Source organism: Meles meles, chromosome 8 (assembly GCF_922984935.1).
Source record: "Meles meles chromosome 8, mMelMel3.1 paternal haplotype, whole genome shotgun sequence".
Taxonomy (NCBI): Eukaryota; Metazoa; Chordata; class Mammalia; order Carnivora; family Mustelidae; genus Meles; species Meles meles.
Window position 1 is genome coordinate 83,908,798 of NC_060073.1, and position 144,179 is coordinate 84,052,976.

Consider the following 144,179-nt stretch of genomic DNA (forward strand, 5'->3'; position numbering starts at 1 on the left):
TCTATTTATGGAAAGTATTTATAAATTAAATTTTTATAATATGTATATAATTCCTACAGGCTTATAGAAATAAATCAATGTATATATAAATTCAGCATTTTCCAAATCAACAGAAAATTAATAATAACCTTTAATATTTAAATTTGCTAGACTTGAAAGAAAAAATATTTTCTTACTAAAATATATTTTAATGAAGCTAATATAATACTTTTAAGTGAAGTTTATATAATTAAAGTGTTTTAATATTTTTGGTTTAAGAATTTTTTTAAGGTTTTATTTATAGATTTGACACAGAAAAAAAAGAGATCACAAGTAAGCAGAGAGCCAGGCAAAGAGAGAGGGGGAAGCAGGCTCCCTGCTGAGCAGAGAGCCCAATGCAGGGTTGGATTCCAAGACCCTGAAATCATGACCTGAGCTAAAGGCAGAGGCTTAACCCACTGAGATACCCAGATACCCCTTGGTTTAAGAAAATTTTAAAAACTTTTCTTTGATATCTTTTCCCAGGTTTATCAATATAGAATGTAATACATTTTGTTTTTTAGTTATATTTTGTGTCATTTGCTCACAATAGCCTCATTAATTTTTAATTTCTAAGTGTCTTAAACTAGCTTCATGATTAAAATATTGACCTTTACTCCTATATAATTATTGAAATTATGAAAATATAAATTAGTGTTCAACCAAATAGAATAATATCTGTATGGATTTCTTATAATAACAATTATATGTTTAGTATAGTAACTTGAAAATAATTTCCAAGTTTTTTAGGACACTTGAAATCTTAAATAAGTATTAAGCTGGGGTAGTTAATGAATAATTCTTAAGTAATTACATAATTTCTAAGTAATACAGGGCACACACAGATACATACACACTATGTAATGAATGACTATTTTACAGGGTTATAGGAATGGACATGTTTATTCTTTCACTTGCAAAAATGTACAAGGATGATATAGCTATAAAAATTGTGTTATGGTGGATGGCGGAGAAGTAGCAGCCTGAGACTACATCAGGTAGCAGGAGATCAGCTCAATAGCTTATCTAAACATTGCAAACACCTACAAATCCAACGGGAGAGCAAAGAGAAGAAGAACAGCAACTCTAGAAACAGAAAATCAACCACTTTCTGAAAGGTATCTGAAAGGTAGGACTGGCGGAAAAGTGAATCTAAAACGACGGGAAGATAGACTGCGGGGGGAGGGACCGGCTCCCGGCAAGTGGCGAAGCAACGGAGCACAAAATCAGGACTTTTAAAAGCCTGTTCCACTGAGGGACATTGCTCCAGAGGCTAAACCAAGGTGAAGCCCACGCGGGGTCAGCGTGGCCCCAGGTCCTGCAGGGTCACAGAAGGATCGGGGGTGTTAGAGTGTCAGAGAGCTCGCAGGTATTAGAACGGAGAAGCCAGCTGCAGAGACAGAGCCGAGGACTGAACTCTCAGCTCAGGGTTACCTTGAACTGGTCGCGGGATGGGTGAGCTCGGAGCATGGCTGCAGGCTGGGGATATGGGAGTGATTGGGTGCTGTCCTCTGGGGGCGCACTGAGGAGTGGGGCCCCAGGCTCTCGGCTCCTCCGGGCCGGAGACTAGGAGGCTGCCATTTTCATTGCCGTCCTCCGGAACTCTACGGAAAGCGTTCAGGGAACAGAAGCTCCCAAAAGCGAACCCGAGCCGATTACTTAGTCCAGCCGCCGGTAAGGGTGGTGCAATCCCGCCTAGGGCAAAGACACTTGAGAGTCACTACAACAGGCCCCTCCCCCAGAAGATCAATAAAATATCCAGCCAGGACGAAGTTCATCTATCAAGGAAAGTATGTTCAATTCCTAAGACAGCAGAGCAATTCCAGAAGAGGAGAAAGCAAAGCACGGAACTCATGGCATTCTCCCCATAATTCTTTAGTCTTGCGGCTACTTCAATTTTTTTTTTCTTTTTTCAATTTTTTTTTCTTTTTTCTTTCTTCTTCTTCTGCTAAATTTTTTAAAACTTTTACCCTTTTCTTTTTTACCGTTTTTTGACTAGTTTATCTAAATATATATATTTTTTCTTTCTTTTTTATATTTTTTCTTTATTTGTTTTACTTTTTAAATTTTTTTCTTTTTTTTTTCTTTTTTCTTTTTTTTTTTTTTCAGAACCTGTTTTTATCCCCTTTCTCCCCCCCACAATTAGGGGTCTCTTCTGACTTGGTTACAGCGCATTTTTCTGGGGTCTTTGCCACCCTTTTAGTAGTTTATTTGCTCCTTCATATCCTCTTATCTGGACAAAATGACAAGGCGGAAAAAATCACCACAAACAAAAGAACAAGAGACAGTACCGAAGGCTAGGGACCTAATCAACACAGACATTGGTAATATGTCAGATCAAGAGTTCAGAATGACAATTCTGAACATTCTAGCCGGGCTTGAAAAAGGCATGGAAGATATTAGAGAAACCCTCTCTGGAGATATTAAAGCCCTTTCTGGAGAAATTAAAGAACTAAAATCTAACCAAGTTGAAATCAAAAAAGCTATTAATGAGGTGCAATAAAAAATGGAGGCTCTCACTAGGATAAATGAGGCAGAAGAAAGAATCAGTGATATAGAAGACCAAATGACAGAGAATAAAGAAGCCGAACAAAAGAGGGACAAACAGCTACTGGACCATGAGGGGAGAATCCGAGAGATAAGTGACACCATAAGACGAAACAACATTAGAATAATTGGGATTCCAGAAGAAGAAGAAACAGAGAGGGGAGCAGAAGGTCTATTGGAGAGAATCATTGGAGAGAATTTCCCTAATATGGCAAAGGGAACAAGCATCAATCCAGGAGATGCAGAGAACCCCCCTCAAAGTCAACAAGAATAGGTCCACACCCCGTCACCTAATAGTAAAATTTACAAGTCTTAGTGACAAAGAGAAAATCCTGAAAGCAGCCCGAGAAAAGAAGTCTGTAACATACAATGGTAAAAATATTAGATTGGCAGCAGACTTATTCACAGAGACCTGGCAGGCCAAGAAGAGCTGGCATGATATATTCAGAGCACTAAACGAGAAAAACATGCAGCCAAGAATACTCTATCCAGCTAGGCTATCATTGAAAATAGAAGGAGAGATCAAAAGCTTCCAGGACAAACAAAAACTGAAAGAATTTGCAAACACCAAGCCAGCTCTACAGGAAATATTGAAAGGGGTCCTCTAAGCAAAGAGAGAGCCTAAAAGTAGTAGATCAGAAAGGTACAGAGACAATATACAGGAACAGTCACCTTACAGGCTAATAATGGCACTAAATTCATATCTCTCAATAGTTACCCGGAATGTTAATGGGCTAAATGCCCCAATCAAAAGACACAGGGTATCAGAATGGATAAAAAAACAAAACCCATCAGTATGTTGCCTACAAGAAACTCATTTTAGACACGAAGACACCTCGAGATTTAAAGTGAGGGCGTGTAAAACAATGTACCATGCTAATGGACATCAGAAGAAAGCTGGGGTGGCAATCCTTACATCAGATCAATTAGATTTTAAGCCAAAGACTATAATAAGAGATGAGGAAGGACACTATATCCTACTCAAAGGGTCTGTCCAACAAGAAGATCTAACAATTTTAAATATCTATGCCCCTAACGTGGGAGCTGCCAACTATATCAACCAATTAATAACAAAATCAAAGAAACACATCAATAATAATACAATAATAGTAGGGGACTTTAACACTCCCCTCACTGAAATGGACAGATCATCCAAGCCAAAGATCAACAAGGAAATAAAAGCCTTAAATGACACACTGGACCAGATGGACATCACAGATCTATTCAAAACATTTCATCCCAAAGCAACAGAATACACATTCTTCTCTAGTGCACATGGAACCTTCTCCAGAATAGATCACATCCTGGGTTACAAATCAGGTCTCAACTGGTATCAAAAGATTAGGATCATTCCCTGCATATTTTCAGACCACAGTGCTCTGAAGCTAGAACTCAATCACAAGAGGAAAGCTGGAAAGAACCCAAATACATGGAAACTAAACAGCATCCTTCTAAAGAATGAATGGCTCAACCAGGAAATTAAAGAAGAATTGAAAAAATTCATGGAAACAAATGATAATGAAAACACAACATTTCAAAATCTGTGGGACACAGCAAAGGCAGTCCTGAGAGGAAAATATATAGCGGTACAAGCCTTTCTCAAGAAACAAGAAAGGTCTAAGTACACAACCTAACCCTACACCTAAAGGAGATGGAGAAAGAACAAGAAAGAAACCCTAAACCCAGCAGGAGAAGAGAAATCATAAAGATCAGAGCAGAAATCAATGAAATAGAAACCAAAAAAAAAAAAAAACAATAGAAAAAAATCAATGAAACTAGGAGCTGGTTCTTTGAAAGAATCAATAAGATTGATAAACCCCTGGCCAGACTCATCAAAAAGAAAAGAGAAAGGACCCAAATCAATAAAATCATGAATGAAAGAGGAGAGATCACAACTAACACCAAAGAAATACAGACAATTATAAGAACATACTATGAGCAACTCTACGCCAACAAATTTGACAATTTGGAAGAAATGGATGCATTCCTAGAGACATATAAACTACCACAACTGAACCAGGAAGAAATAGAAAACCTGAACAGGCCCATAACCAGTAAGGAGATTGAAACAGTCATTAAAAATCTCCAAACAAACAAAAGCCCAGGGCCAGACGGTTTCCCAGGGGAATTCTACCAAACATTTAAAGAAGAACTAATTCCTATTCTCCTGAAATTGTTCCAAAAAATAGAAATGGAAGGAAAACTTCCAAACTCATTTTATGAGGCCAGCATCACCTTGATCCCAAAACCAGACAAGGATCTCACCAAAAAAGAGAACTACAGACCAATATCCTTGATGAACACAGACGCAAAAATTCTCGCCAAAATACTAGCCAATAGGATTCAACAGTACATTAAAAGGATTATTCACCACGATCAAGTGGGATTTATTCCAGGGCTGCAGGGCTTGTTCAACATCCACAAATCAATCAATGTGATAGAACACATTAATAAAAGAAAGAACAAGAACCATATGATACTCTCCATAGATGCTGAAAAAGCATTTGACAAAGTACAGCATCCCTTCCTGATCAAAACTCTTCAAAGTGTAGGGATAGAGGGCACATACCTCAATATTATCAAAGCCATCTATGAAAAACCCACCGCAAATATCATTCTCAATGGAGAAAAACTGAAAGCTTTTCCATTAAGGTCAGGAACACGGCAGGGATGTCCATTATCACCACTGCTATTCAACATAGTACTAGAAGTCCTAGCCTCAGCAATCAGACAACAAAAAGAAATTAAAGTCATCCAAATCGGCAAAGAAGAAGTCAAACTATCACTCTTCACAGATGATATGATACTATATGTGGAAAACCCAAAAGACTCCACTCCAAAACTGCTAGAACTTGTACAGGAATTCAGTAAAGTGTCAGGATATAAAATCAATGCACAGAAATCAGTTGCATTTCTGTACACCAACAACAAGACAGACGAAAGAGAAATTAAGGAGTCAATCCCATTTACAATTGTACCCAAAACTATAAGATACCTAGGAATAAACCTAACCAAAGAGGCTAAGAATCTATACACAGAAAATTATAAAGTACTCATGAAAGAAATTGAGGAAGACACAAAAAAATGGAAAAATGTTCCATGCTCCTGGATTGGAAGAATAAATATTGTGAAAATGTCCATGCTACCTAAAGCAATCTACACATTTAGTGCAATCCCTATCAAAATACCATCCATTTTTTTCAAAGAAATGGAACAAATAATCCTAAAATTTATATGGAACCAGAAAAGACCTCGAATAGCCAAAGGAATATTGAAAAAGAAAGCCAACGTTGGTGGCATCACAATTCCGGACTTCAAGCTCTATTACGAAGCTGTCATCATCAAGACAGCATGGTACTGGCACAAAAACAGACACATTGATCAGTGGAACAGAATAGAGAGCCCAGAAATCGACCCTCAACTCTATGGTCAACTAATCTTCGACAAAGCAGGAAAGAATGTCCAATGGAAAAAAGACAGCCTCTTCAATAAATGGTGCTGGGAAAATTGGACAGCCACATGCAGAAAAATGAAATTGGACCACTTCCTTACACCACACACGAAAATAGACTCCAAATGGATGAAGGACCTCAATGTGAGAAAGGAATCCATCAAAATCCTTGAGGAGAATGCAGGCAGCAACCTCTTCGACCTCAGCCATAGCAACATCTTCCTAGGAACAATGGCAAAGGCAAGGGAAGCAAGGGCAAAAATGAACTATTGGGATTTCATCAAGATCAAAAGCTTTTGCACAGCAAAGGAAACAGTTAACAAAACCAAAAGACAACTGACAGAATGGGAGAAGATATTTGCAAACGACATATAGATAACGGGCTAGTATCCAAAATCTATAAGGAACTTAGCAAACTCAACACCCAAAGAACAAACAATCCAATCAAGAAATGGGCAGAGGACATGAACAGACATTTCTGCAAAGAAGACATCCAGATGGCCAACAATCACATGAAACAGTGCTCTACGTCACTCAGCATCAGGGAAATACAAATCAAAACCACAATGAGATATCACTTCACACCAGTCAGAATGGCTAAAATTAACAAGTCAGGAAATGACAGATGCTGGCGAGGATGTGGAGAAAGGGGAACCCTCCTCCACTGTTGTTGGGAATGCAAGCTGGTGCAACCACTCTGGAAAACAGCATGGAGGTTCCTCAAAATGTTGAAAATAGAACTACCCTATGACCCAGCAATTGCACTACAATTGTACAACTGTACCCTAAAGATACAAACATAGTGATCTGAAGGGGCACGTGTACCCGAATGTTTATAGCAGCAAACTATGGAAAGAACCTAGATGTCCAGCAATAGATGAATGGATAAAGAAGATGTGGTATATATACACAATGGAATACTATGCAGCCATCAAAAGAAATGAAATCTTGCCATTTGTGACGACGTGGATGGAACTAGAGCGTATAATGCTTAGTGAAATAAGTCAATCAGAGAAAGACAACTATCATATGATCTCCCTGATATGAGGACATGGAGAAGCAACATGGGGGGTTAGGGGGATAGGAGAAGAATAAATGAAACAAGATGGGATTGGGAGGGAGACAAACCATAAATGACTCTTAATCTCACAAAACAAAATGGGGGTTGCTGGGGGGAGGTGGGATTGGGAGAGGGGGAGGGGGCTATGGACATTGGGAGGGTATGTGTTATCGTGAGTGCTGTGAAGTGTGTTAACCTGGCGATTCACAGACCTGTACCCCTGGGGATAAAAATACATTATATGTTTATTTAAAAAAAAAAATTTGGAAGGGGAGGCGAACCATAAGAGACTATGGATTCTGGAAAACAACCTGAGGGTTTTGAAGGGTCAGGGGTGGGAGGTTGGGGGAACAGGTGGTGGGTAATGGGGAGGGCACATTTTGCATGGAGGACTGGGTGTTGTGCAAAAACAATGAATACTGTTACGCTGAAAAAATAAATAAAATGGAAAAAAAAATTTCTAAAAAAAAAAATTGTGTTATGGTTATTCAAAAATTTTGCTAGTTTGTTAATATGTGTGAAAACAGTTTTAAATTTTGTAGGTCGGTTTTCTGTGTGAAATAAGGTAATTTTCTTGCTTAAAAGTTATGATGAATATGGTTGTTGAGTCCATCTAGAACCAACACTGTTGGGAAAATATCACCATGTATGAAAGAAAATGGGGTGATTTTTTTTTTTTAATGAAAAAGAAAACCTACTTTGCTATACAGTGTCACTTTTTTCCTGAATTTGAAAGGATAGTAAAAGACACAATTTTAGGGATGGCAGAACATTGATGACTATTAAGGGGAGTGAATTCTTTTTTTTTTTTTTTGACTGTTTCATAATGTCTGAATCTGCAAAAACATTATTATTAATTGTGTTAACTTTTTGGCAAAGTTCATTATTTTTGCTAAGCTTATTTATGAAAAATTCAAAAAGAAAAATGGAACTCATGACAACTTTCCTATCAAATAGTATATTAGTGCAAAATGAAAATTTACTTTCTCTTTGTTGAAAGGCACTACTGGGTCCAGAGCTCTTAATGAGTAAATGTAACATTTTATGTAATACTTCTATGTAATCTGTTCAGAGACAAAGATTCTGTATCTCATCTGAAGAATAATTTTATCTGCTTGTCTTGAAATTATCAGTCCCTTAATTATTTACAAAAGCAAAAAAATAGTGAACAAAATTTTCTTGCTTATCAAAGAACTGTTTTATAACCTTTGTGTTATCTTTCTCTTTTTATTTTAAATGAATTGTCATTTCATAATCAAGTTGTTTCCTATGCACTCATGATTTTTAGACAAGATGACAATCTCCTCTCAAGACTCTTCTATCTCTTTTCCAATATCTGATACTATATATAGAAAAAAAATTATACAAAGAACTACCTTTGAGATTTCCCCAAAAGTTCTAGAAATCACAAAGTTTTGTTCCTCATTGTATAAAAAAAATGATAGAATTGTTTCATATGTATTGGGCATATATTACTTCATCATTATTAGAGGAGCTGCATGGGAAGAAATGTAAACTCAAAAGCCACAATCAGACTTTACTAAATTAAGCTTGTAAGGTTAAATGTTACTACCATAAATATTTCAGAAATTGTGTGCTTCCTGGGAGGACACTGGATATCTCCCATGGCTTCGCTGTGCATACTATATTCTTAGCAGTGAGGAAACATGGGTCACATACTTATGAAATATTTACACATTGTGATTTAAGGTAATTTAATATTTTTCAATTTTTATATATTTACTGAAATAAATTAACCAGAGCCATTGGTCTTAACTCTCAGATTTCTGTTTCCCTATCTTCCCTGTAAATTCCCTGCTACAGTTCAAAATCTGTCTTCACAATCCATAGCTCCATGGGAAGAACTGCATCAGGCTCTTTGAAATCCTGTTATTACTTCAGGGAATATAGAACTTGGTGCCGGCTAGCAAGCTGATGTCATTTATGCAACTTTGACTGTGAATGTGGTCTTTGTTAGAATTTTAGAATTTTTAGTTCAGAAACAGAGACTACTGACCCAAGATCCACAGAAGCAAGAATTAATTGTATAAAACTAAATTAATGAGAAAAATACAATTCTTCTTACTTATTTGGAATATTGTTGACAATGTATTTATTCTTATTGGTACCTGATATTTAGGACCTCAGTTTCACAAGCAGTTAGGGAGTTCATTAGCAAACTTTGAGGACCTTGAAAAGAGTGCAATTTACCATATTTAAAGAGACTGTGGCTAAGAACATATAGACAGTGTTTTGTGTGTTGTTTCTGTAGCTTCAGTATAAGAATAATATGGCTGGGCCACCTGGGTGGCTCAGTGGGTTAAAGCCTCTGCCTTCAGGTCATGATCTCAGGGTCTTGGGATTGAGACCCACATCAGGCTTTCAGCTCAGTGGGGAGCCTGCTTCCTCCTCTGTCTCTGTCTGCCTCTCTGCCTACTTGTTGTCTCTCTGTCAAATAAATAAATAAATAATATTAAAAAAAAAGAAAGAATAATATGGCTTTTAGAAGTGCAATCCAGATTCCTAATGATAATTTGCAGATGTAGGTTAATTCTCTGGCTCAACGTTGCCTGGTTAAAAAAAGGTCATATAATTAATTAACACTTTTTTGGACCCATACATGTAATAATCTAACCCCAAATTATGAGATTAGTCTTAATATAATTAAAATTAATCTTTGGAGTTTATCATCCAAAGGGCAGTGATATGTCCCTGAGGTAAGGGAAATGAAAGCAAAAATAGACTATCAGGACTACAACATAAAAAAAAAGTTTGTACAGTGAAGGAAATAAAAGTAAAAGGCAACCTACTGAATGGGAGAAGATATTGGCAAATGACATATCCAATAAATGGTTAGTACCCAAATGAATAATCCAATTAAAAAATGGCCAGAAAACATGAAGAGATATTTTTCCAAAGAAAATATACAGAAGCCAACAGACACATTAAAAGATGCTCAACATACTTCTTCATCAGGGGAATACAAATCAAAATTACAATGAGATATCACCTTGCACTTGTCAGAATGGCTAAAGTAAAAAAACTCAAGAAAAAGCAAATGCTGGTGAGGATGTGGACAAAAAGGAACTCTTATGTACTGAGGAGGGACTTCAAACTGGTACATCCACTCTGGAAAACAGTATGGAGGGTCCTCAAAAAATTGAAAATATAACTACCCTATGATCCAGTAATCATGTTACTGTGTATTTATCAAAAAAATCCAAAACACTAACTCAAAGAGATATATGCACCCCTATGTTTATAACAACACTATCTACAATAGCCAAACTATGGAACCATCCCAAGTCTCCATTGATAGACGAATGGATAAAGAAAAGGTGATATGTCTATATCTATATCTATCTATATCTATATCTATCTATGTCTATACCTATCTATCTACCTATATAGAGAGATGGTTATTCAGTAATATAAAAAATTATTTTTTTTCCATTTGCAACAACTTGAGTAGAGTTAGAGTGTATAATGCTAACTTAAATAAGCCAGACAGAGAAAGACAAATACCATGTTACCTCACTGTTTTATGGAATTTAAGAAACAAAGCAAATGAACAAAGGGTGAAAAAAAAGTTAGAGAGAGACAAACTAAGAAACAAACTCTTAACTATAGAGAACTAACTGATGGTTACCAGAGGGGAGGTGGTTGGGAAGATGGGGATTAAGGAATACACTTATGATGAATAAAATAAAATAAAGTCATAAGCAAAAAACAAAACTAAAAGGAACTAGTATAATGTGCAAGAAAACAAAGAATAGGTTTATTTATAAATGAAAACATAGGGATTGGACTGTTAGAGATGGATATAAGAAGTGGCTTGATTAAAAGAGGTCAAAGCAAGAACTTAATTACTAAATCAAAGTACTAAGACAAAGTAATGCCAAGAGTGAATTGATGCAAAGGTCATAAAATCCTGGCCTTGAGTTCCTTACATATCTCTTCTTAAATATAGAATCGTTGCCAGTGACTGGAGAAGGTCTAAACTTAAATGTGACATTAATGGACCCAAGTAGTGAAATCCAGAGGAATTATTTGACTAAGGTCTATACTTAATACTAATTCAAGCCCTAGTAATGTTGTTACTCCAGAATTCACGTTTTAAGTATGACTGCTTCCTCTGCCTGAAAAAAATTAGCTGGAGTAAAACTATAGTCTCAGTTTACCCATAAAACTCTGCAAATCTCTAGCGTATGGTTAACTAGGGTGTTGTGCCATTCTTTAAGCAGGGAATATGATAGTAGATGCATGACAAGAATATTCACAAATATATTCTCAATGGTGAGATGACAAGATAGGTGACAATATTAAGGACTTTGAAGAATACAATGAAAAAATATTAATAATGTGTGTAATAGAGAAATGTCCTGGTTGACGAAAGTGAACAATGTGATATTTTTTTTTTTAATAGAGAAAATTCCTCTGTGGAAAATAGATGGATCAATGACCCCCTTATTTATTTATTTATTTATTTGTTTGTTTATTTATTCATTTATTTATTTTTATTTGACAGAAAGAGAGCAAGAGAGGGAACACAAGCAGGGCAAGTGGGGGAGGGAGAAACAGGCTTCCCACCCAGCAGGGAGTCTGATGTGGGGCTTGATCTCAGAACCCCGGGGCCATGAGCTGAGTTGAAAGAAGATGCTTAACAACTGAGCCACCCAGGTGCCTCAGTAACTTCCCTTTCGGTCCCAGGGCCAACACTTGCCTAATTTCCCATTTATGAAAGATATCCATCTAGGATGTCACAGGCCCAAAATAGAGCAGCTACATTCAGATAACATGAGTCAAATACCCACAAAGAATTGAAACATTTTCTTATATTCTAACCTTAAATATATTGACTTTTTGTTCTTTTAATAACCTTATGATTCTTTCCTACTGACCCTACCTGAGCGTCTGGACCCAATAAATATTTGTTTAATTATAATAAATAATTTTTCATTTATAAATATAATTATATATAAATAAAATAAAATCAATATTTATAATAAATAATAAATATATGAATGGAGAATATGGAAGCATGAAAACACCAATATATGACTAAAAAAAAAACTCATATTAAAAGCCAATTAAAACTCATATTAAAAGCCAATTAAAAAGTCATGAGGGCACCTGGGTAACTCAGTTAAACACCCCACTCTTGGTTTTGGCTCAGCTCATGATCTCAGGGTCATGAGATCACACCCCCAGCCAAACTCCATGACGAGCATGGGGTCTGCTTAAGATTCCCTCTCTCACTTACCCTCTGCCCCTCACCTCTCCCACCCCCAAGTCATTCAAATCCTCTCTCTTAAAAAAAAAAATGTAATAGAGATGATACACACTCAAAAAAGAAAAAAAAAATCTACATAACATGAGAATCTGGTCCTTGAGTTCCCCCAGCTGACACAGGAATGAGACCAATTTAAATTTGCACTAATCCAAGGTCTCTAGTATTAATGATTCTCTTCCTTCTCTTCTTTCTTTTATAAATAAATTAATTCTAATTTGAATGAAAGAAAAAATTTAACATACCCCATAAAAAAGGATCTGATGAAAGTCATCACACCTAAAATCACAATATAATAAAATGTGACTTTTAACATTGTAACCACTCAGGGGGCGCCTGGGTGGCTCAGTGGGTTGAGCCGCTGCCTTCGGCTCGGGTCATGATCTCAGGGTCCTGGGATCGACTAACAAACGTTGAGTCCCACATCAGGCTCTCTGCTCTCTACTTGGCAGGAGCCTGCTTCCCTCTCTCTTTCTTTCTGCCTGCCTCTCTGCCTACTTGTGATCTCTCTCTCTCTCGCTGTCAAATAAAAATAACATTGTAACCACTCAGACATATTAGAATTGTTCAAAGTATACCATGTACTGAAATAATAACATACAATTTAAATGGCAGCATATTATTCAATTTTCATAATATTTTAGTGTTAATTTAAGGCCCAGTATCCTAGTAAGCTGGAGCATTTTAAACTTAGTATTTGTATATCCTGAAAGCATATTTTATGACTTATTTTACTTTCTGATAGTTCTTTTTATAGTTTTTCAGAAACTTAGGTTGTTGACATAAACCCTATACACATTCGATAAATGAATGTTCCATAGCCAGAGACTGCATATTCTATAGTCGAATAAAACCTGTATATTCTACAGCCAAATAAAGACTTTTCACAGAATTTGATCTTGAGTAGATTCCTATAACATCAATGAAACCATTTTAGGCTTCTTCCCCTTCTCCCTTTCTACTCAATGGGAAGGAATTATTATACAAAAAATAAAGAAAAAAAGAATGAAAGAAGAAGAGAAAGAAAGAAAGAGGAAGGAAGGATGGAAAGAAGGGAAGAAGGAAAGGAAAGAAAAGGAAAAAAGAGGGAATGAAATATGAAGCTTAGAAAAGCTTAGAAAAAGCTTAGAAAAAAGCAAAAGATTGCTAGCTCTTCCTATAGGACATTTCTGGTCTAGTGCCTCTAGTTGATTTTCTGCTGACTGGGGTACTTTACCTTTTGTAAGGGCAGATTTATTTTGTAGATTATTTTCAAGGTAAGACACACAAAAAATATCTGTGATGGAAAAAAAAAGTCTGAAGATTATAATATATTGCTCTAAATGACATGAACCTATTTTGTATCTCAGAAAAACAAAACAAAACAAAACAAAAAAACCCTCAACATTCTTGTATTAGATTGTCACAACTCCCCAGCAGCTCAAATGAACTTTGAAGTGGTTTCAACACCCTGTTGTTTCCCTCATTAATCAACTACAAAAAATAAAATATTTGACACACATTCACTATATGATTGCATAAGTCAGTTTTTGTAAACTTTTTGCTCTGCTTAACAATACATAATGCAAATTATGAGTCTTAGTCCTAGAAATTCTATAACCTCCCCAAGCCTATTTAGTAAGTACATGGCAGGGACAGATTTAGAAGTATGATGGAATTTTATTTTTGAGTCTTATGCTTTAGCCAAATAGTACTAAGATATAAGGAAGCAAGGTAACATGAATTAAAACCACCCCCCCAATAAAAAAGGAGGCTGTGAAGTCATTATCTGAGACTGAATTTCAATCTATCTCTCTGAAATTGTAATATTGGACAAATTACTAATGTTCACTCAATCTTACTCTATTTCTTCCTGTTGCTCTTTGAACATTTTTACCACGGCGTATTTTAAAATCATTTTCACATGATTTTATTATCTATGGCTCCTTCCCTTTTAATTTTCTAATTTCTTTTAACTTTGAATTTATTTCATATCTGTAGGTTTCCTGATGTTCTTTGTCATTTTATCTGTGAGATCACTTTTAATGGAAGTTTCTCTCTGATGAAGAAATCAGGCCCTCCATTGGACATCACTGCAGATCAATAGTAAGAAAAAGAACTGATAGGCTCTTAATGTTTCATAGGACAAAAACTGAAATGTTTACATTATACCCTTCAAATTCCTTTTAAGTGGCTTTTTAAAACTTTTCTCAGGTAGGCTACAAAGCTTCTCCTTACTTACTGTCCCATTACTTGGTGACTGTCCCTAAATCTTCTTCACATTACTACATTTCCGTAATGTTCTTTCTTCTTTGCTTACCCCTTGGTAATTTTAGGAGATGTTCGAGATTGTATCTATATATAAAATAAAAGCTCCAAATATACTATTTATTTATGTGAAGTGTGAAAGTGAAGTTTTCCCCAGTTATTGTCTTGTTAGCATGCTTATCCTTTTCTTATGCAATGCATTTTTTAAAGTAAATAGTAAAGTATATATTAAAATTGATATCTGTGAGATTTTTCTACAATACTTCTATGGAAATCAACCATATGACATGTGATAGAAAAATTTGAGTATACAGAAATTGCATATTTTGTATTTACCTTGCTAGAGTATAAGAGTTTCATAAGTTCCAGATCTCATTCTTTCTCTTTCATTTTGTTTTGCCTGTGCTTTAATTTTGACTCAGAATTTCTGCAGTGGCAAGTGATAATCAGGGTCCAAAACCTATTGAAGGAACATTTTTTTTTAACTTTCTTTTCTTTCTATATTTATTTCTTTCCCTTTCCTTCCTTCCTTCCTCTTTTCTTTTTTCTTTCTTTCTTTCTTTCTTTCTTTCTTTCTTTCTTTCTTTCTTTCGTCTATCTCCCTTTCTTTCTTTTTTCTTCCTTTCCTTTCTTTCCTTTCCTCTTTCTTTTTTTCTTTTCTTTCTTTCTTTCTTTCTTTCCTTCTTTCTTAATTTTTAGAAAGTGTTTTTTTGACTCTGTCAACATCTATTTCAGTGATTTAAGCAGCTGCCTTCAGCTCAGATCATAATCCCAGAATCCTAAATGAATAAGTAAAATCTTTTTTTTTGAATTTATTTATTTTTCAGCGTAACAGTATTCATTGTTTCTGCACAACACCCAGTGCTCCATGCAAAACGTGCCCTCCCTATTACCCACCACCTGTTCCCCCAACCTCCCACCCCTGACCCTTCAAAACCCTCAGGTTGTTTTTCAGAGTCCATAGTCTCTTATGGTTCGCCTCCCCTTCCAATTTTTTTTTTTTATAAACATATAATGTATTTTTATCCCCAGGGGTACAGGTCTGTGAATCGCCAGGTTTACACACTTCACAGCACTCACGATAGCACATACCTTCCCCAATGTCCATAACCCCCTCCCCCTCTCCCAACCCCATCTCCCCCCAGCAACCCCCAGTTTGTTTTGTGAGATTAAGAGTCAAGATGGGATTGGGAGGGAGACAAACCATGAATAAGTAAAATCTTAAAAAAAAAGGTGCACATTGGAAATCCTAAATACAGGGGTTGAGAGTGTGTGTGGTGGGGAATTGAAGGATTGACTTGTAGTTTAGATGTGGTTATGTTTCACTTAAAAACAATTAAGCTTTAGACTTTTTGATGAGATATGAAATATTGATACAAATTGAAAAATCAGTTATTTTCAATATCAAATTCTAAAAGTTTCTTTTATAAAGTAGAAAATTTTTAAAAAATACCCTTTCACTGCAAAATCTGACTTTCTGGAACTTATTTGGTGGAAAATAATTTGAAATGCTATAAAACTATTGACATTCTATCTATATTAATAATCTATCTATAATTAATATGTTAAATAATATTTTATTGAAAAAAGAAATATGCCTAGTTAGGAACTGTTGTTGAAGCTCATGCTGAAAATGGTATTCATCATTATACAAACTTAATAGTTTACACTTGCAAAATCTGAAAACTTCTCAACTGGAAATATATCTGACTGAAAGGGTACCAATAAAAGACTAGGATTGGTAATAAATCAAAATAAGTCAATATCTTTAAAAATCTATTTAAAAGTCTACTGGAATTGAGGAAGTTCAAAATTGTTGTATCACTATTTCAAATAAAGTATCTGAGATGAAAATAATCTAATTCACTATTATATCTAAATGAAGCAAAATATATCCTGCAGATAGATTAATTCTTTAAAGGTAAATGACTGAAAGACTGCTAGAATTCATTATGGAAATGCAATTTTTGTTTCTAGATTTATAAGAAACTCACATCTAGAAACAATGGGTTATCACATGTGTAAGTAATAGAAAGGAGAGGAAGAGATGGGCTATGTTTTGCCCATCTACTAACATTAACCCCACTTTAAGAGACATACTAATTAGTCCTCTGTATGAAATATTAAATAGCTTCTACTTTGTAGTCAGTATAGATAAAATGGCATGTCTAAAAGAGGACTGATAGTGATTATAAACCCCAAAGGCCTTTGAACTGGTGCTTAACTATGATACATAATGAGTGTAGTTCATAAAGATTTGAGTATCTGAATTGTTTTTATTCTGGCTTCACTTTAATCAGTATTTTTCCTAGAAAAATTTCTGGTAGCTACTTAAATAGTAAAAATTATTCTAACCATACTGAGAATATAGGATAAGTAAAAATAAAGCAAAGAGATGCACTGAAACATTCAGCATGTATTTAAGATTTAGACAATGGATTCTTTTGATTTTCTTTACTTCTGACTTTTAGTTCAATAGAAAAATGCTCTCTACATTTTACTGCAGGGAACATAAAATAATTTACATTTAAAACTTACTTTGTAAAAAATCTTACTTTGTAAATGTAAATAATTGTATTAATGTAATATCACATATGTCAACAATTATATTTAATGTGAAAATATTGGTAAATTATGCAATTAAATAAATATTTTCTAGCTCTGGATTTCTAACATGCCATTAGCTGTGGCATCTTTTATGAAATTGACAATGACACATGCATAGAAATTTCAGTTTCTGCGTTAATAAATTATTTTTGAAGATATCCCTAATGCTTGGATACATTTCTTGATAGAGCTTTGAGGATCTAATTCTGTCTGTGATGTGTTAATGTATATTTTACCAGTTTTCTGCCAAGCATGTTAAATTGAGGAAACCCATTGCTGGGTATAACTTAAAAATTTTACATAAAAAACGGAAAGTATCTCACTTTCTAAGCCTTAAATATCATTGAGTATTATGAATTTGATAATTGAGTTATGGTAGATATGTTGCCATCAAGCAAAATAAAATTCAAGTTCAAAAATATTAAGTATATATATTCTATGATTTTTCATAAAACATACATCACTAAAAAGGTGAGTTCCTACTCTCTGGATATAATTGAAAATAGATCATGAAATTCCTTGGCAAAAATTCTATATCTTAGGGGCGCCTGGGTGGCTCAGTGGGTAAAGCCTCTGCCTTCGGCTCAGGTCATGATCTCAGGGTCCTGGGATCGAGCCCTGCATCGGGCTCTCTGCTCAGTGGGGAGCCTGCTTCCTCCTCTCTCTCTGCCTCTCTGCCTACTTGTGATCTCTCTGTCAAATAAATAAAATCTTAAAAAAAAATTCTATATCTTAGGGAATTTTACTTAGGACCTTGAGTTCTCTTCTTAGTAAAATGAGATTCATAAGAACTGCTTCTTGGAATTACTGAGAGATTGTGTGAGATAATACTAAACTTAGTTTACCACCTGGCATATACAAACCAGAAATCAATTTGTTTCCTTTTCCTGCATGGTCCATCTTCAACCCTAACCAAAGTCTATGAAACAGCATATCATGCCTGTACCATTTCTTTGATTAATATTTGCCAGAGCTTTATATCCATACAGGAAAATTCTATGGACCACAAACTTATTTAACATCAGGTTGGGAGAAGTTCTAAAGCTTTTATATAGAAAAGCTTGTGGAATATTTGAACTTGTTCTAAAGAATTACTTCTGAACATAAAGGGCTAAAAAACAAACAACAAATAAAAACAAAACAAAATGAAAAAACCTTAAATTTTTATAGTGAGAGTGAATATGGCTATCTAATACTTGCAATATTCTTATCTATTATTCTGAGAACTCACTACTACTTATCAGGCAATATGCATCAATTTTAAGAATTCCAGATTTAGTCAGGTTTGGATTAATATGTGTTTCTACATTTGCAAAATAGAGATATGCATCCTATACATTTGTTGTATGTAACAAATGAGATATTGCATTCAGAGGTCATATTATTTATAGTACTGATACTATACTACTACTGATACTACTACCACTACTACTAATAGACAGTAAACTCTTTTTAGCATTTTATGACTATATACCTGTGATTTATTATTTGTTACTTGTCAGACACTGCACTAAGCCTTTTACATGCATCCTTTTACATAATTCTCAAAATTCTACAAGATGTATTAAATTATTGAAGCAATTTTACAGATATGAAAACTAAGATTTAAAATTATAGATATGGAATCATCAAGACTAGTTGGATATTTGGTCAACCTCACCCAAATACTGGAGAAATTTCAAAATAATGTCTATCTCTTTAATAAGCTAGACTCCGGGGTCTCATTCTAAAGATAGATGCATGCAGTATTTTCCCCCAATGCCTAAAATGTATTGCTTAGAGACTTGAGTCAAGGTTCATTCATTTCTTACTTTATCTTAACTGGTTTCCCTTCCCTGCTGACAATTTCTTTTGAAATGAAAGTTGTAGCTGCAGGCTACTGTAGACTCCAAACATCATGTACTAGATGTTCAAACCACTTTGTTTCAGATGTTTAATCAGAGTGGTGGTTCAATATGTTGGAGCTGATGATGTTGTTGCTGGTTTGTTTATTTTTAATTTCACGAAAATTAAATTGACGAGCCCTTTCTGATTTTTTTATGAGTTTTCCTCTTTTTTTTCCTCTACTATTCTCTACTAAATTACACTTTCCTAAATGTGTACCATTATTAATAAACATTGTGTTTATCTTATTGTTCACCTTCCTAAAGTTTTCCTTTGAGGTTCACAATGGTTTAATAGAATTTTAAAAAGTATATTAATTTTTCCTAAACTATTATTAAAATCATTTGTTGTAAAGTTAAAATAAAATGATGCCATCTCTATTGATTTTACACACACACACACACACACACACACACACACACAATCACAGCCCTGTTAAAAAGATACTTTTTGGAGGAGTGGCAAGATGGTGGAGAAGTAGGAGACCCTGTTTCAACTGGTCCCCTAAAGTGAGCTAAATATCTACCAGAACACTGCGAACACCCATGAAATCAGGCTGAGATGTAGGATTATACACTGCTGGATCTCTACATGGACTGAAGATACCTTATGGGAGAGTAAAGCAGAGTGGGAATGCTTTGACTGATATGGGAGGATAAACAGAAGGGGGAGGGAGCCACCAGAAGTGACCCATTGGAAACTAATATCCCAATATGAAAGTGTCCTGCAGGTGGGGACGAGCATTAACTTGGAGTCTGGTTAAAATCACTCAAAAAGAGCAAAAGTTCTTAAGGGGCAATTGGTGGAATTGGGCAGTGATGGGCATGGGCCTAAGCCCATAGACCCAGGAAAGCCACCACAGGTGACCAGCCAGACTGGAGAGAGTATGGTGAAACCTCCAGTTAATGGTCCTTGTGCCCTCAGCTGTGTGCTGCTTGCACCACTGCTTGATGGGGTGCACTCCCACCCATGCGTGAGGTAGTCCAGTGGGCAATCTCTAAACAACAGCCTTTTACACTCCGCGTGCACTGTGTGACAGTCTGACCATGCAGTCCCTTCCCATGCCTGTGAGAGCTTGACATGGATGCTAGCCAGTGGTCTCTAGGATCGGCCAAGTCTCTGGACACTCCCAGCCTAGGCCTAAAGGAACTCAGAGTGATCTCTGGGCAGAATCCTGAGGTGGGAACCAGTGTAACCATGAGATCTGGACCCCAGACAGCAGTGCCAGCAAAGTCAGCCAGCAGAAGCAGGTTCCCTGGATCAATATTGCAAAATGTTTTAATGACACAGGGGAGCAGAGACAAGCCGATGCTTTGAGTGAACCCTGAGACAGTGGCTGGGGGCCCGTACCGCCTGGGGAAGGTTGTGGTGGTCAGCAAAATTTTGCAGAGAGGGAGTTTGTGTGTTCTGGACCACCCAGAGGGGAGCAGACTGAGGCTTCTATCTGAGATGGAGGTATGGGCACACTTTGCTTTCCACTAAACCTCTGAATAGCTGCAAAAAGCCACCAAAGAACAAAAACCTCCAGAGAACAAAAGCCTGAAAAAACGGTTGCCACAGAGCCCAACCCTTTGATAGGGGGCACATGGACTCAACCCAAGCAAGACTGACTGAAAAGCAACACAGCATACTCCTCCCCCAGAAAGCAAGCTGAACGAATGAGAGGACAACCACCACAGGGTCCCCATAAAACTGTAAAATCCCAGTATCAGGGGAAAACAATATAGTAAGCTCCTGGTATTGTCCTAAAACCTGTATATTTCATAGATACAAGTTTTATTTTTTATTCATCCTCACTATTCTTTTTATTTTTAATTTTTTAAACCTACTTACCATTACAACTAGAGATTTAGTACAACATATTCCCTAATAACATTTACCTTGACTTTTTTCATGCATATATCTGTGTTTTTCTTTTTCTTTTCTACTTTTTAATATACATATAGATATAAACATCACGGCAATCCTTTTTCCCTAATCAATATTATCCCTATATATAAACTGTTTTAATCTTCCTTTACGTCTGGAAAGTTGAGTCCTTTAACAAAGATATCAAGATACTCCTATGAAGAATCAAAATAATCTTCCTCACCCACATCCAGGATTTATAACCACCCTCCCATGTTTTTCTTCTTCAGTGTTTCTGTGCATTTGTTTTTGTTCTGGTATTATATAAATCTTATACTTAGGGTTCATTTTGGCTGGGTTCATTTTTTTTTTCTTTTCATTTACTTTTGTCCTCTTTTTGTTTGTCCATTTTTGTTTGTATACCTTATAACTCTTACTTTTGGGACTCACCCTTCAAACACTTCTCACCAAACGACTAGGAGTGGGGATATCCAACACAGGAAAAATTCAAAGACTGTGCCCTCTCCATCAGAACTATTGGATATGGACATAAGCAGTATCTCAGAAAAGGAATTCAGGGTAACAATTACCCAGGCAATGGCTAGGTTGGAGAAAACCATTAGTGACAACATAGGGTTTCTAAGGGCAAAAATGAAAGCCACCCAGGAAGAAGTTAAAAATGCTATAGTGAGATCCAATCTTATCTAAATACTCTAAGAGCTAGGGTAACCAAGTCAGAAGACAGAATTAGTGATCTAGAGGACAAACTGATATAGGAAAAGGATCAGGAGAAGGCATAGAAAAAAAACTGCTTAAAATCCATGAAAACAGAGTTAGGGAAATAAATGACATCCTGAAACATTCCAACATCAAAATTATTGGGATCCCTGAGGGGTGGAAAAAGACAGAAGACTAGAAGATATAGCTGAACAAATTCTGGATTAAAATTTTCCCAATCTGGGGAATGGAACCAGCGTTCATGTCCTAGAGGTAGAAAGATCACCCCTCAAGATTTTAGAATCTAGAAAGATGTCAAGACACTTGATTGTGAGACTGATGAATCAATTTTATACAGAAGATTCTGAGGGCAGCTAGGTGAAAGAGATATTTTAGGTACAGAGGAAGGTCCATCAGAATAACATCAGAACTATCCACAGAAACCTGGCAAGACAGAAAGAGCTGGCAAGACATATTCAGGGAACTAAATGAGAAGAGCATGTAGCCAAGAGTACTTTATCCAGCAAGGTTGACATTCAAAATGGATGGAGAGATAAAGAGCTTCTAAGACTGGCAAGGCTTAAAAGAGTATGGGACCACCAAGATGGCACTACAAGACATACTAAGGGGGTTTCTATAAAAGAAGAAAGAACCCAAGAGTGACATCGAATGGAAATTTACAGACACGAGCAACAAGGACTTTACAGGCAATATGATGTCAATAAAATGTATCTTTCAATAATCTCTCTCAGCATGAACAGCCTAATGCTCCCATAAACTGGTACAGGGTTGCAGATGGGATAAAACAACAGGACCTGTCCATATGCTGTTTACAAGAGACCCATCTGGAAGTTAAGGATACATCCAGACTGAAAATGAAGTGATGAAGAAGCATCTTTCATGCCAATGGGTCTCAAAAGAAAGCTGGGGTAGCGATTCTCATATAAGATAGATTAGTTTTTAAAATAAAGACTGTAGTCAGAGATAAAAAAGGACACCATGTCATTCATCCACCAAGAAGATCTAACAATTGTAAACATTTATGCCCCCAATAGGGGAGTAGCCAACTACATAAGACAACTGTAATATAAAGAGTGATATTGATATGAATACACGAATAGTAAGGATCTTAATATGTCACACTCAGTAATAGATCATTCAAGCAGAAAATCAATAAAGAAACAAGAGCATTGAATGATACATTGGACCAGATTGACCTCATAGATATATATAGAACATTCCTCCCTAAAACAAAATACCCATTCTTCTCGAGTACATATGGAAATTTCTCCAGAATAGACTACATACTGGGTCACAAATCAGGGCACAACCAATCCCAAAAGACTGATATTGTTCCCTGCATATTCTCAGACCACAATGCTTTGAAACTGGAACTCAACCCCAAGAAATTTTGGAAGGAATTCAAACACATCGAAGCTAAAGACCACCCTGCTTAGGAATGTTTGATCAACCAGGAAATCAAAGAACTTAAACAATTCATGGAAACCAATGAGAATGAAGACACATTAGTCCAAAACCCATGGGATACATCAATGATGGTCCTAAGAGGGAAATACATAGCCATCCAAGCTTCCCTCAAAAAAATTGAAAACTCCAGAATACACCAGCTCTCTTTACACTTTAAAGAATTGGAGAATCAATGAAAAATTAAGCCAAAAGCACACACAGGAAGAGAAATAAGATCAGAGCAGAGATCAATGAGATAGAAACTAGAGATACTGTAGAATACATCAACAAAACTAGAAGCAGGTTTTTGAAAGAATCAATAAGATCAATAAAGCACTGGACAAATTAAACCAAAAGAAAAGAGAGAGGACCCAAATTAATAAAATTATGACAGAAAAGGAAGTGCTCACAGCTAATAGCAAAGAAGTGGAAACAATCATCAGAAATTATCAACAGTAACATGCTAATAAGTTAAGCAACCTAGATGTAATGGATATATTACTGGAAACCTATAAACTCCCATGATTGAATCAGGAATAAACTGACAACCTGAATAGACCAATATCTAGTAATGAGATCAAAGCAGTGATCAAAGACCTCCCAAAAAACAAGAGCCAAGGACTGACGGATTCCCTGGAGAATTCTACCTAACATTCAAAGAAGAAATAATACCTATTCTCCTGAAGCTGTCTCAAAAAATAGAAACAGAAGAGAAACTTCCAGACTCTTTCTATGAAGAGAGCAAACCAGGCCCAAACCAGGGAAAGACCCCACCAAAAAGGAGAATTTCAGACCAATATCCTGTTGAATATGGATGCTAAGATTCTCAACAAGATCCTAGCTAATAGGATCCAACAATGCATTAAAAAGATTGTCCACCATGACCAGGTGGAATTTGTCCATGGGATGCAATGTTGATTCCACACTCACAAATCAATGAATGCGATAGAACAAATCAGTAAGAGAAGAGAGAAGAACCACATGGTCCTCTTAATTGATGCAGAAAAGCATTTGAAAAGAAACAGTATCCATTCTTGATTAAAACTCTTCCAAGTATAAGGATAGAGGGAACATTCCTTCCTCAACTTCATAAAATTTATCTATGAAAAAAACACAGGGAATATCATTCTCAATGGGGAAAAGCTGACAGCCTTCTCTTTGAGATCAGGAACACAATAAGGATGTCCACTCTCCCCATTGTTTTTCAACATATTACTAGATGTCTTAGCAACAGCAATCAGACAACAAAAATAAATAAAAAGATATTCAAATAAGCAAAGAAGTAAAACTCTCTCTTTTCACAGATGACATGAACTGGAACAAACAACCTAAAATTTGTATGGAACCAGAAGAGACCCTGAATCACTAAGAAAATGTTGAAAAAGAAAAACAAGACTGGGGGCATCACATTGCCTGAATCCAAGCTTTACCAGAAAGCTGTGATCACCAAAACAACATGGTATTGGCACAAAAACAGACACATACACCAGTGGAAAAGTGTAGAGAGCCCAGATATGGACCCTGAACTCTATGGTCAAATAATCTTCGACAAAGCAGGAAAAAATATACAGTGGAAAAAAGACAGTGTCTTCAATAAATGGTGCTGGGAAAATTGAAGAGTTCTATACAGAAGAATGAAACTCGACCATTCTCTTACACCATACACGAAGGTAAGCTCAAAATGGATAAAAGACCTCAACATGAGTCCGGAATCTTTCAAAATCCTAGAGGAGACCATAGGTAGTAACATTTTCGATATCAACCACAGTAACTTCGTTCAAGATATGTCTCCAAAGACAAAGGAAACAAAAATGAAAATGAACTTTTGAGACTTCATCAAGATGAAAAGCCTCTGCACAACAAAGGAAAGTCAACAAAACAAAGAGGCAACCCACAGAATGGAAGAAGTTACTCACAAATGACACTATAGACAAAGGGCTGATATCCAAGATCTATAAAGAACTCCTCAAACTCAACACACATAAAACAGATAATCAAGTCAAAAATGGGCAGAAGATATGAACAAACACTTCTCCAAAGAAGACATACAAATGGCTAATGGACACATGGAAAAAATGTTCATCATTAGCCATCAGGGAGATTCAAATCAAAACCACATTGAGATACCACCTTATACCAGGTAGGATGACCAAAATTACCAAGATAGTAAACAAAAATGGAGAGGATGTGAAGAAAGGGGAACCCTCCTACACTGTTGGTGGGAATGTCAGTTTCTGCAGCCACTTTTGAAAACAGTGTGGAGAGTCCTCAAAAAATTAAAAATAGATCTTCCCTTTTACCCTGCAATTGCACTACTGAGTATTTATCACAAAGATACAGATGTAGTGAAAAGAAGGGCCCTCTATACCCCATTGTTCATAGCAGCAATAATCACTGTCACCAAACTTGGAAAGAACCAAGATGAATGGATAAAGATGGTGTAGTCCATATATACAATGGAGTATTATGCCTTCATCAGAAAGGATGGATACCCAACTTTTGTATCAACATGGATGGGACTGGAGGAGATTATGCTGAGTAATATAAGTCAAGCAAAGAGAGTCAATATTCATATGGTTTCACTTATTTGTGGAGCATAAGGAATAACACGGGGGATATTGGGAGAAGGGGAGGAGACGTGAGTTGGGGGAAATCAGAGGGGGAGATAAACCATGATAGGCTGTGAACTCTGAGAAACAAACTGAAGGTTTTGGTAGGGAGGGAGGTGGGGGTTGGGTGAGCTTGGTGGTGGGTATCGTGGAGGGTACATATTGCATGAAGCACTGGGTGTGGTGCATAAACAATGAATCTTGGAACACTGAAAAAAAGAAATTAAAATAAATTAATTAATTAAAATATACTTTTTGCAGGTGCAGGCAAGATTAATTAAATGACTTTTCATTTTCTGCATATAAATGTGCTTAGAAATAAATTGACAACAGCCATTAAAGGTATTCTGTAATAACGGTTGCTCTGTCTCTTAAGGTCTGTAAATTATTTTTTTTTAAGATTTTCTTTATTTATTTGACACAGAGAGACCACAAGTAGACAGAGAGGCAGGCAGAGAGAGAGAGGGGGAAGCAGGCTCCCTGCTGAGCAGAGAGCCCGATGCGGGACTCGATCCCAGGACCCTGAGATCATGACCTGAGCCGAAGGCAGTGGCTTAACCCACTGAGCCACCCAGGCGCCCTTAAGGTCTGTAAATTAAATGCAGAACAAAAGTTACTGGAGTCAGTAAGAGTAGAAAACATAGTGTATAGTGATCAGACAATGGCTGTATATATAACTAGTAGGAACTGAACTGAGAAATCAATGTGTAGAAAATTTCACTCTAGGAGATATTCACATTTTATTTACAAATGCCTGAGATAAAGATTAATTTTGATTAATTTTATATGAAAAGTTGAAATTATAGAAATAGAATTGAAAAGATTTTAGAAGGGATCTGTTCCTCAAATACTATCCAGTTCTTCAAGATTCCAAAGCAATTACAATTATTTTCATAAGTCTTCAAAGTAAACTTTGTTACCAAGGAATAAGTTAATCTGTGTGTTTCCCTGGAAACTTCATATTTCAGTGCACATATAACAGAATTTATTTAATAACAAAGAAAAAGGGGTAATCTGCAATCTAAGTATTTCAACCAAAATATGCCATATGACAGCTACCATTTCATTTGTTCCTTTGAGAAATGTAGAACATACTAGGGACTAAATTCGGTAATTTAAATTTAAAAAACAATATAATTTAGATACCTTACTTTATCTAGTATCATTTATGGGAAGATCAACCAGATAGCTCAAAAATGAATAAAAGAAAGGAGTAGGAATGCATCAAGAAGTATCTTTACAGCTGGGGCAGCACAGCAAGCCTAGGATTGCTACATATGAAAAATTAATGCTGATAGGTTCCAACATAAACAGCAGTCCATTCCTAAACAAATCTTGCTTGTACACATGGCTAGGCATACATCTATGTTGTATTATTGTAAGGAAATTGCCAAAAACATCATTATTTCAAGACATCCTAAGAACTTTTGTAAGCTTTTTTTTTTTTTTTTGTTATTCTTTTTTTAAATTTAAATTTTAGGTGGTTAACACACAAGTGTTTCTGGTCTGGAGTAGAATTCAGTGATTCATCACTTAATACAAAACCCAGTGTTCATCCTTAATAAGTACCCTCTATAATATGCATCACCCATCTAGCATATCCCCCACCCAACTCCTTCCATCAACACTCAGTTTGTTCCCTATATAGTTAAGGATATCTTATGGCTTGTTTCCCTTTCTCCTTTTTTTTTCCCCTTTCCTGTATGTTCATATGTTTTCTTTCTTAAATTCCACATATGCGTGAGATCATATAGTATTTGTCTTTCTCTAACTGACTTATTTCACTTAGCATGTAGAGTAATATACTAGCTCTAGTCATAATGTTGCAAATGGCAAGATTTAATTATTTTTGATGACTGAGTAATATTCCATTGTGTTTGTATGTATGCATGTATATGTGTGTTATACACACAAATATATATATATATTTATATTTATTTACACACATATGTGTATATATAATAATATTATATATATATATAACACACACATATGTGTATATATATATAACACATTATATATATACAGCAACATTATCAGCAACTGCCCATATATAAAAGCAATTGCCCATGTATATAAAGTAAGGTATATATGGGCAATTGCTGATAATGTTGCTATAAACATCAGGGTACATATATACCTTCAAACCTGTATTTTTGTATCCTTTGGGTAAATACCTAGTAGTGCAATTGCTGGATCCATTAGGTAGTTCTATTTTTAACTTTTTGCAAAACATCCATACTGTTTTCCAGAGTGGCTTCACCAGTTTGCATTCCCACCAAGAGTGTAGTAGTGTTCCCTTTCTCTACACTCTTACCAAGAGTTGTTGGTGTTTCTTGTGTTCTTAATCTTAGCCATCCTGACAGGTATGAGGTGGTATCTCATTGTAGTTTTGATTTGTATTTCCCTGATGATAAGTACTGTTGAGCATCTTTTCATGTGTCTGAACCATAAGGATGTCTTTTTTTGGAATAGTGTCTGTTCATGTCTTCTGCCCATTTCTTAACTGGGTTATTCATTTTTGGGGTATTGAGTTTGATAAATTCTTTGTAGATTTTGAATACAAATCCTTCATCAGATATTTCTTTGCAAATATCTTTTCCCATTCTGTAGGCTGCCTTTTAGTCTTGTTGACTGTTTTCTTTGCTGTGTAGAAGCTTTTTATCTTGATAAAGTCCCAGTAGTTCATTTTTGCTTCTGTTTCATTTGCCTGTGGTGATGTGTCTAGTAAGAAGTTGCTACAAGGTCAAAGACATTTCTCAATATAAAAATTAATGATATAACATAAATTTAAATGCTAAGAACTTAGTAAATATGATTCTTTGCTCTCTATAAATTACAGTGCAATGAATTTTTCTGTGATGTGTATCAATGCCCCAGCATACAATAAGGACAGGGAGTCAGGACTGTGTATTGTTTTTCTAGCTTGACTACTGCTGAATGTATGAGTTCAGTACATGCTGACTGAATCAATCCATGTATAACTCAAGGTATGTATTCAATACGTCCTGACTGAATCAATTGATGCTTAGTTATACCACTTTATTTAGATTTATTTATGTGGTTATAGGAAGATTTAGATATGATTACATATCAATGACACTGAAACTACTTATATAAACTCCCTTTAACATATATGTAAGCTTATTCTAAGAAATAATAAATGATGGATTAATTAGGATTATAAATAAATAAATAAATAAATAAATATAAAAACAATCCAGGTTGACTCAGACAATGTATAAAATCATTATTTCTCTAGTCCAGGTCACATAGGTAGAATTACAAGAATGGGTGATTTTTGTTTTCAGGATTCTATTTTATGAATTGGTCTTACAATTACACTCCCTTGAGTAAGGTAGCTTTATATTTCGATCTTGATCACTGTTTAGAACTCCAGTTTTGTTCTTAATGTGTTTTTAAGCAATTTTTCTTCAAAATATTATGTAGGTCTGCAGGAAATAAATAGATAAAAACTGAGCTCCTTACCACCCCTAAGCCAGTTTCAGGGCCCCGGGGGATTGGGGGAAGTGGAAAATACTGTTAGAGAAACTTAAATGAATGGTTACAAGCCTGCCCATGTTTTGGAGAAAGCTACATGGTTGTCAATCCATTGGCAATGTTAAACATTTGTTAAACATGAAAATGTTTACTAGGACTTGAATAATGTTGGAAGATCAATGATGGATTTGTTTTTCCTCAGTGTCAGCATAGTAATGTCACAACAAACTGTAAAGTGTTCTCAAATCCAGATTAATACAGCTCTCCAGCAATGAGCTAACTGCATGTTTTGTCTGAGAGCAGGCCTCACTACAGTCTTCACTAGCTCTATGGTACTAGTCAACGCAGGATTGTAAATGGAAACATCACTGGCCCAATGATTAGCTCCTAAAGCACTAAAGTGAAATTGAATTATTGTTAGATAATCTCTTGAATTACTGTTCAATTAATTTCCTATTTCCTTGCATGTAAATGTCTTATGATAAGTCTAGGATAGTTGCTGCTTCTTGCTCTCTAGGTCCAGTCAGCTTAATGTCATCAATGTAGTATACCAGTGTGATAACTTGTAGAAGGGGAAGATAATCAAGATCACTGCAAACTGGGTCAATGATTTAGCTTCTATTCCCTTGAAGAATTTTAGAATACACACACACACACACACACACACACACACACACACACGAATATGTATATATATTTAATTTCAACTCATACCTGAATGTGTATATATATATATATATATATATATATATATATATATATATATACACATTCAGGTATGTGTATATATATATACACATTCAGCATATCTGTACGCTTTTATTTTAGTTTTGTTTTGTTCTTTCATCACTGTTTTATAGTTTTTAGCAACAGATCTTGCACATACTTTGTCAGGTTTATACTTAAGTATAATATGTCATAGTCCCTCCGACTAGTTCTTTCTTTTCTGATCACTTAAAAAAAAAGAAAGAAAGAAAGAAAAGAAAAGAAAAAAATCAATGTCCATTCTTTCCAGATTTTAAATCCCTTTCCTCTGCTTTGTTTTTTCCTAAATCCTTATCACACGATCCAACGTAGTGTGTGTGTGTAACAGTTTTTTCCAATATCTTTCTCCCATAGATATATAACATTCTATTGAGACAGTTTTTTTTTCTTTTGCTTATTTTTTTTTTACACTGCATAGGAGATTTCCTGATACATAGTAGTTGCTCAATAGATGCTTGTTGAATAAAGTAATGAGCTGAGAAAAGCCAAGACAAGGCAAAAATGTGCAGGGCTTATTGAGGAAGTTGGCAAAAATTAATGAAAAATATCAGGGTATTTTTTAAAGTTTAGAGTTTGATATCACAGTATAAAAATAGTACTATGGCATATGGTGTGGTTTCAGAGTCTTCATTTTAACCAATATATTTTATTTACACTTGAAATGCTTTGGTGTTTGGAACAAATGTGAGCTGTTAATATCTCCATGACCCATGAGTGCTATATTTGGTAACAGGGAATGTATGAATGACCATTCATGCTGAAATAAAATAATGATGGATAGTAAAAAGTCAGCTCAAATTTGGCTGAATATGCAATATTGTTTTTAGATCCTACAAAGCCAGGAAAAATAAATTTAGAATAATGTCTACCATCCTAAAAATAATATATTTAGGAAGCCATTCTTGTATAAGGTCTGTATACTTATTCAAGTAATTGAATTTTATTTAGACAAGTTTATTTGGCAAAATAATTCAACATTTATTTTTATAATCATAAATTTCACTGTTGGAAGGAAACTTAACATATTTTTTTGAAGAGTTTATTTTTTTTTTTTATTTGACAGAGATCATAAGTAGAGAGGCAGGCAGAGAGTGAGAGGGAAGTAGGCTCCCTGCTGAACAGAGAGCCCAATGCGGGGCTTGATCCCAGGATCCTGAGATCATGACCTGAGCCAGAGTCAGAAGCCCTAGCCCACTGAGCCAACCAGATGCCCCTGGAAGAAACCTTAAATGACAAAAATTCCACACACCTTTTAATCCTATCTAAATTTCTGATAAAAATCAAAATTGAATTTACAATAATAAGTATGCTTATACAGAATATTTCAGACAGTGTTCTAATTTCTTTACCTATACTTTATTAATCATCTATTTCTCACAATTTTCCTATGACACAGAAATGCTTAAAATGATCACTTTATAGATAAGAAAAACAGAGACAATAAAGATTTGAATCACATACCTTAAGTCACACAGTTAATAAACTGTTTACTTGTTCTTAAATATGTAACAACTTACTTGAGTTTCCTCTTCCTCAATCATTTGATTATAGGAAACTCCACAGGAGACCACAGGTGCAGGTTGGGAGACAGAAGGCAGTGCAGTATGAGAAAGGACCATGAACATTTGGGCAAATTTCCACATAGCTTACTTAATGCCACCAGAAACTTTCAGGTCCAATTTCAGATGTACCACTCTATTTTATAGATTTTATTTTATTTTATTTTATTATTTTATTTTATTTGTCTTTATTTGTTGGTGTGTCAGATAATACCCAGTTCATAATGGATGGAACAGTTGCATGGTAATTTGGTAGTCCATGGTTAAGCATTCAGTCTCTACTAGTAAACCAAGAACTGTTTCTCAAAAACAGAGATCTGTAGAGGATCAGAGGACTTAGCTACCAAAATTCCAAGGGCCTGAACTGAAATTCACCTATAGGGCCTGTCAAAGCCTACATACAGCATTCCTGCTTGCTACTGACACTCCAAACAGCACTGGATCTTTTGAATAACATAGTCCAAATGGCAGAGTTGCTTGCATGACAGCCAGGGCCTATATTGTTGGTCTTTCTCTTGTTCTGGGTATCCCTGAAACTACAGTAAATGGGCAGAGTAACACACTCCAATAAAGAATATGCAGTCTCCAATATATGCAGTGTAGTTATAGGAGGGGCCAGATGCAGCAATATATCCTCTACCTAAGAAGGGCCATTTTAACTTGACCCACATCACTGAACCCCTAGAAATTTCACCAAAGTGTAATTGAATTATTGTTAGATAATCTCTTGAATTACTGTTAGATTCATTTCCTATTTCCTTGTATATAAATGTCTTACTGATAAGTAGGATAGTTGCTGCTTCTTCCTCACTAGGTCCAATCAGCTTAATGTCATCAATGTAGTATACCAGTGTGATAACTTGTAGAAGGGGAAAGATAATCAAGATCACTGCAAACTAATTTATTACACTGGGACAGAGAGTTGATGTGCTCCTGAGGAAGGACAGTGAAGGTGTATGGTCTGTATTACCAGCTGAAAGCAAACAGCTTCTGGTGGTCTTTATTAATAGAGGCAGATAAAACAAAAACAAAAACAAACAAAACAAAACAAAATTTGCGAGATCAATAGCTGCATAGCATTTACCAAAGGATATGTTAATTTGCTCAAGTAATGAAATAGATCTGGTATAGCAATAGCACTTGGAGTCACCACCTGGTTAAAATTTCAAATGACCCAGTGTAATTCTCCAAGATCCATCTGTCTTCCACATAGGATAAATAGGCCAGTTGAACAGAAATGTGATAGTATTACCACGATTACATCTTTCAAATCCTTCATAGTGGCACTAATCTCTGCAATCCCCCAAGAAATGCAGTGTTGCTTTTGGTTTACTATTTTCCTAGGCTGAGATAGTTCTATTGGCTTCTTCTCTTATAATGGCTCTTGCTCTACAGGTGAGGAAACCATTGTGGGGATTCCTCTACCTATTTAATATGTCTGTTCCAATTATACATTCTTCCACTGGGGACAAGATCACAGGATAGGCCTGGGAACCCACTGGGCTTGTTATGCAATAGGTCAATTTATTGATCACTTGATCTTCATAAATTATTACTGCTACTGGTGGACCACAGTGATATTTTGGGTTTCCTAGAATTAGTGATATTTCAAAGCCAGTGACCAATAGTCTGTGCAAGTCAGACTATTCTAATTGCTGCCATGATTCTACTATCCATCAGGGTAACCATTACCTTGTTGCTTTTGGTGGTTGAGAGCTACCACATGGCCCCTGCAACCCTGGGGTATAATTAGTCCCATTGTATTTAGGTTTCCAAATTCAGTGACTGCAGTTTCTTCTGTAAGATGTGGGTTACAGAGAAAAGAGAACACAGAGGATTTCAAGAATGCTGGGGGTCCCTTCACAAGTTTATTTCTTACAGTTTTGGTAAAAGTGTGCCTTCTGGCTCCTTCCAGTATGAGTAAGTAGGTTTTAATGACAAATCCACTCTAACATGTCAAGTCCACTAAGAATTCGAATCCTGTTTTTTATGTGAAACAAGGAATGCCTGGCCTTTCTAACTCACTCACTATAAGCCACTCTTTGGCACATGTTTCAGCCAACTAACAAGCCAAATAGAGCCCTTTCTAACTCCCTATAACTGTTAGAATATTAAATGCAGAATCCCTGCTCAGTGAAGCCATATCAATAAATTCAGACTCATCCAACTTATATTCCTTCTACCATTTTTCATGCCCTTAATATCCATTCCCACACATATTGTTACTGAACCAAAATGGGTTTGCTCCTTGGTGAGGTAGCCTCATGAGATCATCTTTATGTGTACAAATACGGTCACAGGGAGTAATTTCCAATGCTGTAACTCCCCAAACAGGGGAAACCAGGCTCCTTTTATCAGGGTTTGGAATAAATATTCAGAGGGGGATTTTACAATGAGACTGAGTTAACTGTCCGGCAATTCTGGAACTTTGTGATTCATCTTAAATGTTTCTTTTTCTGTCCCAGCACTTTGTTAGTTTCTAAAAGGTAAGACTGACAGGTAAAAGCTACTGGGAGTTTCTGAGTTCAGGAAGTCAGTCCTGAGTTCCATAGGTTGGGTCAGTGACACTATTCCCCAGATTTCTGTCTACATAAACTAGAAAACAACTATTTGGTTTGGAATGTAGTGTACTTCCTCATGGGTCATACTTTTTACCTCATCTCTTAGGGCCCTGATGGGAATTCAGCCTAATAACATGTTTAGAAGAAAAGAGGGGAGTGGTAGGATGGGTCCTGAAGAGAAACAGAATTGTCTTATAAGACAACTGCTCAGGGAAAGTCATGAGAGTTTGTTCAGGCAGTATGTGTTTAATCCCCTCAGGTGGGGAAGGGGAGGGGGACTTTTATTAGGGGTGATTGCTTGCTTCTACTGAGGATATAGTAGCTACCTCTATGGGAAGGATGTCCTAAAGAATTTAAGGGCTCCTTCCTCTCTCTCTGCCTGCCTCTCTGCCTACTTGTGATCTCTCTCTCTGTCAAATGAATAAATAAAATCTTTAAAAAAAAAAAAAAAAGAATTTAAGGGCTCAATTTCCTAGAACTATCATGTCTTTTATATATCCAATTCTTATTCCTTTCCAATCATTGTCCCCTTTTTAACAGTAGCAACCTTAAAGGCCAGAGATTTAATTTGTGTAGTAATTCAGCAACTTACAGGATAAGATTCTGAGTTTGAAGCTTGTCAGTCTCAGCCTTGTATCTCTTGAAGTTGAGGGTCTCTTTTAAGACAGATGTAGAAGTTTTCAGATCATTTATGTGATTCTCTAGCTGGGAATTTAAATCCTGGAACTCATCCTATTCTTTCCCCACTTTGTCCATTGACATTAGGAACATTTTTTAATATATTTGTCAATCTCATTGTACTTATTAGCTTGACAAATACATTAAAAAATGAGTCACCAAGATTCTTTCTTTTTTTTTTTTTGATTCTTTCTTTTTATAAATGTTTGACTGTAAGTACCCAATGGTGAAATTTTGCGTATTTCGATTGTCAGATTATGTGTGGACTATCAGTGGTCTCCTTACAACAACAAACAGAATGATTAGTGTTTTAAAATCTAATCAGATTAAAGACCAACTCAAGAAACCCCAAAACTAATTTGCAAAATTCCTTTTGTGTGTTCAAACTTAAAAGAAAAAGTCATTCTTTTCCCACTCCCTATATCTCAGTGTTGCTAAAGGATCCACTCATGGTGCCTATTTTGTTGTGACAATTTTTTTTTATATTTTATTTTTATTTATTTATTTGACAGACAGAGATCACAAGCAGGCAGAGAGGCAGGCAGAGAGAGAGGGAGGAAGCAGGCTTCCTGCTGAGCAGAGAGTCCGATGTGGGGCTCGATCCCAGGACCCTGGGATCATGACCCGAGCCGAAGGCAGAGGCTTTAACCCACTGAGCCACCCAGGCGCCCCTTGTTGTGACAATTTTATCAATAAGGCAAAATGTCTATCTAGCAAGTTAAGATTAATTTTTCCACCTTTACTTTTTTAAAAAAATTGCAAATTGAAATAGAATGTTCATATAGAGATTTCTAAATCTAACATTTATTCACCTTAATGATCAAAAAATGATACTCCTGTTTAACCCAATTCAGTTTATTAAGAAATAGAAAATTACCAACAAATCAGAATATCCATTGTCCCCCTTACTAAAGTCTTTCCTTTCCTCTAAAGATAGCCATTACTCTAAGCTAATTTTTTTAAACTTCTTATTTTGAGAAAATTAAATATTCACATGTAGCTGCAAGAAACATTACAGAGAAATAATGGTCACCCTGTACTTAGTTTCTCCCATTGGTGATATAAGTTTTATATCACAATCACTATATTAACATTAATAAATGCTTATATAGTTAGACATTGCCATATTCTCCATAGGTGTTTTACTATTATTCACTGTCACTTACAGTGTATGAGAGTACTAGTTTCCTTTACTGTCTCACTAAAATAGTTTTGTGTCCAGTGTTTGAATATTACCAAAGAAAAAGTTCAAAAGTGGCACTTCAATGCAATTAAGTGTTCAGTGTTCCAAAATTCATTGTTTATGCACCACATCCAGTGCTCCATGAAATACATGCCCTCCATAATACCCACCACCAGGCTCACCCATCCTCCACCCCTTTCCCTTCCAAAACCCTCAGTTTGTTTCTCAGAGTCCACAGTTTTTTCATGGTTTGTCTCCCCCTCTGAAACTTGAATTTAAAGGACAGAAGGAACATTTCTTTTGTCCTTTGTACTCAAGTTTTGAAAATCATGCATACACATATACATATATAATAATCATATATATATGCATATAAAGTACATAAGCATGTATATGTATGCATATGCATCTATTTATATATAATATATAATCATATATATGCATATATATGAGACACATACACATGGAACACAGGCTTTTAAAAAAATTTGTGATAAATGTTGTAAATATTTTTCCCAGCTCATTGAACATTTCAATTTTGACATGATTTTATAGATTTCCCTCATTACAGTATTTCTTAAAAGTTGTAATTATATTTATCAATTTTTCACTTTTTAAAATTTCAATGTTGAGTCATAGTTGGAAGACTTTCCTTAAACTCAGATAAATTAATTGATGTTTTTAATTATTTGTGTCTTTAATAATTAAATATTTTACTAATACTAAAATTTTCTGGTGTTCAATATGAGTTATGAATCAACTATTATCATTTGCAAATAGTTATCAAAATACCCCTTAGCATATTATATTTTCCATAAAACTTTTAATAGATACTGCATTTCCTGATGCACTTGTTTCTATTTCTAGAATTTTATTTTGTTCCCCTGATCTATTTATGTACAAAAACACTGTTTTAATTATAGAGGGCTTATGAATATTTTAATATGAGGGGAATATTTGGCCTCTAGCTGACCTTTTTATTAGATATACTTTATTATGCATAAATGTTTTTTATACAAACTCCAAAATGATCTTGCCATTTCTGGAAGAAAGAAAACTTGTTTGCATTTACATGTGAATTACAGTAAGTTTTTATATTTGTAGGGAAGAAATTAACATTTTATACCACTAGCCCATCCTCTATAAGAGAGGAAGAAGTCTTCTCATTTACTCATATGTATCTGTGTATCTTTTAGGAGTAATTCATTATAATATTTTCTTACTTTCATCTATAAAATTTTCATTGAATTATAACATAATTCATGTAAAAGTATGAAGTAAGGTGTGTAACATAAAAAATCTCAACTGTGAAATCTTTAAAAAAAAATCTCAACTGCTTAGCTTACTGAATTTTTATAAATGTGTATGGTATAGACCAATCCACCCACCATTTCCATCAAGAAAAGAAAATTTGTATCACTCTACATGGTTTAGTCAGGTTCCTTCACAACCAATATCATCTTCCATTCCCATGATAACCACTAGTCTGGGCTCCTGTCACTAAAAAATTGGTATTTTCCCTAATTATTTTTTTGAAGAGTAATGGTCAAGTATTTCATAAAATGTCCTTCAAATTGAATTTGTCTGATGTTTTGTCATGATTATACTATGGTTAGGGACATTTGTTTTTGAAAGAGTATCAAGGAATATATGATGTCATTGCAGCCCATCAAGGAAGGGTACATGGTATAAACATAACTCATATGATGTTCACCTTGATTATTGTTGGTTATGTCAGTACGTGCCAAATATCTCTAGATTTCCAATATTTCTATTCTTACAATCCTATAGTCTGTTCACTAGAAGCAAGTCATTATGTACACACCACTTTCATAGGGAAACTAATTAAGCTCTATCGTTTTCCCTATCTTCCCTGTAAGTTTCTCATGGGCTTCCTGGAGAACTGGATTGAAAATGTGTGCAACTCTCCCTATATCTGAGGTCAACATGGGCTTCATACTCATACAGTAGGCAGCACTTAAGTTTTAGGAAGTCATTAAAAATGTTTAGCCAAATTCTCCTATAAGCTTATATGACATTGGCAGACTATCTTTCCCATATAATCACATTTTAGGTGCTATTTCTCCCTGGAAGGACCGCTTTTTCTCCTAGCATTCCAGAATTCATATGACACATACTTTGCAGCTCTAGTCCATATCAATCTTGCACTCTTTCTATACTTCCTAACCTTTTATTACTCTGAAGATTATTCTAAATATTTTTTCAAATATATCTTACTTTTTTCCTATTTTTTTCTACAGTTCTGTTTAATCTTCTGTTAAACCTGTGATTGAATTCTTAAATTCAGTTATTTTGAATTATATATTTTAACTCTATAATTTCTATATTTTTTTACAATTTTCATTTTTCTCTAATAGTTATGAGGATATTAAAAATTTTATATTTATGTTATGGAAACTTATTCTAAAATTATTATCTCTTAATAGTCATTCCTGCAGTCTCTTTGCTTACTAATTTTTCATTTTCTTTTTTTCTTAGTTGACTTGATATTTCTATTGAGTTTTGGATGATACATATAAATATAGATGTATTTCATGTTTTTAACTAAAGTTAAACTATCCAATCACCCTCAACACACTTAGGAAAGAAAGTTATTTGAATATATGTGTCTATCCCAGACAGACCTAGTTTATTTTGATTTTATCCTCATTCCTGGATTATGCTGCTCGGGGTTCTCACAAGAAAGCCTATGATTTTACTAGGATCATTCAACTTTGGTGGGCTTACACTTTATTTAGTGTCTATGTCATGAATCTCCACAGCATTCTGTTTTCATCTCCTGTTACTGTTTTAGGAATTATAAAATTTCTTAAAGGTTAAAGCAGCCTCAGATGCTGGTTATCACTCTAAATTTACCTCCTTGTTTTCATGAATCAATTTTTCATTCATTTGACAAATGTCTGATGCCAAAAAAAAAAAAAAGGTTTTTGCTTTTGTCTATTATTTTCATTGTCCACAACAGAAAAGTTATTGCAAAAATCTACTGTGCCAGTTTTACAAGCAGAATTTTTTCATCTCATTTTACACAAACAATTTCTTTTAGCGGAGCATATATTTATTTGTTAAAGTACTTGAGTAGTTCAGAGGGGAGTCTGATTTTCCCTCTCCCTTTGTGATCTCTTTCATTTTTGCTCTCTCAAATAAATAAATAAAATTTTTAAAAAATGAAATACTCGAATAGTTCAAAAGTTTACACTTTGTGGGGCACCTGGGTGGATCAATGTGTTAAGCCTCTGCTTTTGGATCAGGTCATGATCTTGGGTCCTGGGATTGAGCCCACATCAGGCTCTCTGCTCAGTGGGGAGCCTGCTTCTCCCTCTCTCTCTCTGCCTACTGCTCTGCCTACTTGTGATCTCCCTCTCTGTCAAATAAATAAATAAAATTTTAAAAAAAAAGTTTACAACTTGAAAGATTTTATCCAGATGAAATAGTGATAGTTTGTAAACCTGAATGATTAAATAAATCTTTGATGTTCACCATACAACAATAATGTAAAAATGGCTTCTGTAATTCCAATATAAAAGACAAGCAGACCATGATTAAATAGGCTTACAATTGAAGTATAAGCAAAAAACACTGCAATTTACCCAAGAAAATCAATGAACCACTTAGCAATTCTATGAAATATAACACCAAGAGCTATCATATGCTAAGATGATTTCAATTTTTTAAAAAGGTGTGAAAATATATGCATGCATAAAGCTAAATTTAATGATATTTAATAAAAACTTTGAATACATTATATATGAGAAGTAGATTTTTCCTCCATTTTAAAACTTTCCAAAATATTTGGTTTTATCTTTACACTTTAAATTCATTTTTTTTCAGTGTAACAATATACATTGTTTTTGCACAACACCCAGTGCTCCATGCAATACGTGCCCTCCCTATTACCCACCACTTGGTTCCCCCAGCCTCCAACACCGACCCTTCAAAACCCTCAGGTTGTTTTTCAGAGTCCATAGTCACTTATGGTTCACCTCCCCTTCCAAAAAAATTTTTTTAAAGATTTTATTTATTTATTTGACAGACAGAGATCACAGGTAGTCAGAGAGGCAGGCAGAGAGAGAGAGAGAGAAAGGGAAGCAGGCTCCCTGCTGAGCAGAGAGCCCGATATGGGGCTTGATCCCAGGACTCTGGGATCATGATCTGAGCTGAAGGCAGAGGCTTTAACCCACTGAGACACCCAGGCGCCCCCCAAAATTTTTTTTAATAAACATATAATGTATTTTTATCCCCAGGGGTACAGGTCTGTGAATCACCAGGTTTACACACTTCAAAGAATTCACGATAGCACATACCCTCCCCAATGTCCATAAACCCCTCCCCCTCTCCCAACCCCACCTCCCCCCAGCAACCCCCAGTTTGTTTTGTGAGATTAAGAGTCATTTATGGTTTGTCTCCCTCCCAATCCCATCTTGTTTCATTTATTCTTCTCCTATCCACCTAACCCCCCATGTTGCAACTCCATGTCTTCATATAAGGGAGATCATATGATAGTTGTCTTTCTCCAATTGACTTATTTCACTAAGCATGATACCCTCTAGTTCCATCCACGTTGTCGCAAATGGCAAGATTTCATTTTTTTGATGGCTGCATAGTATTCCATTGTGTATATATACCACTTCTTCTTTATCCATTTATCTGTTCATGGACATCTAGGTTCTTTCCATAGTTTGGCTATTGTAGACATTGCTGCTATAAACATTCGGGTACACGTGCCGCTTCAGATCACTGCGTTTGTATCTTTAGGGTAAATACCCAGTAGTGCAATTGCTGGGTCATAGGGTAGTTCTATTTTCAACATTTTGAGGAACCTCCATGCTGTTTTCCAGAGTGGTTGCACCAGCTTGCATTCCCACCAACAGTGGAGGAGGGTTCCCCTTTCTCCGCATCCTCGCCAGTATCTGTCATTTCCTGACTTGTTAATTTTAGCCATTCTGACTGGTGTGAGGTGATAGCTCATTGTGGTTTTGATTTGTATTTCCCTGATGCCGAGTGATGTGGAGCACTTTTTCATGTGTCTGTTGGCCATCTGGATGTCTTCTTTGCAGAAATGTCTGTTCATGTCCTCTGCCCATTTCTTGATTGGATTGTTTGTTACTTGGGTGTTGAGTTTGCTAAGTTCCTTATACATTTTGGATACAAGCCCTTTATCTGATATGTCGTTTGCAAATATCTTCTCCCATTCTGTCAGTTGTCTTTTGGTTTTGTTAACTGTTTCCTTTGCTGTGCAAAAGCTTTTGATCTTGATGAAATCCCAATAGTTCATTTTTGCCCTTGCTTCCCTTGCCTTTGCCAATGTTCCTAGGACAATGTTGCTGCGGCTGAGGTCGAAGAGGTTGCTGTCGGCATTCTCCTCAAGGATTTGGATGGATTCCTTTCTCACATTGAGATCCTTCATCCATTTTGAGTCTATTTTCATGTGTGGTGTAAGGAAGTGGTCCAATTTCATTTTTCTGCATGTGGCTGTCCAATATTCCCAGCACCATTTATTGAAGAGGCTGTCTTTTCTCCATTTGACATTCTTTCCTGCTTTGTCGAAGATTAGTTGACCATAGAGTTGAGGGTCTATTTCTGGGCTCTCTAATCTGTTCCATTGATCTATGTTTCTATTTTTGTGCCAGTACCATGCTGTTTTGATGATGACAGCTTTGTAATAGAGCTTGAAGTCCGGAATTGTGATGCCACCAACGTTGGCTTTCTTTTTCAATATTCCTTTGGCTATTTGAGGTCTTTTCTGGTTCCATCTAAATTTTAGGATTATTTGTTCCATTTCTTTGTGAAAAAAATGGATGGTATTTTGATAGGGATTGCATTAAATGTGTAGATTGCTTTAGGTAGCATAGACATTTTCACAATATTTATTCTTCCAATCCAGGAGCATGGAACATTTTTCCATTTCTTTGTGTCTTCCTCAATTTCTTTCATGAGTACTTTATAGTTTTCTGCATATAGATTCTTAGTGTCTTTGGTTAGGTTTATTCTTAGGTATCTTATAGTTTTGGATGCAATTGTAAATGGATTGACTCCTTAATTTCCCTTTCTTCTGTCTTGTTGTTGGTGTACAGAAATGCAACTGATTTCTGTGCATTGATTTTATATCCTGACACTTTACTGAATTCCTCTACAAGTTCTAGCAGTTTTGAAGTGGAGTCTTTTGGGTTTTTGACATATAGTATCATATCATCTGCGAAGAGTGATAGTTTGACTTCTTCTTTGCCAATTTGTATGCCTTTAATTTCTTCTTGTTGTCTGATTGCTGAGGCTAGGACTTCTATTACTATGTTGAATAGCAGTGGTGATAATGGACATCCCTACCGTGTTCCTGACTTTAGCGGAAAAACTTTCAGTTTTTCTCCATTGAGAATGATATTTGCGGTGGGTTTTTCATAGATGGCTTTGATAATATTGAGGTATGTGCCTTCTATCCCTACACTTTGAAGAGTTTTGATCAGGAAGGGATGCTGTACTTTGTCAAATGCTTTTTCAGCATCTATTGAGAGTATCATATGGTTCTTGTTCTTTCTTTTATTAATGTGTTCTATCACATTGATTGATTTGTGGATGTCGAACCAACCCTGCAGCCCTGGAATAAATCCCACTTGATCGTGGTGAATAATCCTTTCAATGTACTGTTGAATCCTATTGGCTAGTATTTTGGTGAGAAATTTTGCATCTGTGTTCATCAAGGATATTGGTCTGTAGTTCTCTTTTCTGGTGGGATCCTTGTCTGGTTTTGGGATCATGGTGATGCTGGCCTCATAAAATGAGTTTGGAAGTTTTCCTTCCATTTCTATTTTTTAGAACAATTTCAGGAGAATAGGAATTAGTTCTTCTTTAAATGTTTGGTAGAATTCCCCTGGGAAGCCGTCTGGCCCTGGGCTTTTGTTTGTTTGGAGATTTTTAATGACTGTTTCAATCTCCTTACTGGTTATGGGCCTGTTCAGGTTTTCTATTTCTTCCTGGTTCAGTTGTGGTAGTTTATATGTCTGTAGGAATGCACCCATTTCTTCCAGATTGTCAAATTTGTTGGCGTAGAGTTGCTCATAGTATGTTCTTATAATTGTCTGTATTTCTTTGAAGTTAGTTGTGATCTCTCCTCTTTCATTCATGATTTTATTGATTTGGGTCCTTTCTCTTTTCTTTTTGATGAGTCTGGCCAGGGGTTTATCAATCTTATTGATTCTTTCAAAGAACCAGCTCCGAGTTTCATTGATTTTTTCTTTTTTTTTTTTTTTGGTTTCTATTTCATTGATTTCTGCTCTGATCTTTATGATTTCTCTTCTCCTGCTGGACTTAGGGTTTCTTTCTTGTTCTTTCTCCAGCTCCTTTACGTGTAGGGTTAGGTTGTGTACTTGAGACCTTTCTTGTTTCTTGAGAAATGCTTGTACCGATATATATTTTCCTCTCAGGACTGCCTTTGCTGTGTCCCACAGATTTTCAACCGTTGTGTTTTCATTATCATTTGTTTCCATGAATTGTTTCAATTTTTCTTTAATTTCCTGTTTGACCCATTCATTCTTTAGAAGGATGCTGTTTATTCTCCATGTATTTGGGTTCTTTCAAGCTTTCCTCTTGTGATTGAGTTCTAGCTTCAGAGCATTGTGGTCTGAAAATATGCAGGGAATGATCCTAATCTTTTGATAACGGTTGAGACCTGATTTGTGACCCAGGATGTGATCTATTCTGGAGAAGGTTCCATGTGCACTAGAGAAGAATGTGTATTCTGTTGCTTTGGGATGAAATGTTCTGAATAGATCTGTGATGTCCATCAGGTCCAGTGTGTCATTTAAGGCCTTTATTTCCTTGTTGATCTTTCATTTGGATAATCTGTCCATTTCAGTGAGGGGAGTGTTAAAGTCCCCTACTATTATTGTATTATTGTTGATGTGTTTCTTTGATTTTGTTATCAATTGGTTTATATAGTTGGCTGCTCCCATGTTAGGGGCATAGATATTTAAAATTTTTAGATGTTCTTGTTGGACAGACCCTTTGAGTAGGATATAGTGTCCTTCCTCATCTCTTATTATAGTCTTTGGCTTAAAATCTAATTGATCTGATATAAGGATTGCCACCCCAGATTTCTTCTGATGCCCATCAGCATGGTAAATTGTTTTCCACCCCCTCACTTTACATCTGGAGGTGTCTTCGCGTCTAAAAGGAGTTTCTTGTAGGCAACATACTGATGGGTTTTGTTTTTTTATGCATTCTGATACCCTGTGCCTTTTTATAGGGGCATTGAGCCCATTAACATTCAGGGTAACTATTGAGAGATATGAATTTAGTGCCATTATTAGCCTGTAAGGTGAATGTTACTGTATATTTTCTCTGTACCTTTCTGATCTACTACTTTTAGGCTCTCTCTTTGCTTAGAGGACCCCTTTCAATATTTCCTGTAGAGCTGGTTTGGTGTTTGCAAATTCTTTCTGTTTTTGTTTATCCTGGAAGCTTTTTATCTCTCCTTCTATTTTCAGGGATAGCTGGATAGAGTATTCTTGGCTGCATGTTTTTCTCGTTTAGTGCTCTGAATATATCACGCTAGCTCTTTCTGGCCTGCCAGGTCTCTGTGGATAAGTCTGCTGCCAATCTAATATTTTTACCATTGTATGTTACAGACTTCTTTTCCCCGGCTGCTTTCAGGATTTTCTCTTTGTCACTAAGACTTGTAAATTTTACTATTAGTTGACGGGATGTGGACCTATTCTTGCTGACTTTGAGGGGGGTGCTCTGCATCTCCTGGATTTTGATGCTTGTTCCCTTTGCCATATTAGGGAAATTCTCTCCAGTAATTCTCTCCAATAGACCTTCTGCTCCCCTCTCTCTTTCTTCTTCTTCTGGAATACCAATTATTCTAATGTTGTTTCATCTTATGGTGTCACTTATCTCTTGAATTCTCCCCTCGTGGTCCAGAAGCTGTTTGTCCCTCTTTTGCTCGGCTTCTTTATTCTCTGTCATTTGGTCTTCTATATCACTAATTCTTTCTTCTGCCTCATTTATCCTAGCAGTGAGAGCCTCCATTTTTGATTGCACCTAATTAATAGATTTTTTATTACAACTTGGTTAGATTTTAGTTCTTTAATTTCTCCAGAAAGGGCTTTTACATCTCCAGAGAGGGTTTCTCTAATATTTCCATGCCTTTTTTGAGCCCGGCTAGAACGTTCAGAATTGTCATTCTCAACTCTTCATCTGACATATTACCAATGTCTGTGTTGATTAGGTCCCTAGCCTTTGGTACTGCCTCTTGTTCTTTTGTTTGTGGTGATTTTTTCTGCCTTGTCTTTTTGTCCAGATTAGAGTTTATGAAGGATCAAATAAAATACTACAAGGGTGTCAAAGACCCCAGAAAAATGCGCTGTAACCAAATCAGAAGAGACCCCAAATCGTGGGGGTGGAGAAAGGGATAAAAAGAGGTTCAGAAAAAAAAAAGAAAAAAATTTAAAAAATAAAAAAAGTAAAGAAAAAATATAAAAAAGAAAGAAAAATATATATATATTTAGATAAACTAGTCAAAAAACGTTAAAAAAGAAAAGGGAAAAGTTTTAAAAAATTTAGCAGAAGAAAAAAAAGAAAGAAAAAAATTGAAAAAAGAAAAAAAAATTGAATTAACTGCAAGACTACGGAACTATGGGGAGAAAGCCATGTGTTCCGTGCTTTGCTTTTCCTCCTCTGGAATTCCGTTGCTGTCTTAAGAATTGAACCTGCTTTTTTTGATAGATGAACTTCGTCCTGGCTGGATATTTTTTGATCTTCTGGGGGAAGGGCCTGTTGTAGTGACTCTCAAGTGTCTTTGCCCGAGGTGGGATTGCACCGCCCTTACCGGGAGCCGGACTAATTAATCCACTCGGGTTCACTTTTGGGAGCTTCTGTTCCCTGAACGCTTTCCGTAGAGTTCTGGAGGACAGGAATGAAAATGGCGGCCTCCTAGTCTCTGGCCCGGAGGAGCCGAGAGCCTGGGGCCCCATTCCTCAGTACGCCCCCAGAGGATAGCACCCAATCACTCCCATATCCCCAGCTTCTAGCTGCGCTCCGAGCTCACCCAGCCTGCGACCAGTTCAAGGTAACCCCAAGCTGAGAGTTCAGTCCTCAGCTCTGTCTCTGTAGCTGGCTTCTCTGTTCTAATACCTGCGAGCTCTGTGACACTCTGACACCCCCAATCCTTCTGTGACCCTGCAGGACCTGGGGCTACGCTGACCCCACATGGGCTTCACCCCAGTTCAGCCTCTGGAGTAATGTCCCTCAGTGGAATAGACTTTTAAAGTCCATAAGAGACTATGGACTCTGAAAAACAACCTAAGGGTTTTGAAGGGTTGGGGGTGGGAGGTTGGGGGAACAGGTGGTGGGTAATAGGGAGGGCACGTATTGCATGGAGCACTGGGTGTTGTGCAAAAACAATGAATACTGTTACGCTGAAAAAATAAATAAATTAAAAAAAATAAAAGTCCCGATTTTGTGCTCCGTTGCTCCGCCGCTTGCCGGGAGCCGGCCCCTCCCCCCGCGGTCTATCTTCCCGTCATTTTAGATTCACTTCTCCACCAGTCTTACCTTTCAGAAAGTGGTTGATTTTCTGTTTCTAGAATTGCTGTTCTTCTTCTCCTCAATCTCCCGTTGGATCTGTATGTGTTTGCAATGTTTAGATAAGCTATTGAGCTGATCTCCTGCTACCTGATGTAGTCTCAGCCTGCTACTTCTCCACCATCTTGACTCCTCCCCCTTATCTTTACATTTTAAAGGGAAAAATATTGTATATATTAATAACCTTATGTTAATTTCAAATGAATATTATCATAAAATTAATGTGTTATATGCTCACACCCTGATCTTGGCATCTGAACTTTATTGTAAAAAGAGTTTTTCTCTCTTTTTCTTTATTAGAAAATCCCTATACTTCAAACATTTTGAAGTACAAGGTTATTTATATTGCATGATTTTATTCTTGCCTTATTTTGCAAAAGACAAAGGGTCAATGTCACATAAGAAAAAATCTTTTGATGGGGAAAAGGATAGTTTAAATAGAGATCTTAATAAAGTCTGCAAACCTATTAATATTTAATCCAGATTGTGGGGAAAAATTAGGTTTCAAATAAGAATCATTAACATGCTCTGATAAACCATTAGTCAGCTGAATTATAGAAGGAGGTGAAAAGTAAAAAAAAATACATAAAAATGAAAGAAAAACTCTGATTTTAATACCTCTCACAAAGGTAACAACATTCTTACTCATGTTGTCCATAAAAATGTATCTTGTGCAAATGGCTTTTGCCAGACCAGGTGTTGATAGAGCAACTGTCTGATGTATTGCTTGTTAAAATACAGACTTGTCTTACTGTAGATATTGTATTTTTATATAAAAGGATCATATCATATAAGCACTTCTGATTTCAATATGAGCAATACCATATAAAATATTTATAAATAAAAATAACATTTTGCAAATATTATTACCAAACAGCTTTTCAAATATATATTTTGATTTTTATATATCAATTTGCCTTAACTCTACATTAAGCTAAAATTATAATGTATATATGTAATATATAGTAATATATATAATTCCCAGGATAGGTGAAAACACACATAGGACGTTCTTTAGCAGACCCACAAAAAATACTTGTGTCTACTTCCATACGAATATTAAAATATTTAAAAATGCTCTATGTGGGGCGCCTGGGTGACTCAGTGGGTTACACCGTTGCCTTCAGCTCAGGTCATGATCTCAGGGTCCTGGGATCAAGTCCTGCATCGGGCTCTCTGCTCAGCAGGGATACTGCTTCCCTCTCTCTCTCTCTCTGCCTGCCTCTCTGTCTACTTGTGATCTCTCTCTCTGTCAAATAAATAAATAAATAAAATCTTTAAAAAATAAAAATAAAAATGTTCTATGTTGTTATCAATAATTGATTTATACATCAGATAGTGCCTTGAGGCGAGATACTAGAGAAAAAAGTTTCATTCAATCCATTAGATAAAGAAGCAAAGTACTATTAATTTGAAACCATGTCTGTATTCCTACAGAGTATGCTTAAGAGTTACTCAGTGACTAAATCTGAAATATCATGGTAGATTGTTTTTTAAGATTTTATTTATTTATTTGACAGAGACCACAAGTAGGCAGAGAGGCAGGCAGAGAGAGAGAGAGAGGGAAGCAGACTCCCTGCTGAGCAGAGAGCCCAATGCAGGATTTGATCCCAGGACCCTGAGATCATGACCTGAGCTGAAGGCAGCGGCTTTAACCCACTGAGCCACCTAGGCGCCCCCATGGTAGATGTTTTAAGTGATCAGCAAGAGAGTGGCTATGTTTATATTTCTATATATGCACATTAATAATGTATACACATGTGTCAATTCATGGATATTATTTTAAATAAACCAAACTTTAAATTACTTGACAAATCATACATTTGATCATATTAAAAATAAAATCACAAATATTTAACCAGTGAATGTGTTGAAATAATTATGGATTCTGAAATTTTGGTTATCACATTAGTTATATGTTTTCTTAATGTACACAACAAAAGTTGACTTATCTATTGAAATTTTAAATAGTAAATGATAAAAGAAAAATAAGTGGTAAATTATGAGTCTAAAAGGGATCTATATATATACATATGTTGGAGATCATATATTATAAGTAAAAACCTTTTTGTTTTTAAGATTTTATTTATTTATTTGAGAGACAGTGAGAGAGAGAATGAGAGCAGGGAGTCTAATGTGGGATTGATCCTGGGCCTCCAAGACCATGACCTGAGCTGAAGGCAGTTGCTCAACCAACTGTGCCATTCAGGTGCCTTTTTTTTTTTTTTTTCAAGTGGCTGAGTATTATAAATGAACCATATTTTACTCATTTATTTATTGCTATTGATACCCAAGATAAGAGAAAAATTATCAAAAATGCTGATGTGAAAAGGCATGTGCTTATTTCTTTGAATGTGTGATTTAGCATCATGGATTCATAAGAGCAGATTTGCTTTCCTGAGCCAAAATTATACTCATTTCAATTTCTGAAAAAAAAAAATGGCCAAATTCCCTTTCCAAAAAGAAATTTATGTATATCTTTGCAGCAATTGTATTTTAAAAGTACTCATTTTGGGATGCCTGGGTGGCTTAGTGGGTTAAGCCTCTGCCTTCAGCTCAGGTCATGATCTTAGGGTCCTCGGATCAAGTCCCACATCGGGCTCTCTGCTCATCAGGGAGCCTGCTTCTCCCTCTTCTCTCTCTCTCTGCCTGCTTCTTTGCCTACTTGATATCTCTCTCTGTCCATGAATAAATAAAAATCTTAAAAAAAAAGTACTCATTTCATTGCATATTTTATAACCAGAAATAATATGCCCACTTTTAATTTTTGCTAGACTGGTAAGAATTAAATAAAACTGTGGTCTTATCCACCACCATGTTGCAAGGACGTTTTTTTATGTTAATATTTGGTTTTGGTTTATGGTATTTTAAAATTTGCTTTTTCATAATGTCTAATCCTTTTTTTTTTCTTTAGAACAGCTCAACTGAATTCTTTATGCAAAACTGGATTTAGTTAATATCTTTTTAATTGAATGCTATCATTTGTTATATCTAAGTCTTATGGTAAATGCTTTATTTCATTTTTATCCTTGCCTTTATGAAGTAGAAATTATTAATCCTATTTTAGAGTGAAACAAATGTTCTTTATGCAAATTATCTAACATAATGTAGAAATTGTATATTTCTACTTTTTTCAACTAATTCAAAAAAAATTATATAAAAACATAAATTTTATCAATGTAATGAAAACAAAGTCTCAATGAAAACATTTGATGAATTAAATAATAGAGAAAATTTATTCCTACTATGTCAAAACAAAATGTAAAAGTAATCCTTTCACTAGAACACACAATAAATCCTGAAATTGACTGGTGATGATGTATGTTGGATAATGAGGATTAGGCAATGTTAAATATATAGACTAGAAAAATCTCATGAAAGCAGTGACATTCTACATTTCTTAGAAGTGAAGAAATATTTGTTATTTGACAGAAAATAAGAAGAGACATTATTTGACAGAAAATAAGGAGGGCACTACAGGCACTAAAAAACACACTGAGAAAAGTGTAGCTATAGTAGCTAAATTAGATGGTGTTTTCACAATTTAGCTTAAAGTTTATATAACCAAAATGAATTTGATCTTATCTTCATTTGAACTTCTGAATGATATCACACACACACACACACATTTGTGTGTATATAATTTTATATGTATATAAAATTCATTTAACACATGTCATTTCTCTTGATATTTACTTATACATAAAATATCTTCCTTAACCTATTTTGGGTTCATTAAAAAAAAAATCCAAAGTATGTTCAGAGCAAAATTTGTTGATTTAACTTGTTTTAGTGAGTTGGAAGTAAATTTGCAGAGAACAAAACTTGAGAAATAATTCTGGTACATGAAGATATCTCAAGCACTGAGGTTTTTCTCCCCTATTCATTTTTTTTCTATTTTTTATTTTCCCAATGCCTGTAATTTGATAAAGTTCCAGATTAATTTGAAAGAGTTAATTGAAATTCACATATCTCTGTTGTTGGGAATTTCACATCAAGTGGGAAAAATAATTAAGGTTTTATGAGTGAGTTTTAGTAAGACACATGCATGTAATTTCAAAATACAGTTTGCCTAAAAGTCTACAATTATAAAAAGAAGAAGCTTTATGGCTGTGCTTTTTAATACATATTTATTAATATATTATTAATAGTCTTTATATGTAGCTAATAAAAGACTTTGAGTCATAGTAGACCTTGTTTCTTTTTTTCATATTTTAGCTCAAATCATAATTTTCATGTACGCATTAATGATATTAAATGGCATCAGAAAAAGTAAAATTTTGACATTCAGTCTCCAAATGGATTCACTTTTTTATGTGATCAGTAATACCAAGACTGTTACTGTTTAGTTCACTTTATTTTTGTATATTTTTGTCCTATGAAAAATTCCAGATAAATCAACACATCAAAATTATAGGGTATTGATGTATTTTCATAGCAAAATTGCACAATAAATTGCATATGATTAGAACATAGATCTTGATAAATAGTTCCACTAACAATCAAAACCACTAGTGGAATATCAGGATATTATTAAAAGCTACAATTTGTATGACCAGAAATTATAGAGCTCTGTGATTTCAATAAAATGATATTAGAAGAGAAGTTTGTGGTAATATTTGTATAAGCTTACACAATTCAGAATTGAAAGGTAGCTGTAATGTTACCTTTCCAAAAACACTATAGGGATATTTTTGGAAGCACTACACCAATTGCTTTTACATTTTGTTATGGTCAAAATCTTGGCAACTCTTTTAAATGTTTAGCCAGGGAAAATATCTCTTAATGTAAGCCTGTGTATACTGTCTCAAGTAACAAATGCACAGACCTTGTTAATGTGTTTGAGAATTTTAGAGTTTGTATTGCCTCTGAGTCCCTCGAAAATATTTTTATTTTTCTTATTTTAATTCCAGTATAGTTAACATACAGTGTTATACTAATTCAGGCATGCAAGATAGTGATTCAACAATTATGTATATTACTTATTCTCATCATGATGAATATATTCTTAAACCCTTCACTTAGTTCATCCATCCTACTGTACACCTTCCTTCTGGTAACCATAAGTTTATTCTTTATAGTTAAGAGACAGTTTTTTGGTTTGTCTCTTTTTTTCTGTTCTTTTTTTTTTTTTCTTAATTCTACATATAAGTGAATGGTATTTCACATAGTATTTGTCTTTTTCTGACTTATTCACTTAACATTTTACTTGTTAACTCAGTCTTATACATTCATCTATTGAGGGACATTGAACTGCTTCCATAATTTGACTATGGTAAATAATGCTGCAATGAACATAGTGTGCATACATATTTTCAAATCAGTGTTTTGATATTCGTTGTGTAAATGCCCAGTAGAGGAATTACTGGATTAAATGGTAGTACTATTTCAATTTTTTAAGGAACTTCCATACTGTTTTCTGGAGTGGCTACACCAATTTGCAGTCCCACCAGTAATTTGTGAGGGTTCTTTTTTCTCTGCATCCTTGCCAACATTTGTTTCTTGTGTCTTAGACTTTAGCCATTCTGAGAGTTGTGAGGTGATATTTCATTTTTTCCCCGATGATTAGTGATATTGAGCATCTTTTCACATGTCTAATAACCACCAATATGTCTCCTTCAGAGGAATGTCTGTTCATGTTTCTGCCTTTTTAAAAAAAAATGAACCACACTTACATAAATCCCACTGGATTATAGTGAATTATATTTTTAATGTATTTGTGCAGTTGGTTTGCTAATATTTGTTGAGGATTTTTACACCTATATTCATCAGAGATATTGACCTGTAGTTCCTTGTTTTTGGAATTATTTTATCTGGTTTTGGTGTCAGGGTAATGATGGTCTCATATAATGAATTCAGAAGATTTTTTTGTTTGTTTGTTTTTTCCTTCCTTTTCTTTTTTTTTTTTTTTTGGTGGAATAGTTTGAAAAGAATAGGTTTCAATTGTTCTTTAATTGGTAGAATTTACCTGTGAAGTTGCCTAGTCCTGGACTTTTGTTTGTTGGGATTTTTTGATTACTGATTCAATTTCATTTCTGGTAATTGGTCTGTTCAAATTTTGTTTCTTTCTGGTACACTTTTGGAAGATTGTATGTTTCTAGGAACTTATGCATTTCTTCTAGGCTGTCCATTTGTTGAATATAAATTTTCATAACATTTTCCTACAACCTTTGTATTTCTGTTGTGTTCATTATTTTTCTTCTCCCATTCCTGCTTTTGTTTGAGTCCCCTCTCTCTCTTTTTTGATGAGCATCTCTAAAAGTTTATCATTTTTGTCCATCTTTTCAAAGAACCAGTTCTTGGTTTCTATGATCTGTTCTAGTGGGGTTTTTTGTTTGTTTGTTTGTTTTCTTTTTTTATTTATTTATTTTTTTAGTTTCTGTTTTGTTTATTTCTTCTCAAATCTTTATTATCCCCTTCCTTCTTTTAGTTTTGTTTTGTGTGTCTTTTATCCAACTCTTTTAGGTTGTTTATTTGTGGTTTTTCTTGCTATAATATTTGAATTTGTTGAAACTTGTTTTGTGGCACAATATGTGATCTATTCTGAAAAACATTCCATATTTACTTGAGAAAAATGTGTATTCTACTGTTTTAGGATATAATGTTCTGAACATATCTGTTAGATCCATCTGGTCCAGTATGTCATACAAAACCACTGTTTCCTTGTGTGTTTTCTGGATGACCTAAACATCTATATAAGTTGGCTATTACAGGCCCTTACTCTTATTGTATTCTTATTGATTACTTCTATAATGTTTGTTTTTAACTGCTTTTATGTATTTGTGTTCTCCCCTATGTTGGATACATAAATATTTACAATTCTTGTTGTATTATTCCCTTTATGAAAATATAGTGAACCTCTTTGTTTCTTATTACTTTTTTATTTTATTTTATTTATTTGAAGACAGAAATCACAACTAGGCAGAGAGGCAGGCAGAGAGAGAGGAGGAAGCAGGCTCCCTGTGGAGCAGAGAGCCTGATGCGGGGCTCGATCCCTGGGATCATGACCTGAGCTGAAGGCAGAGGCTTTAACCCACTGAGCCACCCAGGTGCCCCATTATTACTTTGTTTTAAAATGTATTTGTCCATCATAAGTATCATTACTCTTTCTTTTCACTTACATTTGTATTGTAAATCCTTTTCTGTCCCTTCTCTTTCAATTTGCATGTATTTTTAGGTCTGAAATTAGTCTCTTGTAAGCAGGATAAAGATGTGTGCTTTTTTTTTTTTTATTTCCCTCATTTAGTAAACTGCATATCTTTTGATTGAAGCACTTAGCGCATTTACATTCAACATAATTATTGATAGGTATATACTTATTTTCATTCTGTTGTTTTATGGTTGTTTTATAGTTCTTTTCTGTTCCTTTATTCTCTTGCTGTCTTCTCTTATGGTTCATTGGCTCTCTTTAGTGATATGCTTGAATTCCTTTTTATTTTTTCCATATCTATTACCAGCTTCTGATTTGTGGTTGCTATTAAGTTAGTACATAACATCTTATGCATATAGCAGTCTATATTGACAGCTGCTTAAGTTTGAAGCTAAACTTTACTTGTCTCCCCACAATGTTTTCTGTGTGTAGTGTCATACTTTGCTTTTTTTTTTTTTCGTTTTGTGAATTCCTTCACTTATTGTTATAGATATACTTATTTCCAATGATACTTATTTTCACTGCTTTTCTGTTTCTTATTTTTCTTGCTCCTACTTATGGTCTTTCCTGTACACTCAGAATTTCCTTTAATTTTTTTATAGGGCTGGTTTAGAGGTCATGAATTATTTTATATTTTACTTTTTTGAAAGACTCTTTATTGCTCCCTCTATTCTGAATGACAGTTTGCTGGATTGAGTATTTTTGGCTGAGTTTTTGTTGTTGTTGTTGTTGTTTTGTTTATTTTGTTTTGTTTTTATCCCTTTCAACACTTTGAATATATCATGCCACTCCCTTCAGGGTTACAGAGCTTCTCCTAAAAAATCAGCAGGCAGCCTAATGGGGTTTCCTTTGTATGTAACTGTTCTATTTTCTCTCTTCTTTTAAAATTTCCTCTTTATCGCTACTTTTTGACATTTTTATTACTATGTATCTTCAAATGGACCTCTTTTTTAAAATTTAACTTTATTATAAATATATAATGTATTCTTAGCCCCAGGGGTACAGTTCTATGAATTGCCAGGTTTACACACTTCACAGCATTCACCATAGCACATACCCTCTCCAATGTCCATAATGGCACCACCCTCTTCTGCCCGACTCCCGCCAGCAACCCTAAGTTTGTTTTGTGACATAAAGAGTCTCTTATGGTTTGCCGACCTCCCGATCTCATCTTGTTTCATTTATTCTCTTGCTCCCCCCCAAGCCCCCACGTTGCATCTCCATTTCCTCATATCAGGGAGACCATATGATAGTTGTCTTTCTCCAATTGACTAATTTTGCTAAGCATAATACCCTCTAGTTCCAGCCACAGCATTGCAAATAGCAAGATTTTGTTTCTTTTGATGGTTGCATAGTATTCCATTGTGTGTTTGTGTGTGTGTGTGTGTGTATTACATATATAGAAGATGTGATATATATATATATATATATATCACATCTTCTTTATCCATTCATCTATTGATGGACATCTAGGTTCTTTCCATATTTTGGCTATTGTGGACATTACTGCTATAAACATTTGGGTGCATGTGCCACTTTGGATCACTACGTTTGTATCTTTAGGTTAAATAGCCAGTAGTACAATTCCTTGGTCATAGGGTAGCTCTATTTTCAACTTTTTTTTTTTTTGTTTTAAAGATTTTATTTATTTATTTGACAGAGAGAGAGATCACAAGTAGGAAGAGAGGCAGGCAGAGAGAGAGGAGAAAGCAGGTTTCCTGCGGAGCAGAAAGCCCAATGTGGGGCTCAATCCCAGGACCCTGAGATCATGACCTGAGCCGAAGGCAGCAGCCCAATCCACTGAGCCACCCAGGCGCCCCTCTATTTTCAACTTTTTGAGGAACCTCCATGCTGTTTTCCAGAGTGGTTGCACCAGTTTGCCTTCCCAACAACAGGGTAGGAGCATTCCCCTTTCTCCACATACTGACCAACACCTGTCATTTCCTGACTTGTTAATTTTAGCCATTCTGACTGGTGTGAGGTAGTATCTCATTGTGGTTTTGATTTGTATTTCCCTGATGCCAAGTGATGTGGAGCACTTTTTCATGTGTCTGTTGGCCATCTGGATGTCTTCTTTGCAGAAATGTCTGTTGATGTCCTCTGCCCATTTCTTGATTGGATTATTTGTTCTTTGGGTGTTGAGTTGCTAAGCTCTTAATAGATTTTGGACACTAGACCTTTATCTGATATGTCATTTGCAAATATCTTCTCCCATTATGTCAGTATTCTCTTGGTTTTGTAAACTGTTTCTTTTGTGCAAACACTTTTGATCTTGATGAAGTCCCAATAGTTCATTTTTGTCCTTGCTTCCCTTGCCTTTGGTGATGTTCCCAGGAAGAAGTTGCTGCAGCTGAGGTCAAAGAGATTGCTGCCTGTGTTCTCCTCAAGGATTTTGGTGGATTCCTTTCTTACATTGAGGTCCTTCATCCATTTTGAGTCTATTTTTGTATGTGGTGTAAGAGTTCATGAGTACTTTATAGTTTTCTGAGTATAGATTCTTTGCCTCTTTCGTTAAGTTTATTCCTAGGTACCTTAAGGTTTTGGGTACAATTGTAAATGGGATTGGCTCCTTAATTTCTCTTTCTTCTGTCTTATTGTTGGTGTACAGAAATGCAACTGATTTCTATGCATTGATTTTATTTCCTGACACTACTGAATTCCTCTACAAGATCTAGCAGATTTGGAGTGGAGTCTTTTGGGTTTTCCACATATAGTATCATATCATCTGCAAAGAGTGAGAGTTTTGCTTCTTCTTTGCTGATTTGGATGCATTTAATTTCTTTTTGTTGTCTGATTGCTGAGGCTAGGACTTCTAGTACTATGTTGAATAGCAGTGGTGATAATGGACATCTCTGCCATATTCCTGTCCTTAGTGGAAAAGCTCTCAGTTTTTCTCCATTGAGAATGATATTTGCGGTGGGTTTTTCATAGATGGCTTTGATCATATTGAGGTATGTGCCCTCTATCCCTACACTTTGAAGAGTTTTGATCAGGAAGGGATGCTGTACTTTGTCAAATGCTTTTCCAGCATCTATTGAGAGTATCATATGGTTCTTGTTCTTTCTTTTATTAATGTGTTGTATCACATTGATTGATTTGCGGATGTTGAACCAAACTTGCAACCCAGGAATATATTCCACTTGGTCGTGGTGAATAATCCTTTTAATGTACTGTTGGATGTTTTTGGCTAGTATTATGGTGAGAATTTTCACATCTGTGTTCATCAAGGATATTGGTCTGTAATTCTCTTTTTTGATGGGATCCTTGTCTGGTTTTGGTATCAAAGTGATGCTGGCCTCATAAAATGAGTCTGGAAGTTTTCTTCTATTTCTATTTTTTTGGAAAAGTTTCAGGAGAATAGGAATTAATTCTTTAAATATTTGGTAGAATTCCACTGGGAAGCTGTCTGGCCTTGGGCTCTTGTTTGTTTGGAGATTTTGGATGTTTATTTCAGTCTCCTTACTGGTTATGAGATGGTTCAGGTTTTCTATTTCTTCCTGGTTCAGTTTTGGTAGTTTATATGTCTCTAGGAATGCATCCATTTCCTCTTGTGATCGAGTTCTAGCTTCAGAGCATTGTGGTCTGAAAATATGCAGGGAATGATTCAAAACTTTTGATACCAGTTGAGACCTGATTTATGACCCAGGATGTGATCTATTCTGGAGAATGTTCCATGTGCACTAGAGAAGAATGTGTGTTCTGTTGCTTTGAGATTGAATGTTCTGAATACATCTGTGATGTTCATCTGCTCCAGTGTGTCATTTAAGGCCTTTATTTCCTTGTTGATCTTTTGCTTGGGTGATCTGTCCATTTCAGTGAGGGGAGTGTTAAAGTCCCCTACTATTATTGTATTATTGTCAATGTGTTTCTTTGATTTTGTTATTAATTTGTTTATATAGTTAGCTGCTCTCATATTAGCGGCATAGATACTTAAAATTGTTAGATCATCTTGTTGGACAGACCCTTTGAGTATGATATAGTGTCCTTCCTCATCTCTTATTATATTCTTTGGCTTAAAATCTAATTGATCTGATATAAGGATTGCCACCCCAGCTTTCTTCTGATGTCCATTAGTAAATTGTTTTCCACCCCTTCACTTTAAATTTGGAGGTGTCTTTGGGTCTAAAATGAGTTTCTTGTAGACAGCATATTGATGGGTTTTGTTTTTTTATCCGTTCTGATACCCTGTCTTTTGATTGGGGGCGTTTAGCCCATTTACATTCAGGATAACTATTGAGAAATAGAAATTTAGTGTCATTGTATTGCCTGTAAGGAGACTGTTACTGTATATTGTCTTTGTTTCTTTCTGTCTATTACTTTTAGGCTCTCTTTTTGCTTAGAGGACCCCTTTCAACATTTCCTGTAGAGCTGGTTTGGTGTTTACAAACTCTTTCAGTTTTTGTTTGTCCTGGAAGCTTTTTATCTCTCCTTCTATTTTCAATGATAGCCTAGCTGGATATAGTATTCTTGGCTGCATGTTTTTCTCATTTAGTGGTCTGAATATATCATGCCAATTCTTTATGGCCTGCCAGGTCTCTGTTGATAAGTCCACTTCCAATCTAATATTTTTTACCATTGTATCTTACAGAATTTTTTCCCGGGCTGTTTTCAGGATTTTCTCTTTGTTGCTAAGACATGTAAATTTTACTATTAGATGATGGGGTGTGGACCTATTTTTATTGATTTTGAGGGGGTTCTCTGCACCTCCTGGATTTTGATGCTTGTTCCCTTTGCCATATTAGGGAAAATCTCTACAATAATTCTCTCAATCTGCTCTCCTCTCTAGTTCTTCTTCTTCCGGAATCCCAATTATTCTAATGTTGTTTCATCTTATGGTATCACTTATCTCTCAAATTCTACCCTCGTGGTCCAGTGGTTGTTTGTCTCTCTTTTCTCAGCTTCCTTATTCTCTGTCATTTGGTCGTCTATATCACAAATTCTCTCTTCTGCCTCATTTATCCTAGCAGTAAGAGCCTCCATTTTTGATTGAACCTCCTTAATAGCTTTTTAATTTCAACTTGGTTAGATTTTAGTTCTTTTATTTCTTCAGAAAGGGCTTTTATTTCTCCAGATAGTTTTTCTCTAATATCTTCCATGCCTTTTTTGTGCCTGGCTAGCACCTTGAGAATCATCATTCTGAACCCTAGATCTGACATATCACCAATGTCCATATTGATTAGGTCCCTGGCCTTCAGTACTGCCTCTTGTTCTCCCCCCCCACCATGGTGAGTTTTTCCACCTTGTCATTTTATCCAGAGAACAATATATGAAGGAGCGAATAAAATGCTAAAAGTGTGGCAAAGACCTCCGGAAAATGTGCTTTAACCAAATCAGAAGAGATCCCAAATCATGGAGGGAAGAAAGAGGGTAAAAAAGAAGTTCAGGACAAAAAAAAAAAAAAAGAAAAAAAAAGAAATTAAAAAATAAGGAAGAAATGTAAAAAAGAAAATATATATATTAGACTGGTGAATAAAACAGGGTCACCCACTTAATTTTCAGAGTATTTTTGTCTCTTAGAAGAAACTATCTCCCAAAATTTTAAAAAATGAAAAACATATGTAAGGGAAAACACAATGCAGGGATAGAATATGACTATAAGGATGAAAAGTTTTTTTTGTTTTTTGTTTTTTGTTTTTTTTTAATTTCTAAAAAAGGAGTTGATAAGATAAGTTGGTTGGGAGAATAAAGAAAAAGAAAGTGGAGAGAATTTGCTCAGGCTGGATAACAGAACAAAGCCCTGTCCTGGATTTAGGGTATATTTTGACCTATTAGAAGTTTTACCCCAAACCTTTTAGAAGAAAAACTCCATGAGTATACAAAAAATAAAGTTAGATACAATGAAGGATAAAATATGACTATAATAATGAATGTTCAAAAAGATTTTTTTTAAATGAAAGGTATTGTTAAGATAAACTAGTTAAAAAAACATTAAAAATGAAAGGGTAAAAGTTTAAAAAAATTAGCAGAAGAAAAAAAATAAAATTTAAAAAACTAATTAACTTTGCAAAACTAAAAATTCATGGGAGAAAGCCATGCATTCCATGCTTTGTTTTCTCTTCCTCTGGAATTCTGCTGTTCTCCTTGATAAGTGAACTTGGACTTGGCTGGATTTCTTGGTTGATCTTCTGGGGGAGGGGCCTGTTGTAGTGATTCTCAAGTATCTTTGCCCGAGGAGGAATTGCACCACCCCTACCAGGGACCGGGCTAAGTAATCTGCTAAGGTTTGCTCTCTGGAGTGCTTTCCATAGAGTTCCAGAGGACAGGAATGAAAATGGCAGCCTCCCAAACTATAGCTCAGAAGAGCTGAGAGCTTGGGGCCCCACTCCTCAGTGTGCTCAATCATTCCCATCTCCCTGGCCTCCAGCCACGCTCTGAGCTCACCCAGCCTGTGACCAAGCATCTCTATCTCTGGCACACAGCCCCACCTGGAGGTTCTAAACCTCGCAGATCCCTGAGCTCTTCCAGGCGAGTAACCCTGTAGGGTCCTGGCTCACAGAGCAGTGGCCTATGCCACGGATCACTGTTCAATGTAACCCTGAGTTGAGAGCTCACTCCTTGGCTCTCTCTGTAGCCGGCTTCCCCGCTCTGATACCTGTGAACTTCAGTCCTTGGCTCTCTCTGTAGCCAGCTTCCCCACTCTAATACCTGTGAGCTCTGTGAAACTCAGACACCCCTGATCCTTCTGTGACCCCGTGGGACCTGAGGCCATGCTGTCCCAGTTTGGGCTTCACCCTGGCTTAGTCTCTGGAGTGATGTCCCTCAGTGGAGCAGACTTTTAAAAGTTCTGATTTTCTGCTCCATTGCTCTGCTGCATGCCGGGAACTGGCCCCTCTCCCCGTGGTCTATCTTCCCATCACATTTAGAACTCATGGTTCGTCTCCCCCTCAGATTCCCTCAACCCTCATTTTTCCCTTCCTTCTTCTGATTTCCTCCATGCTATTCCTTGCATTCCACAAATAAGTGAAACTATATGATAATTGTCTTTCTTTGCTTGACATATTTCACTTAGCACAATCTCCTCCAGTTCCATTTAGGTCAATGGAAACGGGGGTATTCATCCTTTCTGATGGCTGAATGAATATTCCATTGTATGTATGAACTACATCTTCTTTATTCACTCATCTATTGGAGGGCATCTCAGTCCTTTCCATAGTTTGTGGATGTTACTGCTATGAACATTGCCATGCATATTCTCCTTCTTTTCACTGTGTCTGTATCTTTGGGGTTAAAACCTAGTAGTGCAATTGCTGGGTCATAGGGTAGTTCTCTTCTTAACATTTGAGGAAACTCCATACAGTTTTTCAGAATGGCTGTAATAACTTGCACTCTCACAGACAGTGTAAGAGTGTTTCCACTTCTCTGCATCCTCAACATTTGTTGTTTTCTGTTTTGGTAATTTTTTGCCATTCTAACTGGTGTGAGGTGGTATCTCATTGTGGTTTTGATTTGTATTTCCCTAATGGCTAGTGATGTTGAGCATTTTTTCATGTGTCTATTAGACATTTGTATAGATTTTTTGAGAACTCTCTGTTCATGTCTTCTGTCCATTTTTTTACTGGATTATTTGACTTTTTGGGTGTTGAGTTTGAGAAGATCTTTATAGATCTTGCTGTTTATCTTTAATATCATTTGCAAATACCTTCTTCCATTCCCTGGGCTGCCTCTTAGTTTGTTGACTGTTTTCTTTGTTGTGCAGCAGCTTTTTTATCTTGATGAAATTCCAAAAGTTCATTTTGCTTTTATTTTCCTTTACTTTGGAGACGAGTCTTGAAAGAACTTACTGTGGTCGATGTTGAAGAGGTTACTGCCTATGTTCTCCTCTAGGATTTTGATGGATTCTTGTCTCATATTGAGGTTTTTCATCCATTTTGAGTTTATTTTTGTGTAGGGTGTAAGAGAATGGTCCAGTTTCATTATTCTGCATGTAACTGTTCAATTTTCCCAGAACCACTTACTGAAGATACTGTCTTTTTTCCATTGGATATTTTCCCTTGATTTTTCAAAGATTAGTTGACCAAGGAGTTGAGAGTCCATTTCTGGAGTCTCTATTCTGTTCCATTGGTCTATATGTCTGTTTTTGTTCCAATGCCATGCTGTCTTGATTATCACAGCTTTGTAATATAGCTTGAAATCAGGTAATGTGATGCCCTGAGCTTTGTTTTTCTTTTTCATCATTCCCTTGGCAATTCGGGGGCCTCTCTGGTTCCATACAAATTTTAGGATTTTGTTGTTTTTATTGTCATTCTGGCTCTTTGAAAAATGTCGATGGTTATTTAATTGGGATGACACTGAAAGTGAAAATTGCTCTGGATGGACAGACATTTTGACAATGTTTATTTATCCAATCCATGAACATGGAATATTTTTTCCATCTTTTTGAGTGTTTCCCTTTTTTTTCATAAGTGTTCTGTAGTTTTCTAGAGTATAGATCACCTCTTTGGTTAGGTTTATTCATAAGTATCTTATGGGTTTGTTGCTATTGTGAATGGAATTGATTCCTTAATTTCTCTTTCTGCAGTTACATTATTAGTGTATAGGAAAAAAAACTGATTTCTGTGCATTGATTTTATATCCTGCCACATTCCTGAGTTCTTGTAAGAGTTCTAGTAATTTGGGGGTGGAGTATTTGGGTTTCCCACATAAAGTATCCTGTCATCTATGAAGAGGGAGAGATTGAATTCTTCTTTGCCAATTTGGACACATTTTATTTCTTTTTGTTATTTAATTAATGAGACTAGGACTTCTAGTGCTATGTTGAACAATAGTGGTGAGAGTGGGCAATCCTGTCAGATTCCTGATCTTAAGAGAAAAGCTTTCAGCTTTTCCACCATTGATAATTATGGTGCTTCCTTTTCATAGATTTTTTTTAAATGAAATTGAGGACCGTTCCCTCTATCCATATGTTCTGAAGAGTTTTAATCAGGAATGAATACTGTATTTTGTCAAATGCTTTTTCTGCATCAATTGAGAGGACCACATAATTCTTGTATTTTCTTTTATTGATGTGCTTTACCACTTTGAACCACCCTTGCATCCCAGGCATAAAATTCACTTGGTGGTGCTGATTAATCCTTTTAATATACTGTTGGATCCTATTAGCTGAGGTCTTTTTTGAGTATTTTGGCACCCATGTTCATCAGGTATATTGGTCTGTAATCCTCCATTTTGATGGGGTATTTTCCTGGTTTTGGGATCAGGGTAATTGTTCATTAGGTTTTAACCAATATTGGAGAAAATAAGTGTGACTGATTATTAGACTCTTACAGGAAGGATTATGTAATTGATTAGTCTGAAAATTTTTTTCTGAATGCTTGACATTTTCAGCAATGTTTCCTTCTTTAATGATTGCTTTTCTGCATTCTATATAGATATATTATTGAATTACATTAGTATCTACCTGGTAGCAAATATATTTTTACAAGTTGTTCTTTTCTTACATACGGTTACTTGCAAATGAAAAATTGTTGGTTTTTGCCTCTGCAAAGAAAGATGAGAAATAGTTAAGTGATCTGGTAAATTTGGAATTAACTTGAATTGGAGTAGGAAAAGGTTTTCTTCCAAGAATATTTGTTGTTCAATTAATAACTTTAATTAGAAAAAAAATTAATTGGAAATAGGAATTTAATGGAAAAAAAGTCATTACCTACACACTAATGTTAACATTTTAGATGTAACATTTCTTAAAAATGTACCCGGTTTCTACCCACCTGCTTATTTAACATTGTTCAGCATTAAAATACACTCAGTCAAATTAATGTTCTAGAGCTGAACATAAACTTACTTGTTTGTTTACTTATTTATGTACCTAATCTGCTATTACTTCACAATTTCTTCTTTTTGTCTTTCTCTCTCTCTGTCTTTCTCTCTCTTTTAACATTTTTACTCCCTTATTTTTATTTTGTTTACACACCAACATATTAGTATGGCATTCATAAAAGGTAAGTTGTCAAAAATATTTTACCAACTTTCATTCTTCTACACACTTTTCATGGTAGAAAACTATCACTGTGCATAGTTACTCTAAATTTTCTAGATGTATTTAGACAAAGGCATTCAGATTTGGATCTAAAAAATCATCAATAGTTCCTGTATTTAGATAGATGAAAGCATTAGACAAGCTCTCTGTTTTCTATTACATATTGGTAAAGATATTATAGACAGGTCAATGCCTTATTGACCTGTGACACAATGCCTTATATGAAGTACCATAAGTCCAATATTTCAGCAGTAAAAGGTATGATTTGATTAACAACTTTAGTTCACTTTACATCAACCTGAAAGTAAAAATATATTTTTTCAAGCTATATTTTTCAAAAGAAATATCAAGTCAATAGGCAATATTTTCCTTCTCAGTGAAGGTTTCTTTGTAATAGACAGTTATAAACAAACCAAATTAATTGAATTTGTACTAATCAGTAGTTTTTCAGTACATCCCAGGCAATGTGATAGGTACTCTGCATATGTTATTACTATAACCATTACACATATGAAAATTATTATAGTCCTTCTTATGCAGATAAGGAAACAGTGCCTATAATATGTTTGTGTAGCTACTGTGTCAGAGTCAGAGGTTCAAATCAATCACATCTGTTTTCCAAAGGAAAGCTTGTTTATATTCATTAGAAAAACAAAAGAAGCATACAGCCTACTAATTACCAGAATAAACCCCCATAATTTAGAAATCACAATTTTACTGATTGTAATTGTCTAGATTGCTTTCTACAAAAATTTAGATATTTTCTCAGCTCTTTAATATTTTCAAATACTCAATTTGACAGTGGCATATAGCCTCTTTCTCCTTCCCTGCCAGTGATTTCTCCAATTTATTTTTTTTCTATTCTCTCTAAATGTTATAAATGGTAATTTAAAATAAAGTATTTTTTTAATGCTACAGATACAACTGTTGTGACTACTGTGGATGAAATGATTTTATATGTGGTGCTATCATAAATAAGCTAAATTATCAAAACAAATATCTGGCTAGTTATGTATACCCTACTAGTATAGAAAAACTTGGTATGGTGTTTGGAATATATGATGGAATCTATAGTCTTTTAAGATATGTTTTCATTGACTTGATCATTTATCGCTTGATAAATACATTATGCAGGGATTTAAATGTTATCACTGTGGGTGTATTAAGAAGAGCTACATGTATGTTGGTAAAAAAATGATAAATGGATGCTTTCATCTAGGTAAATATATATGTAATTGCTTTCTAAAGAGAAAAAAAAATCTAATATGTTAAGGGAAAAAAGAATTTGGGAACTAAATTAACCTGAATAGTTTTCTTCATTGATTATACTTAGTATGTAACTACTGATCTCTCACTTTCCTTTTTTGAATTAGTCAAGGAAACTATGTAATCCCTAGCTTTGGATAAAATGGCTTAGTCATCTTTGAAGTTTCTGTTAAATATTTTATTCACATTCATCAAGACATGGAATATTTTCTATACATTTTACCAGCAAGGCCATGACATGTACTTTACACATTTTATCTATCATCTATCTATCTATCTCTCCTTCTATTATTTATTTATTCATGATATAAATTATATTAAGTAATCATTATATTTTTTTGCTTTACATGGTAATTAAAGCATATTTAGTAAGTAATATATCTGAATGCATATAATTATTAAAGCAAAATATATTGAAATCTAGGTCACACTCTTGAGACCTTACCAAATTCATCATGTTGAGTGGAAGCACTTATTTAATTATCCAGAGTTACACTTGGTTTCCTTTTTGAAAGACATATATAGTCATGGTCCTTTCATTTTTCTGTCTCACTTCATGAACTTGGAAATGATTAGTAAAAAAAAAAATTATTATTTATAAATAAGTACCATTATTTATTTCTTTACACTTTAGATTTGTTTAAGTTTTATTTACATTCCAGTTAGTTAACATACATTTTAATATTAATTTCAGATATACAATATAGTGATTCAACACTTCCATATGACACCCGGCCCTCATGGGACTCCTTAATTCCCATCACCTATTTCACCTATTTCACCTAACTCCCTCAACCCACTTCCCCTCTGGTAACCATCAGTTTGTTTTCTCCAGTTGAAAGTCTGTTCTTGCCTCTCTCTCTTTTTTACCCCCCTTTGCTTGTTTATTGTTTCTTAAATTCCACATATGATTACAATCATACAGTTGTTTTTCTCTGACTGATTTATTTTACTTATTAAAACATAATAATTTCTATAAATAATAAAATCTAAATACATTTTTAATCACTGCATGGATAAAGAGAACTATTTTATTGATTTTATAGATGTTAATAGCCTTGATTTAAGATAATGAGTCCAAATTCCTGAAATTTAAGCATAAATCTTTTATTTTTAGAAATCATGCATCTTTTCCATCCACAATAGTGTGAAACTAGAAATCAAATATAAGGAAACAAAAAAACAAACAAACAAATGGAAACACATGGAGGCTAAACTACTAACCAATCAATTGGTCAACAAAGAAGTAAAGAAAGAAAGAAAAATATATGGAGACTAATGAAAATAAAAATGCAACACTCCAAAATCTTTGTGATATAGTGAAGACAATTCTAAGAGGAGAATATTTGGCAATACAAGTCTGCCTCAAGAAACAAGGAAAAGCTCAAATAAATAATATAATCTTACACCTAAAGAAGATATACAAAGAAAATAAAGTACAAAGTAAATAGAAGGATGGGAATAATAAACATCTGAAAAGAAATAAATGGCATGGAGACAAAAAAAAAATGAAAAGAAAAAAAATCAATGAACACAGAAACTGGTTCTTTGAAACGATAAACAAAATTAATCAACTAACTAGACTCATGAAGAAAATAAGGAAAAGTACCCAAATAAATAAAATCAGAGACAAGAGAGAAAGTATAACAAATGACACCTCATAAATATAAAGGATTATGAGAATATTGCACAAAATTACATCAACAAATTGGACAACCTACAAGAAACAGATGAAGTCTTAGAATCACACAGTCTTCCAAAACTGAATCAGGAAGAAATAGAAAATCTGAACAGACCAATTACTAGTAACAAAATTGAAGGGCAAAATTAATCAAATAACTATCAATAAATAAAAGTCTAGGACCAGATTCATAGGTGAATTTTAGTAAACATATGAATAAGATTTAATACCTATTCTCCTCAAACTATTCCAACAAATAGAAGAGGATGGAAAGCTTCCAAATACATTCAACAAGGCCAGCATTACCCTGATAACAAAACCAGACACCCCCAGAAAAGAGAACTATAGACTAATAGTCCTAATGGACATCAATGCAAAAATTCTCAATAAAATACTAACAAATTAAATTCAACAAAGCATGAAGAAGATTATTGCCAAAATCAAGTGGGTTTTATTTCAGGGAGGTAAGGATGGTTCAATATTTGCAAATCAATCAATGTGATACAGTAAGTCTAAAAATAAAGAATAATTTAAGATATATTTATATCTATATATACTACTTAGTGTACATTTCTTTTGTTTATCTTATTCTATGTATAACGTGTTACATATTCCCTCTACACATATTTCATATACTTGAATAACAGAGATAATAGAAATTACATAGTAAATGTGTTCACATTCTACTTAAAAAGACAAATGAAAATGTAAGGAATAAATTTATTTGTATGGTAAACTCATATCATCACATTGTCTTTTATGCAAGTATTACTTCCATATGATTATTAGATAACATTTATATAAGTCTAAAATGTTATGGATAGTGATAAAGACAGTTGCTGAAGAAGTTGCATGTACTAACACAATTCTTAACTTTTAGACTTGCTAAGAGTGATAAAAAGTAGGACTCATTATCAGTGATTTATATATGCAAACTATTAGAAAATTTTCTGATAGCTACCATAAAAGTTGAACTACATTAATGTCTGCAATTTAATATATCTACTTAATTAGGTACCATAAAATAAGTGGACATTTTGAAATACACAAAATTCAAATTAAGTTGGCAAATTTTCAGAAACTGCTCTATGAATTTAATATTAGAACCAGCTTTCTATGTAATTTTCATTACAAAAAGAAAACACCAGAAAATGATAAAGTATAAGGCATAGTTTACCAAATGCCCATTAAATAGGCAAATATATTTAAATATATTCTCTACAGTATTGATGATTGATTTGTTATATGAACAGAAACTTTCTAGAGACCAAATTGGAATAGTGATTTTTTAATGTTTTTCTGATTGACTGTAAAAATATTCTGCCCATGTCAATTATGAACAGGAAAAACCTGACTAATTCCTAGATGCTTATTTACAAATTTGATATTGTAATACCAATTAGGTATCATCAAAATAATTGCATAAACACTCATGCAATTCTTAGGTAATAACAATGTTTTTTAGATTAATGGCTCATTTTGCCACCTAATGCATAAAGGGTAATTATTCTATAATACACTGTTTTTTAATTTCATTATTGCCCATCAGCCTATTCCTCCTGGCTACATCTGTCATTTGTGATACAAAATAGCAGTATATTAATTATAGCTTTCAGAACTGATATATCACAGTAGTTGTAGGTGATGTCTCTCACCATGTGCTCTCCTCTCTCGTCCATCACACTCATTCAGGCTATAACCAATGCTAAGAAAACAAGAAATATAAATTTTTAAGACCCATTTTTTTCTTTTTTTTAAATATTTTTATTTACAAAATATACTACTTGTTTTATTTTATGAAATTCTTCACTTATTTTTTTTATTATTCTTAAGATTAAATTTTTCAGTTTTATCCTAATTTCAAGAGCAGCCATACCTTCATACCCAGAAAGCCATCTCTTACAAACATTTCACTCAATTCTAACATGGCATACATTCATTCTCATTCCTCTTTGCCATATCCACAAACATTCATTCAGTCTACAAAAACTGAGAATTCTTCAGGAGCTCCAAACACCTCTTAAGGGATTAAAGTCTTCCCCAGCTGCTTCTTTTAATGTTTATCTGAGGCCAAAACATGGGTAAACATCAAAATTTATGAAGCAATATATTTCACTGGTTAAAAGTGCATACTCTTGAGTCAGATCTGTATTCTAATATCTAATGTCTATTTACTAACTATATAAATTTAAGCAACCTAGTTAGTAATTATTCTTTAGTATCCTTGTAAAATGGAGCCATCATGTTTACTTAATATAATTGCTATGAGGAAAAAATTAAATGATATATATAAAGTACTTAGCATGGTGTTTGACACATAATCATTGCTTAATAAATCTTAGTCAAGTTGGAGAAGACAGCTTAATACTCTGTTTCAAGATGTTTATGATCTTAATAAAAATATTTAAAGAACTTTATCAACATTCTTGATTAGCACTTAAGAGGTTGACAGAAGGTAATGAAATTGTGATATCCTAAAAAGAAACTATTAAAAAAAAAAACTATTTTAACCATTTTCCTGTGAAGAAAACTCTCTTAATATAAATTTCATTTGTTATCATTGATTACTATGAGAAAATTTTATTTTTATGCTTTTCAAAGCAGATCATTTGAATAGTGTCAGTAAATATGCAAACTAGTTGAGGAAACTAAAAGCATGCAATGAAGAATATAAACTTTGAAGCAAAAATGCACGTGCCCGGGGTGCCTGGGTGGCTCAGTTGGTTAAAGCCTCTGCCTTTGGCTCAGGTCATGATCCCAGGGTCCTGGGATCGAGCCCCACTTCGGGCTCTCTGCTCAGCAGGGAGCCTGCTTCCCCATCTCTCTCTCTCTCTACCTGCATCTCTGCCTACTTGTGATCTCTGTCTGTCAAATAAATGAATAAAATCTTAAAAAAAAAATGCACATGCCCTTCATAGAGTGGTTAAGGGCAAAGTGTTTGTGGAAGCAATGGGTAACTAAACAAGAAAATATTTTTAAACATAGCCACACAGGCTGAAGATATAGATGAATAAATATGTAAAAGTTATGGATACAAAGGACCAATATAAATATGACAGAAAATTTGAATAGAGTAAAGGTGTCACAAGCTCATCAAAAGTAATGTATCATATAAAATTCAAGACAATAAATAAATAAATAATAAATAAATAAATAAAAATTCAAGAAAAAAGGAAAAGAAATAACTTAGACTTCTCCACCCAGACAATCATTAAACTTAGTGTAATAATATTCATTTCCTAGTATTACTATGCACACACCATGTAAAAAGACATATACAGCATATGAAAATTAAGAAGTGTACTAGGGATGATGTTTTATTAAAACTATTAAGTAAAATTATTTTCCTGTATTTAAAAGAAAAAATGAAAAACAGCTGAATATTGAATAAATTTCTGAACTTTACATAACTTTCATATGAAAGACAAATTCTGAAGAGATTATAGTAAGATTAAGAAAAAAAGATTATGAAAAGGACACCTACAAATGCAATTCATTTAAACTTTAAAAAGAAGTCAGCATTTATTATTATTGATTATAATGGATTAGGATAGATAATCTTCTATTTTTTTCTCTTATCTTTGTTCTTCGTGTTATTGTTTTAATAGTTAAATTATTTCTCTCTCTAAAGTTTATACTTTATTTTGTTTTCTATATAATATAATTAATAGCATAGAACCTGGAGTCAAACTTCCCAGATCCAATTTCAAGTTTGACACACAGAACTGTGTTAATGTCATCAATCCACTTAACTTTTCTTCAAGTTCTCTATCCACTGAATGGGAATAGTAGTAATATATCTGGCACATGAAGTAAGCCTTATGAAACAGTTAGCTACTGTTTTAATCATTATGTAGGTTATTCTGCAACCATGATTAGTGAAACTGTTTAGCTTTCATTGACTTAAATAATGCCTCATCCCTGTAATGTGGCTTTGTTATTCTTAAAATATTTTGATTCACATCTTAAACTTTTCAACAGTATCTAATGTACTGTACATCTAAGTTCTTTCAAGTTTGATAATTTTTGCCTACTGCAGTTAATCTTAGCTGAATACAATAGCATTAGTATATCTTTCCCCCCCACTCTGAAATCTATAAAATGTTATTTTCTGATATTGAATACTACTGTGAAAACTGAAAATAGTTCATTTTTACCTTTTGTAAATAATTTCTTACTCTGCTTTGATTACAGAAAAAGTATTCCCTTGCCCCCATAATCATAACTTAATTCAGATTTGTCTCAGTTTGAACATTATAAAAATAAGAAAATTCCTGAAACTGTGCTGTTTGTATCTTCATATATTGTCTTCACTGAATAAAACATCTGAATGGACCATTTTTAGAAAAACAAAACAAATGCACATAAACACAAAGTTGTGCTGAATCTTAGTAACAATCAGGGATGCAAATTAAACAAATGAATTTAACTGAATTTTGAAATTGTTATAATGCTTATTGGTTTTAAGAGATTGATTTTTTTCTCTTTAAAGTCTAAGCAGGAAATCAAATAATAGATATCAAGTAATCAACTGAATGACTGTTAAAGGCTTAAATGAAAGGCATGGCTTGTGTGTGCATGCAAATGGATTTAACAGCTCACTGTAAATTAGATAATTTTTTCAACTTAGTCAGAGGTAGCTCTGATCAAAGACAGGCCACATGCAAATGAGCAGAGCCTTTTCCACCACATGTTTCAAATAATGTTGAGACATCAGAATTTACCTTCTCTGCAAGCACACAGGTCTAAGAAATGGAAAAGTCACTGCTCAGTGCATTCTCAAGCATTCAGATTCTCCAGTGAAAATGATTGTTAATGTTACTGAAATACCTTCACATGGAAATATGAGAGGTCTGAGAAAAGTGTGACTTCATTAAAAATAGCAAATATCAGGGATATTATGGGGAACAATGGGCTCTCTAAAACTATAAATGAGAGATGAACATAAAAGCAATTTGGAAATATTTAGTGAAATTAAATATTTTCATGTTTGAAAATTAGAAACTCTCTCTCTCTCTCTTCCTTTCTCTCTATTTCTTATTGTTGGAGGAAGTCATCAGAAGAACATAATCACAGGTTGGATCAGGGAGCTCTTGGTGGGGGAAAAAATGTACTTTTTTTTGAGAACGATTATCTTAAACTGTGCTTTTTCCTGCAAGTGCTTATATTGGTGCTGCAGCCTCTACCTCCAGTGTAGTTAGCTAGCCACCAAATGAATGACCTCATGACAATAACACCCCTTGATGGCCACTCATGGCATATTATGGATAGGGCACATGTAAGATTCTAAGAGACAACCAAGAGGGGTAAAGTGTTGGGGAGATCATTGATAGTATATGATTTCCAACTGGCATGCAAGCTGGATAGAGCTGCACTCAGGCAGAGGCCCCTTAACTGCTCCCCTGTCCTTGGAATGTATATTCTATCAACAGATACCATAGCCATAACCATTTCAAGTATTCAACCATAAGTGTAATATACTGTTGAGACAAACTGAGCTATATATGTGATTAAACCTCTATAAATAATAAATAAACCTCTATATAAAGTTTTGAGATTCTTGCAGTTGGGTGTAGAGGTCTACTAGCCTTATGGCTACCAAAGACAAATCTTGTAAGTACTTTTATCTGCTATTTAAACCTGCATTTACATTTGACTAAGCACAAAAACTATTCATGTTAAAAACCCTTAGCAAAGTAGGGTTAGAGGGAACATACCTCAAAATAATAAAGACCATAAACAAAACAAATAAAAAACAAACCCACAGCTAATATCATCCTCAGTGGAGTAAAACTGACAGCTTTTCCTCTACAGACAGAAACAAGAGAGGGATGTTGACTTTTAACACTGTTATTTAACATAGTACTGGAAGTCCTAGATACAGCAGTCATACAGCAAAAATAAATAAAAGATATCTAAATCAATAAGGGACAAAAATAAAACTTTTATTACTTACAGATGACATGATACTCTATATAGAAAACCTGAAAGACTGATTTGCTAGAACTGATACATGAATTCAGTAAAGGCACAGGATACAAAATAAACATAGAGAAACATGTTGCATTTCTATACACAAATAATGAAGCAGGAGAAAGAGAAATGAAGGGATCAATCTCATTTACAACTGCACCAGAAGCCATACAGTACCCAGGAATAGACCTAACCAGAGAGGTGAAACACTTGTATTTTGAATACTATAGTAAAACAATGAGAAAAATTGATAATGACATAAAGAAAGAGAAACACATTCTAACCCCATGGACTGGAAGAACAAATATTGTTAAAATACCTGTAATGTCTATAGCATTCCATACATTTAGTAAATCCCTAGCAAAAAAAAAAGTATTTTTTGAAAAAAGTATTTCTTCACTAAAATGTTCAGCAAGAACAAAAAATCCTAAAATTTGTATGATGTCACAAAAGTCGTCAAAGGAAAAGTAAAGATGGAAGCATCACAATTCTGGGTGTCAAACTATATTACAAAGCTATGGTGATCAAAACAGTATGATACAGACACAAAAAGAGATACACAGATCACTAGAAAAGAATAGAAAACTCAGAAGTGAATCCAGTGGGGGGGGGGGGGATCTCTTCAACAAATGATTTGGGAAAACTAGATAGTCACATGCAAAGAATGAAACTGAACCACTTTCTTATACCACACACAAAAATAAACTCAGAATGAATGAAAGACCTAAATGTAGATATAAAACTATACAAATCCCAAAGGAAAACCTAGGCAGTAACTTTTTTTACATAGGTGGTGGAAACTTCCTATTAGATATGTCTTCTGAGACAAAGTAAACACAAGCAAAAATAAACTAGTATAGTTCATCAAAATAAAAATCTTCTGCACAGCAAAAGGAAACAATCAACAAAACTAAAAGGAAACCTACAGAATGGAAAAGATATTTGCAAATGACATATCTGATAAAAGGTCAGTATCCAAAATATATAAATAACATCAAGCTCAAGACCCAAAAAACCAAATAATCCCATTAAGAAATGGGCAGAAGACATGAACAGACATTTTTCCAAAGAAGACATATTTATAGGGAACAGACACATGAAAAGTTATTCAACATCACTCATCATCAGGCAAATACAAATCAAACTATAATGAGGTAATAATCCACACCCATCAGAATGGCTAAAATTAACTCCACAGGAAACAGTAGGTGTTGATGAGGATGTGGAAAAGGGGGAACATTTCTTAGGGTTGGTATAATCATCATAAAATCTTTTAGCTTGTGTTCATCTGAGAAATTCTTTAACTCCACTTCTATTCTGAATGACAGTCTTTCCGAATTGAGTATTGACAGCAGAGGTTTTTTGTTTTGTTTTGTTTTGTTTTTGTTTTTGTTTTGTCTTTCTTTTTTCTTTTTTTTTTTTTTTTTTCCTTTCAGAACTTTCAATAGATCGTGTTGCATACTTCTGCAAAGTTTCTGCTGAGAATTCAGCTGGCAGCCTGATGGGGTTTCCCTTGTATGAAACTGTTTTATTTTCTCTCACTGCTTTAAAATTCTCTCTTTGTCACTACTTTTTGCCATTTTTCTTACTCTGTGTATTGGTGTGGACCTCCTAGGGTTGATTTTCTTGGGGGCGATCTGTGCTTCCTGAATTTGGGTTTCTGTTTGCTTCCTTAGATTTGGGAAGTTTTCAGTTATCATTTATTCAAATAAATTCTTCCCACTTTTCCTTTTCTTCTCCTAGGAGCCCATTAATGTGAATGTTATAAGGCTTGATGGTGTCTCCGAGTTTCCTTAATTTATTTTATTTTATTTTACTTTATTTTTTATTCTGTTCACTTTGATTGTTCTTCATTACTCCATCTTCCAGGTCACTGATTCATTCTTCTGGTTCCTCTATCTATTACTTATTCAATATAGTGTATTTTTAAAATTTATTTATTTGAGAGAGAGAAAGAGAGTAAGGGAGCAGCTGAGGGAGAGAATCTTTAATCATTCTTCCCACTGAATATGGAGTCTGACATGGGGCTGGATCCCACGAACTGATCATGACCTCAGCCAAAATCAAGAGTTGGATGCGTAATTGACTGATCACTCAGGTGCCCCCATATAATATATGTTTAATTCCAGTTATTGAATTCCCCATCTTTGATTGTTTCTTTATGTTTTCTATCTCTCTGTTGAGGGATCACTGAGTTCATCTACTCTTTTCTCAAGTTCAGGGAGTATTTATGACCATTACTTTAAATTTTCTATCAGGCACATTACTTATCTTTGTTTAATTCAGCTGTCTTGTGTGACTTTGTGTTGTTCTTTAATTTGGGACATATTCTTCTATGTCCCCATTTTGTCTAACGCTCTATGTTTCTATGTCTTAGGAAATTCAGCTATGTCTTCTGCCCTTGGAAGTAGTGGCCTTATGAAGGAGAGGTCTTGTAGTGAGTGCCCTACAATGCAATGTTCCCTGTTCACCAGAATTGGCAATGCAAGGGTGTCTGCTATGTGTTGCATACACACCACTGTTGTGGCTGAGCCACTTTTGCCTTAAGTTCAGTTGACTGCACTGGCTTTCTTTGCCTATTGTGTGCAAGGTTTGATCCTTGTGTTGTCAGTAGGCCAGTCTGGGTCTATTTTGTATTTGAGTTGAGTCAGACCAGGCATTTGCCAGAGATGCAGTAGTACTGAGTGGTAGGGTGCTTTCCCTCTGTTTTCCACTGAGAAGCTTTTATTGGTGAGTGGGGACTGCAGTCAGACCAGATGTTTGCCTTCAGTTCACTGCTGGGGCTGCAGTGAGACAGGTATGTATGGTTAACTTCTTCTTAACCCTTGGCAAGAGTCACTTTGGAGTGGTTTTGTCACCTCTTAGAACTGCTTACACCCTGCCAATCTTCTGTCATTGCTTCAAATTGTCACTACCCAAGGGTTTATTAGAGGTTCTGCTCTTTAGGAGAATGCTAGGATGGGAATTGTGGTATTATGAAGGTTTGCATAGGACTGCTATCAGGAGAGACCTGTGGTGGCTTAATAAAACACCTGCCTCAGGGCTGGGGTTGGTGAGTCCGCAGGAGAGTGTGAGGTGGGGTACATGAAGACAAGGTCTCTGCTGGTGCACTATGTGGGGCTAATTCATTATGTTAATAAAATTAGTACTGGTCTGCTGTAGGAGACCTGGAGTAGAGGCCTGGCAGTGGGGCATGTCTTCAGGAGAAAATTGGGGGGTAATGTTCACTGTTATTAAGTTAGATGGAAACTATTGGAGCTATGCTGTTCCTGTAGTTGTTTTTGTGTCTAGGCTGGAAGATGGTGAAGGGGAAATGGCACTCACCAGCTGCTTTTTATCAGAAGAGGTCCCTCAATGATCTTTGCCTATCCAGTACAGACTCTGAGATTAGTACACAAATCTCCCTCCAGTATACGCTAGACATTTTTCAAACTGTTGCTTCTGTGATGTCTCTCAGGGATGCTGTTGTGTTGTCTCTTTAATGGTGGAGGTTCCATTTTCTATGGCTTTACTTGCTCTTGCCAGAGCTGAGCAATTATTTTTAAAGTTCCAGGTATTGAACCTTGCTGATTGTAAGAACTGGTTAATTATGTCCCTCCATTTTCAAAGCCAAATGTTATAGGGATTCATCTTCACTGTGTGAGATCCTTATGCCTGGGGATTTTAGGGTCTGTTTCTCTCTCTTCTCAGCACCTGTGGTATTTTTTTTTTCCCTGTGAACAATCTTATGAGTCTCTTTGTCTCCTAACTGTGTCTCTGTCCAAAATAACCTCCTCTCTACATAAGCTGTAGAGGGTCTCTTCTGCCAGACTTTTGATTTTCTGGGTTATTTACACAGATATTTATTTATGATAATCTTATATCATATTATCTTGATTGTTTCACTATTATTTTTATAGATTCAACCATATTTTATTATCCTTCTCTCTTGTAATTTATTTTCATATATTGACCAACAAATATTTATTAGAGATAACTTTGAATGAAGATACAAGTCTCACTTGTCTGTAGAATAGAAAACCAAGGTGGCAAGTAAACTTCAGTCTTTAATTACATAAATCCAGTAGCTTGAGTATTTGTCTCTGATCTCATTTCAAATTATTGAATAATTATATATCAATATGGAGATATTGTAATGCTCAATAGATGTTTTCTATTCTTCTGTTACTTCATGATACCTTATATGTGCCAAATACAAAAATATATTTCTTTATGATGTCTAATTTTAATACACTTAGTTATAGTGACTAGACTGACAAGAAAAATTTTGATTCCATTATATTTGGGGGCGAATATCTTTTTTGTTGTTTTTGTTTATTTGTTTTAGAATGGCTTTTCCTTTATCTCCACTACTTCAGATATGTCCTCTTTCTTAGAAATTGAAGTTTCTAAGTGTTTTTCCTTTACAGATGTTAACCTACTGTCTTCCTTTCTTGCTTGACAGTTTTTTATTTATTATTGTCTCATTGGAATATTATCCTGATTCTTTTCTCAACTCTTTAATAAAAAGCATTGTCCTAAATCATAATAATTACTAACAAATACATGTATTTAATTTGGGTTGGGTCCTCTTCCAAGAATTTTACATAGTAAACATGTTAAATCTTAATAAAGAAACCTGTATAACAGAGTCATCTTTGAGAGATATTTTTATTGTTCATCAATGCCTAGCTCTATATTTGTAGGCATGCAGAAGGTTTCACTTCTTCATGAACTACAAGTCAGACATGCTCATATGACTTACTTTGGTCAATTAAATATGAGTGGAAATGATTATTTTACTTGAAGGTAAGATTAGTTAATTGTCTGAGTTCAACTCCCCACCTACCTCTTGGGAACTATAGGATCATGTGATATTCTGGAGATGCCTTAAGATCAAAACAATCTAGGATTCTAAGCTTCCTCATGGAAGAGGGTCATCCAGTTGATTCACCCAAATCAGTAGCAGGCTTCACAAGGAATAAACCTTAGTTGTGTTAATTCACTTAAGGTTTGATATCAAGATGTTAAAAACACTAGATATCAAAAAGAGTTCCTGAAACACAGACATACACAAAAGTGTTTGATGTATAGATTTAATTAAAACCATGGGATTGGAGGAGATATTCAAGAGAAAGACTAAACACTTCCAAATTAAGAAATCAAAGAGAAAAACAGAGAGCAGTAAAAAATAAGAGAGAAAACAAAAGGAGCTTAATCACTATGTGAAAAATTTCTGATAAATCAAAAACATTCACAACTAAGATTTGACAATTGCATTTGGCAACATGTGGGATGTTGGTGACAATGAAAAATATTTTCAGAGGAGTGATATGAGAAAAATAGTAATTTTCAATTCACATCAATAAACTATATATATATATATATATATATATATATATAGACTCATTTAATTAATTAAATTGAAGGTTTTCTTTTTAAGATTTTATTTATTTATTTATTTATTTACTTATTTATTTTCAGCATAATGGAATTCATTGTTTTTGCACCACACACACTGCTCCGTGCAATATATGCCCTCCTTAATACCTACCACCTGGCTCCCCCAACTTCCCACCTCCTGCCCCTTCAAAACCCTCAGATTGTTTTTCTGAGTCCATAGTCTCTCATGGTTCACCTGCCCCTCCAGTTCCCCTCAATTCCCATCTCCTTTCCATCTCCATATGTCTTCCATGTTATTCCTTATGCTCCACAAATAACTGAAACCATATGATGATTGACTCTTTCTGCTTAACTTATTTCACTCAGCATAATCTCCTCCAGTCCCATCCATGTTGCTACAAAAGTTGGGTATTCATACTTTCTGATGGTCATAATAATCCATAGTATATATGGAACAGATCTTCCTTATCCATTTGTCTGTTTAAGGGCAATTTGGATACCTTTTATTTCTCTTTTTTGTCTGATTGCTGTTGCTAGACTTCTAATACCATGTTGAACAAGAGTGGTGAGAGACGGCATCCTTGTCTTGTTCCTGATCTCAATGGGAAGGCTGCAAACTTTTTTCCATTGAGGCTGATATTTCCTGTGGGTCTTTCATAGATGGATTTTATGTTCCCTCTATCCCTATACTTTGAAGCATCTTAATCAGGAACAGATGCTGGATTTTGCCCAGTGATTTTTCTGCATCAATTGAGAGGACCATGTGTTCCTCTCATGTGGTCTTCTCTCTTCTCTTAGTGATTTGTTCTATTACACTGATTGATTCGCGAATGTTGAACCATCCTTGTAACCCAGGGATGAATCCCACCTGGTCATAGTGGACATCTTTTTAATGTGCTGCTGGATCCTGTTTGCTAGGATCTTGTTGAGAATCTTAGCATCCATATGCATCAGTGATATTGTTCTGTAATTCTCCTTTTTGGTAGGGTCTTTGCCTGGTTTGGGGATCAGGGTAATGCTGGCTTCATAAAAAGAGTCTGGAAGTTTTCCTTCTGCTTCAGTTTTTTGAAACAGCTTCAGGAAAATTGGTGTTATTTCTTCTTTGAAAGTTTGGTAGAATTCCCCAGGGAATCCGTCAGGTTCTGGGCTCTTGTTTTTTGGGAGGTTTTTGATCACTGCTTCAATCTTGTTACTAGATATAAGTCTATGTGGGTTGTCAGTTTCTTACTGGTTTGATTTGGAGTTTATAGTTTTCCAGGAATGCATCCACTTCATCTAGGTTGTTTAACTTATTGGCCTATAACTGTTGATAATAACTTCTGATGATTGTTTCTACTTCCTTAGTAGTAGTTGTGATCTCTCCCTTTTCATTCATATCTTATTAATATGAGCTTTTTCCCTTTTCTTTTGGAATAGTGTGGACAGTGGTTTATCAATCTTATTGATTCTTTCAAAAAGCCAGCTTCTAGTTTCATTGATATGTTCTAATGTATCTCTAGTTTCTACAACTCTGCTATAATCTTGATTATTTCCTTTCTTGTGTGTGGAGTTGGTTTAAGTTTTTGTTGATTCTCCAATTCTTTAAGGTATAGAGACAGCTGGTGTATTCTGGATTTTTCAGTTTTTCTGAGGGAGGATTGAATGGCTATGTATTTCCCCATTAGGACCGGCTTTGCTATATCTCATAGGTTTTTGACCGATGTGTCTTCATTCTCATTGGTTTCCATGAATTGTTTAAGTTCTTTTTGATCTGTTTGATCAAAGGATTTTTTTTTACCATTTTATTTATTTTCTCAGCGTAACAGGATTCATTGTTTTTGCACAACACCCAGTGCTCCATGCAAAACGTGCCCTCCCTATTACCCACCACCTGTTCCCCCAACCTCCCACCCCTGACCCTTCAAAACCCTCAGGTTGTTTTTCAGAGTCCATAGTCTCTTATGGTTCGCCTCCCCTTCCAATTTTTTTTTTTTTATAAACATATAATGTATTTTTATCCCCAGGGGTACAGGTCTGTGAATCGCCAGGTTTACACATTTCACAGCACTCACGATAGCACATACCCTCCCCAATGTCCATAACCCCCTCCCCATCTCCCTATCCCACCTCCCCCCAGCAACCCCCAGTTTGTTTTGTGAGATTAAGAGTCATTTATGGTTTGTCTTCCCCCCAATCCCATCTTGTTTCATTTATTCTTCTCCTATCCCCTAACCCCCCATGTTGCTTCTCCATGTCCTCAATCAGGGAGATCATATGATAGTTGTCTTTCTCTGATTGACTTATTTCACTAAGCATGATACCCTCTAGTTCCATCCACGTTGTCGCAAATGGCAAGATTTCATTTCTTTTGATGGCTGCATAGTATTCCATTGTGTATATATACCACCTCTTCTTTATCCATTCATCTGTTGATGGACATCTAGGTTCTTACCATAGTTTGGCTATTGTAGACATTGCTGCTATAAACATTCGGGTACACGTGCCCCATTGGATCACTATGTTTGTATCTTTAGGGTAAATACCCAGTAGTGCAATTGCTGGGTCATAGGGTAGTTCTATTTTCAACATTTTGAGGAACCTCCATGCTGTTTTCCAGAGTGGTTGCACCAGCTTGCATTCCCACCAACAGTGGAGGAGGGTTCCCCTTTCTCCGCATCCTCGCCAGCATCTGTCATTTCCTGACTTGTTAATTTTAGCCATTCTGACTGGTGTGAGGTGGTATCTCATTGTGGTTTTGATTTGTATTTCCCTGATGCCGAGTGATGTGGAGCACTTTTTCATGTGTCTGTTGGCCATCTGGATGTCTTCTTTGCAGAAATGTCTGTTTTCTTGTTTCTTCCTCTGCCCATTTCTTCATTGGATTGTTTGTTCTTTGGGTGTTGAGTTTGCTAAGTTCCTTATAGATTTTGGATACTAGCCCTTTATCTGATATGTCATTTGCAAATATCTTTTTCCATTCTGTCAGTTGTCTTTTGGTTTTGTGAACTGTTTCCTTTGCTGTGCAAAAGCTTTTGATCTTAATGAAATCCCAATGGTTCATTTTTGCCCTTGCTTCCCTTGCCTTTCCCATTGTTCCTAGGAAGATGTTGCTGAGGCTGAGGTCAAAGAGGTTGCTGCCTGCATTCTCCTCAAGGATTTGGATGGATTCCTTTCTCACATTGAGGTCCTTCATCCATTTGGAGTCTATTTTCGTGTGTGGTGTAAGGAAGTGGTCCAATTTCATTTTTCTGCATGTGGCTGTCCAATATTCACATCACCATTTATTGAAGAGGCTGTCTTTTTTCCATTGGGCGTTCTTTCCTGCTTTGTCAAAGATTAGTTGACCATAGAGTTGAGGGTCTATTTCTGGGATCTCTATTCTGTTCCACTGATCTATGTGTCTGTTTTTGTGCCAGTACCATGCTGTCTTGATGATGACAGCTTTTTAATAGAGCTTGAAGTCCGGAATTGTGATGCCACCAATTTTGGCTTTCTTTTTCAATATTCCTTTGGCTATTCGAGGTCTTTCCTGGTTCCATATAAATTTTAGCATTATTTGTTCCATTTCTTTGAAAAAAAAATGGATGATATTTTGATAGGGATTTCATTAAATGTGTAGATTGCTTTAGGAAGAATAGACATTTTCACAATATTTATTCTTCCAATCCAGGAGCATGGAACATTTTTCCATTTCTTTGTGTCTTCTCAATTTCTTTCATGAGTAGTTTATAGTTTTCTGCGTATAGATTCTTAGCCTCTTTGGTTAGGTTTATTCCTAGGTATCTTATAGTTTGGGGTGCAATTGTAAATGGGATTGACTCCTTAATTTCTCTTTCTTCTGTCTTATTGTTGGTGTACAGAAATGCAACTGATTTCTGTGCATTGATTTTATATCCTGACACTTTACTGAATTCCTGTACAAGTTCTAGCAGTTTTGGAGTGGAGTCTTTTGGGTTTTCCACATATAGTATCATATCATCTGCGAAGAGTGATAGTTTGACTTCTTCTTTACCAATTTGGATGCCTTTAATTTCTTTTTGTTGTCTGATTGCTGAGGCTAGGACTTCTAGTACTATGTTGAATAGCAGTGGTGATAATGGACATCCCTGCCGTGTTCCTGACCTTAACGGAAAAGCTTTCAGTTTTTCTCCATTGAGAATGATATTTGCGGTGGGTTTTTCATAGATGGCTTTGATAATATTGAGGTATGTGCCCTCTATCCCTACACATTGAAGAGTTTTGATCAGGAAGGGATGCTGTACTTTGTCAAATGCTTTTTCAGCATCTATTGAGAGTATCATATGGTTCTTGTTCTTTCTTTTATTAATGTGTTCTATCACATTGATTGATTTGCGGATGTTGAACCAACCCTGCAGCCCTGGAATAAATCCCACTTGATCGTGGTGAATAATCCTTTTAATGTACTGTTGAATCCTATTGGCTAGTATTTTGGTGAGAATTTTTGCGTCTGTGTTCATCAAGGATATTGGTCTGTAGTTCTCTTTTTTGGTGGGATCCTTGTCTGGTTTTGGGATCAAGGTGATGCTGGCCTCATAAAATGAGTTTGGAAGTTTTCCTTCCATCTCTATTTTTTGGAACAGTTTCAGGAGAATAGGAATTAGTTCTTCTTTAAATGTTTGGTAGAATTCCCCTGGGAAGCCGTCTGGCCCTGGGCTTTTGTTTGTTTGGAGATTTTTGATGACTGTTTCAATCTCCTTACTGGTTATGGGCCTGTTCAGGTTTTCTATTTCTTCCTGGTTCAGTTGTGGTAGTTTATATGTCTCTAGGAATGCATCCATTTCTTCCAGATTGTCCAATTTGTTGGCGTAGAGTTGCTCATAGTATGTTCTTATAATTGTCTCTATTTCTTTGGTGTTAGTTGTGATCTCTCCTCTTTCATTCATGATTTTATTGATTTGGGTCCTTCCTCTTTTCTTTTTGATGAGTCTGGCCAGGGGTTTATCAATCTTATTGATTCTTTCAAAGAACCAGCTCCTAGTTTCATTGATTTTTTCTATTGTTTTTTTGGTTTCTATTTTGTTGATTTCTGCTCCGATCTTTATGATTTCTCTTCTCCTGCTGGGTTTAGGGTTTCTTTCTTGTTCTTTCTCCAGCTCCTTTATGCGTAGGGTTAGGTTGTGTACTTGAGACCTTTCTTGTTTCTTGAGAAAGGCTTGTACCGCTATATATTTTCCTCTCAGGACTTAGGCAGTATAGACATTTTAACAATGTTTATTCTTCCAATCCAAGAGCATGGAACAGTCTTCCATCTTTTTGTGTCTTCTTCAATTTCTTTCATGAGTGTTCTGTAGTTCCTCGAGTACAGGTCCTTTACTTCTTTGGTTAGGTTTATGCCCAGGTATCTTATGGTTCTTGGTGCTATAGTAAATGGAATCGATTCTCTAATTTCCCTTTCTGTATTTTCATTGTTGGTGTATAAGAAAGCCACTGATTTCTGTACATTGACTTTGTATCCTGCCACGTTACTGAATTGCTATATGAGTTCTAGTAGTTTGGGGGTGGAGTCTTTGGGGTTTTCCATATAAAGAATCATGTCATCTGCGAAGAGAGAGAGTTTGACTTCTTCCTTGCCAATTTGGATACCTTTTATTTCTCTTTGTTGTCTGATTGCCGTTGCTAGGACTTCTAATACTATGTTGAACAAGACTGGTGAGAGTGGGCATCCTTGTCGTGTTCCTGATCTCAACGGGAAGGCTGCAAGCTTTTTCCCATTGAAGATGATATTTGCTGTGGGCCTTTCATAGATAGATTTTATGAAGTTCAGGAATGTTCCCTCTATCCCTATATTTTGAAGTGTTTTCATCAGGAACGGATGCTGGATTTTGTCAAATGCTTTTTCTGCATCAATTGAGAGGACCATGTGGTTCTTCTCTCTTCTCTTATTGATGTGTTCTATCACACTGATTGATTTGCGAATGTTGAACCAACCTTGCAACCCAGGGATGAATCCCACCTGGTCATGGTGGATAATCTTTTTAATGTGCTGCTGGATCCTGTTTGCTAGGATCTTGTTGAGAATCTTTGCATCCATATTCATCAGTGATATTGGTCTGAAATTCTCCTTTTTGATAGGGTCTTTGCCTGGTTTTGGGATCAGGGTAATGCTGGCTTCATAAAAAGAGTCTGGAAGTTGTCCTTCTGCTTCAATTTTTTGGAACAGCTTCAGGAGAATTGGTGTTATTTCTTCTTTGAATGTTTGGTAGAATTCCCCAGGGAATCCGTCAGGTCCTGGGCTCTTGTTTTTTGGGAGGTTTTTGATCACTGCTTCAATCTCATTACTAGATATCGTTCTATTCAGGTTGTCAATTTCTTCCGGGTTCAATTTTGGGAGTTTGTAGCTTTCCAGGAATGCATCCATTTCATCTAGGTTGCTTAGCTTGTTGTCATATAACTGTTGGTAATAATTTCTGATGATTGTTTCTATTTCCTTGGTGTTAGTTGTGATCTCTCCCTTTTCATTCATAATTTTATTAATTTGGGCTTTCTCTCTTTTCTTTTGGATTAGTGTGGCCAATGGTTTATCGATCTTATTGATTCTTTCAAAAAACCAGCTTCTAGTTTCATTGATACGTTCTACTGTATCTCTCGTTTCTACCTCATTGATCTCTGCTCTAATCTTGATTATTTCCCTTCTTGCATGGGGAGTTGGTTTGATTTGTTGTTGATTCTCCAGTTCTTTAAGGTGTAGAGACAGCTGGTGTATTCTGGATTTTTCAATGTTTTTGAGGGAGGCTTGGATGGCTATGTATTTCCCCCTTAGAACTGCCTTTGCTGTATCCCATAGGTTTTGGACCGAGGTGTCTTCATTCTCATTGGTTTCCATGAATTGTTTAAGTTCATCTTTGATCTCCTGGTTGATCCAAGCATTCTTAAGCAAGGTGGTCTTTAGCTTCCAGGTGTTTGAGTTCCTTCTAATTTTTTCCTTGTGATTGAGCTCCAGTTTCAAAGCATTGTGATCGGAGAATATGCAGGGAATAATGTCAGTCTTTTGGTATTGGTTGAGTCCTGCTTTGTGACCCAGTATGTGGTCTATTCTGGAGAAGGTTCCATGTGCACTTGAGAAGAATGAATATTCTGTTGTTTTAGGGTGGAATGTTCTGTATACGTCGATGAGGTCCATCTGGTCCAATGTTTCATTCAATACTCTTATTTCTTTATTAATTTTCTGCTTCGATGATCTGTCTATTTCTGAGAGAGGCGTATTAAGATCTCCTACTATTATTGTATTCGTATCAATATGACTCTTTATCTTGATTAATAGTTTTCTTATGTAATTGGGTGCTCCCATATTGGGGGTATAGATATTCACAATTGTTAGATCGTCTTGGCGGATAGTCCCTTTAAGAATGATGTAGTGTCCTTCTGTATCTCTGACTCCAGTCTTTACTTTAAAATCTAATTTATCTGATATGAGAATCGCTACTCCGGCCTTCTTTTGAGGCCCATTGGCATGAAAGATGCTTCTCCATCCCTTCACTTTCAGTCTGGGTGTATCCTTAGGTTCAAAATGGGTCTCTTGTAGACAACATATGGATGGGTCCTGTCGTTTTATCCAATCTCCAACCCTGTGTCCTTTTATGGGCGCATTTAGGCCATTCACATTGAGAGTGATTATTGAGAGATAGGTTTTTATTGACATCGTGTTGCCTTTGAAGTTTTTCTGTCTATAGATTGTTTCTATATTTCTGTTCAATGATATTCTTAGGATTTTTTCTCTCTTATAGGACCTCCCTGAATATTTCCTGCAGTGTCGGCTTGGTGGTTGCATAGTCTTTTATGCCTTGCTGGTCTTAGAAACTTTTTATCTCTCCATCCATTTTAAATGTCAGCCTTGCTGGATAGAGTATTCTTGGTTGCATGTTCTTCTCATTTAGTACTCTGAATATATTTTGCCAGCCCTTCCTGGCTTTCCAAGTCTCTGTGGAAAGGTCTGACGTTATTCTAATGGGCTTTCCTCTGTATGTAAGAAGCTTCTTTGTCCTAGCTGCTTTTAAGAGGGTCTCTCTTGAAACAAAATTCCCCATTCTAACGATAAGGTGCCGTGAGGACTTTCGAGAATCAAAAATCTTGGGAGGAAATCTTTCTGCCTCTAGTACATGAACGTTGTTTCCATTCGTGAGATTGGGAAAGTTTTCATAGACAACTTCTTCCACTATATCTTCTAGACTTCTTTCTTTTTCTTCCCCTTCAGGGATTCCAATAATTCTGACGTTGGAACATTTCATGGCATCATTTATTTCCCTGATTCTGTTTTCTTGGTTTCTGAGCTGTTTGTTCCAGGCTTCCTCCTGATCCTTTCTCTCTATCTGTTTGTCCTCCAGATCACTAATTCTATCTTCTGTCTCAGTTACCCTAGCTTTTACAGAATTTAGATTGGATTGGAACTCATTGAGAGCATTTTGAACATCATCCCTGGTGGCTTTCAGTTCTGCCCTAACATTGTGAACATCATCCCTGGTGGCTTTCAGTTCTGCCCTAATCAATTCTGTTTGGTCATCCATGGCTTTCTCCAACCTAGCTATTGCCTGGATAATTGTTAGTCTGAATTCCTTTTCTGACATATTGTCTATGTCGATAGCCATTAGCTCTGTTGCAGAAGGCCCATCCTCTGTATTTTTCTTCTGTTGGGTATTCCTCCTCCTAGTCATTTTGGTAAGAGATGACTAAACAGATGCAGCTGGACTTATCGATTGCGGTGCAGTCAATGTGCACCCTGGAACGCTTCTGTGCAATCAGGATTCCCCACCCAAATGAGAGAAAAATGAAAAGAAAAAGAAATTGAGAAGAAGAAAGAAAAAAAATGGGGAAAGAAAAAAGGAAAAAAAAAAGAGAGAGAGAGATAGGAAAAAAAGGGAAGATAAAAGAGAAGGCTCAGCCCAAATGGGCCACATGGTTAGATTTGTGGAGTATACAAACAAAAACAGACAGACAAAAAGCGTGATAAATGTATATGACAAGAGAAAAAAAATATGTATATATAAGCAAAAAAAAAAAGGGAAGAACCTCATCAGAAAGAACCCCAAGTATAAGGTTTATATATTATCAGGACAAACACAAATTCACAGAAACACTGACAGAAGGAAAAATTGGGAGAATGGTTATAGATTCTCAGTGTGGGTGAGGAAGGTTATTTTGATTCTTCCTGAAGGAATCTTGATGTTTTTGTTAAGGGACTCAACTTTCCTAAGTTACAGGGGGATTAGAAACTGGTTTGCCTATAGGGGTAGCATTGATTGGGGAAAGGGGATTACCTTGAAGTTTAACTCTATATGTATAGTAGAAAATAAAAATTAAAAAAGAATAAACTAGACTAAACTAAGTTAAAATTAAAAAAGAATTAAAAAAATAGAAAAAAGAAAACCACGGGTGTATGTATCAAAAAGTTCAGGTTAGAAGGTTATTAAAGAAATTGATGTACTGGACATCTCAGTGTGATGGTAAATAGGTTAAAAAATTATCTGTATGTATAAAAAAAAAAGAACCAGAATATTGGTAAAGAGTTAAAAATAAAAGTTGTATTTATGAAGTAGTGGTGATTGTTCTCTTGTAGTCTTTTTTTTTTTTTTCTTCCTTCCTGGTTGGTTTTCTGGGGGAGGGGCCTGCCACGTGGGTTTTCAGACAATGATGTTCCCTGAGTTAGGTCCTCCCGCTCCCCTCAAGGGGGTGAGCTCTTTTTTTTTTTTTTTTTTTTTTCAGGATACTGTTTTTTCAGCTTTTTGTTCTCTGGGGGTTTTTATGTTCTTTCATCTGCTTTCTCTAGCCTTGACAGCTTTTGATGGTTTTTGGAGGTTTAGAGGAGAGCAAACAGCACCCCAACCTCCCTCTCAGAGAGAAGCCTCAGACTGTTTTGCAAAAGCTGCTGGCAGAGTTGGTTCTGAGTCACTGTCCCTGGGGATGCAGGAGCTCCTCGTTGTACCCAAAACCAGGGCAGCGGTGGCTGTCTAGGCAGCTCCAGACCGTCAGAGAGGTTCCAAGCAGAGATCACACACTGAGATTTTCCTGCTGTCCCGGGCTGGGAATGTCTGGTTTTTCCGGCTGCCAGAGCTCCAGGCTAGCGCCTATGAGCACCTATCCCAAGGGAGGGTGTGGGACGTGCGCATTTCAGGATTGCCGTATGGCCAGGCTCCCAGCCCCTCACGGGAGCCAGACCCCACTCGTTCTCGGGTGCGCTGGCATTCAGGTGCACTGGCGGCTCAGGGACGGAGACCTGATTTCTCCGCCGCACTCTCTCTGGCTCCGCGCCAGGGGAGGCTGTCCTGGGTCCGGGGACTTAGGTCCCTGACCCTAACTGCCCAGGTTCCCACTATTACCCCCGTGATCCTTTGCTGTTTGTTTTTTGAGTGCTTTCAACCAGACTCCAAGTTAATGCTGGTCCCCAGACGCAGAGCACTCTCGTATTGGGGTGTTACTTTCCGATCAGTCACCTCTGGTGGCTCCCTCCCCCTTTGTTTATCTTCCGATATCAGTCGGACATTCCCAGTCTGCTTTACCTGCCACTGGCGTCTTCTGCTCCTGTAGAGATCCAGACGTGTATAATTCTGATCTCAGGCTGATTTCATGGGTGGTCGGAGTTCTTTGGTAGGTAATCAGCTCACTTTAGGGTACAGGTTGAAATGGTGCCTCCTCCTACTTCCCCGAAATCTTGACTCCCCCCAAAATTGTTAGATCTTCTTGTTGGACAGACCCTTTGAGTAATATATAGTGTCCTTCCTCATCTCTTATTATAGTCTTTGGCTTAAAATCTAATTGATCTGATATAAGGATTGCCACCCCAGCTTTCTTCTGATGCCCATTAGCATGGTAAATTGTTTTCCACCCCCTCACTTTAAATCTGGAGGTGTCTTCGCGTCTAAAATGAGTTTCTTGTAGGCAACATACTGATGGATTTTGTTTTTTTATCCATTCTGATACCCTGTGTCTTTTGATTGGGGCATTTAGCCCATTAACATTCAGGGTAACTATTGAGAGATATGAATTTAGTGCCATTATTAGCCTGTAAGGTGAATGTTACTGTATATTGTCTCTGTACCTTTCTGATCTACTACTTTTAGGCTCTCTCTTTGCTTAGAGGACCCCTTTCAATATTTCCTGTAGAACTGGTTTTGTGTTTGCAAATTCTTTCAGTTTTTGTTTGTCCTGGAAGCTTTTGATCTCTCCTTCTATTTTCAATTTCTAGCTGGATAGAGTGTTCTTGGTTGTATGTTTTTCTCGTTTAATGTTCTGAATATATCATGCCAGCTCTTTCTGGCCTGCCAGGTCTCTTTGGATAAGTCTGCTGCCAATCTAATATTTTTACCATTGTATGTTACAGACTTCTTTTCTCGGGCTGCTTTCAGGATTTTCTCTTTCTCACTAAGACTTGTAAATTTTACTATTAGGTGACGGGGTGTGGACCTATCCTTGTTGACTTTGAGGGATGTTCTCTGCACCTCCTGGATTTTGATGCTTGTTCCCTTTGCCATATTAGGGAAATTCTCTCCAATAATTCTCTCCAATAGACCTTCTGCTCCCCTCTCTCTTTCTTCTTCTTCTGGAATCCCAATTATTCTAATGTTGTTTCATCTTATGGTGTCACTTATCTCTCGAATTCTGCCCTCGTGGTCCAGAAGCTGTTTGTCCCTCTTTTGCTCGGCTTCTTTATTCTCTGTCATTTGGTCTTCTATATCACTAATTCTTTCTTCTGCCTCATTTATCCTAGCAGTGAGAACCTCCATTTTTTATTGCACCTCATTAATAGCTTTTTTGATTTCAACTTGGTTAGATTTTAGTTCTTTAATTTCTCCAGAAAGGGCTTTAATATCTCTGGATAGGGTTTCTCTAATATCTTCCATGCCTTTTTCGAGCCCGGCTAGAATGTTCAGAATCGTCATTCTGAACTCTTGATCTGACATATTACCAATATCTGTGCTGATTAGGTCCCTAGTCTTCGGTACTGGCTCTTGTTCTTTTTTTTGTGGTGATTTTTTCAGGCTTGTCATTTTGTCCAGATAAGAGAATATGAAGGATCAAATAAAATACTAAAAGGGTGGCAAAAACCACAGAAAAATGCGCTGTAACCAAATGAGAAGAGACCCCAAATTGTGGGGGTGGGGGAGAAAGGGGATAAAAAGAGATTCAGAAAAAAAAAAAGAAAAAAATTTAAAAAATAAAACAAATAAAGAAAAAATATAAAAAAGAAAGAAAAAATATATATATTTAGATAAACTAGTCAAAAAACGGTAAAAAAGAAAAGGGTAAAAGTTATAAAAATTCAGCAGAAGAAGAAAAAAGAAAAAAAGAAAAAAAATTGAAAAAAGAAATAAAAATTGAATTAAGCGCAAGACTAAAGAATCATGGGGAGAAAGCCATGAGTTCCGTGCTTTGCTTTCTCCTCCTCTGGAATTGCGCTGCTGTCTTAGGAACTGAACCTGCTTTCCTTGATAGATGAACTTCGTCCTGGCTGGATATTTTGTTGATCTTCTGGGGGAGGGGCCTGTTGTAGTGACTCTCAAGTGTCTTTGCCTGAGGCGGGATTGCACCGCCCTTACCGGAGGCCGGACTAAGTAATCGGCTCGGGTTCACTTTTGGGAGCTTCTGTTCCCTGAACGCTTTCCATAGAGTTCCGGAGGACGGGAATGAAAATGGCGGCCTCCTAGTCTCCGGCCCGGAGGAGCCGAGAGCCTGGGGCCCCACTCCTCAGTGCGCCCCCAGAGGACAGCACCCAATCACTCCCGTATCCCCAGCCTCTAGCCGTGCTCCGAGCTCACCCAGCCCGCAACCAGTTCAAGGTAACCCCGAGCTGAGAGTTCAGGCCTCAGCTCTGTCTCTGTAGCCGGTTTCTCCGTTCTAATACCTGTGAGCTCTGCGACACTCCAACACCCCCGATCCTTCTGTGACTCTGCGGGACCTGGGGTCACGCTGACCCCGCGTGGGCTTCACCCTGGTTTAGCCTCTGGAGCAATGTCTCTCAGTGGAACAGACTTTTAAAAGTCCTGATTTTGTGCTCCATTCCTCTGCCGCTTGCCAGGAGCCAGCCCCTCCCCCCGCTGTCTATCATCCCGTCATTTTAGATTCACTTCTCCGCCAGTCCTATCTTTCAGAAAGTCGTTTATTTTCTGTTTCTAGAGTTGCTGTTCTTCTTCTCTTCGATCTCCCGTTGGATTTGTAGGTGTTTGCAATGTTTAGATAAGCTATTGAGCTGATCTCCTGCTACCTGATGTAGTCTCAGCCTGCTACTTCTCCGCCATTTGACTCCTCCCCATCTGATCAAAGCATTCTTAAGCAAGGTTGCCTTTAGCTTCCAAGTGTTTGAGTTCCTTCCAAACTTTTCCTTGTGATTGAGCTCCAGTTTCAAAGCATTGTGATCTAAGAATAGACAGGGAATATTCTCAGTCTTTTGGTATCGGTTGAGTCATGATTTGTTATCCAGTATGTGGTCTATTCTGGAGAAAGTTCCATGTGCACTTGAGAAGAATGAGTATTCTGTTGTTTTAGGGTGGAATGTTCTGTATATATCTATGAGGCCCATGTGGTCCAATGTGTCATTCAATTCTCTTATTTCTTTATTGATTTTCTGCTTCGATGATGTGTCTATTACTGAGACAGGTGTGTTAAGATCTCCTACTATTAACGTATTCTATTGATATGACTCTTTATCTTGATTAATAGTCTTCTTATGTAGTTAGCTGCTCCCATATTGGGGGCATAGATATTTACAATTGTTAGATCGTCTTGGTGGATAGTCCCTTTAAGAATGATGTAGTGTCCGGGGCGCCTGGGTGGCTCAGTGGGTTAAACCTCTGCTATCAGCTCAGGTCATGATCTCAGGGTCCTGGGATCGAGCCCCACATCAGGCTCTCTGCTCAGCAGGGAGCCTGCTTCCTCCTCCTCTCTCTCTGCCTACCTCTCTGCCTACTTGTGATCTCTCTCTCTGTCAAATAAATAAATAAAATCTTAAAAAAAAAGAATGATGTAATGTCCTTCTGAATCTCTGACTACAGTCTTTAGTTTAAAATCTAATTTATCTGATATGAGAATTGCTACCCTGGCCTTCTTTTGAGGCCCATTGGCATGAAAGATGCTTCTCCATCCCTTCACTTTCAATCTGGTTGTATATTTAGGTTCAAAATGGGTCTCTTGTAGGCAACACATGGATGGGTCCTTTCATTTTATCCAATCTGCAACACTGTGTCATTTTATTGGCACATTTTGGCCATTCACATTGACAGTGATTATTGAAGAGAAGTGCATTTAAAATACTGCATATTTTTTCACTTATATTTTCCTTACTTTATACCTTCTTTTTTAAAAAGATTTTATTTATTTATTTGACAGACAGAGATCACAATTAGGCAGAGAGGCAGGCAGAGAGAGAGAGCGAAGCAGACTCCCTGCTGAGCAGACAGCAGGATGTGGGGCTTGATTCCAGGACCCTGGGATCATGACCTGAGCCAAAGGCAGAGACTTTAACCCACTGAGCCACCTAGGTGCCCCACTTTATACCTTCTTAATTGATTCCTATTTTGTGCAAGTTAGGTATACCATGATATATAAAGAATGAAACCTTTCTCTTTCTAAGGACCTTATAACATGTTAAAGGATACACCAACTATGATAATACATGCACACACACACACAGAGGAAGTTACATCATAATGTTATAAAGTGATACTATACTTCAGAAGAGACATGGATTATTTCTGAAATTCTTTCCATAAGGGAGGAACTTATGATTTAAACCAATATGCTGTTGTCATAGAGGTGATGTTGGAGCAATCAGCATGCCAAATCATGAATATCCTTGCAAGTAGTATTTTAAAGTTTTTAGAGTTTATTATGATAACATTAAGAAGATATTAGGGGAAAAGTTAGATCAAATTAACTTTAAATATTAGTATATTACCCTTTTATATTAAATATTAGTATATCACCTATTCTATAGTCAGCCTTTCTGGTTGACTAGCAATAGTAGTTTTTTTTTCAATTTGTTAATTAAATTAACAAGCAGAAAACTTCATTTATTGCCAAGGTCATGTATCTTTTTTTTAATTAATTAATTTATTTTCAGCATAACAGTACTCATTGTTTTTGCACCACACCCAGTGCTCCATGCAATACGTGCCCTCTCTATTACCCTCCACCTGGTTCCCCACCCTCCCAACTCCCGCCCCTTCAAAACCCTCAGGTTGTTTTTCAGAGTCCATAGTCTCTTATGGTTCATCTCCCCTTCCAATTTACCTCAACTCCCTTCTCCTCTCCATCTCCCCATGTCCTCCATGTTCTTTGTTATACTCCACAAATAAGTGAAACCATATGATACTTGACTCTCTCTGCTTGACTTATTTCACTCAGCATAATCTCTTCCAGTCCCATCCATGTTGCTACAAAAGCTGGGTATTCATCCTTTCTGATGGAGGCATAATACTCCATCGTGTATATACAGATGTAGTGAAAAGAAGAGCCATCTGTACCCCAATGTTTATAGCAGCAATGGCTACGGTTGCCAAACTGTGGAAAGAACCGAGATGTCCTTCAATGGACGAATGGACAAGGTCATGTATCTTTTTTTTTTAAGTTTTTTTTTTAAGATTTTATTTATTTGTCAGAGAGAGTGAGAGGAGCGAGAGTGAGCACAAGCAGACAGAGTGGCAGGCAGAGGCAGATGGAGAAGCAGGCTCCCCGCCGAGCAAGGAGCCTGATGTGGGACTCAATCCCAGGATGCCGGGATCATGACCTGAGCCAAAGGCAGCTGCTTAACCAACTGAGCCACCCAGGTGTCCCAAGGTCATGTATCTTTAATAAAAAATGCAAGATAGGCAACAATACAGATTTCATGGCAATAGCCCAACAAGGTTTAATGTCCCAGTCACTCTGTACTTGGAATAAAATGATCAAAAATAACAATCAGTAAATAAAGAACATCTGAGTTAGGGCAACAATCATCTCTAAGATTGCCTAAACTTTTAGACCTAGCAACTTTGCAATTAATTAGCTCCAGTTCTCTAGTAACTGTATCTCCTCAATTCTGGCTGGTGACTATGTGATTAATGAAAAACCAATAGTGAAATGTGGTGAAAGGGAGTATATTCTCATTTGTCTTGAATCCAATAAATATGTATACTCCTATAAATAAGTTGAATTTGTATTGCTGAAGGGTCCTATAACCAAGGGTTCTATATTCAAGAGCTGCTGAAGTTAGAGAAAAGGCCACATTCAGTACTAGCTCTGACCTCTTTTCTTTCAATTACATACCTCATTCTATATACTTCATTCTATACTATATTCTATAATATAAAATATGGATACAGAAGATGGTGATCTAAATTAGGTAATGACTACTAGGATTAAAAAATTATGTAAAGTTAGAATTCACAGAACTTGGTGTTTGTTAAAATTTCAGGGTTGATTGAGTGGGAAGAGTTAAAGGTCATAGGGTGCCTGGGTGGCTCAGTGAGTTAAGCCTCTGCCTTTGGCTCAGGTCAGGATCTCAGGGTCCTGGGATTGAGCCCCACATTGAGCTTTCTGCTCAGTGGGGAGGTGCTCCCCCCACCCCTGCCTGCCTCTATGCCTGCTTTTGATTTCTGTCTGTCAAATAAATAAATACAATATTTAAAAAAAAAGAGTTAAGATATTTGCAAACGACATATCAGATAAAGGGCTAGTATCCAAAATCTATAAGGAACTTAGCAAACTCAACACCCAAAGAACAAACAATCCAATCAAGAAATGGGCAGAGGACATGAACAGACATTTCTGCAAAGAAGACATCCAGATGGCCAACAGACACATGAAAAAGTGCTCCACGTCACTCGGCATCAGGGAAATACAAATCAAAACCACAATGAGATATCACCTCACACCAGTCAGAATGGCTAAAATTAACAAGTCAGGAAATGACAGATGCTGGCGAGGATGCGGAGAAAGGGGAACCCTCCTCCACTGTTGGTGGGAATGCAAGCTGGTGCAACCACTCTGGAAAACAGCATGGAGGTTCCTCAAAATGTTGAAAATAGAACTACCCTATGACCCAGCAATTGCACTACTGGGTATTTACCCTAAAGATACAAACATAGTGATCCGAAGGGGCACGTGTACCTGAATGTTTATAGCAGCAATGTCTACAATAGCCAAACTATGGAAAGAACCTAGATGTCCATCAACAGATGAATGGATAAAGAAGAGGTGGTATATATACACAATGGAATACTATGCAGCCATCAAAAGAAATGAAATCTTGCCATTTGCGATGACGTGGATGGAACTAGAGGGTATCATGCTTAGTGAAATAAGTCAATCGGAGAAAGACAACTATCATATGATCTCCCTGATATGAAGACATGGAGAAGCAACATGGGGGGGTAGGGGGATAGGAGAAGAATAAATGAAACAAGATGGGATTGGGAGGGAGACAAACCATAAATGACTCTTAATCTCACAAAACAAACTGGGGGTTGCTGGGGGGAGGTGGGATAGGGAGAGGGGGAGGGGGCTATGGACATTGGGGAGGGTAAGTGCTATCGTGAGTGCTGTGAAGTGTGTAAACCTGGCGATTCACAGACCTGTACCCCTGGGGATAAAAATACATTATATGTTTATTAAAAAAAAAAATTGGAAGGGGAGGTGAACCATAAGAGACTATGGACTCTGAAAAACAACCTGAGGGTTTTGAAGGGTCAGGGGTGGGAGGTTGGGGGAACAGGTGGTGGGTAATGGGGAGGGCACGTTTTGCATGGAGCACTGGGTGTTGTGCAAAAAGAATGAATACTGTTACGCTGAAAAAATAAATGGAAAAAAAAAAAAGAGTTAAGGGTCATAAAATCTATAGTTCCATGTTCAATAAGTGAATGAATGAATACAATGGGCATTAATCAACATAAAGAATACTGGATAAGGAGATAATATGTTGGTATTGGAAACTGGAAATAAGGAATCTGGAAAAGTAGTTAGGTGAGTTCAAAGATCATGGATTTCTTAGAAACATTATCAGAGGCACCCAGGTGGTTCAGTTGGTTTAGCATCTGCCCTCAACTCAGGTCATGATCCCAGGGTCCTGGGATTGAGTCCCACGTTTGGCTTCCTGCTCAGTGAGAAGTCTGCTTCTCCATCTCCCTCTCCCTCTCTCTCTCTCTCTCTCTATCAAGTTAAAAAAAAAGAGAGAGAGAGAGAGAGAGAGAAACATTAGTCAGGTATTTTACTCTGACTAAAATATTAGTTTTTAATTCCAAAGATAGTACTAATATCAGGTTTATTATTCAACTAAGAAGAACTTATTCAGGGAAAACATAATTAGTATATAATTAAGATAAAATTAAATTTTAATATTGCTCTCTTCCAGCACTACAATTAATGATGATGAAAATGTAGGATCCCTAACAGATCATAAAATAAAAGTTAAGTTATGCTTGCTTGGAATTTAATCTGTGAAACATAGAATTAATCAGGGAGGGTTGTGTGAGAAATGTTGGTGGTCATTTTGAAGAGGTTAAATTCCAGATAAGTGCAGCCAGATGATAGGGAATTTACTTTTTCTATGTAGCTTCCAGGTATGATAGGTCAAGAATATGGGGGCCTTTAGGATGCTTCAATATCATTGCTATTGTAAATAATGTTACAGTAAACGTAAGTGTTCATCCACCTTTTTGAATTAGTGTTTTCATTTTCCTTGGATGAATACCCAGTGGTAGAATTACTGGATTATATTTTAATTCTATTTTTAATTTTTAGAGGAAATTTCATACTGTTTTTCACAGTGACTGCATCAATTTACACTCCCAACAATCCTTGAGGGTCTTCTCTTCTCTATATCTTCACCAATACTTGTTATTTCTTGTATGTATGTATGTATATGTATGTGTGTGTGCATGTATATATATATATATATATAAAAAATTTGAGCCATTCTGACAGGTGCAAGGTGATATGATTTTAATTTGATTTCCCTAATGGTCAGTGATGTTGAACATCTTTTCATGTGTCTGCTGGCCATCTGATGTTTTCTTTGAAAAAATGTCTATTCAGGTCTTCTGCCCATTTTTAATCAGATTACTAGAATGTTTTTTGTTGGGTATAAGCTTTTATATGTTTTGGATAATATGCTAAATGAAATAAGTCAGACAAAGAAAGACAAATACCATATAAAGTAATTTATATGTGAAATAAAAAACAAACAAACAAATGAACAACAAAACAGAAAACACTCATAAATACAGAGAATAAAATGATGTTGCCAGATGTGAGAAGGATGGAGGGATTGGCATAATAGCTGAAGGGGATTAAGAGGTACAAACTTTCAACTATAAATAAACTATAAAGAAACTATAGAAAAAGATATATAAAGAAAAGATAAAAGATATATAAAAGATCTTTTATATCTTTTATAAAAGATATATAAAGAAACTATAAAGAAAATTACAGCATAGTAATTATAGTCACTAATATTGTAATAAAGTTTCATGATGGTAATTAAACTTTTCATGGAGAGTATGGTGTAACATATAAAATTATTAAGTCACTATGTTGTACACTTGAAACAAAAATAGCATTGTATATCCACAATACTTCAATAATAAAAATTTAAAAAAAAATACTGGGACCTTAACTGCTCTCTATCTGAATGGACTGAAAGATGAAAAGTGAGGGAGACTATGAAATTTGAAGTTAGGAATTTAAAAAAAATAATAAAATGAGACAAAAGATGCTACAGAATCTAAATAAAAGGAAGTTTTATTCTTGTTCATGCATATGGTAGTTAAGAACACAGATTTGGAGATACTCACTGAGTTATAACTTTAGTCTTGCTACTTTCTACCTATGTATTCTGGGTCCATTTACTCAGTCTCTCTATATTTCTTTTCTAATAATATGGGGATAATACTCTGGACTGTAAAACTACATAATGATGTTATTGTCTACTTTTACAGATGACATGGGTGGGGATACATGAAATGTCTCTATTGATTTTGATTGCCCAGATCAAAGGAAGGCTATATAGCTTCCTTGGAAGGATGGAGCACCTGAGCAGCAGCTAAGAAAAGGGTATATGTGCCTTTTCTAATAAGTAACAGAATATGTAGTTATGTTTAAACATGACTAATATGCCTTACTCATCTTTGCACTCTGAGTAGCCTAATTTAAGTCTACTCCACTGGTCTATGTTAGACTTCCAATAAAATATGTTTTAGAATAAATTAGCAGTTGTTCATTGATATTAGTAAAATCAATGAAATTTAGTTTTTGTTTAATTACTTAAACCTTAATCACCATTGAAAATTGCCTTCCAAGTAAAGCAACTACTAATATTGCCTCTATAATTTTCATTAATAATCAATTTTATGTTACCTTTATGAGGTCATAATTACTATGGGTATAAAAATCACTTTTACAATATTCATTATTAGCATTTTATTCTCTTAGATTCATTGAGAAGCATCTTTTTCACTTTCCTGCATGCTATGCTCATACTCAGTCTCAAATTGCTCCCTCTTCTCATCTCTATCATTTCAAATCCTACATCTATTTCAAGATTCAGCACACATTAACTCTTCCATAGCATCTTTATTTATTATTACAGTTCATTTTAATTTTACCCTACTATATCCTGTAATTTCATATTCTAGTAATAGCATGTACTAATTATGATGTCCCAATTATAATCAAATTACTCACAGAAGGAAATTCTTTTCTATTTGATGGCACATTTTAATACAAAGATATCCTTTGAAAGTTCCAAGGTGTTTTAAAAATTATCTTTTTTCAAAATATTTTGTATTTAATGTGGTACCCTAGTCCTAAGCAAATTATTAAGTTTAATGTGATATTAACTGGGGAACCCATAGAGGGAACATGAATCCCTGTAACACTTGGCTCTGAAAATCGGGCGGGGAGTGGGGATTTTGTGAGTTCTAACAACAATCTGGACTTAAAATCTTGAACTTTAAAAATCAGCAGACTTTGCTTTGGGATAGCTGGTAGTGACAAAGGAAATGAGTCCCTACCATTAATGAGACACCATAACAAACAGTCTTCAGAAATATAGAAGAGAAGTGAACAGTTTGAAAAACCCCTGGGGAATACCTGATGGAGAGTTATTTTCTAAACTCAGAGGATGAGTTGGAGGGTCAGAGATCCTTGGGAGACTTTTCCAGAAACAAAGTTGCTGATTAGTGTCATTTCCCTCCACCACCTCCAAACATAAACAAATGGCAACCTGTGGAAACCAGTGCAGCACTCTTAATTGCTAGCTAACTTGATTTCACTTCCCGCTGCTCCTCTATGTTGTGGCAGGTCTATCCCCTCCAGCCTGACCTGCCTCAGACCCAGTTCTGTGGGTCCCCCTGTCCAGATCAGTGAAATTTTACTAACACAATGTCTTCTGATCCACACATTTCTTTCAGATGCCCACCTTCCAAAAAATCTGGCCTAGGTCCCAGTGGCAAGAGTGGCAAGTCCTCTTTTGCAGGGAACCAGTGTACAAACCTTGTTAAAAGTGCCCCACCCTGTGCATATTGAGGATCTTCCCCCTTCAATATACTCTTCACCAGAGCCCTTACACACAAGCCTGGTAGTGTACAAGCAGGTCCAAAAGGGGCCAGCACCACCTCAAAATGATTCCTCTGCAAGGGGAGGGAAAGGTAACTACACATGGAAGTCAAACCGTGGCCCCAGCCATTAGCTGGGGGAGACAGCTGGTCAAATTGCAGGCCCTGCCCCTCATCAAAAGCTTCTTAGGAAGTTATAACATGGAGAAAGTACCCTGCAGAATGATACTATTGCATCTCTGCTGAAAGGTCTGACTCAACTCAAATCTAAGATAGACTGGCCTACTAACAATACAAGGATCAAACTCTGTCCATGATAGACAGAGAGCCACTTCAGATGATTGGACTGAAGGAAAGTGCAGCTCAAGCACAACAGCAAGGCAAGGCCACATACATAGAAGGCACCTCTGATGTGCCAGTTTCTGATAAACAGAGGACATTGCAGTGCACTACAGGACCTCTTTTTCATAAGGCCACTACTTTCAAGAGCAGGGGACATAGCTGAATTTCCTAAACATAGAAACAAACACAGAGACTTGGACAAAATGAAGACATAGAGGAATATATTTCAAATGAAAGAACAGGGAAAAATCACAGCTGGAGACCTAAGAAATACAGAGATAAGTGACATGCCTGTTAGGAAATTTAAAGTAAGAATTATTAAGATACTCACTGGACTTGAGAAAATAGTGGACGACATCATAGAGACCCTAACAAAGAGGAAAAAAAAACTAATTAGACAGGAGAAAAATAAATTAAATTCAAAATACACTATATGGGATAAATACCAGACTAGAGTAAGCAGGAGGATGAATCAGTGACTTAGAGGACAGAGTAATGCAAAGTAAACAAGCTGCACAGATGAAGGGGAAAATATATATGCACAGCTTGCTTACTATAGATGTAGATATAGATATGCAAAATGAGAGAACTTAGGGAACTCACCAATACCATCAAGTACAATAACTTTGCATTATATGGATCCCAGAGAAGAAGAGAGAAAAGGGAGCAGAAAATTTATTTGAGCAATAATATATGAAAATTTTCCAAATCTGGGAAAGGAAATGGAAATTTCAGTCCAGGAGGCATAGACTGCCTCTAATAAAATCAACCCCAAAAAGTCCACACCAAGACACATAGTAATAAAAATGATGATAGAGGATTTTAAAAGAAGAAAGAGAAAAGAAAACAGTTTCATACAAGGGAAACCTCCTCAGACTGATAGCTGACTTCTTAGCAGAAACTCTACAAGTCAGAAGTGTGAAGAATGATATATCTGAAGTTCTGAAAAGGAAAATAATCAATCAAACAAACAAACAAACTAAACAAACAAAAAAAATCTGCAGCCAAGAATTCTCAATTCAGAAAAGTTGTCATTCAGAATAGAAATGGAGATAGAGTTTCCCAGAGAAACAAAAATCAAAAGATTTATGACCACTATACCAACCCTACAAGAAAAGTTAAAGGGGGCTTTTGAGTAGAAAAGAAAGATCATAAGAAGTAGAAAAATTCTGAAGGAAAAAAGGAGTAAATTTATGTATATTATAAAAATCAGTTAAAGGATTCACAAAATTAAAGTGTGTAAAATATGACACCATATACCTAAAAGGTGAGGGTAGAGGAGTAAAGAATGAGTTCAAACATAAGTGATCATCAACTTCATATAAACTTCTATATGCATAAAATGTATATAAACCTAATGGTAACCATGAATCAAAAACCAGTAATTGATATGCAAAAAATAAAGAGAAAGGAATTCAAGTATATCATTAAAGAAAGCCAACTTATTGTGAGAGAAGTAAGCAAGGGAACAAAGAAAACAAAAGAATTATGAAAACAAGTATAAAACAAAGAGCAAATGGCAATAAGTATATACCAATCAATAGTTACATTGAATATAAATGGACTAATTGCTCCCTCAAAAGATATAGGGTGACAGAATGGGAAAAAAGTAAGACCCAGCTATATGCTGCCAAAGGAGACTCATTTCACACCTAAAGAGACATGCAGATTTAAAAGTGAAGGGTCAGAGAAGCATTTATCGTGGAAATATAAGTGAAAAGCAAGCTGAAGTGACAATACCTTTAGGGGACAAAGTAGTCTTTAAAACAGATGATAATAAAAGAGACTGCAGTGATTGCAGTAAATCCCAATTTCCCTGCTTGATATATGTTACAATTCATCTTTACATAACATTTTAAGTGTTTTATTTTTCTTAATTTTTTCCCCTTTTTATTATAGAAATGATCAAATAAAATCAAATGCAGTCATCTGCACAGTTTGAATCAGAATATTAAAAAGATCACACATTTTATTGTGTTGATATGGGTCTTATGTTATTCTAACATTTTAGCAGTTTCATCTCTCCCTCTTTTGACACCATCCATATCCTGGCAAAACTGTCTTTAGTCTCAGAATTTCCCACAAACTGTAACTGACTCTCACAAAGAATTGCTTAACATTTTCCTCCACTGACCTCTTATCCTTGAAATAAAAAGTCAGATGAAGCTATTTGATTAGATTTTTTTATTTGACAAGTATAACCCACAAGTTGTGTGGTTTACATTCTATTTATAACAACAGAAGTCCTACAGTGTTATTTATCATATGTCCCATTAATAGTACCATATATTGTCAGATTGATTTATAAAAAAAATTTCCCCAACAACCACTTCCCCAAAAGTTTTAGTTCACATTGATTATTGCATGTGTCCATTACCTCATCATAGAATCCAAAATTCTAATGAAAAAATCTATTTTTAGGTCCAATTCCTCTATATAGAAAAACAATTTTCCCAATATAATTACTTAATTGAAACACAATTTACCAAGGAGAATAGTATAAACACTTGAATTTTTCCTTTTAATTATTAACTGTGCCTCAATTATGAATCTTTGGATCTATAGAGCTTACATATATTTTAGAAACTGCAGGTGTTATTCTTTTTTGATGCTCAAACTGTCCTCTTTCTGTTAAGTGGAAGTTCATTCAAGTCAACTCAAGTTCTTGTTTTTTCTATCTCTTCTTCTTTTTTTTTTCTTTCTCTTTGCCAGCATTTTTTTTAGTTAATTTTTAGATCATTTTGTATTTGCATGCAGTTGTAAGAAATAAGAGATTTAGAATTCCTTTTTTACTCTTCACCCAATTTCCCTGCCCCCCCCACCCGTGGCAACATCTTATGTATCTATAGTACAATATCACAATGAAGAAACAGATATTGACATAATCCATCCATCTTATTTCTTGTATCCTTTTTAAAAATTTCAATCATTTTTGCTTTCTGTATTTCTTGCACCAACATGACCAGATTTCATCTGGTATATTTTGTGCATATGCCTGAAATTATTCAGATTTCTAAGGAGCCCAACTTCTCTCTACAAAATGATATTAAAGGTGATATGTTGGGCATTAAGGTCTTTACTGATGCTATGTTGCCATGGCTTCTAAGCCATGTTCAGTGTTTAGAGTTAGCAAACATGATTATTTATTAAGAATAAATGTTTATAGTGATAGTTTTTAAAATGAAAGTTATAGGTTTTTGTTTTTGTTCTTGTGTCTTAATATCCTTAACTTTGTCTTAGTATTTCTTTCTTCTTTTGCTGTTAATCTTGGGTTATCTTGACATTTACATAACATATTTAACATATTATTGTGATGGATATTTTCTAATGTCTATATATATTCACATTTTACCATTGTTCATTTTGCTCTTTTCCCCTAAATGTTGACCTAACAGACTTGTTTTCTGGCTTTCATTTGGATACAACAAATGCAAGGAATTGGAAAGAAACTGAGAGTTGGAGGCACGGAAGGATATATATATATATATATATATATATATATTTTAAGATTTTTATTTATTTATTTGACAGACAGAGATCACAAGTAGGCAGAGAGGCAGGCAGAGAGAGAGGAGGAAGCAGGCTCCCCGCTGAGCAGAGTCTGATGTGGGGCTTGATCCCAGGACCCTGAGATGAAGGCAGAGGCTTAACCCACTGAGCCACCCAGGGCCCCCCACAGAAGGATATTTTAACTCACAGCTCCTATGATGCAAATCTCACCACAGAGTTATTTGGGCTTTCTGGTAGTGAGAAAAACTATGTTCTTTTGTCTTTCAGGTAAAGGGTAAATGACTTTCTTTTGTTACCAGTCCCCAGGTACTGCAATAACTTTGTTGGTTTCCTTCTGTCTATCCACAGCTTTGTAAATTGTCCTATTATTAAGCACTTTTGAAATTCTCCAGTTAAAATGTGATAACCATTTTTCTGCTTGAACATGATTCACACAAAAGATCAGCCTGATAACCGAAAGAAATGAATTATTATTTAGATCCTATTGTATTTCGTCATTTGTTCCAGACAATTGGAATTTAAAAAAAAAAATGGGTCCCCTCTCCTTTAGAAACTAATAGGTTAGTTGGTGGAACAAATAAATAAATTTATCACAGAACTATGAATGAGCTATTTTGAAGCACAAAATAAAACTCCTTACTCCATTGTAGAAATTATATGAGGACTTCCTAGTGAATATGTTCTTGAGCTATCTTTATTAAACCTTCCTTTATATAGAGGAAGAATCACTTGAGGAAAGTATGTAACTTGTTTATTTTCAAAATATACACAAAACTCAGAAATTGTATTGTACGTGATAATTTCAATAAATATAGTTTAAATGACTAGCTGGATATATAAGCACAGATAAATAAACATCCAAAATAGGAAAGAGTTATGTGTGTTTTAAGCCTAACTGGGGAAAAACAAACAAACAAACAAATAAAAACAACAGCTCAGGTTTTCTCACATATTTTTTAGTAAATTTTACTGTCTTCCAGTGAAGACATCAGGACACGTAATTTAATAATGTCTTTGTGCCTTTATAAATTTTTATCTAAGTTAGATTTGAATGGCTTTGAATGAATGTTTGCAAGATTGGTAATGTCAGTTAAATTTTAGATATAGGCCATGGAAGTATGAAACAAGAAAGTTGATTTAGGGTACCTGGATGGCTCAGTAAGTTAAGGCCTCTGCCTTCAGCTCGGGTCATGATCTCCGGGTGCTGGGAGTGAGTCCCGCATCAGGCTGTCTGCTAAGTGGGGATCCTGCTTCCCCCTCTCTCTGTCTGCCTCTCTGCCTACTTGTGATCTCTCTCTCTCTCTGTCAAATAAATAAATAAAATCTTAAAAACAAAAACAAAAGAAACTTGATTTAATGGCTCAAACTTAAAAATAGCTAAGAACAACGAAATGGTTAACATTGGACAGTCCATGAAGCATCTTCCCTACAATGATCATGGGCTTATGGTTGAATACTTTCAGTTATTAGAATCTTATTTTCTTTGGAGGCCACCTAATGCATTTTATTTCAAGTCTGGCATTTCAGAAAATTTTAGAGTATGTCAGCATATCCAAGTCTAGTCAGATGTAAGGAATAGATTGTCCACATTATAAATGTTTGATGTGCCATCATTCTGATTACATTTTGGGCTAGCTATTAATATAGAATTTCAAATCTTTTATTTCAATGTGGTACTTTCAGAAGCAATTAAGTTTTTATTTTCCGAATTAAAAAAAAGTATCAGAAATAAGGCTGCAAGCATTGCTTTTTAATTGAATCTAAGTACTAATTTAAATCACAATTTCATGTTATAATATCAACCTTTTGTACATCTTGCTTAAAATATCCTAGTTATTCTAGAATAAGATCCTGGTTTTCCAACTCAAGCTATCAAGACTTTCAAGCACAATTAAAGCATCATTATTGATATAAATAAATAAATATATATGTATTTAAATCAATAATCAAGATAGATAATTTTACTTATAACATTAAGTAACATCCTTAGGCTTCATACTTGCCTCCATTCCATCTTTTTTTTTAAACAGACATTAAATTACCATCTAAATTATGGCCTTTTTCTGAGAATTATAATTTACTAAGAGCCCATTTTTGCCGTAAAAACCCAAGATACATCTGAACACATCAGAAGCAAAAGGCTAAATTTTTTAGAACTTGCAAGCTAGCTACTTACATAGCAGTCACATAGTGTGAAGTGCGTGTGTGGACACTCAATTCTAATGCTCATCAAACTTTCAAAAATTAGACGTATAAAAAAGCAGAGCAGATGAAACCAGTCATTAAAAAAAAAAAGAAGAAGAAGAAGAAAGAAAGAAAAGAAAAAGGAAAAGACCTAAATACTTTCATCTATGTATAATGGAGAAATAAATATCTCAAAACAGCTTTATGTAAATTGTGTCCTGACAAGATTATGCCCCCCCCCCCCGTGAGGGGGCGGGGCAACGTAACGAAGACATGACAAGGAATAAGTATTGTGATCCTGATTCTAATCCACTCTGATTCTTCCATTTCCCACCTTTTCCTACAAATCACTGAGCTCAGTCAGAAACTGGGGACAAAAAGCATGTTGATATAGTCCACATTTATAGTCCATGAGCCTATATAAACTGGCTTCATCACACTGCTGAATATGCATTAATTTTAATCCTCTCAATCAAAAAATCTCACACACAACCCTCCATTCCCTTTCCCTTTTCTAGCTGGCAGAAATGCAATTAAATCCTTAGGATAACCCTGGGAGCAAACATCCACAAAATGGAGCGTGCCTGAATTCTATATCATCTCTTGGAGGTGAGCTGTGGGATCAGGTACACCTGCTCTGGAATGTGTGAGGTGAGTAGAATTGAAGTTTGTGTAAAGCCAATGATATCTTGAGATTTATCCACTAGAGTAGCAAGCATTTGTTATATGGATCATAACACAAGCAAACATTAATAACCAAACAAAAAGTTCACTATCCTATTTATCAATTTAAATATTTACTAAGCATGAGAAGCATTGTACTAGATACAGGGGATACAACATTTGTCTTAGAGAGTTTATAAAGTTTAGAGAATTTATAAGCTTAAAAAACTTAACATGAACTACAAAAAATGTTAGGAGAGTGCAGTATTTTAGAAGCATATCGAAGAATTATATGGCAGTGTACTTAATATTTTGTCTTTCTACTTACACAGAGGAATGCTAGCCTCTCTTTTCTGCCTGGCAGATAGATGGCTGCTCACTATTTAAGGTATATTCGAACCTTATCTCTTTGTTTTCCAAATTTATTTTCCTTTATACTTTTTAACTATATTGAGCAAATCTCACCTATAGCTCTCTTGTAATTCTTTCCATATTTATCACTGAATGTTATATTCATTTAGAACTAGACTCTGATATATTTATCTGCATTTTATCCTCCTTGTCCCTAAAAATGGCTGTGCACATATTTAAGAGTAATCTCTATTGCCTACATTTTATATGGTATGTTTTTAGTCCAGATACCCAGTTATATAGCCTTGATTGTCTCCATAATTATTCCTAGGAAGCCAAATCTCCTTTGGAAATAAGGTTCCATGTGGCTGTCTATGGTATATCAAATTTTCTGAAACATGTTTCCATGTTAGCCGTTCCTATCAGTACTGATCTAAGTGTGTAGATGAGGAAATAATCCATAAAGTTTTTGAATATAGTCATGTGGAAGCTATATGTTTTCCTCTGGGTTGCACTTAAGAATATAGATTGCTTTTTATTTTGATTCCTTCCAAGACCTAGGATAGTGCCTTTTGCATTTAAAATACCAAATAGGATTTCAAACAGCCTTTCCCCATCTCTTTGTGTAATGCTATGCTAACATAATCAATGGGATAAAGTTTCAAAAGAACCCATAAGAATTGTCCATTGATGCTAGTCACATTTTGCAGAGCTGGGAAGAATTTGCTTTTCTCCCTGCTCTGAATCCTATCTTCCCCAGGTTTCTGACAGCACACAACTTTGATTGTTGCTCTCTAGTCTGTTCCATTTGCTACTCTCTTATTTCCCAGCAGACAAGCCACAATACTGTGCCACTTTAATTTCTGCTTTAGTGCCCTTAAACTGCTTCTCCAACTTACCAACCAGGCTTTAGTTCACCATAAAGCACCTGCTAGGGAATTCAGCTGCCACACATGTGGCCAGCCTGGTGATTGTGGGATGCTTTCAGAAATAAGGTGAAAATTCTTGTGGAGCTGAAGTCAAAAACCTCCCTCATTTTTCTTAACAGTTAATTGACTGTGTTTTTTAGATGGAATGTGAGTTATAGAATGTTATTGTTCACAGGGTCAGGGACAGAAATCACCATTTTCTGACACTGAAATTGCTAGCTTCATTAAGAGGCCAAATGAAGGCCGCAACCCACCTGCACAGGTTTTTGGTGCTATAGTCCTGTTAGTGGCAGGTGTTTATTCTGTCAAACTGGGATATGTCTACAATGTAAACTTATCACCTGTTTCAGGTACTAAGTGAATTTTCCACTGATCCAAACTTTCTTTTTTTTTTTTTTTTTAATTTTTTTTTTTTATTTATTTGACAGAGAGAAATCACAACTAGGCAGAGAGGCAGGCAGAGAGAGAGGAGGAGGCAGGCTCCCTGCAGAGCAGAGAGCCGGACGTGGGGCTCGATCCCAGGACTCTGGGATCATGACCTGAGCCGAAGGCAGAGGCTTTAACCCACTGAGCCACCCAGGTGCCCCTGATCCAAACTTTCTACAGAGCTTCTGCACAGATCCTAGTCCTAGCTAATTAAACTTGTCTTTACTGACAATCAATCAGTGCTTGATTGTGCTTTATATATCATGCCACCTATAGATGATTGAACATTCAATTTAAAAAAAAAGTTGCTTCTTTCAAAGACAAAGGATAGACTTTTAACTAATGGAATCAAATACAACTATTCTGGCAGAATGAAATTTTATTTATTATACTGACTGTTTTCAGAATTTCCCTCTTTCTTTTTTTCTTTCTTTCTTTCTTAAGAGAGAGGGTGTTGGGGGTAGAGTGCAGAGGGATAGGGATACAGAGAATCCTAAGCAGACTCAATGCCCAGCACAGAGCTCAATGTGGCCCTCAGTCTCAAACCATTGAGATCAGGACCTAAGCTGAAATCAAGAGTTGCATGTTTAACTGACAGAGTGACCCAGACACCCCCGAACTTCTCAAATTCTAATCAGGTGTTATAATTCCTCTCTACTTATAATTTCATCATAACTCTCTTTCACATAATTTACTTCATTTTTTATTTGCAATTTCTGCTAAATTATTATGTTTCAATTATTGTATAACAAAATTAAGTTTTCTACAGAAAAATGTATTTCTATTTTTTCAAGTTTTTATTTATTTATTTATTTTTTTAAGATTTTATTTATTTGACAGAGAGAGATCACAAGTAGGCAAAGAGGCAGGAAGAGAGAGAGAGGAGGAAGCAGGCTCCCCACTGAGCAGAGAGCCCAATTTTTTAAAATTTTTTATAAACATATAATGTATTTTTATCCCCAGGGGTATAGGTCTGTGAATCGCCAGGTTTACACACTTCACAGCACTCACCATAGCACATACCCTCCCCAATGTCCATAACCCCACCCCCCTCTTCTGACCCCCTCCCCCAGCAACCCTCAGTTTGTTTTGTGAGAGTAAGAGTCACTTATGGTTTGTCTCCCTCCCGATCCCATCTTGTTTCATTTATTCTTCTCCTACTCTCCTAACCCTCCATGTTGCATCTCCACTTCCTCATATTAAATTCACGCTCGTCACCATACCGTGTAATATTAGTTTTGGTTGAAGAATTTAGGATTCTTCACTTATATACAAAACAGAACACTCAAACCAGGTGCCCTCCTTAATACCCATCAGCCATTTGACCCATGCCCTCACTCACCTCCCCTCTAGCAGTCCTCAATATGTTCTCTGTAGTTAAGAGTCTGTTTTATGGTTTGCCTCTCTTTTTCCCCCTATGTCAACTGTTTTGTTTCTTAAACTCCATGTGAGTGAAATAATATGGCATTTGTTGTGTTATCTATTTTATATCAATATCTTATTAAATTTCTACAAATGCTTAACAAATATAGTTTTCTACACATGATATGAAAAGCATTTCAATTTGTAATATATTACAATGATAATGTATATATTATAATAAAGTATTTACAACATGGCAGGAGGAAAGCATACAACTTTCTCTAATCCTGTCAATAGTTTTTTTGTGTTGTTCTTGTTGTTGTTCTTATTCTACAATACTTAAAACCAGTATTCTATTAGTTTCAGGTGTACAATATAGTGATTCAACAGTTCTATACATTACCTAGGGCTCATGATTGTAAGTGTACTCTTAAACCCCTTATCAATTTGATTCATCCTCCTACCCACTTTCCTTCTAGTAACCATCAATTTGTTTCTATAGTTAAGAGTCTGTTTTATGGTCTGTCTCTTCTTTCCTTGTTTGTTTTGGTTCTTAAATATTACATATGAGGGAAATAATATAGAATTTGTCTTTCTTTGGATAACTTATTTCACTTACATTATACTCTCTAGATTTCATTCTTTTTTTATGTCTAAAATATAGGGGATAGCAGAGAGAGAGAAGCAGGCTGCCCATTGAGCAGAAAGCCCAATATGGGGCTTGATCCTGGGACTCAGAGACCATGACCTGGATGGAAGGCAGAGGCTTAACCCATTGAGCCACCCAGGTGCCCCTATCTCACCTCTTTTTATCCATTCATCTGTCAATGGACACTTGGGCTGCTACCATTATTTGACTATTTAAAAAATGCTAGGGTTGCATGTATATTTTCAAATTACTGTTTTTTTTCTTTTTTTAATCCTTGGGAAAATAGGAACTACTGGATCATTTGATAGTTCTATTTTAAAATTTTTGAGGAACTGCCATACTATTTTCCACAGTGACTGCACCAGTTTGCATTCCCATGAATATTTAATGAGGGTTTGTTTTTCTCCACATCCTCACCAAAACATGTTTTTTTGTTTTTTTGTTTGTTTGTTTTTATTTCAGCCATTCTGACAGGTGTGAGGTAGTATCTCATAGTAGTTTTGATTTGCATTTTCTTTATGCTGAGTGATGTTGAGCATCTTTACATCTGTCTTTTGACCACCTGTATATATATATATATATTTTTTTTTTTTTTTGGAGTCATGTCTTCTGCTCATTTTATATTTAGATTATTGGTTTGGTTTGGTTTGTTGTTTTTGGTGTTGAGTTGTGTAAGTTCTTTATGTACTTTGGATACTGACCCTTAATCAGATATCTCATTAAGCAAACATCTTCTATTTAGTAGGTTGTCTTTTAGTTTTGTTGATAGTTTCTTTTGCTGTGCAGAAACTTCTTATTTTGACATAGTCCCAACAGTTTATTTTTGCTTTTGTTTCCCTTGCCTTAGGAAACACATCTAGAAAAATGTTTTCCCAACATCATTTGTTGAGGAGACGGCCTTTTTCCCATTGCATATTTTTGCTTCCTTTGTCAAAGATTAATTGACTATATAATCATGTTTTTCCCCCTGAATTCCATATTCAGTTCTATTGATCTATGTGCTTATATTTTGCAGTACCATACTGTTTTGATTATTATAACTTTGTAGTATATCTTGCAGTCTGGGATTGTGATACCTCCAGTTTTTTTTGTTGTTGTTTTGTTTTTTTTTGTTTTTTTCAAGATTGCTTTGGCTATTCCAGGTCTTTTTGGTTCCATACAAATATTAGTATTATTTGTTCTATTTCTGTGAAAAATGTTGTTGGTATTTTGTTAAGATTGCATTGAATCTGTAGACTGCTTGGAGTAGTGTGAATATTTTAACAATGTTTTTTCAACAACTTATTTTTTCTTCAAATCTATGAATTTGGAAATCTTTCCTTAGTTTGTTTCATCTTCAGTTTCTTTCAACAGCGTTTTATAGTTTTCAGAGTACATGTTTTTCACCTCCTTGGTAAAGTTTATTCCTAGGTATCTTATTTTTGGTGCTATTATAAATGTAATGATTTTCTTAATTTCACTTTCTGCTACTTCATTATAGTGTATAGAAATGCAACATATTTCTGTATCTTGAGTTTGTATCATGCAGCTTTGCTGAATGTATACGTGAGTTCTAGTGGTTTCCTTGTGGAGTCTTTACAGCTTTCCAATATATAGTATTGTGTCAGCTGCAGATTGTGAATGTTCTACTGCTCCTTTACCAATTTAGGTGCTGTTTATTTCCTTCTCTTGTCTGATTGCTGTGTTTAGGACTTCCAGTACTATGTTCAATGAAAGTGGTGAGATTGAACATTCTTATCTTAGTCCTGACCTTAAGGGAAAAGCTGCCATTTTTTTACCATTGATTATGTTTGTTATGGTTTTACCTATGTGGCCTTTATTATGTTATGTTCCCTCCAAACCTACTTTGTTGAGGATTTTTATCACAAATGAATGTTGTACTTTGTCAGATGATTTTTTGGAAAATATTGAAATAATCATATGGTTTTTATCCTTTCTCTTATTATTGTGATGTATCATGTTGATTGATTTGTGAATATTTGTAAATCACACTTGCCTCCTAGGAATAAATCCCACTTGATCATGGTGAATGATTTTCTTAATGTATTATTGGATTTGGTTTGCTGATATTCCATTGAGGATTTTTGTATCAATGTTCATTACAGATATTGGTCTATAGTTTTCTTTTATCCTTTTATGGAATGTCTATCTGGTTTTGGTATCAGGGCAATGATGGCCTCATGGAATTAATTTGGAAGTTTTCCTTCTGCTTCTGTTGTTTGGAATAGTTTGAGAGGAATAGTTAACAGTTAACTCTTCCTTCAATGCTTGGTAGAATTCTCTTGTGAAGCTATCTGTTCCTAGACATTTGTTTGTAGGAGTTTTGGCTGTTGTTGCTGTTGTTGTTTGTTTGTTTTTTAATACAGATTCAATTTCTTTGCTTGTTATTGACCCGTTAATGTTTAGAAATATAACTTATTTTTGTATATTATTCTTATATCCTACAACTTTGTTGTACTTGTGTATTAGCTCTAATAGTTTGTTGGTGGATTCTTTAGGGTTTTTTTATGTTTAAGATTATGTCATCTACAAATGAAGAAAAAGGGAATTGTTAATACAGAATGAACTAAAAGTTAATTGATAACCAGGTTGGCTCTAACAGTGTTACAGAAATTGCTGCTTGTTAAGGAATCTTTATGTTTAATAATTTTATGAAAAAATATATTTATACCCATTCAACATGTAAAGAAATCTGAAGCATATAAAGTTCAGAAACTTGCCAAAGATCACACACTACTAAGAAGAAGAACTTGGATTTTAGTGAAAAATCTGCCTTCTAAGGATGAATACCCAACTTTTGTAGCAACATGGACAGGACTGGAAGAAATTATGCTGAGCGAAATAAGTCAAGCAGAGAGAGTCAAGTATCATATGGTCTCACTTATTTGTGGAGCATAACAAAGAACATGGAGGACATGGGGAGATGGAGAGGAGAGGTAGTTGAGGGAAACTGGAAAGGGAGATGAACCATGAGAGACTATGGACCCTGAAAAACAACCAGAGGGTTTTGAAGTGGAGGGGGGGGAGGGGAGTGGGAGGTTGAGGAACCAGGTGGTGGGTAATAGGGATCGGCAGGTACTGCATGGAGCACTGGGTGTGGTGCCAAAACAATGAACACTGTTATGCTGTAAATAAACAAATAAACGAATTAAAAAAAAAATCTGCCTTCTATAGGCAATGATATCACTCATTCTATATTTCTGACTTTAAGAAGTTTCCTTATTGGTAGCTTTAATCCATGTCAATTTAATATATTTCTCATGCTTTTCCAATTTCCTTAACATAGTACTCTGAATTGTAGAAAGTAGTGGTAAATTTAACTTCATAACTATGGTGAAAAAAATTAATCTAAGGAACTCAGTAACAGAAAAAAATCAGGCTACTAAGAATCAGAATTATGAAGTCATGTAATATGAATGAAGAGTTATCCTTTGTTCATATATTGTCAATATGCAGCAAAATATATTGATCTGAACTGTTCAGTTGGATATTTTGACATTTATATATACTTATATTTTGAGTGACTCCTACTCAAAATAAAATATGACACATTTCTATCTCCTCTTTCCCAAAGGTTCTTTGCTCTTCATACAGCCAATTCCTTATCCAGTTAGTGTTCTATTTCCCCCACCCCTATTCTATCTCTATACTCTACAGAAACTGTATGATTTTGTTAAGCACAAAAATATTTTAACTTTGCCTATATTTTAATTACATGTGAACTGAATAATATTGTATTCACTTTTATCTTTCTGAATTATTTTGCTTACATAATGTTTTTTGAGATTTTTTGCATGTTGTGTTTCTTTTTTTTTAATTGCTGATGAATTTTACATTATATTGGCTACATAAGTACTTACATATTTAATCTGCTGATGGACATATAGAGTGTTTCCAATTTTTGGATCCCAAGAATAAATGTTCTTTCTGAATTTCAGTTCAATTATTGTTTTGTTTATTTAACATTTGTTTTCCTTTCTCTTCATGAACCTATATCTAAAGTAGTTACTTATTGTACTCACATGATCAGAGTCCCACTTGCTCTACATCCTTACCAAACTTTGCTTTTTTCAGCTTCGTTTTGTTTTTAACCTTTCTAAGTGAATGTGAAGTGGCATCTCATTGTGGTTTTAATTTTACTTTTTCTAATAAGTAATGATGTTGAATACATTTTATTCTGTGATTATTGACCATTTTTATATTATTTTTATGAAGTGTCTTGTTAGTTCTTTTGCCCTTCTCTTTTCTAGTATATGTACTAAAAATCTTCTTAGAGATTTTAATTCCCCTTTTTAATTTAGTATAATTGGCATAAAATTATTTTAGTTTCTGGTATACACTGTAAGTATTCTATATTTGTATATTAAAATGTGCTAAGTGATCCCTGCAATAAGGTTAATTATTAACTAGTTAAAAGGTCTCAGGGTTTTTTTATAGACTAGATTAGACCTGCAGTAGATAAGACTTTGTCTTGCTAACTACTATATCTACTCTGTGAAGAAAAATATCCATCATATAGTAGATATTTATTTCTAGAATAAATGAGTCTTTGTTTTTTATGAAAGCAAAAATTTAAATTATTGATCAATAAATCACTGCCCATTTTTTAAAGAACCACTGTCCTTCAGTGACATACACACACACACAGAAAACCTAGTTTCAGATTCCAGTTCTGACATTTCCCAGCTATATGTCTTGGGAAAAAGAATCACTATTCTCTCACTGCCCTTGTTTCCTCATCTAATAAAAAAGAATGGTAAGAGTTCTTACTTACTCGTATGTTGCTGTGAGATATAAATAATTCATTGTCCATAAAAAAAACATAAAGTAGCCTTAGGACATTCAATTGCTATATAATTGTTTGCTATTATTATTATTATTAACATTTTTGGACCCGTGGAAATGAGGCTTCCTCAGAAATTTAGGGGAATTTGGCAGTGTTTATAGGGGAGGTGGACAGAGAAGTTTAGGCTAAGAGGTAGACAATATGAAGACAATCAACATATTATTTGGCTGGGTGAGGCAGATGCTAAATTAAATTAAAATGGAGTAGGAACTTCAATCAAATGTATTCCCCCATGATAATGTTTCTTGAGTAGATAAGTCTAAGAACTCTTTGGAGACATTTCTGCTCTATTAAAAACATAGCTGATAAATCAATAGACCAGACTACTAGTGTCTATGAAAGAATGATAAGCATTACTCTTACACACATTACTGCAATTATATAATGCATGCAAAGGCTTTTCATAATTTGCAAAAAGCTATACAAATGCTATTAGTACCAAAAAGTCTGCTTTGGTGGGCGCCACTGGTAATTTCTTTTATGTTTTATGGACTTTGCTCAGGCTTCTGACCTCTTTGTAATCATATAGTTAAAGCTCTCATTTCCTCCTCAGCTTTCTGTCTACACTGATTTAAAAAAAAAATCTGTCTCATTTCTGTCCTCTTTCTGTCTAGTCCCTTATCATGGTCTGTCCTTCAGACTCACTACTTAAATGTCTTCTTATCATACCAAATTTACTAAGACATTATCTGATCTTTCCCTTAAAGCCTTTCTTTTGCTTATTTCCTCTATTTCTTGAAGATATAGCATTTTATAAGTTTTGACAAAGTCTTAAAGTACAAATCTTGGGTAGTGATGTCACCAAGTAGTGAAAAAGTCATTCCTGACTTTGCTCCTCCTTACAAGAAGAACAACTATTCAGTCATTCCTGATTCTGTTCCTCCTCACAAGAAAAACAACTATTCAAATGCAAGACACTCCTGAGAGAATCCTGAAGCATACCCCAGCAATGGAGAGCCCATGACAGACTGCACTAGAAGGGGAAGAGAAGCAGTTGCACATTGATCACATTATACCTCTCCCAGGCACTTAAAATCTTCCCTGAGCCTGATTCTTCTAATGGAAAAAGAGAACCCAGTGGGAAAATGGGGGGGGGGGGTGGCAGTCAACACCCACCCCAAGCATCGGGATTCCTTTGTGGATAGATCTTGACACACTGAATTCATTCCTGCAGTTTTCAGGTAGTAATCCCAACCAATGGTTTTGCTTACCTGCAGAGCCAAGTCAGGGGCAAACTCTGATGGGCAAACATGGCTGAGTAGAACTCCACCTGGCACTCAGGCTTGGGTTGCCTATGCCCACATAAGGAGCAGATACACAGCCCCACCCACAGTGGAGAGTGTTTTCTGGCCCCATATAAAGAAGGGCTAGGGATATCTCTTAAATGCTGTGCAGCCCAGTTGTGCTTGAGCCTAAAGAAGAGCAGGTGGTGTGATAAACTGCGAAGCAAAGCTGGTATGTTGTCCTGTTCAACCAGGGAACTTGGGGTGTGGTTTGGCTTGAGTCAAAACAACAAACAAAGGACTTTACCACCCTTAAAACTGCTTCTCCCACTAAGTGCGGGCAGGAAATCTAATTCATAATTGTACTCATTACTGAAAATAACCATTAGCCTATTCAACCAAGAAACCTAACCAGAGCACTTAGAAAGCTGCATAGGCCATTCACTAGCCTTAGGTACAGTGGCCCAGCAGAGCACAGAGTCTATGACTTCCTCCATCTGTAAAGCAAAACCAGTGGCCTCAACTCACCAGGGATTTCATTATACAGTCTGGTCTGAAACAGGTCCCCAAACATTGAGCTGTATAGTCCCTTGGTGCCATCTGCCTGGGCAGAGATGTTAATTCATAGCCTTATCTATTACTGAATATAGTATTTAGTCTTTACCATCTACTAATCCAATCAGAGAATCCAGGCAACCACAGACCTTATCCCAGACCCTCACTTGTGTAGGGGACCAAGCCAGCAATTCTATCCAACTGTTTAAAGCCAAGGCACACACTCTATCCCTGTTCTCAAAGTTTAATCAGTTACCTCACCCAAAAATATACCAAAATAATAAATCCCACCTGTCCAAGGACATTACCATCACACATAACCAGAAACTGGTGAAAATGATCTCTGCCAAAACAAATCTATAAAGTCTGAAAGAGGAACCCAATTACTCATATGCAAAGATACTAATGTAAAGAATCAAGGATCATGAAAAACCAGGTAAATATGACAACATCAAATGAAACTAATAAAGCTCCAATAACTAACCTTTAAGGAATAAAGATCTATGAATTGTCAGACAAATAATTCAGAATAATCTTCCTAAGGAAGTTTAGTAAACTGCAAAAACAAAAACAAAAACATAAATAGACACTAGGTAAAATTAGAAAAAAGGCAAATTAACAAAATGAGAAGTTTGACAAGAAAATCGTAACCATCAAAACAAAAACAAACAGAAAGAGAAAGGATAGTTTATTTAAAGCAATAATGTCTGGATACCTCCCAAACATGAGTATAGAAATGGTCATTCAAATCCATGAAAACCAAAGAACCCCAACATATTAAAACTAAATAGGGCTATATCAAGATATATTTTAATTAAATTGTCAAAAGTCAAAGATAAAGGGATAATTTTAAGAGCACCAAAAGAAAAAACAAACAAACAACAACAAAAGCAAAATTCATACTATTGGTAAATTTCTCAACAAGAACTTCACAACCAGAGGAGAATGGAATGACATATTCAAAATATTAAAAGAAATATAACTGTAAGAATTCTATGACCAACAAAGCTGTCCTTCAGAAGCAAAGGCAGCAGGGGGAGGGGTACACAGACTTTCTGTAACAAACACAAATAAGTGAATTCTTTACCACTGGATCTGCCTAACAGGAAATGCTAAAGGGATTACTTAAAATGGAAGTAAAAGAACTTTAACATTATAAAAACATAAAAATGTAGTGTAAATCTCACTGGTAATGTTAAATATATAGTCATAGTAACATTCTGCAATATAGTAATAATGGCTCATATTTCACTTACAACTCCAGTTTAAAAGTTCCCAAAGGGGTGCCTGGGTGGCTCAGTTGGTTAAGCGACTGCCTTCCGCTCAGATCATGATCCTGGAGTCTGAGGATTAAGACTGAATCAGGCTCCCTGCTCAGCAGGGAGTCTGCTTCTCCCTCTGACCCTGCCCTTTCTCATGCTCTCTCTCTGTATCTCGTTCTCTTTCTCTCTCAAATAAATAAATAAAATATAAAAAAATGAAAATTCCTGAAGAACCAGTTATAGTGCAAATAACCATAACTAAAATAATCCATTATTAGTTACACAATATAAAAATATGTAAATTATAACAGAAATAATCTAAAATGTGAGGAGAAGAAGTAAAAATGTAAAGTTCACAAGTACTATTGAAGTTGTTATAGACTTAAAATAGGATCTTATAAGTTTAAAACATTGTATACAAGCCTCATGATAACTACAAGGGAAAATTCTGTTATAATTACCCAAAGAAACGTGACAAAGAACTCAAATCATTTTGATGTCAAAGGACAGCAAAACATGAAAAAAGACAGCAGGATAAGAAACAAGGAACAATACATCTGCAAAACAATGAAAACAATTTACAAAATGGGAGTAGTTAAGTCCTTATCAATAATTACTTTAAATGTAAGCCAACTAAATAGTCTAATTGAAAGATACAAAATAGATGAATAAAAACAAAAATACAAAATATACTATTTATATGAGACTCACTTTAGCCTTAAAGACACACATAGCCTGAGAGTGAAGGGATGGAAAAGGATATTTCAAGCAAATAGTAACCAAATTGTTCAATCAATCAAGGCAGTAGTAGCTATACTTACAACATACAAAATAGAAGTTAACCTAAAATAGTAAGAAACAAAGAAGGCCATTACATAATGGCCAAGAGTCAATATATCAAGAGTAAATAAAAATTTGAAATACTTAATGACACAACACTAGAGCACATAAATATATAAAACATAAAGTATCAGAGGTAAATAAAATAAGCATCAATACAATAATACTTGGGAACTTTAATACACAAATCTCAACAATGGATAAATCATAGAGATAAAGAATCAATAAGTCCACTCCATATTTAAGAACACTATAGACCAAATGAACCTAACAGACATACAGAACATTCTAACAGGAGACATGTTTTTTTCAAGTGCACATGAAATATTTTCTAAGACAGACAATATGTTAGGCCACAAATACAAATTCATAACACTATTTTATCTGACCACAAAGACATGAAGTTAGAAATCAGCAATAGGAAGAAAACTGGAGAATTCACCAACATATAGAAATTATCAACACTCACTTGAACAACCAATCGATCAAAGAAGAAATTAAAGGGGAAATAAAAAAAATCCTTGACATATACAAAATAAAAATACAACATAATAGAACTAGAAACAGATATGAGTGAATTTTATAATAAACACCCACATTAAGAAGGAAGAAAGATCCCAAATAAAAAACCAAACTCTACAACTTTAAGACCTAGAAAAAGAAGTGCAGACTAAAGCCAAAGTTAGCAGAAGGGAAACAATAAATTGTAAAGCAGAAACACATGAAATAGGTATAAAAAATAATAGAAAAGAGTAACTAAATTTAAAGTCGATTCTTTGAAAGATAAACAAAATCAGCAATCCTTGATGAAAATAGACACAAATTTTCCAATAAAATACTAGCAAACCACATTCAGCAGCACATTAAAAGGATCAATTGTCATATTCAAGAGGATTTTCCTCCAGAGCTATAAGGATGGTACAATATGCATCACATTAATAGAATCACATTAATAGAATGGAAGATAATAATTATAAAATCTCCTCAATAAATACAGAAAAGACACTTAACAAAATTCAACATCCATTCATAATAAAAATTCAACAAATTAGGCATAAAGAAAACATATTTCAAAATAATAAAGGCTACATATTATAATCCACAACTTACATCATTCTCAATGGTGAAAGACTGGAAGCTAAGAACAGGAAGAAAAGCCCACTTCCACCACTCCTACTCAGCATATTACTGGAAGTCTTACCTAGAATAATCAATCAAGAAAAAGAAATTAAGTTATCAAAATTAGAAAGAATTGAAATTATATTTGCCAATGCCATAATTTTATACATAGAAAATCCTAAAGATTCAACCAAAAAACTATTACATGTAATCAATGAATTCAGTAAAGTTGCAGGATACAAAATTAACTTACGAAATTTAGTTCTTTTCTATATATTAACAAGAAATTTTTGAAAAAGAAATAAATGATTCTACTAACATTAGCATCAAAAAAAAGAAAACAGTTATTTCTAGTCATCTTATATTGTATTCATTTATTTTCTTATGCTACAAATAACTCAATGTTTGGAAGTGTAGCTGATGATAGTTTTGTTTTGCCATTTCCAGAGTAATGCTCTCTATAAAAGTCATGTTAATATATATATATAATTATAATTTTTATGATATATGTATTATTCCTTAGATTCCTTTGAAGCTGATACCAGCTAATATCATTTAGATAGAATGATCCCATCTTCTAAATACTTCATTGTTCTTATCTGCTGATCTCTTTTACTCATCTTCATTTGGCCTTTACACCCTAACCTTAAAAAATCATGAGGTATTACAAAACTCATACAGTTTATTCCCTACAAACTTCTAGTTACTTGGTGTTTTCATCTATATTGACCTTGTCTTTCATTGCACATTGGTCCCTAATCCCCATGATCATATATTGGACCTTGTCATTACTTATAATGGCTTCAACTAGAAAAGCACTAGCTGAAATAATGAATTTCCTATTGGTGAATGGTGATTCTTCTCACACCATTTTAAACTAATTTGATTGATTTTTATTTATTTAGACCTTAAATTCATTGACCATTCTTACTTATTCCCAACTCTTTAGTGTTTTTTTGCCTTTTTATACAGGTGTTTCAGTGTTATTAGACTCCTTCTCATTGTTTGAAGTGCATTTACCAACATTTTCAACCCAATATTATCTCAACTACCCATTTCTTCTTTATCTATACACGAAAGAATCAGTTTCATATATATTCAATCTCTTCCTTCCATTTTTCTTCTAATTTCATCTCTTATTTCTCTCTAATTCTTTGTTCACTCCTTCTTTTCACAACTTTTTAAAAGGATCTGTTTACACTCATTATTTCCTTATTCCATTTCAACTCAGTCTCAGAACATTTTTTTTGTTGTTTTCATTCTCTCTTTCATTCACACTTTATCATTCTCAAAAACCTTATTCCAAGCTCATCAATAACACCCATATATATATATTTTTTCCATTTGTAACCTATTTATCTTTTATTAGTACTCAGAATGCTCAGCAGTTCCCAGACTTTTATCCACTAATTTCTTTTTCCATTTTCTGGTCAGATTGTTTTATTTGTTTTGTTTTGTTTTTTGTTTTTTGTTTTTTAATATATAGAGCTGTTCAATTTTGAAGTTATTTAAGCCCAAGGCATTACTACTTTTCCTCATTCTGACCCCTGAGTAAATTTTATATGTATCTGTAGAATCTGTTACAAAAATACATAAATATATAGAGAGGAGATAGAAATAAGTACTGTCTTAGAAATGTTAGAAGTATCTAACCATGTCCTAGCACTTTACCATGTGACAAGTATATTATATTGAACAAGACAGTTGAAAATTTATCTTTCTAAAAAGTTTGCTCTGGTAGAAGGAATGTGATATAAGAGACTAAGAAAATGGAGAGAGGAGTCAAGATGGTGGAGAAGTAGCAGGCTGAGACTACATCAGGTAGCAGGAGATCAGATCGATAGCTTATCTAAACATTGCAAACACCTAAAAATCCAACAGGAGATCAAAGAGAAGAAGAACAGCAATTCTAGAAACAGAAAATCAACCACTTTCTGAAAGGTAGGACTGGCAGAGAAGTGAATCTAAAACGACGGGAAGATAGACTGCGGGGGGAGGGGCCGGCCGGCTACCGGCAAGCGGTGGAGCAACGGAGCACAAAATCAGGACTTCTTAAAGTCTGTTCCACTGAGGGACTTTGCTCCAGAGGCAAAGAAGCTCATGCGGGGTCAGCATGGCCCCAGGTCGCGCAGGATCACAGAAGGATCGGGGGTGTCAGAGTGTCGCAGAGCTCACAGGTGTTAGAATGGAGAAGCCGGCTACAGAGACAGAGCTGAGGACTGAACTCTCAGCTCGGGGTTACCTTAAACTGGTCATGGGCTGGGTGAGCTCAGATCGCGGCTGGAGGCCGGGGTTACGGGAGTGATTGGGACCTGATCCCTGGGGGCACACTGAGGTTGGGGCCCCCGGCTCTCGGCTCCTCCGGGGCAGAGACTAGGAGGCCTCCATTTTCATTCCCGTCCTCCGGAACTCTGCAGAAAGCGTTCAGGGAACAGAAGCTCCCAAAAGCGAACCTGAGCGGATTACTTAGTCCGGCCCCCCGTAAGGGTGGTGCAATTCATACTTGAGCAAAGACACTTGAGAGTCAGTACAAGAGGCCCCTCCACCAGAAGATCAACAAAATATCCAGCCAGGACGAAGTTCATCTATCAAGGAAAACAGGTTGAATACCTAGGACAGCAGTGGAATTCCAGAGGAGGAGAAATCAAAGGAAAGAACTCATGGCTTTCTCCCCATGATTCTTTAGTCTTGGGGTTAATTCAATTTTATTTTTCAATTTTTTTTTCTTTCTTTTTTCTTCTTCTGCTAAATTTTTTAAAACTTTTCCCTTTTCTTTTTTAACGTTTTTTGACTAGTTTATCTAAAATACATATTTTTCTTTCTTTTTTATATTTTTTCTATATTTGTTTTATTTTTTAAATTTTTTTCTTTTTTTTTCTGAACCTCTTTTTATCCCATTTCTCCCCCCCACCACGATTTGGGGTCTCTTCTGATTTGGTTACACTGCATTTTTCTGGGGTCTTTGCCACCCTTTTAGTATTTTAATTGATCCTTCATATCCTTTTATCTGGACAAAATGACAAGGTGGAAAAAATCACCAAAACAAAAGAACAAGAGGCATTACCGAAGGCTAGGGACCTAATCAATACAGACATTGGTAATATGTCAGATCAAGAGTTCAGAATGACGATTCTGAATGTTCTAGCCGGGCTCGAAAAAGGCATGGAAGATATTAGAGAAACCCTCTCTGGAGATATAAAAGCCCTTTCTGGAGAAATTAAAGAACTAAAGTCTAACCAAGTTGAAATCAAAAAAGCTATTAATGAGGTGCAATCAAAAATGGAGGCTCTCACTGCTAGGATCAATGATGCAGAAGAAAGAATTAGTGATATAGAAGACCAAATGACAGAGAATAAAGAAGCTGAGCAAAAGAGGGTCAACTACTGGACCACGAGGGGAGAATTTGAGAGATAAGTGACACCATAAGACGAAACAACATTAGAATAATTGGGATTCCAGAAGAAGAAGAAAGAGAGAGGGGAGCAGAAGGTCTGTTGGAGAGAATTATTGGAGAGAACTTTCCTAATATGGCAAAGGGAACAAGCATCAAAATCCAGGAGGTGCAGAGAACATCCCTCAAAGTCAACAAGAATAGGTCCACACCCCATCACCTAATAGTAAAATTTACAAGTCTTAGCGACAAAGAGAAAATCCTGAAAGCAGCCCGGGAAAAGAAGTCTGTAATATACAATGGTAAAAATATTAGATTGGCAGCAGACTTATCCACAGAGACCTGGCAGGCCAGAAAGAGCTGGCGTGATATATTCAGAGCACTAAACGAGAAAAACATGCAACCAAGAATACTCTATCCAGCTAGGCTATCATTGAAAATAGAAGGAGAGATAAAAAGCTTCCAGGACAAACAAAAACTGAAAGAATTTGCAAACACAAAACCAGGTCTACAGGAAATATTGAAAGGGGTCCTCTAAGCAAAGAGAGAGCCTAAAAGAAGTAGATCAGAAAGGTACAGAGACAATATACAGTAACAGTCATCTTACAGGCTAATAATGGCACTAAATTCATATCTCTCAATAGTTACCCTGAATGTTAATGGGCTAACTGCCCCAATCAAAAGACACAGGGTATCAGAATGGATAAAAAAACAAAACCCATCAGTATGTTGCCTACAAGAAACTCCTTTTAGACGCGAAGACACCTCCAGATGTAAAGTGAGGGGGTGGAAAACAATGTACCATGCTGATGGGCATCAGAAGAAAGCTGGGTTGGCAATCCTTATATCAGATCAATTAGATTTTAAGCCAAAGACTATAATAAGAGATGAGGAAGGACACTATATCCTACTCAAAGGGTCTGTCCAACAAGAAGAACTAAAAATTTTAAATATCTATGCCCCTAACATGGGAGCAGCCAACTATATAAACCAATTGATAACAAAATCAAAGAAACACATCAACAATAATACAATAATAGTAGGGGACTTTAACACTCCCCTCACTGAAATGGACAGATCATCCAAACAAAAGATCAACAAGGAAATAAAGGCCTTAAAGGACACACTGGACCAGATGGACATCACAGATCTATTCAGAACATTTCATCCCAAAGCAACAGAATACACATTCTTCTCTAGTGCACATGGAACCTTCTCCAGAATAGATCACATCCTGGGTCACAAACCAGGTCTCAACCATTATCAAAAGATTAGGATCATTCCCCGCATATTTTCAGACCACAATGCTCTGAAGCTAGAACTCAATCACAAGAGGAAAGCTGGAAAGAACCCAAATACATGGAGAATAAACAGCATCCTTCTAAAAAATGAATGGGTCAACCAGGAAATTAAAGAAGAATTAAAAAAATTCATTGAAACAAATGATAATGAAAATACAACAGTTCAAAATCTGTGGGACACAGCAAAGGCAGTCCTGAGAGGAAAATATATAGCGGTACAAGCCTTTCTCAAGAACCAAGAAAGGTCTAAGTACACAACCTAACCCTACACCTAAAGGACCTGGAGAAAGAACAAGAAAGAAACCCTAAACCCAGCAGGAGAAGAGAAATCATAAAGATCAGAGCAGAAATCAATGAAATAGAAACCAAAAAAAAAAATAAATAAATAAATAAATCAATGAAACTAGGAGCTGGTTCTTTGAAAGAATCAATAAGATTGATAAACCCCTGGCCAGACTCATCAAAAAGAAAAGAGAAAGGACCCAAATCAATAAAATCATGAATGAAAGAGGAGAGATCACAACTAACACCAAAGAAATACAGACAATTATAAGAACATACTATGAGCAACTCTACGCCAACAAATTGGACAATCTGGAAGAAATGGATGCATTCCTAGAGACATATAAACTACCACAACTGAACCAGGAAGTATTAGAAAACCTGAACAGGCCCATAACCAGTAAGGAGATTGAAACAGTCATCAAAAATCTCCAAACAAACAAAAGCCTAGGGCCAGACAGCTTCCCAGGGGAATTCTACCAAACATTTAAAGAAGAACTAATTCCTATTCTCCTGAAACTGTTCCAAAAAATAGAAATGGAAGGAGAACTTCCAAACTCATTTTATGAGGCCAGCATCACCTTGATCCCAAAACCAGAAAAGGATCCCACCAAAAAAGAGAACTACAGACCAATATCCTTGATGAACACAGATGCAAAAATTCTCACTAAAATACTAGCCAATAGGATTCAACAGTACATTAAAAGGATTATTCACCACGATCAAGTGGGATTTATTCCAGGGCTGCAGGGTTGGTTCAACATCCGCAAATCAATCAATGTGATAGAACACATTAGTAAAAGAAGGAACAAGAACCATAGGATACTCTCCATAGATGCTGAAAAAGCATTTGATAAAGTACAGCATCCATTCCTGATCAAAACTCTTCAAAGTGTAGGGATAGAGGGCACATACCTCATTATTATCAAAGCCATCTATGAAAAACCCACCACAAATATCATTCTCAATGGAGAAAAACTGAAAGCTTTTCTGTTAAGGTCAGTAACACAGCAGGGATGTCCATTATCACCACTTCTATTCAACATAGTACTAGAAGTCCTAGCCTCAGCAATCAGACAACAAAAAGAAATTAAAGGCATCCAAATCAGCAAAGAAGAAGTCAAACTATCACTCTTCACAGATGATATGATACTATATGTGGAAAACCCAAAAGACTCCACTCTAAAACTGCTAGAACTTGTACAGGAATTCAGAAAAGTGTCAAGATATAAAATCAATGCACAGAAATCAGTTGCATTTCTGTACACCAATAACAAGACAGAAGAAAGAGAAATTAAGGAGGCAATCCCATTTACAATTGCACCCAAAACTATAAGATACCTAGGAATAAACCTAACCAAAGAGGCTAAGAATCTATATGCAGAAAACTATAAAGTACTCATGAAAGAAATTGAGGAAGACACAAAGAAATGGAAAAATGTTCCATGATCCTGGATTGGAAGAGTAAATATTGTGAAAATGTCTATGCTACCTACAGTAATCTACACATTTAATCGATATCAAAATACCATCCATTTTTTTCAAAGAAATGGAACAAATAATCCTAAAATTTTGATGGAACCAGAAAAGAACTCGAATAGCCAAAGGAATATTGAAAAAGAAAGCGAAAGTTGGTGGCATCACAATTCCGGACTTCAAGCTCTATTACGAAGCTGTCATCATCAAGACAGCACGGTACTGGCACAAAAACAGACACATAGATCAATGGAAGAGAATAGAAAGACCAGAAATAGACCCTCAACTCTATGGTCAACTAATCTTCGATAAAGCAGGAAAGAATGTCCAATGGAAAAAAGTCAGCCTCTTCAATAAATGGTGCTGGGAAAATTGGACAGCCATATGCAGAAAAATGAAATTGGACCACTTCCTTACACCACACACGAAAATAGACTCCAAATGGATGAAGGACCTCAATGTGAGAAAGGAATCCATCCAAATCCTTGAGGAGAACACAGGCAGCAACCTCTTCGACCTCAGCCACAGCAACATCTTCCTAGGAACATCGGCAAAGGCAAGGGAAGCAAGGGCAAAAATGAACTATTGGGATTTCATCAAGATCAAAAGCTTTTGCACAGCAAAGGAAACAGTTCACAAAACCAAAAGACAACTGACAGAATGGGAGACGATATTTGCAAATGACATATCAGATAAAGGGCTAGTATCCAAAATCTATAAGGAACTTAGCAAACTCAACACCCAAAAGAACAAACAATCCAATGAAGAAATGGGCAGAGGAAGAAACAAGAAAACAGACATTTCTGCAAAGAAAACATCCAGATGGCCAACAGACACATGAAAAAGTCCTCCACATCACTCGGCATCAGGAAAATACAAATCAAAACCACAGTGAGATACCACCTCACACCGGTCAGAATGGCTAAAATTAACAAGTCAGGAAATGACAGATGCTGACGAGGATGCGGAGAATGGGGAACCCTCCTCCACTGTTGGTGGGAATGCAAGCTGGTGCAACCACTCTGGAAAACAGCATGGAGGTTCCTCAAAATGTTGAAAATAGAACTACCCTATGACCCAGCGATTGCACTACTGGGTATTTACACTACTGAATTTATTTACAATTTGCACTACTGGGTATTTACCCTAAGGATACAAACGTAGCGATCCGAAGGGGCACGTGCACCCGAATGTTTATAGCAGCAATGTCTACAATAGCCAAAGTATGGAAAGAACCTAGATGTGCATCAGCAGATGAATGGATAAAGAAGAGGTGATATATATACACAATGGAATACTATGCAGCCATCAAAAGAAATGAAATCTTGCCATTTGGGACAATGTGCATGGAACTAGAGGGTATCATGCTTAGTGAAATAAGTCAATCGGAGAAAGACAACTATCATATGATCTCCCTGATATGAGGATGTGGAGATGCAACATGGGGGTTAGGGGGATAGGAGAAGAATAAATGAAACAAGATGGGATTGGGAGAGAGACAAACCATAAATGACTCTTAATCTCACAAAACAAACTGGGGGTTGCTGGGGGGTGGTGGGTTTGGGAGAGGGGTAGGGAGTTTTGGACATTGGGGAGGGTATGTGTTATCATGAGTGCTGTGAAATGTGTAAACCTGGTGATTCACAGACCTGTACCCCTGGGGATAAAAATACATTATATGTTTATTAAAAAAAAAAAGGATGAATACCCAACTTTTGTAGCTACATGGACAGGACTGGAGGTTATTGTGCTAAGTGAAATAAATCAAGCAGAGTGAGTCAAGTATCATATGGTTTCACTTATTTGTGGAGCATAACAAATGACATGGAGGACATTGGAAGATGGAGAGGAGAAGGAAGTTGGGGGAAATGGGAAGGGGAGGAGAACCATAAGAGACTATGGACTCTGAGAAACAACCTGGGGGTTTTGAAGGGATGGGTGGGAGGTTGGGGGAACAAGGTGGTGGGAAATAGGGAGGGCACGTGTTGCATGGAGCACTGGGTGTTGTGCAAAAACAATGAATACTGTTATGCTGAAAAAATAAATAAAATGGAAAAAAAATTAAAAAAAAATTAATTAATTAATTAAAAAAAAGAGACTAAGAAAATGTGTATCAGGGTAATCAGTCTCATATTTTGCCTCCTGTCACCTCACAATGAATACTTCAGTCATTTTCATTAAGAAGAAAAATCTTATGAGCTTTATATCACTTCTGGACCTTATAAAATTATTAATTTTGTCAAGAACTTTCTTCTTTTTAAATTTCTAGATAATGTGTTTAATTTGGGACTGACTTTAATATTATTTACTAAAGAAAGGATTTGATGTTCTCTCAGAGATATTTTAGATTCCTTATATTCTTCAATTCTCCATTTCGTTCTTTCTTTTTTAATCATCCTTTCTTCCATTCTTTCCATCATACATTGATATGCCTCTCTATTTAAAAAAGGGCAAATGATATATGAAATACAGATAAAAATAAGTAAGAAGGTGCCATACCGCAAATACTCCTTTATATCCTCATGAAGGAACATCTGACAGATGACAATCACTGTACCTTATGATAAATGAGGATGGAAAGATTCTCAATGTTAGAGGAACATTGAGCCAGAGGTTTCCTTCCTTTTATGCAATTTTACAAGACAGAAGTGACAAGGATATTTTAATGGAATAATACATATTCCTGCTTTTCCTCAGGAATATTCTTTAGGTCTTATTCTTTGTTGTGTTACACATTTTATGATAGGCTCCTTACACAGCCTATCACAATAGCACTTATAATATGGTGTTGCAAAGTGTTATTTCTTTGCATTTTGCACAAGCTATATGCGTGAAAACATTGTGATATCACCAGTGCCTACAATGATACCTAATATTTAAAAGTAGTGCACAATTTTTGATCAGTGAATAAGTTGCCAAAAATTGTAAAAGCAGAAGTAAAAATATGACTAAATTGAGAAGATGAAAAATGGAATATTTAAAACATTATGATGTTATTCTATTTCTAATATGCAAAGAACATTCATAATTCAAAAAGAAATGAAACAACACCCAATCCAAAGAGTGCAAAAAACAGACCCAAAATAAATTACATGTGAATAAATATGAGGGTGATAACAGGAAACAGGTCATAATTATTGAAAACTGACCAGGTGACAACCAGTGAGCTAATTACATTATACTCATTTATATAACTTATACCAAAATTATGCTATGTAGTAATTAATTATTGTAATGATATAGATGAGGAAATGGATACTTAGACCAGGTTTAGTGAATCAGCCTGCTTCAGGAAGTGGGAATTTTATGACAGAATAGTGTATTCTATTTTAAACATTGCGAAGAACCTAACATTATATTAATTTGTTAGAGCTGACATAACAAAATAGCACAGAATAGTGGCTTAAACAACAGGATTTTTTTTTCTTATAATACTAGAAGTTAGAATTCCAAGGTCAAGGTGTTGGCATGTTCTGGTTCTTCTGAGACTTCTCTCCTTGGGTTGTATGTTGATGGCTATCTCATTACTGTGTCTTCACGTGGTTATCTCTCTGTGCCCTAATCACTTTATCTCATAAGAACATTAATTATTTTGGATTAGAGATTGGATTATGATCCTATTTTAACTTAATTACCTCTTTAGAGGCTCTATCTCCAAATAAGCACATACTGAAATGCTGAGAGTTAGGTCTTCAACGTATTAATTTGGGAGAACACAATTCACACTATAACACTGTTGGAAGACTGTGATAAAATATCCATTGTCTAGTTCAGAAGAACAATGTGATTCAACAATTGTAAATGAGCATCTGTGTGCCATATACTTTATCAAATATTATGAAATACAGAGATGGACAAGTAATGGTTCTTGATTAATTTAATACAGGAGATAAATGCTCTTCCACTAGCAATAGAGAGAATTCATAGGGCAAATATTCAGCTAAAGTAGGGAAGAGGGATGTGGGAGCCATGTTACTAGTTTTGATTTACAAATTTTTTCTTGTTGACTGAATAGACATGAATAGACATTAGTGAACTGAGTGCCAGGGGTAAGGAGAGGGTGGTGTTCCATTAGAAAGACCAGTAAATACACAGACGTGAGAAACTGAATGGTGTTCAGCTACTCATGAAAATAAAGTGGTGTAACAATCTCCATTAATCTGCAATCAGCAAATTCTCAGAAAATATATATCTCTTTTCTGCTTTTATTTGCCAAGACATTCTCCTAATAGTTCATCATTTCAACATGTAAAAATACAGACTAGGAGGGTGCCTGGTTGGCTCAGTGGGTTAAGCCTCTGCCTTTGGCTCAGGTCATGACCTCGGGGACTTGGGATCAAGCCCGGCATCCGGCTCTCTGCTTGGCGGGGAGCCTGCTTTCCTCTCTCTCTCTCTGCCTGATGCTCTGCCTACTTGTAATCTCTCTCTCTGTGTGTCAAATAAATAAATAAATAAATAATTTTAAAAAATACAGACTAGAAATGCAGTACCAATATATTAGATTTTTAGAATTAATAAACATCTTGTATAATATTTTGAAAACCTCAAGGAAACAATTCTTTAATATTAAGAAGAATTAATCTACGTGAGCTTCTTTCTGACTACTCAGGGTATTGTTACTAACCCTTATGACTCACAAAGGAGATATAACTATCTTCTTCTTTTATTATTAGGAAAAAACTAATTTGAAATTCACTTCTTTCATGGGATGAGCAATCAATTGAATCAAGATCTAATTAAGATTTTAATTTTGTTTCTCTATTGACAATTATACTTCAGTGAAATTTAGCTGGTGAATTTTTAGAGGAGCTAATGATATTAATGATTCTGAATTTGTAATTACATACCATGTTGGGTATTTTATTTCACTCCTATTAATGACCTGCTTCTGGAGAGCTGGTCTCAGTGACAATGGCGGGGAGGATTATGCCTCAATGAGCACAACAATTTAAAAGATCATCTAAAACAGACAGACTGCTTATAAACAGGAAGGCACAAGTCTGAAAGATAATCCAGCTAATCATGGCTTCCAGAAGTTCTCAATTTCATTTGTTCTTTATTATTTTTGTCCCCCTCCTTCTATTTTACTATTAACACCTGTTTATCTGTTATGAAAAACCTATAAATGATCAATAAAAAAGAGCTAGAAAATGCCCATTTGATTCTGATAACAAGACAACAAATAAATAATAAAAGTTCTTTCCCAGAATCTAGTAACATATTTAAGACTTAAAGACAGGTCAAAATATATTTGCTTAAGAGAGCAAAAATTGTAACTAAAAGTACACACATGAAATAATTTTACATTTGCATATACTAGACTCTGGCATGGGAAGGGAAAGGGAAATATAAAGAAATCTAATCCTAAATTGTTTAAAATAATTTGTCTCTTATTAAATTAGATATAAACATTCAAAAGTTAGAAGATAAACTTTAAAACACAAAACATATCATAAAAAAAAGAAAAGATACCTGCTCATGATCCACTGAAATACAATTATTGTTAACATACTAATGTCTCAAAATTATTTTATTTATATGAGTATTTCTTAAGGATAAAAAAGTTACATCTACTTAAGTATCTCATATATGTTTAATTTTCAGAAGCAACATCATCGTATTTTTTGTTTTTATAAACATGATTATTAATGGTTTCATAATATTCCACATGATTTTATGTTTTTCTTGTACTTTAAAAAACTTAGCAGTGATTTTACCTTTATTACTGTGTCTTAGTTTTTACAAGAAGAAATCACAAGCATTAATTTGATTATATTTGTCATATGTATGTATTATAATTAAGATTTTCTTAGGATATTCTAATTCATTCCTTTTTAAAAAATATTTTATTTATTTATTTGAAAAAGAGAGAGAGAGAGAATGGGGTGGAGGTGGGAGTAGAGGGAGAGAGGGAGAAGCCAATGCCCTGCTGAGCAAGGAGCCTGATGTCAGGCTCAATCCTAGGACCTGGAGATCATCCGAGATGAATGCAGACACTTAACTGACTGAGCCACACATGCACCCTTAATTCATTCTTCTAAGAGGAAAAAATGAATTAGCAGATTCCATGGCACTAAGGGGCTTAAATGAATCTCTTCCCACTCGCATTTAACCTACATTCACGTGCTATATTTAGACTTTTCACTCTATGCATGTTTGTGTGTTGGGCATGTGTATGTTTGTAAAATGTATGTTTATGTCCTGATAAACCCATTGTAAATTCAAAATATCTGAATTGAAAATGTGTTTAATATACCTAACCTAGTAAACTTCATAGCTTAGCCTACCTGTGTGCTCAGAACACTTACATTAGCTTATAGTTGGGCAAAATACCTAACAGATTATTCTATAACAAAGTGTTGACTATTTCATGTAAGGTATTGGATACTGTACTAAAGGTGAAAACAGCATGGTTATATTGGTACAGAACAGTTGTAAGTGTGTCCCTCCATGATCCCACAGCTGTCAGGGAGTTGGAGTTTGCTGCTGCTGCCCACCATCATAAGAGGGTATGGCACCGAACTCCACTACCCTGAGAAAGTATCAAAATTCAAAATTGAAGGTGTGTTTTCTACTGAATAAATGTTTATTTTGTACCATCCCAGAATTAAAAAATCCTAAATCAAGCCATCCTAAGTTGGGGGCCATATGAACCTTAGCCTAAGAGAAATGTAGTTGTTATTTCCAGAACTTTCACCATCCTCTGTGGAGAGTCAACTACTTAATTTGGACCTGAATTTACTCGCGAATAATAATATTCTTCTAGATATGAAAATATTTAAGAATTTTCTGGGCCCTGATATTAAAACGGATAAGTAATTGGCATATTATCTGTTAATGTACACCTTTTCTATCTCCTTTTCTATGATTGACAACTTCAGATTCTAATAACTATATGTAAACGGAGAAAGCGTATTGCTCAAACCACACTGTTCCAATGATGAAAATTAGAATTTGAAGGGTTGGCATATGATCTGTTGCTTTCAGCTTCTTTTAAAATTTTATTGGTCTGGGGCGCCTGGGTGGCTCAGTGGATTAAGCCACTGCCTTCGGCTCAGGTCATGATCTCAGGGTCCTGGGATCGAGCCCCGCATCGGGCTCTCTGCTCTGCAGGAAGCCTGCTTCTTCCTCTCTCTCTGCCTGCCTCTCTGCCTACTTGTGACCTCTCTCTCTGTCAAATAAATAAATAAAATCTTAAAAAAAAAAAAGATTTAAAAAATTTTATTGGTCTTTTTATTTTGATATGAACATATATAGCACTTTGTGTTGTAACTATTTTTAAGGAAGTGTTAAATCTCTATTTAGATATATTTATTATTTTTTTCTGTATTTTTAGGCATTTAGCTAGACCATCATTTCTTTTTCTGTCTTTCTCAAGTTTCCAACTGAAAGGAAAAAATGGAGTAGAAGTCTTATACTAAAATTAGGTCATATTTGTCTAAGGGAACAAGATATAGGGAAGAAAGCTAAAATGAAAAAATAAATATTTAACTCTATGATTCCCTTGCAGTCACACCATATTCAAAGCAGATATGACACACTGGAAATCTTGTAACAAATTTACCTTATTTCTTATTACCTTATTTCTGTTAGTTTAAAAAAACAGTAAATAAAATAACAAGTTCTCCACATTTTCTTGTTGTTTATAACATATTGATCTATTAATGTTTCTTTCCCCCAAAGACCCAAAAATTTCATGAAGGTTCTCTAATTTTCCTGGAGTAGAAAATTATATTCAGTCAGATCATTTACTTCTATCCCAGTCATATTGTTTGTGTTGATCACATTTCAGATAAGACACTAAAAAGATTTTACACGAGACTTAAAATGTATTTACTTACATTGCTCTCCTTTACTGTCTCTTATTTTGATCAATAGTCTATGAAATTACAAAGCACTGAACTGGCACTGGATATATAGCTTTACTGAAACTTCAAAATATGTGTAAACACACACACATACACACACACTGAAACTTATTCTTTACTACATTTGAAATCTGTTGTTCCATAACGTAACTCCGTTACTAGTGGGAAAAATCTTTTCAAGAGAGAAAAGTAAGTCTACTTACAGTAATTACAATGAATTATAGATGATTCCTTAGAATGTTTTATAAAATATTGAACACTATTTTAATAATCACTTGCATATATATAATGCATATATTGCTAATAATCACTGGCATATCTCTCTATATAAATGCATATATATATACTATTGAACTTAAGATGTCTACTTAATAGTAAAAAATACCTATACCCTCTAGTTCCATCCACGTCGTCGCAAATGGCAAGATTTCATTTCTTTTGATGGCTGCATAGTATTCCATGAGCGTATCATGCTTAGTGAAATAAGTCAATCGGAGAAAGACAACTATCATATGATCTCCTTGATATGAGGACATGGAGAAGCAACATGGGGGGGTAGGGGGATAGGAGAAGAATAAATGAAACAAGATGGGATTGGGAGGGAGACAAACCATAAATGACTCTTAATCTCACAAAACAAACTGGGGGTTGCTAGGGGGAGGTGGGATTGGGAGAGGGGGAGCGGGCTATGGACATTGGGGAGGGGAGGCAAACCATAAGAGACTATGGACTCTGAAAAACAACCTGAGGGTTTTGAAGGGTCAGGGGTGGGAGGTTGGGGCAACCTGAGGGTTTTGAAGGTTCAGGGGTGGGAGGTTGGGGGAACAGGTGGTGGGTAATGGGGAGGGCACGTTTTGCATGGAGCACTGGGTGTTGTGCAAAAAGAATGAATACTGTTACGCTGAAAAAATAAATAAAAAAAATACCTATACCAAATTAATAATTTCTAATGTTAATTATTGTGACTGGGCAACTTAATGGCAAGTTTTTATATAATCACACAAAACACTGAAATGGGTGTGTTTTGGTAATGAAAATTAATCTGAGAATTGAGAAGTATACAGAATGACAGTGAAAGAAGAAAATAATATTTGATAGAAAATGAAATAATGTGTCAGACTCCATTTGGCTGACTATTCAAATTATATTTAAGTAGGCTGACTAGCTCTGAGTTATACAGGCCTGAGTGAGAGGTAATGAGTCAGACTAAATCACTTTTACTATCTTTATCACAATCTGGCAGGTGTTATGAATTTGTCTTTTAATTTCCTTTCTTGAATATATTTATGCAAAGATAATATTGAATTACAATGTTTTTCACAATTGATTAAGGAAAATGCCTTCAAAAAATCTGTCTTAAGAAATATAAAATGATGAGGTGATATTTTCCAGAAGGAAAATCCAGACAAATGAAGTTATGACTAATGCTTTCAACAGATACTTGTTCTCAAAAATACTTTTTGAAATTCAACTGGCATCTATGTTGAAATTCACAAATAGCAAATCAGATACTACCAAAGGTACTTTCAAAGTTCTTTTTTTTAACACCATCACCAATGAATTTAGACAAATGTTGTTCCCCTTTTTCTCCATACTTCCACAGAGAATTTAAAAAATTAATATGCTTGTACTTTGATAGTTTATTACAAAACAAAAAAACTCGGGTACAGGAATCATCTGTGGGAGAATGCTAACTGCCATCCTGATTGCAATAGTATTTCTGACAATGTTTGTATTGTTCCATCTGTATACTTTTCTTTCTACAAATGGTACCACTCTCCAGCTTGTGAAAGGCAGCTGGTCTGTGGGAATTTTGGCAGAAATACATGAAGAATACAAATGTTTGTACTACCACAAAGACTGAAGCAAGAGTTCCATTCTAGAAACATATATCAGAAAAGCAAATATAGATATTAAGGCAAAACAAAATCAAGGATTGATTGTACCTCCTCTTTAAAATATAGGAGTGGTGATGGTTGTCTGGGTGGTTCAGTCAGTTAAGCCACTGACTTAATTTCAACTCAGGTCACAATCTGAGGATCATGAGATCAAGCCCTGCATGGGGCTCTGTGCTCTTCATGGAGTCTGCTTAAGATCCGTATCTTCTCTCTCTGTCCCTCCCTCTACTCCTGCTCTCTCTCTCTTTTTCAAATAAACAAATAAATAAATCTTAAAATATAGGAGTGGTGAAAAGGTCCATGGATAAAGGGAACACATGAGAGGAAAATTTATGAGAAACCAGGTGTCCATTCTTGTTTTGATATTTTCATTCTATTTGACGTTGAGCAAGTCATTTAACCTCTTTGTAAAATGCATTTGAAAAATATCTACTGTATGAATTTGCAGTGTGGTAATTTGCACTAATATGCTTTTGTAAATTATAAGTGCAAGGCAAACCAATTTTTGCTGTTTATGGCTATAATTATAACATTTTAAGGCTCCACTTGTTAAACCTCCTTTCTCACTACACAATGCTCCAAAGTCTATTCTAAATTACCAAGGATTTTGTAATAGAGGATGTCAATGCTGAAATTCTTCTCCAGCTCAAAGATTTGTAATTGTCTAATTTGGTGGATCATAAATTCCTTTACTTAGCATTTGAGGTCATTTATAGTCTGTTATGGACATGTACTTTTGTAGCCAACTTCCATTATTTGCCATTCACTTGATACTTTTGAACCATGTTACAGTTTGTTCTCTGAATATGGACTACCACTTTGATTTGTTTTGTTTACAACCTCTAACTTCTCTTAAAATTCCCTCCCCAAGTAACTCTTCTAGCTACCATCCTATATATATCATTCTCTCAAATTTTCCATGAATCTTCCCATTGTCCTCTAATCATAACTAATCTTTTTACTACTAAAATATTATATATACTTATTAATGCTCTTCAGTGTAGTTGAAATATTTTTAAATATAATTAGCAAATATATGCTATATATCTAGTATATGGAAGGTGCATGGCAGGTACTTGTGAAAAATAAATGAATAATTAGCCGATGTCTCCTCAGAAAGTCAGATATTTACAAGGCAAATACAACCTATTGGTTCACAGATTATTATATAGCTCATAATTGAGATAGAGATGCATATTCAAAATGTATTTTTGGACTAGCTCAGTATTTCCCAAAATGTTGCCTTAGGTCTTCCTTATCAGAATCACAAGCAGTGAAATTCAGACTCTGAGTCCCTATCTCATACCACTTAGGTCAGAATTTGAGATGGGAGGAGCAGGGATCTCTTTATGTAAAAATCTTCCAAGAGATAATTTTCTTATAAATATTGCATAACCTCTATTATACTACAGATATGAACATTTTTACATGGTGACATAGCAAGTAAATCCGGAGCACATCAGATGTTTTGAGGATCATCAGATGTTGTAGAGGATCCCATTATGACATTCTGATGTCATATATTAGTGACTTTTCTATTCACATTTTATAACCTTAGCTAAGTGAATTAGGATGCATTTTAGGGAAAGCAAAGTGGTTTATTTTCCCCAAAGACTTGTGTATATTTCACTTAGGATGAGAAATATCTAAAAAGGAGAGCACCAAGTCCTAATTCTATAAGGAAAAGGATACTGATAGTCTATGTGCGTATATGTACACAGACACACTCGTGCATGTATAGGCATGTATTTTTTCTTCAAGCTGATGTTGCAATAAACAAAAATCAAGTTATATTTATAAGTATTTCATGCTCTTGGTGATGCCTAACTAGTTTACATTTCTCATTGTTAGTGTATAGATATAAATTTGGGCTTAGTATATTGACTATGAATTCCATAATCTTATGAAACCTTGTTATTGGTGCTAAACTTACTTTTTTATAGAGTCTTTGGGATTTTCTATTTCGAAAATCATGTCTACAAATAGAAATAATTTTAGGGTACATGGGTGGCTCAGTCAGTTAAGTATCTGCCTTCAGCCCAGGTCATGATCCTAGGGCTGTGGGATCAAGCCCCACTTGGTTCCCTGCTCAGTGGGAAGTCTGCTTCTCCCTCTCCCTCTGTGCTTTCTCTCTTTCTCTCTCAAGTAAATAAAATCTTAAGAAAAAAGAGGGAAATAATTTCATTTCTTCCATTCCATATGAATGCTTTTTTTTCCACCTCACTTATTGCTGTAGCTAAGACACACCTCATTTTTACAAGTGGGAAAAAAATGAGGAAAGGATGTTAGGTAAATTCCTAGAGAGTACACAGTAGAAGGTGAAAAACTGGGAATTTGAACCTGGATTTATCTGTCACCAAATCTTGTTATTTAATCACCTGAGAATCAGCATAGAACCAATTAGCTTTTCTGTAGCATTTCCAAGTTATAAATCCATAGAGATATCAATGGACAAATTGTTTTACTAATGAAGCACTGTTCTTATGTACCTCATAAATATTTAAGCAAAGTTTTGAGTGATTCAGCATGAAAGACTGAAATAAGTGCTTCAGATTTCACCATTTTTGATCAGTTTGGTTTAAGACAATGAGTAAGTGAAGTTACAACTTATCAAAATAAGGATAATAAAGGAAAAAGAAGACATGACAATCTCCATAAATTCATGTTAAATGTAATAAATCAAATGGGTTTTGATTCAGAGAAGTATACAAATATCCATTGAGAGTTTTTAAAAAGTGAATTGTAACTATTTCTATTACTGCATGTCTGGTTACAATCCATGCAAATACATATGTAATCAGTTGGTTTGCCTATTACATCTATTTATTCATAATTATCATGTTCTTCCCTCATTACATTTTATTACCACTCATTTAACTGTATGTGGAAGTAACGGGAAATCATTTGGTCATAAACAGCAAAATGCAGAAGTCTGAATTGAAGGCAAACTTGGTAATACAAAAAGTTACATTGTGTGAATAGCCTAGAAATTTCAGATATGTACAATATATTCATCCTAATATCTGTGCTGAGTTTTTCTGCATGAAAACTTTCTATGAGAAATGTTTAATTTGAATATTTCAGTATATTTAAACTATTCTATATTCAATTAATATAAGTTAAAACATGCTGCCTTGGTGCCTGGGTGACTCAGTGGGTTAAAGCCTCTGCCTTCGGCTCAGATCATGATCCCAGGGTCCTGGAATCAAGCCCTGCATCAGGCTCTCTGCTCTATGAGGAGCTTGCTTCCTCCTCTCCCTCTGCCTGCCTCTCTGCCTACTTGTGATCTCTGTCTGTCAAATGACTAAATAAAATCTTTAAAAAGAATACTACCTTTCTCATTTGGTCATTTCTAGTTTGATTTGTGGGGCATTTTATTTCAGTAAGTTAAAAATTATATGACTTTCATAGTATAAAAGTATACATTTACTAATTTTGTGATAATAATTATATAATTTAAAATTATAAATTATGTGTATTTTCAATAATCAAAGGAACCTAATACATAACTAGCTATAACAATTACAAGATACATGTGTGTATGTATTTGAATCACATATTTTCTATCAACAGAGAAAATATTTTGTGTGAATCAGTTTCTTTCAAGTGAGCTTCATTAAAAATAATCTTGAGATGCTAAATTTTTACATAACAAAATACTGTTTTTGTTCAAAATACTGTTTTGTGTAAGTCTTAAATATGTTTTTAAATGCAAACAAAAGCCCTCAAATTGACCTAGTTTTCATTATACCCATTTCCAACCACCAGAGCATTGAGCACTTTTTAGGAGGAAGCTCTTTTCTCATTGATGGCTTATCTAGAGTAGATATCTGGTCAAGAGCATGGAGAAAAATCAAATCACATTAAACTAATCCTTCTAGTACCACTGGAAAGTGTGTGGTAAGCCTCTAATTGGTAGGCTGCTTGTATTTGTTCTTGTTTTGATAGGATGGCTTTAAAAGCAGTCTCTTTGGATTTTACTTCCCAATGTTATTCTTGTTATAAGATGTTTAGGAAAAAAACAAAACCTAAATGAGTTTCAATACCTGATATGAGAGGCATTTGCTTAATTTTCATTATGTTACATTTTGAGTTATATACAAACACATATACTAAAAAGGTAGATTTTAGAAGGATCTATAAATAAGCTAGGCTCATGCTGAAAGTAAGTGGGACTTGCATGCTTAGGTTTTCAACAATGTTTATTTTAATATTTGGTTATTTATTAATAGTAATTTTGTATGGGGTGAGACAAGCTGTTGATAACTGAAAAGAAAAATAATAACAGAAAAATAAGAGGAGAACAATTGAAAAGTAAATTTAACAGGAGTCAACTAAAAAAATTATGTTTTCTGAATATGATCACTCTTCAGATACTTACTTCACCTCTCAAGCAATCTGTGCCATTTGGGACTTGTCACTATTCCCATAGAGTAACCAATGTGATATCCAGCTTAAAACAGTCTACTGGCTTCTTGTTATAAAGAATAAAAACCAGCTATGGGTTACTTACTTTTCCTAAATTTCCAAGCTCATATTATAGCTCTGACTTTGTTCCCCCTCCCCCCTCACCGTGCTCTTTACTGGATTACTTCAAAATATTAAGCAATTTCCTTTTTTTTTTTTTTTTTTTTTGGTGAGGCTAACTCTTCTTTCACTTTATTCCAACTGATCTTTACAGTTCCCTGAAGTTCAGATCTCAACTTATAGGCTACCTTTCTGGAGAGCCTTCATCCACCACTGACAGTGAGCATTCTGGTTGTTGTTACAATAGCAATTCCCTCTTATCATGTAACTTTTTTCCAGTACCCACTTGCACTTTTAAGAATGTGATTCCAGTCCAAACTAAAGTGATGATTTTTTATGTTCGTTAAAATTTCACCAAATTCTCAACACAGTCATGCCCATGCTGAGCATGGAGCACAATGTGGGCTTGATCCTGTGTCCCTGAGATCACAGCCTGAGCCAAAACCAAGAGTGGGACACTGAACCCACTATGCTGCCCAGACACCTCGAGACATCAGTTCTTGTACCACAGTAAGCAGAATTTCAGAGAAGACTCCTTTAATCCTCAGTATTTCCTAACATAAACTTTGTTGCTCTCAATTCACTATGCTATAATTATTCCTTTTTTTCTCTACATTAGTCTTTCTGTTCACTAGAATTTCTCTTTACTTGTTAATTTTTTTTTGTAATAAAGACTTTATTTTTTAAGACATGTGTTAGGTTTGCATCAACACTGAGAAGCAGGTAGAGATTTCCCAGGTTGACATGTTTTCTTTCAGTGACTGCTGATGATAGGTGGGAATTCTGGATTCTCGTGGGGCTCTGGGCTACTAACCATATCCTGTTCTTTTTGAAAGTGTTTTAAATGGATTATTTAGGATGAGTTCCTGATTACCTCCTTTAGAAGAGATAAATTTTGTTATGAAATTTCTTAGACTTTCTCCACACCTGTAACACTAGTTTTTGGTAAGTTCTAACATCCATCTAACTTGTATCTTAAGATTCACAAGGACAAGACATCACATTCTATCATGTCTTGATTTTTATTTTTTATAGCACAAATCCCTTTATACAGTTTTGCCTATTTAGGTGATCAATACATCTAAGATGAATAAATTCATTAATAAAAACTTTTTGATAAGAAGAACTTGCAAGAAATTTCAAATATAAAAATATTCTGATAGTTTTGGCAAGCAGTTCACATAGATGGGTGTGTGATGAGTTAGCTGAAAGGGAAAAAGGACACAGGCCCAAACTACATCTTTTGGTTTGATTGATGTGCTCATTTCCAGAAGATTACCTAGCCTTCATATGTACCCATGTGTTTGCCCGTCTCATACTCCTCATACTCATGTTCCACTTCTCCAGAAACCAAACCTCTTATTTCTTCCAGGATTGGAAGAAGTAGTCATGTAGGTAAAGAGGGTGTGGAAGAATCTGCCTGAATTCTGATACTTCCTTTATAGACTAATAAATACACTTCCCCATTTTTATCATTTCTATTTTCAGAAGTTCTAGATTTCTTAAATTGTTGAAGTTATCTGAAGTTTTATGGTGTGAATACATCAGCTTTTAGAATCCCTCACTGCATGCATAAGTTTTACATCTTTCTGAGATGTTTAATCCGTTATTACCTATTTCCCACCTCTAAATATTCTGGTGATTTTTCTCTCCTTTGTGTTTTATTTTTCCTTAACTTGGTAATATATATATGAATGACATACTTTCTTTAACTTTTAGCATTTTCAGAGTTTTTGCCACTCCTGGGTAGAGGAAAGATCAGATTATATTTGTTTCAACTTTCTGTGTTTAGAAAGTTAAAAATATCTTTTTCCAGTCATGTAATGATCATTTCCAGTTTTGTACCAGCCTGAGCTTCACTAATAAAAATCCATACAACTTCCAGACTAAGCCTTAACTACTATCATATTTTTATTTTATCTAGTAATTTTCTCCTATTTTTTTCTTTTTTTAAGAAATACAATTGGTCATGGATATAATTTTTATCATGACTGTATTTTAAGTCAGATATCTTTTCTTCAGATCAAACAACATATGGCACAGAATTTGCATAAGGTTCTTAAACTTTTCCAGAGCAATATTGGTATTCATCTTAAAAAGTGAACTAGAAAGATCATAATTTCTACTCCATAGTATTATCCTATATGTTAAATATATATATTTATTAAGTAATATAACTTTTTGACTCAGAGGTGTGTGTGTATCTATATGACAACAGGAAATTGTGAAAAAAGTATTCTTTGTTCACTAATATACTTGAGAGGTAGAGGGGAGAAGGGAGAAAAGAAAGGAGGATTGGGAATATCAATTCTAATTAAAAACAAAAACCCAAAAGTAATAAAACAACTATCTGTGTCTGTATGCGCATTTACAGAAATATGAGTGGTCAATAATCTGTTTATAGTAGTTATATCTGAGTGGAAAGATTTCACATAATATTTGCTTTCTTCCTTAAGCTCCTTTTATTACTTATAATTTTCTAAAAATTGGCTTATTACATATCATAACTAGAAGAGATTAACTTTGCAAAAACAAAAGCAGGTCCATGACCATGTTCTTTCTTTGTATTCTGTGAGGCATATAGAAATTATAACTTATTCATGCTTGTTTCTGACTATGATTTTTAAAAAGCTGAGTTTTAAACCTTAGAATAGAATTGCACTAATATTAAATATATCAGAATAGTTACCTTTACTTTAAAAATGGAATAATGTTGATTTTGTCCATATTTTCTACTAATTCACATCACTTACTCTACTTAGATTTGTGGCATTGTAAGCTCTTAGTGTATTTAAGTGAGGTTCACACAGTTCCAAGAATCACAAGTCTGAGACTCAATATCTAGCTACATATTGATCTCTGTTGCAAACACACACACACACAAAATGCTAATTTTTCATTGATAATTATAACTAGTCTCTTTGTTTTCCCATTTCCTGAATAATATTGACAAAAATACAGTGAAAACAAGAGAAAAAAGAATACTCATTTCAACAAAAAGAATTGATATATGAGAAAAAGCAAGAATTAGAATATATAGTTATATTTAATTGTACTTACACCTCACTTCTAATGAATGTTATATTTGTTTATGGATAAAGAAACTAGGGATCAAAAAAATTAAATAATTTGTTCATCCAAGTTCTCATATAGCTACTAGCTACAGAAATCTGTAGTTCTAAAGTGATACAATATACCCAGTGGAGAGCTTCTGATCTCCTGAAAACAGCAAAGTTCTAGCAAGTTATAACAAATATCATCCAATAAATAAGGAGATCTACATAAGACAATTTCTTTATTTTTATAGGAATGTTGTTTGCTATATCTAAAACAGTCTGAACATACCAGGAAAGTAGTAGTCCATACTCTTTGAAGTCAGACACACTTGCATCTGAGTCCTTGTTTCATCATTCACCTTGAGAATACTATTTAAGCCATTCTGATAAAGTCTCCTACCATTTGACATTAGTACAATACCTTAGTATAAGAATATGAAAATTTATTATTCACATGAACAGTACTTTTTTCAGTACTTATTTTATAAATTCCAATACTTCATAATAAGTGTTAAACTCATTTTTTCTTGAGATTAAACAGATTAAAACAATTGTCTTAATATGCCTAAAATTAGTGTGCCTGGATGG